Source organism: Bombina bombina, chromosome 6 (genome assembly GCF_027579735.1).
Source record: "Bombina bombina isolate aBomBom1 chromosome 6, aBomBom1.pri, whole genome shotgun sequence".
NCBI lineage: Eukaryota > Metazoa > Chordata > Amphibia > Anura > Bombinatoridae > Bombina > Bombina bombina.
In genome coordinates this window covers 459480523-459624701 of record NC_069504.1, presented here as the reverse complement: position 1 = coordinate 459624701, position 144179 = coordinate 459480523, and the positions used below count along the sequence as shown (strand labels likewise).

Here is a 144179-nt window from a genome sequence, read left to right as displayed (position 1 = left end):
ATGTTGAAGATAAATCTGTAGAAAAATAAATGCAAAGCAAATTTTAATTCAATTTTCATATACATATTCAATGTATGATAGGGGTTTTCATCACAAATATTACCTCCTGATGTGCTGTTATCTAGGTTATCTACTATATTAGCTTCTACACTTATGTCCACTCCTTTAAAGCTTTCATCTGAGCCAACTCCTATTTGAAATATACAATATGTATTAGTTAAAACTTTGATTTTCTTAGATTTAAGATTACTGAGTATGAAACATACCTTTATCTACCATCATTGTTGGTAAAACTTCTATCCTTGGTTGAGTATCATCTGAACTCAAGGCTTCAAATATTGTCACACTATCAGGATTTTGAAATTCTTCCATTTCCATACTATTTTCCATGTATCGAGAGATTGTAAAATAAGTTTCATGATTCAGATAGTGCATGCAATTTAAATAAACTTTCTATTTTACTTCATTCTTTTTGTATCTTTATTTGAAAAGCAAGAATGTAAGTTTAGATGCCAGCCCATTTTTGGTGAACCAACTGTGTTGTACTTGCTAATTGGACAGAACCAATCAAAAAGTGCTGTCCATGGTTCTCAACCAAAAATTGGCTGGCTCCTTAGCTTAGATGCCTTCTTTTTCAAATAAAGATAGAAAGATAATGAGGAAAAAAATGCTAATAGAAGTAAATTATCAACTTGATTAATATTGCATGCTAAAACTTTTTAAGCCAAAACCTAAAATATATGATTTAAAAGTTAAATAATAAGTCATTACCTGTCTGTGTCTTTTTATGAAAAATTACATATGGATTTGGAGATAATTCAATATCCAATAGTGTTATTGGCAAAGGTGGAGAAAGAGCTTCACTTCTGGGTGTTTGCACCAACATTGACCTTAGGTAGCGTGGTGGGTGTTCACACTTCATTCTCCTACTTCTCATATCTATAAACATATATATAAAAAAAATTTGGAATAATTTTTTTTTTTAATTATTCCAAGTAATTTTTTGTTTTCAAAACATTCAATTCTGCATGCTTACTTTTCTAACATGTTTCAATGGTATATTGTAATATATTTATATTTTATTCTACTAACTCAGTTCTGCATGTTTCAATGGTATATACTAATATAGTTATATTTTACTCTACTAACTCATTTTTGTATGCTAAGTTTTCTAACCTTTTAAGTGTATATAGTAATATAGTTAAATTTTAATCTACTAACTCAGTTCTGCATGCTTACTTTTGTAACTTTTTGCAATTGTATATACTAATATAGTCAAAGTAACACTCAGAAAATAATATTGTCCTGGATTCGTCAATGATGACGCAGTTCAAAAATAAACCCTTTTTTTATATTATAAAAAATTATTTCATATATAATTTTGAAACTTACATGTCCTTATCAATCTTCGAATCGATTTATAGTACTTCGGTTCTCTTCTCTTCAAATCACTATATTTTCTAAGACACTGTCGTCTTGTTCTTTTAATTTTTGATATACGATGCATTCTTCTCAGCATCTCGTATATAATTTTGTCTCTGCATTCCTGTCTCACTCCCCTCACACCACCAATCCGTTTAGGGAAATATTTATCCATGGCATAAACTAATATCACCAATTCTCCAGCACCAAAAGGTTCAGGACGCGACATGTTAGACGATGACGTGATTAATCGTTATGTCAATCATTAGCGCATTGATATAGATATGTATCCCCGAAAAATAGAAAAAAAATATAATGTATATGTAGATTAATGTATTTTATGAAGGTTTGTAAATATCGATGTTTATAGTTATTACAAATGATATTTGGTTTCTATACATTTTCTTTGTTTCAGATGTGTTGATATGTATTAAAATTTACTTTGGTTTACAATTGTTATTTTGTTTCTAAACATTTTCTTTGTTTCAGATGTGTTTATATGTATTAAAATTTATTTTGGTTTACAATTTTTATTTTGTTTCTAAACATTTAATTTTTTTAAGATGTGTTTATATGTATTAAAATGTACTTTGGTTTACAATTGTTATTTTTTTATAAACATTTTCTTTGTTTCATATGTGTTTATATGTATTAAAATTTATTTTGGTTTACAATTGTTATTTTGTTTCTAAACATTTTCTTTTTTTCAGATGTGTTTATATGTATTACAAATTACTTTGGTTTACAATTGTTAATATATAATGTTTAAAGATTGTAATTTTGTAATAAAATAATTTATTTGCCATTATTTTCTATATGCCACTATTCTTTTAACAAATCTTGAATGGAAAAATATATTATAAAGGATAAGAAAATAAGTGTTAAGAGTAAGCCCTTAAGGTATTTATTTGAATATGGGAAAACCTAGTAGATGTTAAAAATTGAGGTTAGAATAAAACAAATCAAATTAGCAAGTCTTTTTTAACTCAAAAATCCTATCTGATAACATAAAGCACTGTTGAATATACTGTCGCTTGTTACAGCTACAATTCAATGACACAATACAATGAATTAGCATCAGCTATGGAGGGATTACATTACACTAATCACATTATGTAAAAGAGTGAGAGCAGCTGTAGACACTAGTGTGATGTCACAAAGACAATGTATTACCTATAATATATTGTCTGTAATAACTTTGATCATAAACTTTATTTATTTGAAACCTTTGATAATTGAAGAGCAACAACTGTTATGTATTTAACTGTTTATCATGAGTGATTTTTAATAACCTTAATTCTTAAAAAAAAAATGGAGACAAGTTAATAAAGAAAGTTTTTTATTGATCAACTGAAACTTTAATCTTCAAAATATTGTTCTGAAACCATGTCCCTTGTTGCATTTCCACGCCTATTAGCTTGTTCTACACATATTTCTTCTGGTAAATCATCAGCATCTATTGGATCTTCATCTTCTAATGGACAGCCTCTTTTAATTGCAATATTGTGCAGTATGCAGCAAACCAATATAATTTTGCAACTTTCTCTGGTGCATACTGCATAGCACGACCAGAACGATCAAAACATCGAAACCACATTTTCAAAAGACCGAAAGTCCTCTCAATAATCCCCCTGGTAGATCGGTGAGCTTCATTGAAACGTACTTGACTTCTGGTCTGTGGGTTGTTATAGGGAGTCAACAGCCATTCTGTACATGAGTACCCTCCATCTCCTAATAGAAGATATAATAAATATAAATATTAATATAAGAATAATTATAAAGATTCAGAACTATACAATACAAATTTAAACTATACAGATTACAGTCGACAAATTGGGCGCAATTTTTGTACATTGAAATGAGAGACAAATTAGACGCCAGTTATGCTTACCTAAAAGCCATCTGTCAGGCATATTTCCGTCCTCGAACTTCCGGTATAACCCAGTCTGCCTTAAGATGTAAGAATCATGACAGGAGCCAGGAAAGTTAGAACGGACACTGATAATCCTCATGTTGGGGTCACAGACCATCTGGACATTCAAGGAATGGAAATGCTTTCTATTCCTATAGATCTCCTCACGAGCTTGAAGTGGTCTTACAGCAACATGGGTACAGTCTATGGCACCTAGGACATTGGGCATCCCAGCCATCCTATAGAAATTTGACTTGATAGATTGCCATTCTTCAGGGGTAGATGGCAAACAAACATATCGATGAAAAATAACCATCATAGCCCCTATTACTTTGGATAAGTGGCGTGAAAAAGCAGATTGACTCATTCCAATAATGATGCTAGAAACTGCCTGAAAGGAGCCTGTTGCAAAAAAATGCAATGCAGCTAATAGTTTCAGAAGTCCCGGAATAGCTTGTGAACGAGCAGTCATCGGCTCCAAATGATCTTCAATCTCTCGATACAGGTGTAATATCGATTCACGATCAAGCCGGAATCTTTGTATAATCTCTCGGTCAGAAAGGCCGTGCAAACCAACCTGTGGAAGGAATACACGGGGGACACGAACTCTCCTTCTTCTAATGATACGATTAGCTACATTTCCAGTATTCTGTCTTCTAGCACGGATTTGCATCAAACGGAGAATAAACAAAAACAGAATTCTCTCCATAGCTGCTGAAATGAACAATGTAAGTACAATGCTGATATTACTGCCTTTTATATATGTATAGACTGGCGTCTAGAGTGGCTTTCCTATTGTTTTGTACCTTGCCCGCCACCTAAAAGGTGGCGAGGCAAAAATAACAAGGTGGGGGCGGAGATTGACGCGAGCGGACAAATAGATTTTTTAGTACATTCGTTTTTGGCGAGTTGGTGGTCAAATGTGTCTAATTACAGTAAAAAATGGAGAGGTAGCGAGGTTTGGCGGATAAGTACGCTCGCAATTTTAAAGATGCGAGTTTTAACATAATTGACGGCTTTGTACATATCAGTTTGCGAGTTTTGATGCGAGATTTGTTGCGGGTAGCTCGCTGACTGCTTAGTACATGGAGCCCCTAAACATCATATGTAGCGTGTGTTGTGAGATCTATATAGGTTGAATATATGACTATATACACATTGCTTAAATATATACTTAAATATTAATATATTATATGCAGTGTGATATTTACCTGGTTCAGATTCTCTTCCTTCTCCCAGGTCACCGATCGGAGAAGCTGCTTCACTGGCCTCCGGGTCAGGAGTTTCAGATCCAGCACCTGGGGAAGGAGAAGAACTGGACGAGCGAGCGGATGCAAATCTGCTGGGGAAATGGAGATTGAGGAGGGTGCATAAAGTCTCCTCATAAGGTTGCAGGTATAGTTTCCGTGGGGTTGGATCCTTTTTTCCATCCCTCCGACGGTCTTTTACCCACTCCCTCATGAGGCAGACTTTTTTGCGGAGCCGCAACCTCATATCCCCGAATCTCCGCATGATTTGCTCCCGGGTCCTCTGGATGTCACACACCAATTTAACATCATTGGTGACAGACAACCAGAGGGCACTCCTAATTTTCTGCTTCGTCGACTTCTTCTTGTTCCCAAACAGCTGCGGATAGAAGTCCTCGACCACGTTGACCAGTGCTGCACTCTCCGCCTGTGTGAACCTGGGAGATGTCATGCCTGCCGAGTAATATATTATATATATATATATATATATATATATACTGTATAAGTATAAGTACACCAGCAGGCATTAGAGAACTGACAAAAATGGCAACGTGTAATGGACTTTTATATGGTGAAGTAAACATGATATGCACCATGAACATGGTATCTGTACATCTGATTGGATAAAATATTGAAATTTTGTTATCTTATCTGTGAGACCATACTGACTTAAGTTTTGTTTGTATGATGAGCTCTGATTGGCCGTTCCTTATATCTTTGTAACTTCTATACACATACCTACTGGTGGTGCTGTTACTACATTTTGCATGTAGACTTATTTGTAATTTATGGGACTGTTATGCATATATGTGTGACTCAGATTTAATATACATGATCCGTTAAATATTAATATTTTGTTTACATTTGCTCTCGATTTTATTTTTAATCACGATAGTAAATATAATCCAGTCACATTAGTAAATGTTTTACACATTTTGATGTTTAATATTGATCATGTTATTTAATATAAATATTTGTTATTGTAAAAGGTAAACATTGTATGTATTCATTGTTTATTAAAGAAATATCGTGACTCATTGTGAAGTATTGACATTGCTCTATTAAATGTATTTACAATCCCAGCAATGCACATCGATTGTGTGCTAGTGTGTGACATTAGAATAGAATTTTTTAAAGTTGCGAATCTCATGTTGCAAGATATGTTTACCACACTATATTTCAGCAATGCGTAATTTGTATTTATAATGGAAGTAACTTGGATAAAATATTTATAGATTTTAATATCCAAGTTTGTTCATTATTAGTAAACCTCAAGCTTGTATTGGTCTGAGATGCTCACATATTTTATTGGGCAACTGCGTCTTTATTTTTAAAGGGACATTACACCCAAATCTTTGATTTCCGGATCCGGAGAGAAAATACAATTTTAAATATTAAAATGTAACTCGATCTATTTAGCTTATTCTTTACATAAGCTTTACAGAAGAAATAGCAATGCACATGGTTGAACCAATCACACAAGGCATCTCTGTGCATCCACCAAACTTCAGCTACTGAGTATATCTTGATATGGTTGTAAAGAAAAGTCTATCAAAATAATGAAGGAAATTAGATAAAATAAGTACATTTTAATGTTTAAAAATATATTTTCGCGATGAATCATGAAAGAAACGTTTTTTAATTAATGTCCATTTAATGATCTAATATGCAATCTTTAAATTTATCTAAAGACATCTATCTAAACATTGTAAATATGCATTGTTGCCCACCCACAAATAAGTAGATATTTCCCAGTAATGCTTTGCTGATCATAAACCTATGCATCTGGGTTTTTTTTTCAAACTTATGATAACATGAGAATAAAGCATATTTGTATTACCTTATGTATTGTATGCCCCACTGTGAATGAAATATCTTACAATGGCTGTATTTATACAGCTTTACCTTAAAGGGATATTAAACAAGAATATTTACTTTCATGATTTAGATAGATAATACAATGTTTAAATATTTATTAATAGTATCTCATTAGCTTTTATCTCTTGATATTCTTTCTTGAAAAGCATATCTAGATAGGCTCAGGTGCTGCTGATTGGTGGCTGCACATAGATGCCTTGTGTAATTGGCTAACCCATGTGCATTGCTATTTCTTTAACAAAGCTTATCTAAATAATGAATATAATTAGATAATAGAATTACATTTGAATGTTGTTTAAAATTGTATTCTCTGTCTGAATCATGAAATAACATGTTGTGTTTAATGTCCCTTTAAGGACAAAACCATTTTGAATATGTGGAGTTAACATTGGATAAATAAACTAAAGTAAAAAGTAACGGAAATACCTATAGATATGTGATATCTATCCAACAGGTAAATACTATAATTGTTAGAAATTCTATTTTTATATATCTATAGTTAACTGACCCTTCAAATGACTCCACTGTTAGGTTAGGCATCAATAATTTATGAATATCAATAAATAAATTAATATGCAACCGAATTACAACATTAATATTTTTTAGTTCTTGGTTTTATGGTCGAATATGTGGAAGAAAAACACACGAAACAGTATAATATTAATTGACAATTTACTTGGCAATCCATATTAAAAGTTAATACAATAAAACAATACTAGTACAAAAGACAGAAACAATACTCGACACAGTGATAACACATTACAATACAATAGACACAACCATGAATCAAAACAATACTCACAACAGTACAAATTCTAACCTACAGGGCCCAGCCTGCCAGCTGGGCCCAGCATAAGCTCCACTCCTTAATCCTTGCTTGCTCATGGTGGAAAGAGACAAGCCTTTTTCAGGTAGGCTGGTCTATGATGTCACTGCCTGGAAATGAATTCTACACACTGCCCCCAGTGGACCCTCTAGCAAATTGCATAATAATTATTGATAATTATGCTTAATTTATGACATAAATCATTAGTGAATAATCAATACACTCCACTATAGTGAAAAGTCATCAATATGGCATACAATAACTAGCTTGATAGAAATGTGAAATTAACCTATGTTTTATTTAAAGATAACTTCAAATATATTACCTTGCTAATAATTAAACCATAATAACCTATATTTATTTTAATAATGTTTATGATACCTAAGAAAGATTATAGAGATTATAATGTAAAAATAACATTAACTTCTTCCATTAAAGTGACAGTGTAGTTTAAACACTTCCATTTCTTAAAAGTGAAATGATCAAAGTTGTTATGTATAATCTATACTACATATCCTTGTCAGAAACATTTTATAATTTTAACATCTATAAATCACACAATCAAATCATAGATGGCTGTATCTAACTCCACCTTACATTTTGTAAGATACTTGACTTTCACATTATCTGCTTAAGCTGTGTTGATATTTGTATAAATTAATCTAAATGAGTCTATTTGACTACAAAAATAGATACTTTAACAGTCATGTGACTAATATTTTGTTTACATGTCAGAATATTAGATGGATGTATTTCTTCTTATCTTACTGTGATAGAGATGTCTCAAATAATGTGTATTTAAATAAAATAAAAAGGAAAAATATCATATGTAAATACATTTGGAATTTATCAAAAATGAAAATCTGAAAAAGAAAGAAAAGACATATTCAAAACATTAGTCATTTAGGTTATTTAATGAACACATGTCTTAAAATATTCCTTAAATCTAAGAATTGAAAGATCATCTTCTGTCTATGCTCTAACATGTATTGTTTGTCTTGATATTAAAAACAGGTTCAGACTTGAAATCTATATCTATCCATAATTTGCAAATAATCACATAAAATTGTCTAATCAATATTTTAATTACACATATTAGCATTTACAATTAGACAAAATAATGCATATCAAATTTTGAAAATATAAAATTATTCTATTGTATGAGGGACATAATTGAATGTAATATTTCATGTCCATTAAAATAATAATATACCTAAATGTCAACTATAAAATGTATCCCTTTGTCTGATTGGTCAGAATCTGAGTCCTCTCTAGCACAAAGTAGGGGTAATGTATATAAAATAAACATTCTAAACTAGGAAATGTATATATTCCTAATTCTTTGAACATTATTCCTCCTATGATTCTTAAATAGCATGCATTGTGCAAACTAACCAGGATGTATGGTCTTTTAAAGGCAATTCTCTTCAAAATATCTGTTTATCTTCATTAGGTATAATATTCATCATTTTCAAAATAGAGTATTGTGAAATACCATTTAAAATTTTAAAAAAATATCAACCATAAGTGTCTCCCATAAGATACATCCTGCATCCCCAGTCTTGTTCCAGAGATTTGTTGCCACTTACCATGTGAACGTGTGTTAGTATGTTTTCAAAGTCAGCACAGTTGAAAGACAATGCCACAGACATGATCACATTGGTATTCTTCACTTTCAGTATGGAATTCTTCACTTTCAGTATGGGATTCTTCACTTTCAGTCTGGGATTCTTCACTTTCAGTCTGTAGATGAAGTCATCTCCCTAATTGAAGATTAAGTGTAAATAAAATAATTAATAATAATATGTGACTTGGTTCTGCATCCCCCCCCCCAAATATTTTTAAACTATTTTTATCAATAGCTTACTAAGCATGTGTATCAGCTTGTTTTATGTTCTATCAATCAAGTGTGAAGCTGAGTCATACATTGTGCAGACCTAACCATTGATGTATGAATTAGAATCACATAGTATTGCTAGAGTATCCGTTTCTGATTATCTAAAAATCTAGTAATGTGTAAACTAAATACTACATTTAACATTGTATGCCATATGATGGATCATTGTGCAAATCCCCCCCCAGTCCATACATTGTGTATACTTACCATCTGATGTTGTCTTTGAAAATCAGGTGGCAAAGTCATTACAGGTGCCAATGCCAGAATCTGATGTCTAAATTACCTATCATAATAAAAATATAAAAATTAAATTTTGATAATCATTTGTTGAACAATCCTAACATGTTTGCACAATTCTCTACTTCTCATTTCCCTAAAATTAACATATATTCGCAATGCTCCTATATAACTTCTAGTATTTACCGCCTGAAGTTGCGGTTGATGATGTTGTCTCTGAAATTGAGCCCCTCGTCCTGGAATGGCCCCTCTAGAACAGGGTCTTGTTCCTCATCTTGGAGGAGGTCTCTGGGCACCTGGACGGCCTGCAGCATCCCAGCCAGCTGAGCAATGTTATGCAGGACGCTGCAGGCTATAACGATCTTTGCTACCTTACTAGGGCTGTATTGGAGGGCTCCTCCAGACCTGTCTAGGCATCGTAACTGCATTTTGAGGAGCCCAAACATCCTCTCCACTACAGCCCTAGTCAGCTTGTGCGCCCCATTATAGCGCTCCTGGGCCTCGTCTGTGGGGTTACGCAATGGCGTAATGAGCCAAGGTCGACTCATGTAACCCGAATCACCTATAAATAATGAACATAACAAAATGTCAAAGTTTAAAAATATTGTTAAAATTATTATATTAAAATACAATTCATTTGTGTACACGAAAATCGCCTAAAATAGACATTTGCAGAAAGACAATTACATGGTTGAAGCTCATCCTAGATCTGCACATTTTTTTTTGTTTTAATATTTTTATTGAGGTTAAAACAGCAGGTTCATAACAGTCTCATCAAAAGGTAAAATTACATAAGACACATTCTACTGACATGACATGACATCTAAACACCTCATTTTTTGAGACTAATATATTCTCAAAGTCCTCAGATTAACAGGCCCAGTCAAGGGACCAGAAATTAAACAAGCATTTGAGGACATGTTGGCAGAGATAACAGTACAAATCACAGTTTCAGTGTATATGGGATAATACAAATTCTGGGCCAAATATACAACTTTCAAATAAAACAGACTTTAATTTCTATTCTGAATCTAACATCGGTTAACACTGAACCTGCATTAAAACATATGGAAGATTAGGACTATTATCTTAAATGGACTACAGAGGAGCAGGGAATTATAGCAAGGATGAATTAACTGTTTTGAAACCCCGAGAGCCGTTCTATGAGAATACAGGGAAAACTAAATCATGACTCTGCGGGTTGGACAGAGACTACCTAACTCTGTCAGAAAATGTGCGAGGAAGAAAGAAATCATCCCTAACCGCACGGGGGGGGGGGGCGGAGGAATGCCGCAAATAATATGCTGTATTGTTATTGTGCACATCTAACAACTTTAATGTCTAGCCTAAATGACTGCTTCAAACCTATATGAAAGCTATGCTATGTGTAATGTGCTCAAACTACGGTAAAAACACATAGATATTTAATGAGGTACCTTAACAACAGTGAAACTGAGTGCAGGGAAGTAGTTAACGGAGATTCACAGTCCTAAGAGGTGAGAGCTGAATGTATTATGTTTACGTGCTATTTACAACTATTGGTAAGAAATCCCAGTTAAGGTCACTTACATCACTACACTATTAGCAGCTAGCACTGTATTTAGCTAAGAGAAGCAGACAACCCCTATTATACTCGCTGTTATCTCATATCAGGTTCATGAGGTATCATCTGACCTTTTCAGGCAAAGCAGCCCCTAAATATAATACTGATAGCTTAAAAGTATACATGTATTCAAGAGTTACTTGCAGAATATATAACCCACAACTGGAGTTCCCGGGCAAACAGACTCTAGCATACATTGCCTGTTAATGAGGCCATACCCCAATAGAGTTGTGCTAATCTGGTCTCTGAGCAGTATACATAAGAGAACGGATAGAAATATAATACAGCAGGGAATAAAATGCATATGACAAAAGGTAGCTCTCCCCTGTGTCACCAAAAGGTGTCAAACAGGGGACATAACATAGAAAATAGGGAGCAGTTCTTTTACATGAGTCCATGAGTGTTGTCGCAGAAACAACCCTAGGTGGGTCAATGAGTATGTATGTCAAAAAGTCCCCAACCGTTAAAACATGTAGCTTGTGTCCGTGAAAAAGGCCAGAGAGCAGGATCGCATGTCAGGCCCAGGGCCTTCATAGAGAGCCGCAGCAAGTGTGAGTAAGAGCAGAAGGTAATTCGGGGGAATAGCAATATAGCTCTAGAAGGGATATTGTGACCACAGCAGATCCGTAGACACCAGCATATCCTCAAAGACACAGTCCCTCTTTTAACCTATGCCGGTCCGAGGACCTCGGGAAACATGCCACCATAGCAGTAGTCCAAACAGCTGCACAGTAGAGTGGCAGCACTGTGGTTCCGGAGGATGGAGAGAAAGGACCCACCTGCTACGATAGTTTGCCTCTGGAGCTGCCGCCACCCGCACAGGCCCAGCCACAGGTTCTTCTCCAATCAATTCAATGACCACAGCAGCGGCACCTCTCTGAATCGCTGCCTCCTCCGACGAAAGACAGCAAGATGGATGCTCCTGGTTAACACCCACGTGTATGTCGGGTGCCACCGCCGCAGGTTGGTAGGACACAGTGTTATCTTCTTTCGCATCCCGGCGGGTAACGGCTAAAATAAGGTGGTCCATCCTGCTCAGAAGTTTGTGATTATATTGCTCATACAGGTCTAGAATAGCGTTGCGGGCTTCCGCCATGATCCTGTCACTTCGCAGCTAGGCTGCAACAAACTTCTCTGGGCACAGTCTGTTATAGCGCTCTTGGGTCCTCCCCAAATCACAGAAGCTTCTCCAGATCTGATACAGGCCGCAACCGCAGTCTTTCCTAAATAAACTCTGGAAGTACCTGCACCATATGTCTGCGGTTCGGCTCTGACGCATATGACAGGCCAGATATCGACTAAGCCCATGTCCTGCTGCGGCTAGCTAGTAAATATTGCTGCTTGCTGGCAATTATATTAGGTTTAAAAAGGGTTTTATTTGCTTTTTATGCAGGAGCTCTAACCAGGCACAGCTTCTCTCTATGACGGCTAGCTCCGCCCCCCAGATCTGCACATTTAAGCTAGGACATGCTACATATACATATTTCGCATAAACAAGACATTTGCTAAAAGAGACAGAAATGGTTAAATTGCATCCTAGAGCTGAACATTTAAGCTAGGACATGCTACATATCTGTTTGGAGCTAAAACTATACATTTGCTGAAAGAGACAATTACATGGTTAAAGCGCATCCTAGATCTGCACATTTAAGCTAGGGCATGCTACATATGCGTATTTCGCATAAACAAGACATTTGCTAAAAGAGACAGAAATGGTTAAATTGCATCCTAGAGTTGCACATTTAAGCTAGGACATGCTACATATCTGGTTGGAGCTAAAACTAGACATTTGCTGAAAGAGACGATTACATGGTTAAAGTGCATCCTATAGCTGCACATTTAAGCTAGGACATGTTACATATCTGGAGCTAAAACTAGACATTTGCTGAAAGAGACAATTACATGGTTAAAGCGCATCCTATAGCTGCACATTTAAGGTAGGACATGCTACATATGCGTATTTCGCATAAACAAGACATTTGCTAATAGAGAAAGAAATGGTTAAATCGCATCCTAGAGCTGCACATTTAAGGTAGGACATGCTACATATCTGGTTGGAGCTAAAACTAGACATTTGCTGAAAGAGACAATGACATGGTTAAATTGCATCCTATATCTGCACATTTAAGCTAGGACATGCTACATATCTGGTTGGAGCTAAAACTAGACATTTGCTGAAAGAGACAATTACATGGTTAAAGTGAATCCTATAGCTGCACATTTAAGCTAGGACATACTACATATGCGTATTTTGCATAAACAAAACATTTGCTAAAAGAGACAGAAATTATTATATTGCATTCTAGAGTTACCCATTTAAGCTAGGACATGCTACATATCTGGTTGGAGCTAAAACTAGACATTTGCTGAAAGAGGAGGAAATGGTTAAAGCGCATCCTATAGCTGCACATTTTGTACATTACACAAACACCACTGTTTTTGAAGATTACAGTGGCAATTGTCTAACTAATTAACCATGTTATGCACAAGTACTCACCAACGAGCCACCCATGGGGAAACTTTCTGCCCTCAAACTGCCACCCCAGGGACGACTGTCTAAAGATGCGGGCATCATGACAAGCCCCGCTGAAATTCACACATACCTACATAATCCGCATCCGTGCGTCGCAAACAAACTGCACTTTGAGACAATGGGTCCATTTATCAAGCTCCGTAAGGAGCTTGTGGGCCCATGTTTCTGGCGAGTCTTCAGACTCGCCAGAAACACAAGTTTTGGAGCAGCGGTCTAAAGACCGCTGCTCCATAACCCTGTCCGCCTGCTCTGATGAGGCGGACAGGGTTATGGAGCAGCGGTCTTTAGACCGCTGCTCCAAAACTTGTGTTTCTGGCGAGTCTTCAGACTCGCCAGAAACACAAGTTTTGGAGCAGCGGTCTAAAGACCGCTGCTCCATAACCCTGTCCGCCTGCTCTGATGAGGCGGACAGGAATTGCCGGAAATCGACACGATCGAGTACGATCGGGTTGATTGACACCCCCCTGCGTGGCCGATTGTCCGTGAGTCTGCAGGGGGCGGCGTTGCACCAACAGCTCACAAGAGCTGCTGGTGCAATGCTGAATACAGAGAGCGTATTGCTTCCGCATTCAGCAATGTCTGTCGGACGTGATCCGCAGTGTCGGATCAGGTCCGACAGACATATGATAAATAGGCCCCTATGGAAGTGTTTGCGATTTTGGAAGGGCAGGTCATCTGCAGGAGCACGCAGCGCAATGTGGGTGCAATCTATATTGCTCCCAAGACATTGGGCATTCAAGCTATTGCATAGAATTCCCTCTTCAGGCGCCTCCAATCACCATCATTTTGAGGGAATCCTATGTAATGCTTACTGACTCGTACTATGGCGTCCAGAAAGTTGTCAAAACCACAGAGAAGGTACCCTGAAACAGCCCATGCATGTACCCCTCTCCGGATTGAAAACTTCCGGAGGCCAGGACGTGTATGCAACTTAGCATCTTGGTCATGCCAGGGATTGCAGTTCGCATACGTCTACGTGGCTCCATATGAGGTTTAAGTACATCGTAAAGGCTAATGATCTGATTGCGATTGAGCCTATACATGTCATAAACCTCAAAGTCGCTCATGTTATCCAAGGTGGGCCTCACCCTGTGAATAAGAGGACCTCTAACCAGACGAGCCCTACGTCTCTCTTGGAGACACCGAGCCCGCCTGATTCTATTGAACACAACTCGTGCAACAGCACCAGCAACAACTAACTGCGGATCATCCATATTTGCCAAGCTAAGCAGCACAAAGCCAAACAGCAGAACAAACACACAAGGAGTAACACGGTATGCAAAAACACAAAAGTGATTTGATACAATGTTGATCACAAGGGATGCTTTGGCCATGTTGTTTGGGGGATTTATAGTGCCAATGGTAGCGTGTTCGTAATGATAACTGATTGTATACACTTGATTGTATGTGAGCGGCGCTAATGCTTTCAAAGGGTGTTTGCTGAAATATTTTTTCCCCCAATGAATCGTAATGTGAAAGAGTAAAATCTAACATATACAGTGCACCTTCATAATGTTTGTTCATATGCGTAATAAATACTTCTTAAACACAATGTTATAGTAAAAAGCACATGTCCACGCTAACATGAATGAAAGTGCATACTTTTGTATAATGTGCGTAGACATGGCATAGAATCAGATCGATCTATGTTGCTGCAATATTGTTTCTAAACGATAAAGGAACTGCTGACATCTATAATATTCTATATATAAGTGATTGGCGAGATGTCAATATTTTACGCGTCCCATTGAAATCGCAATAATAATGAAGATCTTCCGGCTGACATCTATAATATTCTATATATAAGTGATTTGCGAGATGTTAATATTTTACGCGTCCCATTGAAATTGCAATAATAATGAAGATCTTCCAAACTCTCGTTTACATATATGTAATATTGTAGTATTGAGTGAGAAACTTCTGAAAGGGGCGGTACAGTCCCAATGCTGTAATCTGTATGGTTGAAGCTTCGAATGACGTCATCATATTAGCAACCTGCCTGTCTAGTTAGCAAATCTTCATTGTGTTGTATTTTAAAACATTCTTCTTGTGTGCTGATTAAAAATATAAATGTGTGCTTTGTTGTTGTGTGATGCGTGTTATGTACATATACGTATGTATTGTGATTCTCTCCCACATATGCTGATTTCTATAAAGCAGTATAGCATTGTTGTTCCTTCCAAAAAGGTGACAGCTCTAATATGTTCTAATGATATGTTCTTATTGTACGTAATTCATAATGGTATATTATGAGTAAATTGTGATGTTAAAGGGATACTAAATCCATAATTGATGTTTCGTGATTACGAGAGAGAATCCAATGTTAAGCAACCTTCCAATGTAGTTGTAGGATGTAAATGTGTTCATTGTTTCTATGTTGTTTTTTTGCCTAAATATATATGCACATGTATAAGTCAATGGCAAAAGGCATGTATGTGCATCCATCAGTGATCATGTGTTGAGCCTATGTAGATATGCTGTTCATCCAAGCATATGAGTTGAATAAATTAAATGTTATAATAAACATAAATGAGACATGTTTACAATTGGCTACTGTTTATGAATAATGAAATGTAAAAATTTATTTTCTGTCCGTTTAAATATGATGTCATTTTTAAAACCGATTTCGTATTGGTGATGGTGATTTGTAGTTGATGTAATGTAATTTCCTTTAAGAATTTGATGTAGTGATGTTCACACAAGTAAAAGCTATAACTCCATAGGGAAATAGCAATTTCTTGATCTATTTGTCATAGCGGGACTAATGCAAGAAAAAATGAGTTAGTGCCACAATTGTAATGCTGGTATTACAAGTTTTCAAGTCTACGCATTTTGCGTGCGTTAGATAATTCTGCCAGTCGCGTGCACGAGCACGTCTTCCCCAATGGACGAGAAAAATTTGAAGAGAAATAAAATCCACAAAAACTTGTGTTGAGCATAAAGTGAGTGACATCATGTTTTGGTGTGAAAAAGTAGCTAAATCGTGTTAATTTCATTAAAAAAAATCTGTTTTGTATAGGTAATGTGGTGTATATTGTTTGTATGTATTGATTTGTGTATGTATGTGATAATATTTGTAGTTAGATGTAGCTAGATGAGTGTATGTTCCCGTCTGTCTATGTAAGTCAATATAAAATGGATTTGTGTTCCTTTTTTTTCAAACACCCGAGATCTCGTAACTTTGATCCGTTCTATTTTGACATGAAAATTTTAAATTTGAAAAATAAATATTGTGGAGTGTTTGTATTAGTGTAAGTGTACTTTGTGTAATGTTTTTGAAGTGATTTGTGGATGTTTTTGTTATCGATATATGATTGACTACTGGGTCTGGGTTTACGTTATGAATTTGAATGGAGATGGTTATTTTTGTGGCGTTTTTCACGCATAACGCAAAACTCGTAATCTAGCCGTTAGTGTTTTATTATGTTTCGTAATTTTAGCAGGTTTTTTTGTTGGTAATGATAGATTTTTTTTATTTTTTCATAGTGTTAGGTTTTTTTAAATTTGTAATTTAGGTTTTTTTATTTTTCGTTTATTTCATTTTCTTAAAATAGTTATGTTAGGTTTATTTATAGTTTAATCTTAGTTTTTTTTATTTCACAGGTAAGTTTTTTATTTTAAGATAGTTATATTTCAAATTTAATTTAAAGTTTGGGGGTGTTAGGTTTAGGGGTTAATAGTTTAATTTAGTAATATGCGATGTGGGGGGGCGGCGGTTTAGGGGTTAATAGGTTTAGTTTAGTAGTTGCGAAGTTGGGGGGTCGGTGGTTTAGGGGTTAATAGGTTTATTTAGTGTTGGCGATGTGGGTGGGTGGCGGATTAGGGGTTAATAGGTTTAATATAGTATTTGCGATGCGGGGGGATGGCGGTTTAGGGGTTACTAGGTAGTTTATGGGTGTTAGTGTACTTTGTAACATTTTAGTTATGAGTTTTGTGAAACATTTTAGTTTCGCAAAATCCATAACTACTGGTCTCAGATAGCGGAATGGATCGCGGCAGTATAGACTATAACGCAAGCATTTTAGCCGGACCGCACAACCTGTAATACAGGCGCTATGAAAATCCCACACTCAAAAGCCATTTTTTGAGTGCGGAATGGAGAGTTGCGTAAAGGCTAAAATGGTTGCAGTATAGCTGTACCGCAATGACTTGTAATACGGGAGACGAGCATATTCCGCGCGCAAAGGTAAATTTTTCAGCAGTGTAGCCATACCACACCATGCCGCAAAACATGTAATTTAGGTGAATGTATTTTGTGTGTGGGGTTTAAGCGTAAAAAAACAACTGCACAAGGCAGTTTTTGGGGTCTAATGTTGGTGGGAGTGGGGCGTTAGAAAAAAAAGTGCCTTTACATTGCGGTCTATGGGAACTGTGTGTTCCCAGTAAATATATATGTATATGCTTATATGGCACACTTATAGGGAGAGAGTCTGCACGATAAGCTACGTGTGTGATATGTATTCATTAAAACATAACTTTTAATATTTATTCCATATAAAAGAAAGATGGATTTATCCACCACTAAATTTAAATTTTTAAAAACGTGTCAAATTACGATTGACACAAGCTCCTCTCCGAAATCGGTACAGTGATCAATCCGTACCAATTACCAGCCAAAACTACCACTGACTATAGAGCTGTTCTATGTAGACTTATGAGTAGCTAGATTGTCACTGTTACACAGGATCAAGATGTATTTACAATAAATAAGAGGTTACACCACGTCTTGTGATATACACATAGTTAGGTGATCTCGTGAAAAAACAATAATTGATCTATACAATAATGAGCTCATATAGTAATGTAGCTGCGTCTATATTACTGCTAACAGTGTCTAGTTTGCACTGCAATACAGTTATATGGTTTAACTAGCATGATAAGGTTAAAGTGTCAGTAAACCTAAAAAATAATGTTATATAATTCTGCACATAGTGCAGGATTATATAACATTATTTTAGTGCTATCGTTATAAACCCTTTTTTCCCTTATAATTTTTTATAAATATGTCCGTTTTACAGACCCGCTCTCTGTACTCTGCTGAGCGGGTCTGTTTTTTTTACACAGCGCATTGGGCCAGCTGTATAGTCACAGCCCGGCCCAACCGCGCCATAACACTAAGTGCCGCTCGCTCCTGCTATCAGACAGAGGTTTACTGTCCCTTTAAATATCATATAGACTGTCAGAAAAAACTGAGATCAGCAGTGACCAGAAGCTAGCTAGCTAAAGTATTCCACACAAAAGTGAAAGATAAGTAAGTGAGAGACCATACCGCAGTTAGTACTCAAACTAAAAGGTTAGCTATCAACTAAGCCGAGTGTCATAACCTGTACCTTTAAATAATTTTTGTAGCTCTTTTGTGTAAAAAACTAAATAAAATGGTTAATTTCCTCGGTTTATACAAAGTGAGGCAATGCTATTAAGTAATTGTGTTGCTTATATGAATACAATTTTGATATTCAATAAGATATATACAGGCAATCTGAATAAGATTTAGCAAGGAAGAGCGTGAGAAAAACCTCAGATGTAAAATTTAGGTTTTAAAATCCATAAACTCAGATGAAGATATAGAGGATTCAACAAGGAATGATTTCACTTTAAATATATTTCACGCACTCACAACAGCCATACTAAAATATATACAACAGCATCCATACAAACAGTTCCGGTATTCAAATATCAATAGGTAATAAATTTAGACCTGATTGACCGTTATCCAGGAATATACCAGAGAACAAATTATGAATGTCACAAGTATTGAGTACAACGTTACCAATCTGTAGCGTGGAGAGCGGTACTTTCGAATTAAAGTCTGGAAACTGCAGCGGCCAAGAGTGTAGCAGAGCGTGACAACTCATTTGAGAGCGGTATCCGCTGTGTGAGTGCGGCAAGAGCGAAGAGGTAATGTAGATCCGGTTGCTCAGGAATCTTGTAAACAGGAACTCCGTGTAAAAAATAGGTTTGTTTGGAAACAGGCTGAAATTACAATGTAAGGAACACTTTGAAGAATCAATAACAATAATTCTCAAGATAGGTTTGACCTGAGGATAAAGTTAGGAATACGTGTTAGGATTAACACATATGGAAACAACTTCAATTTTCAGGCAATGATGACCTGGAACTGCTTCCTTAAATAGGCCTGTGGTTCAAGAGGAAGTGAAGGATTTAAAGGTATATCACATGTCCCCAGTCTCAGGGAATCACCCCCGGGGATTCCAAATGGGGTTTGGATGGGTATCTTCTATGGAAGATCCGAATAAGTTTGGGAGAGTGGATGTCTTTATGATTTTGCCATGAATTTTCTTCTGGACCATATCCTTTCCATTTTATGAGATATTGTAATCTACGTCTAAAAATTCTAGAATCTAAAATAGCCTCTACCTCATATTCTTCATGATCATCTATAGATACTGGTGATGGTAAAGGACAAGACGTAGATGGTTGAGATTTGTAAGGTTTTAGTAGTGAGATATGGAACGTAGGGTGAATCTTATATTCATTGGGTAAACTAAGCCTAACAGCATTGGAGTTAATTATTTTATCCACAGCGAAAGGACCCAAGAACTGGTTAGCCAACTTTTTACTAGGTACTTGTAATTTTAGATTCTTGATAGAGAGTAATACTAAGTCACCAATCTTGTATTCAGGACCCTTTCTATGTTTTTTATCGAAATACTTCTTTTGATACTCCTTTGCTGTGGCGAGATGATTCTTGAGAGTCTTTAGTCTTTCCAATAACTTGGAAGAAAATTCTAAAGCTTTAGGTGAATTCACTATTTTACTTGATATGGTAATAGTATTTGGATGGTAACCGCAAGTGGCATAGAATGGTGAAGTCTTTATGGAGGCTGATCTAGAATTGTTATATGAGAACTCAGCCATAGAGAGGTAAGCAGTCCAATCGTCCTGTAAGTGTGAAATGTAGCAACGTAAGTATTGTTCTATAGTCTGGTTGAGTCTTTCAGTTAACCCATTTGTCTGTGGGTGAAAAGCGGTAGAGTAGCGTGAGTCGATTTTTAACAATTTACATAGTGATCTCCAGAAAGAGGAGGTAAATTGTGTGCCCCGGTCAGTTATAATGTTAGATGGAAGGCCATGTAATCTAACAATTTGGTCAAGGAAAACCTTAGCTGTTGTCATAGCTGTTGGTAACCCCTTTAGAGGTATAAAATGGCTTAATCTCGTCAAATGGTCAACAACTACCATAATCGTATTGTATTGTTTGGAATTGGGTAATTCCACAATAAAATCCATGGCTATAGTGCTCCATGGTTTATCAGGAATGGGCAGTGGTGTTAGGAGACCTATAGGCTGTTTGTGGTCTGATTTATTGCGAGCACAATTATCACACTTTGATACATATTCATAGATAAATCGATTCATCCCAGGCCACCAAAATCTCCTCCTAGTAAGTTCAATTGTCTTCTGGATACCAGTATGCCCAGATAGAACGTTATCATGAGAATGCGTCAGGATGGAATTTCTGATACTTTCAGGGATGTACAATTTGGAATTGTGGTAATATAAACCTGTCTGTGGATCTCTATTACAATTTTTTGGAGAAGTGTTTTCTTGTTTCAATGCTTTAAGAATATCTTCTTCAATGGGAGTTAAAATCCCTATGATCTTTTCAGCAGGAATAGTAAGTTCTGGAGTGTCTTGGGGTGCAATTTCATGTATGCGAGAAAGTGCATCTGCTTTCTTATTCAAAGTTCCTGGCTTGTATGTAATTTGGAAATCGAATCGGTCGAAGAAAATGGACCACCGAGCTTGACGAGCCGATAAGGTTTTATTTCTCTTTAAATACTCCAAATTTTTATGGTCAGTGAATATCAGAAACGGAACTTTGGATCCCTCTAGAAGATGTCTCCAGTGTTCTAGAGAACTTTTTATAGCTAAGAGTTCTTTATCCCCCACACTATAATTAATCTCCGCACTTGTAAGCATTCTAGAATAGAATGCTATAGGATGTGTTTCTGTTTTCTCACTGTTTTGTTGTGAGAGGACTGCTCCTATTCCGGTATTGGAGGCATCTACCTCTAGTAGGAACTTTTCTTGATAATCTGGCATGGATAATATTGGAGCAGTAGTAAACAAAGTTTTGAGGTGGTTGAAGGTGTCTTGAGCTGATTCGGACCATCTGAATCTTTGTTTAATGCTAGTCAATTGAGTTAAGGGTCTAATGACCGTAGAAAAGTTTTTTATGAATTTTCTGTAAAAATTTGCGAAACCTATGAATCTCTGTAAAGATTTTACAGAGGTGGGCACTGGCCAATTCTTTATGGCTGCTACCTTGTCAGGGTCCATTTGTATTTTGTTTGGAGTGATAATATATCCAAAGAACTTGATTTCAGAGACATGAAATTCACATTTCTCTAATTTTGCGTAGAGCTTGTGTTCTTTTAAACGCATTAGGACCCAACGCACATGCTTTTCATGTTCTTCTGCTGTTCTGGAATATATTAGGATGTCATCCAAGTAGATTATGACGCAGATGTCCATCAAGTCATGAAAGATTTCATTAATAAAATGTTGGAATGTAGCGGGGGCGTTACTGAGTCCAAAAGGCATGACATTGTATTGGAATAAGCCGTATCGGGTTCTAAAAGCAGTCTTCCATTCATGTCCTTCTTTTATTCTTATCAAATTATATGCCCCTTTAAGATCCAATTTAGTGTATATTGTTGCTTCATGCAATCGTTCTAGAAGTTCTGGGATCAAGGGTAGAGGATATCTGTTCTTTATGGTAATGTTGTTTAATGCTCTATAATCTATGATGGGTCGAATGGTCCCATCTTTATTGCGTACCAGAAACATTCCAGCAGCAGCGGGAGATGTGGAGTGTGTAATAAACCCTTTTCGGAGGTTATCATCAAGATAAGATCTTAGATAGACTAATTCATCTTGTGATAGGGGAGATATTTTCCCATGTGGTATTTGAGAGCCGGGAATTAAATCAATAGGGCAATCGAAATTTCTATGGGGAGGAAGATTTTCTGCCTCCTTTAAATCAAACACCTCTGCCAGGTCCTGATAAATAAGGGGAAGTTCATTTTCAATTGACGAAATTGTTTGATAGGGGTAGCATGTTTTTGAACAGTAAGAGGAATTTAATGATATTTCTGTCTTAGTCCAGTAAATAGTGGGATTATGGTTTTGTAACCAGGAAAAACCCAGGATTAATGTGTGTAAATGTTTAGGTATCAGGTCAAAAGTAAGATACTCTGTGTGACCAGTACTAGTTGTGAGTAAAATAGGGATTGTTTGGTGAGTTATGGGACCTTGTTGTATTGGTGAACCATCAATAAGTCGAACTGAAACAGGGTTAGGTTTGCAAATTATAGGTATTTTATTAATCTTAACATAGTTTGAATCTATGTAGTTTCCAGAAGCACCTGAATCAATCAGAGCACTAGTACGAACGTTTTTCTGGTCCCACTGTAAAGAAAGGTTTAAAGTCAGTTGGGTAATTTTTGAAATATGAAAAATATTTTGTGTTTTTATAATCTTACCCTTCTTCTGTTTTAACAAAAGAGGACAGTTGTTGACTGAATGTTCCTTTTGGCCACAATAGAGACATAAATTCTCAGATCTTCTTCTGGCCTTTTCTTCTGGTGATAAGGGTCCCTTGATGGTTCCGATTTCCATGGGGGTCTGGTTTGCTGAGCCTCTTTCCTGTGTAGATGTATAGGTAAAAGATCTTTTACCAGTAGGATCATAGGTGGTCTTCTCTGCCCTCCTTTCACGCAACCTTCGGTCGAGTGTTGTACTCAGTTTAATAAGTCCATTTAAGCTATCTGGTATTTCCAGGCAGGATAGCTCATCTTTGAGCATTTCAGAAAGACCAAGTCTAAACTGATTTTTTAGACTGATCTCGTTCCATTCTGAATCGTCAGCCCACATTTGGAATTCAGTTATGTACTCCTCCACATTACGTTTTCCTTGTTTAAGGGATCTTAATTTTGTCTCAGCATTTATTTGAGTGTGGGTATCCTCATACAAAGCTGCCATAGCATGAAAAAAGTCCTGCAAAGAATCCAGAATGGGGTGATTATGTTCAAAAAATCTATTTGCCCAGGTGCGGGGCTCCCCCTGGAGGAAGGATATGGTGGTGAAAACCTTTATCCTGTCTGTGTGATATGTTTTAGGTCGCAGAGAAAATAAGAGATTGCATGCGTTTTTAAAATCTCTGAACTCACTGCGTTTACCTGTGAAAGGTTGAGGATAAGAAATATGAGGTTCTGGGATTTCAGAGCTTTTGGTCGGCATACAGTTCTTAACCAAGGTTTTTAGTGCTTTGTTTTCACTTTGAACCTCTGCTAAAGCTCTTGCTAAATATTCTAGTTTTTGATGTATGTTTGAAAACTCATTTTTTATTTCATTAGGATCCATATTAACAACAATGTCTCAAAAAAAAAAAAACGACAATTACTTTTATAGGCCTGAAAATTCTGTCATAACCTGTACCTTTAAATAATTTTTGTAGCTCTTTTGTGTAAAAAACGAAATAAAATGGTTAATTTCCTCGGTTTATACAAAGTGAGGCAATGCTATTAAGTAATTGTGTTGCTTATATGAATACAATTTTGATATTCAATAAGATATATACAGGCAATCTGAATAAGATTTAGCAAGGAAGAGCGTGAGAAAAACCTCAGATGTAAAATTTAGGTTTTAAAATCCATAAACTCAGATGAAGATATAGAGGATTCAACAAGGAATGATTTCACTTTAAATATATTTCACGCACTCACAACAGCCATACTAAAATATATACAACAGCATCCATACAAACAGTTCCGGTATTCAAATATCAATAGGTAATAAATTTAGACCTGATTGACCGTTATCCAGGAATATACCAGAGAACAAATTATGAATGTCACAAGTATTGAGTACAACGTTACCAATCTGTAGCGTGGAGAGCGGTACTTTCGAATTAAAGTCTGGAAACTGCAGCGGCCAAGAGTGTAGCAGAGCGTGACAACTCTTTTGAGAGCGGTATCCGCTGTGTGAGTGCGGCAAGAGCGAAGAGGTAATGTAGATCCGGTTGCTCAGGAATCTTGTAAACAGGAACTCCGTGTAAAAAATAGGTTTGTTTGGAAACAGGCTGAAATTACAATGTAAGGAACACTTTGAAGAATCAATAACAATAATTCTCAAGATAGGTTTGACCTGAGGATAAAGTTAGGAATACGTGTTAGGATTAACACATATGGAAACAACTTCAATTTTCAGGCAATGATGACCTGGAACTGCTTCCTTAAATAGGCCTGTGGTTCAAGAGGAAGTGAAGGATTTAAAGGTATATCACACCGAGTTAAACAAGAGATACTCAAAGTGGTAGTCGAATTCTCAAAGTCTATGGTAGAACAGTGCCTTAAAGGCCAACAATTAAAGCTAGAAAGGGAGCTGGTAGAGAGGAGCAGTGCAAACGACTGATGTGTGTTTCTCTACTGCTTTTTCAGAGGCATCAGAATAAGGCTCCCATTGGAGCCGTTGGAAGCGCGCTTTTGTGAGCACAATGCTACCGTGTAATGCGAACGCAACCTTGCACATAACTTGTAATACCAATGCACATTAGCGTGCGCTGGTATTACAAACTGGAGCACAAATCTCACTTCAGCAAAAGCAATATATTGAGCTCCACTTATAATCTGGCCCATAGTAAGAAGATCTGGCCTGACTCCAGGTTGAAAGACAAAACAAGGCAATGCTCACTCCAGAAACTTTAAAGAACTACTGAAGTTCTCAAGTGGCATGTTGGTCAAATTACTGTGTTTTTATTAGCTACTTCTATATTGTTCATGCTGCAATTTTTGTTTCACTCTAGTGCCCAGGTCTTGTCTTGCGTGATTACTGATTACTTGCTGACTCTTGTGTTGTTTTTCATGCAAGTACATATCACATTCTGATTGGAATGCTTCCAGCATCATGATAGCATACCATGTTTATTTTACGTTATTTAACCAATTAACGCTGGTTTTAGCCCTTAAGAACCCACACTTTTCGGCAGTGGCTGTGTCCTGTGCTGCTAGTGCTCCTGTCTCGGTTCTGTTTTCATGACCGTGCTATTTCTGCATGCCTCAGGAGTTAGGCAGGGCAGAAATAGTGTAATGGAGTACACTCCAGGCTAGCAATTGCAAGGACATGGTGTCCCTGTGATTCCATGCCTGTCAGTGGGGTGCCTCTATTTATAAGATACATGCTGTGATCAGGGGTGGACTGAGCACTCAGGCAATAGGACTTGGACCGAGGGTCCAGCACTTAAGGGGGCTTGCCAGTGACGTCACCAAAAGGGGCTCCTGATGTACTGCTCCAGTTAACAGTAAATAAGCAGTTAAGAGTGGGTGCCTTGTTCCTAGAGTAGGGACCCGGTCCATGGGGTGGGGGCTGTGCCTAAATAGGAGGTCTGATGCTCTGGAAGGCCCCATTGTGTGGATCTGGCCCTGAAGGGTAGGGGGCCCCGGGGGAAAGGTTTATTGCTGTGGGGGTCCTGGAGTGTGGGGTCCCTGTCACTTGATGTTGGGGGCCCTGTCTCTGGAGCTTAGAGACCCTTTTGGGGGTGAGGATGGCAGGTGGTGGAGTGAGGGAGGGTCATAGATGAGGCAGGAGATAGGAGCTATTCACAAATTTGTGCCTGGGGGGCCCTGGTTGCTCTCAGTCTGCCCCTGGCACGATCAGCGTGTATCTCATGCTGCTGCTGGAAGCCTGCATGTGAGGCTAGCCAGAAGCAGTACAGTAATTGTCAAAAATTAGCAGTCTAGTGATGCACATAATAGGGGCTTATGGTCATGTGTTCACTGTGCCAGCCAGTCACAGTGATCACATGTCAAAAATGACAATGATAAAGTTTTTTTGTGTGTATTTTTACCACTACATTTTAGTTTCTGCCCATGGCGATATAGGGGTTAAACATACTGTGTCAAAATCCCTCTAGATAAATACCCTGGGGTGTCTTCATTCTACAAATATATACTTTTGGGCAGCAGTTTTGAATTGGGTAACCCCCTATTTAGCATACAGTCCAAGCATAGCAAATTTTAGCATTAAACCAATAATTCCATCTTTGTAGTATTTAACCTATATTCGCTATAAATTACTTGGACACATAGTCGTATGGGGTATTTCTAAAATCAGGACAACATAATAAATCCTTAAGGGGTTAATGTGCCTTTCCAGAGCTTGTGTATAAGTCTCTTCTGAGTATTTGGGTGCACTTTATCCTTGTCTTCAGTTGACAAACTTGTTTGTTTCTTTGACCTGCTTCTGCCTGCCAATTTGTATATATTGACTTTTGCAGACCCTAAGCCTAAATTGACCTTGCCTTGCCTGTACCATCTGATAATTTTGGCTACTGAGCCTAAACTGGTTTTGCTTTGCTAGTGACATCTCTTTTACTTACTGGACTGCTTCTCTGTGTTTGACTTTGACTGACAATTCCTTAAATCTTAGGGTATGTCTTTCCAGTTTCAGTACTTCTAACTCTGCTCAAGTTTACTCTGTTTGTGGGTAACATCCTTGGGAATGTCCAGGAGGCTCTGTCAGTGTCAGCTAATCCCTCCTAGGTCCATTTCCATTTTCTAATTTCTAACTTGTAGGTATTGGTCTATCAAAGCAAAATTGACTGGTAGGAATGTATATCCCATCAGTAACAAGCTCGTGGACTCTCGCCACCTATATGAAAGAAATGGTTAACCAAAGAATCTTAAAGTAACTTAAAACCCAAACTTTTTCTTTCAAATTTCAGATAGAGCATACAATTTTTAACAACTTTCTGATTTACTTCTATAGTCTAATTTGTTTTGTTCTCTTGGTATTCTTTGTTGAAAAGCATACCTCGGCAGGCCCAGGAGCAGCAATGCACTACTGGGAATTATCTGCTGATTGGTGACTGCACATATAACCCTGTTGTGATTGGTTCACCTGATGTGTTCAGCTAGCTCCCTGTAATGCATTAGAACTTTTATGCTTTTTATAGTTTGTGGGGTTTTTTACTTCTGGTTTTAACTGATTCTGTATTTTAGACAGTCTCTTGATAACTAGTATTTTTATTTGATTCAAGGATAGAGGTGTAACTAGAAACCACAGGGCCCAGGTGCAAGAATCTAAGAAGGCCCCCCCTCCCCCCCTACAGCCCCCCGCCACTCACATGATATCAGTGCAGGCAGAAGCAGGTCAACATTTTTTATTGAAAAAAAGAAAAAGACATTTTATGCTGGGCCCCCACCCTCAGGGGCCCAGTCGCATATGCGACCTCTGCACCCCCTGAAGTTCCGCCCCTGTTCAAGGAACTCAGACATTCCCTATTTTGACAATTTGGATTTGTGTGTCTCTTGGTTTAACTATGTTTTCCTAGAAATATTCCTCTACCCTTATAATTTGGTTTTGTATTTTGACTCTTGGCTGGACTAGACTTTCCTTGAGATATTATTCTGACAATTAGGATTAATATTATATCTGTCTGATTTGTTTTGACTTGACTATTTATTGACTATGTACCCTCTATTTTCCTGTTTGTATTGTTTGCTATTTCCTTGCCTATTATATCCCTGTTATTTTACTGTGGCTTTGCTTTATCTAAAATTCCAGTGTTCCTGCTATGTTATGTGCAATAGATGTTCCTCTTTTTGTGAAAACAGCACACCAGTTACCTAGAGCAGAATTACGTTCATCTGGATTATTTAAACAAATTTATAGATTTTAGCAATTTTGAGAAATAGTTCAGTTTCCAAGTTTGGTTTTATCACTCTCTTACTCTTGTCTCCTACTTTGCTACTGTGTTTTAAATGTGCATATGACCATTAAGTCTTTCCACTCAACCGTCACAATAAGAAGGGTGTGGGCATGAAGAGGTTAATAGCACTAAGCCTCTGGTTCCCTTAACCTTTAACTCTACAAAGGACCCAAAGGAACTCCAAATTAACCACCAAATCCTGTCCACACCACCCCAGTTACTACTCGCTGCCACCAACAACTTCGAAAAAAGGGGTGTCTTGGAAACCCCAATAACTCACACAAATTAACAATTAGGTAACGTACCTTTAACCTTGTCTCTTCAGAGTGTGAATTCAGATATTAGAGCCCAAAGATAGAATTAGATTTTCTATATGTTTAATAACAAAATTACCAATACAGGTTACACAGTGCCAAATTATAAAAACATTCAAAATAACATATATGTGCAAAGATACAATTCTTTAAAATAAAATGGGACATAGAATAACACAATATCCAAGCTTATTACCAAGTTCCTGTAGATATGTGGAGAACTCCTTTAGATATTAGCTGCTTCGTGTCCAAGGTTAGTTCTGACTAGGTTTTTGGTAACATTCAGTTCTAACTCAGTCTTCCTTTGTCTTGTCAAGGCCCACGCCCTTGTTATAATTTACGATCATTCAACCATTCATAACCAGCCTTAACTCACAGTATCAAGAAGTACCATCCACCAGAAAAGGATGGGGGTGAGGGGGGTCTTGAGACCACAGCATTCCTGAACACAGATGTTACACAAAGAAAGAAAAGTTCAGAGTAACTTTGGCAATGCTGAGACCACAATACCACCTCTGGTGGGTAGCTGATCCAGGTATCAACTACTCCACATGAGTGTATCACGCATGACAGTGCAATATTTTAGTAAGATCTCCTTGATATTTGTAAAATAACAGTAATTTCACCTGACGTTGGTGAAGACACGTGCCCGGCCAGGAAAGCAGTTTGCTGTTTGTTACAGTTAAATACTTGTGGAAATATCTTTAATATATTTAATATTTAATATAATATTTACGTAAAGTGATGGTAAAACGTAGGGTTTCTGAAACACTAGACTGTAGCTAAAGGTTAATATAAATGGACCTTCATTCATTAATTTTAATTAAACATGTAAGAAAATGTACCTTTATTTTCTTTCCCTTTCTAGTAAAATATCACTCGTCAGCCAGCCACAAGGGATTCTTAGTGCTGTGTGACTAGCAAATTAACATTTAAAGATAACACGAGTGAGAGGACATTTTTTCATAGAATTACTCCTCAAAATGTGCTGCCCCATAACTCCTCCTGCCCTAGGCAATAGCCAATTTCTGTAGGCCAAAAATAAAACCCTGGGAGGCATGTTTACTACACTCAGTGGATATAGGAAGGATCTATTTATTTTGACACTACCTGTTGGACCCCTAATTAGATGAATACATGAGAGCCAATTTCTGCTTTATCATCAGTGTCAAGAGGTGTTGATTACTATGTCTACTCTTCCATAATATCTGAAGTGGATGCTGATAATGATTTCCTATAACTTACCTTTATGTGCATGAAGTGTTTGTTAGAGGTGACAAGAAGGGCTATGTCAATTACGCCATGGGAGGTCACTACTTATTGCTTGAAGGAAGGCTCGTGTATGGTTCCAAGATGGAATTTCCAATTACTCCAATAAAAAAAATACCAGGCTTGGGCATAACAACATCTTTTTTTCAAACTGATCACCTAGCTGTAAAACTAGAATACATCAAAACAATGCAATGGTCTTCTTAGGCAGCCTTGGGAGATCTGAGTAGATTTCTTATTTATCTCTGCAGTAAGTGTGACCAGGATCTTTATAAAGAAACTTGGTATGGTTTCCTGGCCAAATAAACTGTTAACCCTTTCATGATATAGGCAATTGTACAAGTTCTTAACGTAAACAAAACCTTGAATTTCAGCTATATGTCTTTTCAACCATAATTTACCCCTTTCACATTAAGTGCACCCACACTAATTATATATTGTTTTTAGAGGACAGATAGGGCTTTCTTTTGGCATCAAATATTTATTTCTCAACTATAATTTTATATGAAAAAATTCCAAGTAAGTTTGAGAAATTAAGAAATTTTAAGTTTTCCAAATGATTTCATTGTGAATATCATCATCCTGATATATATTACTGCAATAAAACACCCATACTTGTGTTCAGCGATGTCCCATGATTATAACGATACCCCCCATGTACAGGTTTTCTGAGATTTCTGGAATTTACAAGGCCCAACATAGGGCCTAACCATTTACATAGAAATCTGTCAGATTCATTTTCTGGGCTTAAGTTGCCTTTCATACATTATAACAGTACCCCCCATGTACATGTTTTGTGGGGTTTACAGAAGTTACAGGGCCAAATATGGGGTCTGCCCATTTACATGGAAATTTGGCACATTCATTTTCTGGGCCTATGTCCTCTTTGAGAAATTATAGCAGCCCAGGAATGAAAATTACCCCATCATGGCATACCATTTACAAAAGTAAACACCCCAGGGTATTCCAAAAGGGCCATCTCATGTCTTTTTGTGAAGCCCCATAGTCACAACACCTGGCCAAATGTAGTTCTCATATTTGTTGTATGCGTTTCTTGCACAAACACTGCACTTTGGCTGTTTCTGTCATCAACCTTTTATGTTTTGCTGCTATAAAACACACATATTTGTATTTGTCAATGTCCTACAAATACAACAGTACCTCCCATGTAAAGGTTTTATGGGGTTTACTGAAGTTGCAGGGCCAAATATGGGGTCTGCCCATTTCAGTTTTCATGTGTGGAAATTTGGCACCTTGATTTTCTGGACCTATGTCCTCTTTGACACATTATAGCAGCCCAGGAATGAAAATTACCCCATCATGGCATACCATTTTCAAAGGAAGACACCCCAGGGTATTCCAAAAGGGCCTTGTCACATCTTTTTATGAAGCCCCTTAGGCATAATATCTGGCCAAATGTAGTGCTCATATTTTTTGTATGCGTTTTTTGCACAAACATTGCACTTTGGCTGTTACTGTCATCAACCTTTTATGTTTTGCTGCTATAAAACACACATATTTGTGTTTGTCAATGTCCTACGAGTACAACAGTACCCCCATGTCCAGGAATGAAAATTACCCCATCATGGCATACCATTTGCAAAAGTAGACAGCTCAGGGTATTCAAAAAGGACTATGTTTAGTCTTTGTTTGTAGCCACTTAGTCACAACATCTGGCCAAATGTAATGTTCATGTTTTATTTTTAATTTATCACAAAAACACTGCCTTTTTGCTGTTTATATCATCCTTCTATGTTTTACTGCTATAATACACCCATCTTTGTGTTCAGCGATGTCCCATGAGTACAACAATATCCCCTATGCACAGGTTTTATGTGGTTTCAGGAAGTTACAGCGCCCAATATAGGGTCTGCCAATTTGCATGGAAATTTGGCACATTGATTTTCTGGACCTATGTTGCCTTTGAGACAGTATGGCAGCCCAGGAATGAAAATTACCCCATCATGGCATACCATTTGCAAAAGTAGACAACCCAGGGTATTGAAAAAGGACTATGCTTAGTCTTTTTTGGTAGCCACTTAGTCACTAAACCTGGTCAAACTTAGTGGTCATATATTTTTATTTGCTTTTTTTCACACAAACACTGCCTTTTTTTCTATTTGGATCATCATCCTTATATGTTTTACTGCTATAATACACCCATATTTGTGTTCAGTGATGTCCGATGAGTACAACAATACCCCCCTGGCACAGGTTTTATGGAGTTTCAGAAAGTTACAGGGCCCAATATAGGGTCTGCCCATTTACATGGAAATTTGGCACATTGATTTTCTGGACCTATGTTGCCTTTGAGACAGTATGGCAGCATAGGAATGAAAATTACCCCCCTCATGACATACCATTTGCAAAAATGGATAACTCAGGATATTCTAAAATTAGTATTTTAGTTGTTTTGTATAACTTATCATGGCCTTAGAGTGGATGGGCTTAACATATAAAGGGGCAGGACAAGGTCAGGGGATTTTATGAAGTTAGGAATACAGAATAATAAAATAAAATAAATTAGGAACTCATACAGGTTGCCTTCAAATTAAAAGTTTAACTCTGTGTGATATATTTTAAAGCAATTAGTGATACAGAGGCCAGGTAGAGAGGGGCAGTCAGGGCAATGGTAACTAGAATCCTTCCTCACTTCTTTTTTATAGCAGACTCTGCATATTTTCTGGGGTGTTTGTTTGCTGGCAGTGGGGGGATCCTAGTGGGAAAATGCCTGCCGCAGAGTCGCTCGACGTGTTCATATTGAACAGTGGGAAGATTAGGGGTCTGGTTAAACAAAATATCAGATGTTACATTTAACACAAAGTCCAAAAAAGTATAAGGTTTCTCTGTGCCTGATTTTTTGTAGAGCACATATGCATTATATACTGCTATCTGCATAATACATAAAAGCTACTTTTTTGTACCAAGTTCTTGTTTTTCTTTGAATTAGCTATGGCTGCAGGCACCATCAGCTAAATCTACCCCCCTCCCACATGTGTTTGTTGTACTCCACAATGCACTTGGTTTTAGGATCTGTGCAGATCTTCCCTTCACAGACACTGGCACTGTAGCTTCATCGTGCATTGTGCAGAGCATGTACACATCTGTTTTTATCAGTGTACCGAAGGGCCAGTAGCTCATTGTGGCATGCCCCTACTTTTTTTCCATACATCAGCTTCTGGGGGAAACCTGTGCAATTTTTTCTCGTTGTGCCACAGGCTACTGTATCAAAATAAAATAAAAATGTTAATAGCTCTGTGTTCGTGTAAAAATGATCGAGCCACAAACGGTACCCTTTATTAAGCGGGGTAGTAGGAGAATTTTCCCACTTGTGCCAACTGAATCTGGGCAGCCAGGTGGATCCAAGTGGCTATCTTTACCCTGGTAGATGCGAAATACCCAGGTATACCCAGTACTGCATTCATACAGTTTATACAATTTTACACCATAGCGGGACCTCTTTGATGGTATATATTGCTTGAAATGCAATCTTCCCTTAAATTTCATGAGGGACTCATCAATGCAAATGTCCTGCTCAGGGATGTAAACATCTTTAAATTTTTGGGACAGGTGACTTATCAGGGGCCTTAGTTTATATAACCTGTCATGCAGGGGGTCATTTCTGGGGGGGGGCACTGGGTATTAACATTAAAATGGAGAAACCGCAGCAACTGCTCATATCAGTCCCTCTTCATAACCCCTGGAAAATGAGGGGTAGCCAGGATGGGGTTCTGGCTCCAGTATGATCGTATGCTGGGTTTCTTCACAATCCCAATTATTAATGTCAGGGCCCAAAATGTTTTAATCTCCGGTATGTCAGTGGGGTGCTAGGTATTTTTTCTGACATACAGAGATTGGGGATTTTTGGACAGATACTGGCTGGCATATAAATTTGTTTGAAGCAAGAAGAATAGCAGCACTCATTTTCTCCAAATGTTTTATTTCATAACCAGGAGTACTCCTGGTTATGAAATTAAACATATGGAGAAAACTCAATTGGAGTGCTGCTATTCTTCTTGCTTTGGATATCGTTTGCTGGGTTGTGCAGTGCCTGGCTATAGCGTGCACCCAACATATTTGCAGTGTGTGCTGGACTATCATGATATATACATTTGTTTGAGCAACTATATGCTCAAACATGGTATCTGTCAGAATCAGGGAGATATAGTTTATTGGCTCACATACTGGATTATCACTTGTGATACCAGGAGTCTCTGTAAACTCTGGCATTTCTGGGGCAGTAATATTTGGGGGTAGCCAATTGTGTTAATTTGTGCGACGCCTCCTTTTAGGTGTCAGGCAGGGAGCACCAGCATTAGATGTATCACTCAGGGGCTCTATATCTGATGCCGTAAGGGTTGCGCTGTCAGACAGAGCAGAGAGGGTTTCACTCCCTGAATCTTCAGCAAGAATGGCATAAGCCTCTTCTGCTGAATAGCGTTTCATAAGGGATTGTTTTCAATACAAATTCCCACTTCACCACCACCAATTCCCATTTCACCTCCCCCAAAATCCCACTAAACCACCCCAATTACCACCTCCCAATTACCACCCACCCTATTCCCTTAGATTTTTTTTTTTTATGATTTTTTTTTATAAACTAAAAATTATTTTTAGAGAAAAGCACTGAAACTGAAGAAGGACATGCAAGTATGCATTCCTCAGATCTATGGAAACAATAAAATGGTTCAGCTGAATTAATGTAATAATTATCTAAAAATATTCTATTTTTACTAATCTTACTTTGACAAAGTTGTTTAACGTACACAAACGCAAAACTGGCCTTAATGACAACCAAGAATACATTCTTTGTTAATAATTGGCTGGCACACCACAGCTTTATTAGAAGCAAACTGATTAAAACCAAAACTGAACCTACCTGATGAAACTCTCAGTACAGCAGTTCAACAGAGCAGGCAGGATTTAACTAATATCTCCAGATTTTGACTACTGTTAGGCCTTTGGGGATGCATTCTAAATTTAATGCTAAGGGAAACAAAAAAGGCAAATTGTTGCCACAAAGTTTAAAAAAGAAGCAGTATAAATAACTTCTTCACTCTATTAAAGGGACATGAAACCCCAATTTTTTATTTAAACTGCTGCTTCATAAATATCCGTTTTAGGCTCAAATGAACGAGCCTGCAACCTATTGAGGCATTTGGCTCATGATAAATCTTGCCCTCTCTATGCCTAAGCTAACAAAAGTTCCTGAGCAAGATGATATTCACACACCCCAGATAGCTAACCTTTTTAATTCAGTAGGGGTAGACTCTCTGGTTTCTAGTTACATGACTGAGGCACATAACAAGATGTGGTCCAAAACTATTGCCCTATGTTGTTTTTTTTTAAATAAATAATTATGTTAAAATGTATACATTTTGGCTACCAGTATAAACAAATTTCTCCCTAAACTAATTCACACTGATGAAACATGTTTTATCCCTGGCATGCAGGATAAATACCATTAAAGTGATTAGACTACACCATTTCTTGCAGTGATCCTGTACTAACATATTAATTATTTCAGTGACTGCTGAGAAAGCATTTGACAGGGTGAATTTGTCATTTTGGATTCCCCTCATTCTTTATTCAAAAGATATTTGCTCTATACTGCCAGCCTACACACATGATTGGAATAAACAAGTTAACCTCTTCAAGATTTTACTTTTATTGTTGATAATGCCATTAAAAACCTCAACCTTTAGATTAGTGCTAAACCCATTTCCATTTTAGTAGCATCCCTTAAAGGGACAGTCTACACTAATTGTTATTGTTAAAAAAAATATATAATGCCTTTACTAACCATTCACCAGCTTTGCACAACCAACATTTACATATTAATATACTTTATAACATCTAAACCTCTAAATGTCTGCCTGTTTCTAAACCACTATAGACAGCCTAGTTTATTTGCATTTTACAACAGGAGACTGCTAGTTCATGTGGGCCATATAGATAACATTGGGCTCCATTACATATGCAGCATCGCCCGCAAAAGCCGGCGACGCCAGATTTTACGCGATTTTGGTATTATTTTGGTATTACATATATGGCATAGCATACAAGTTACGCGTGTATATTTCACCCTTCGGACATACTTTTTTAACCATAGACTAACATAGAACAGACGCGCAATTCCATTCCATTCTATTCCATTCTTATCTCGCCACAAATTGCAGGCGCAGGAACCCTTGCACAGACTAAAAAAGCAACGTAACTCCCTGGAAGCCTTAACAAACACATACATTTAAGCAGCATCTCAAGGTTAAAGGGACAGTATACTATGATATTGGTTTTTTAAGGTTTATTTGTGTATTTGAAATAGTTTGAAGCCACAACATAATCAAATGGATTGAGCTTGTAGGTACTTTATCACATTGTGGACATATACTTGCTTATTTACTTTAAATTTCTTCTCAAAACAATCAACAATACTTGGAGGAGAGAACAATGGGAAATCATAATTGTATTACCTTTATCTCTTTATATATGGGTTTATATATGAATTTTGAATAGCATAATTACGTGTCGCATTTTTATATGAAATTGCGGTTCATTTTTACGAGTGTTAGCCTAATTTGCATAGAACTACTCTTTATTGACACTTTCCGTGGATAAAATACTGGCGTAAGTTACTTGCGATTACTAAAATGTGTATTTGCGCACATTTCAGAAGATCGCCAGTTTGTCCTACTTACGCCAGTTTAGCATCTAACAGGACTGTATATGTAATACCCCGATGTGCAAGGTGAAATTACGGGCAAAGCGGGTTCCCACGCTTGCGCCAAAACCTGCGACGTATATGTGATTGCGCCCATTGTGTTAACACCTGAGGAATTATTTAGGATTTAGCACAACACAGTGCTAAATGCAAGTCAATAGATAAGGTAATCACAGAGGTAAAAAGTATATTAATATAACTGTGTTGGTTATGCAAAACTGGGAAATGGGTAATAAAGGGATTATCTATCTTTTAAAACAATAAACATTCTATTGTAGACTGATCCTTTAATGTAGTCATTCTATCTTCACAATCTTTTCTAAATACAGAACAGAAGTAATCATTGAGACAGTCTTCAATTTGTTTATCTCATTTCACTATTTAACTGCATTTTACCTTTAACTGTTTTCCATATCATCAAGACCTATATACAACCCCTATTATAAGCACATTTTTATCCCCAGTTTCCACAATCACCCAAATACTTCCCATACAATTTCAGTAACCTTTATATTTCCTATCACGTACAGAGCAACTCCTCAATCTTTCTTTTCTACTCTTTACGCTTTAAATAACTTGTATCTAGGTATGACTATGGACAAGACATGAGAATCATTGTACCATGATTTTTTTTAGCTAATAAATCCAAAGTTGTCCCTAGTCATTATTGAAGTAAGTTCAGGTAATTTATTTCCTAAGCTGTGAACACTTGTGCACGTTGCATAAAGAACATTTATACTAGAATTACTAGAATTGGAACTTGGACTAACAGTTTTGGCATGCGGGGAGGGCAGGTGGATTTATTAATGCTGCCCCCTATACTAGTTTTAATTACTTCTAATAAAGCATTAAACTCCTCTCTCAGATACTCTGTTCATTTAGCATGCAAATGCCATCAATCTCTCTTTGATAACCTATTATCTTGCCAAACTGAGTTATATTGGCCAATAAATCCAAATCCTCATTCCCTGAATCACTTTTTGAACCAAGTGTTACATTTTCTGCTGAACTTTTTGCCCATGCACAGGTAAAATAGCAAAAAAGATACAATTGATGCCACATGCCCTAAATTATTCATCGATCTCTTAGCCATATCTTTCATTCCTAAATAAGCAATCACATCTAACTCCCTTTTGTTTCTGACTGCATTAAAAAGGGATAGTATACTGTAAAATTGTTTTCCCTTTTACCAACTGCAGAGTAAAAAATGTTTGAAAATTAGCTTTTTAAGGTTTATTTGTGTATATTAAAGCTCTGATTTTGTGTTTTGATGCCACAACCTAATAAAATGGTTTGAGCTTGTAGGTATAATCAGATCTCATTACCTTATCAGATTGTGTACATATACCTGCTTTTTTTATCTTATATCTGTCTGTAAACCAATCACCAATACTTGGAGAGAAAAATTGAATACACTCCAGCAGGTAAAGTGGATCATTGGGAACAAATTAAAGGGGAGAAAATATTTGAGTAAACTGTCCCTTTAACAATTCTTAAAATACAACTCTTATTCCTGTGAGCAGTAGGTCATGGAAGACATCTAACCTCTCTTGCTTCTCCTTTAGTGTCACCTCAATACACCATCTTCAAAATGGAGTATCTCACTAACAGTCTTTTCCTCAAAAACACATGTGCAGTTCTTACCTGTATTTCCTTATTTGGAGATTCAGGTACCAATAGGATTGACTTACTTGTTATGGCCTCTGAAGCCTCAGGAACAGCAATCTCCTTGTCACAAGTAGATTCAGCAAGAGGAGATAGGAGTTTTACAAAGGCAAAGGTTGTGGTCAATGCTTCTGATCTACTGCGCTCACTCTTCCAGAGCCCACAGTAACCATCTGCCTCACCATGTTGGTCTCTAGGGTAGAGGTATTTCTTCCTGAGGCATCTTACCTTAGCTTTACAGTTAGCTATTTCTTCCCTTAAGCTTACACATATAATAGCCCCAGAATCTCCAAAATGTAGCACAATACAAAATTGTAAAGTGCCTATAATACTGTACCTAAGACATTTAAAACTTAAAAACAATCTAAAAAATAAATTCATTAAAAGGATTTATTTACTGGCCAAATAAACCCAAAAAACTCTGCATAACTCCCGAAATAACTTAATATCCTTATTTTATTTTTTTTGGTTGATTTCTTTTTTAAAGGGATACTGAACCCATTTTTTTATTTTATGGTTCAGATAGAACATGCAATTTTAAGCAACTTTCTAATTTACTTCTATTATCAATGTTTCTTCATTCTCTTGATATCCTTATTTGAAAAGCTGGAATGTAAACTTACAAGTCGGCCCATTTTTGGTTCAACATCCTGGGAAGAGCTTGCTGATCGGTGGCTACCCAAGTGCTGAACCAAAGATGGGCCGGCTCGTAAACTTACATTCATGATTTTTCAAATAAAGATACAAAGAGAACGAAGAAGAAAAATGATAATATGAGTAAATTAGAAAGTTGCTTAAAATTGCATGCTCTATCTGAATCATAAAAGAAAAAACTTTGGGTTCAATATCCCTTTAACTTACCAATCTAATGATTAGCGAAGCTAATAAAGATTCCTTTAAATAGCCCCCAGAGGGATAGTGTGGAGTATCTACTAATTGTTTACCTATGCAAATCTATTATCTAATTGCAAGGCTAAAATAATGTATATTTAGCTTTTCAATTGCTGTAGTGAAAATCTAATTCACAATGACTTGATATCCTTATTTATTAGATATTTATTTTAGCTAACAGAGCTAATGGTTAAGTTACAGTGTTCATGTGAATCAAGTATAAATTTTTGATATAGGCCTAGATTACAAATGAAGATAAATTTGCTTGAGATTTCTAGAGTAAGTTGCACTCGTGTGAAACTGCTGTAACTCGAGCGCAACTTAAAAGAGCTGAAAGTAATCCATGATTCCCATTGTGAAGTTACCAGAATCCTATCCGTTACACCTTATACAAATGCAAATCACTGATACGATGGCCATTAGTAATGAATATCCTTTAAAATACAAGTGTTTACATCAATACTGTTGTGCAGTGTGGAAGGACACTAGCAATTGTATAAAATTTGAAAAATGAATTAGTCATACTTTTGAGCTGGGGAGTTATGGGTACAAAGTACGTGTCTATAATGTGTAATTTATATACATTATACTGTAAAAAAAAAATTGTAAAAAAAAATATGCTTTTTATTTTGGCATGTTTTTGATTTAGTGAGATTGCATCAACAAGGTTAGTACAGTGAGATAGTTTTTCTTAAAAGAAGCAGCTTGTTAGTTTCAATGGTAGCCATGGAGTAAATGGTAGTAAATGGGCTGATAATACGATCATGAATTTCCACTTTGCGCTGCTCATTGAAAGTATAGGGAGCTTTACCTGTGAGTTCATAAAAGCGAGGTAGCAATATTTTTTTACAGCTCATCTTGTAATGCAGGTTCTAGCATTAAAAATATTACAACCTTGCAATTGTGTAACTATTGTGCATCACTTGTAATCTAGGCCATAGCAGGATAAGTGCACATGGTGTTAAAACAATTTTGCAACAAAGGTATACAAGAAAAATATTGATTGTGAACGTCTCCCTCTTGGCCTAAGGTAAACATATAGGGACCCCCCCCCTGTAGCCATAAGGAGTATCACGGTAGATAACCGGACAGATTGATTATTCCAGGATGACATCTACATAATCAGCATACCTCTCACCAAATCTCAGTGAAGTGCTAGTGGGTGGGCTTAGCTGAAATAAAATAGGAGTCGAAAGACCAACCTCCAGTAGGTCATTAGAAATGCAGGAGAAGTGATAGAATGTCATAGGTTACTAAAAGACTTCACACACAAAAAGGAGTGGGGAAGGTTATATATAGATATATCTCTTTTGTTCATTTACTTCTCGTGGAGTTTTTCGCCTTTGGCAGTCCCAAATAAATTCTGTATTAGAGAAAAAAAACCCTATCTCTCTGAATTGTAGTCTGAATTGTAGTAGTGTATTCTGTATAAAGACAGAGTAAAGTCAACAAATGAAACCAATCAGCATCTCTAATAATTGTTTTGACAATTGTGCAGGATTGAAAAAACACAAAAGAAAAACACAACCACTACCCAATCTCAACTCTTGTTGGTTCCCTACCTATTTATTTTGCTATTCAAAATTATTTATTGAAGAAAATTCATCACAGTACATGACACAAAGTAAAACCTGACAAAAGTAACAATTTTATTGTATTGTAAAATATTACAAAAATGCCAGTGTTGATCATTTAGTAATACATAAATTAAATGTTGTTTAATTATTACAATATAAAAACAAAGTGCAATAATACATTTGTACATTAAATGTCTACAAGTATGCATCGTCAGTAATTAAATGTACGACTCACAACAATGACTATGCAAATGTTGAAATAAAAAAATAAATAAAAAAATAATGTAATAAAATAATATAGAAAAAAATTCTACACTATACTAAACATACTAGATTACAAATAAAATATACATAATATTTTGTTCTTGAAGAAAGAGTTGCTTCTTGTCGGTCTAGGTAATTTCATGCATTGGAGATTCTGTAATTTCCACCTGATTTTTTTAATTCAGAAGTTGTGAAAAAATATCTTCTTCAACCTAGTAGAAAATACATTTTTTGTTAAATATGTAATTTTATATACAAAAAAAAAAAACAAAACAAGCCAAGAAGAGATAAGGTATAAAGAATACCCCACTAGCATATATTATGTTACCATGGAAGTGTGAAACACAAACCTATATATCACTAATTGGAAAGAAATAAGGGGTCAAAATAAATACACTACAATAAGCATATGATGAAATAGGCATTAAATAGACAGTAAAAGTAATGCCAGACGGGTGCAAAACGTTTTAAGAACCTTACAGGGATGATTATGATGTGTTCATTGCAATGAATGAAACAGTGGAAGTAGTTTTTATGTTTACTCTCCCTTTAAAGTTAATGTGCATGTGCGTGTGTGTAAAATCTTCACAGTAAACACATTTTTAAAAAATATTCACTAAGATAACAAGTTGTGCGCTAAACCCGGTGCGTAAATAACGCAACAAAATGAGCGCTACCGCACTCTCCATAGCGCTGCCATTACAAGTTTAAAAACTCTTTTGTTGTGCGATATGTTGCGCACAAAATCCAAGGCCTGAATTGACGTACTCGTGCACGTTTTCCCCCATAGACAACAATGGAGAGAAAGTGTTAGAAAAAAACTAACACTTGTAATCACGGAATGGCGATCGCTATAACGCAATCCCCATTGATGTCTATGGGGAAAATAAAGTTATGTAAAAACCTTTTATATTGGGGTACTGTTACATTCAAGCTTCAGTGTGCGGCGGAGAGGAGGCTCCGTGCTGGATTAGTTGTCGTCACCGCCAAAGCTCCGCGCCACTGGGATGAAGATAGAAGATGCCCCCGCGTTGGATGAAGATGGATGTCCGGACTTCAGGAACTGTAAATACATTTTCTGGGTTTTTTTGGGGGGGGGGTGTTTGTTTTTGTAGTTTAAGGCTTTTTTATTTTTTAATGGGCGCAAAAGAGCTGATTGCTCTTTTAAGGGCAATGCCCATACAAATGCCCCTGCCCCTTTAGGGGCAATGGGTATCTTAGGCTTTTTTTAGACTTAGGTTTTTTTATTTTGGGGAGTTGGTTGGATGGGGGGTTTTAATGTTATGGGGGTACTTTGTAATTTTTGTAGCTAAAAGAGCTGTTTAATTTAGGGCAATGCCCTACAAAGGCCTTTTTATTGATAGATTAGGGGCTGTTTTTATTTTGGGGTGGCTTTTTTGTTGTTATAGGGGTACTAGATTAGGTTTAATTTTTATTATTTTGGATAATTTCATTTATTTTTTTTAATCTTAGTGTTTTTTTATTTTTCATAATGTTAGTGTTTTTTTTGTAATGTTAGATTATTTAAAATTTTCGTAATTTTAGTGTTTTTTTGTAATGTTAGTTTTATTTAAAACATTTTTGTAGTGTTAGGATTGTTTAATTTTGTAACTTAGGTTTTTTATATTTCATTTATTTTATTTTTTTTAAATAGTAATTTTTGGTTTATAGTTTAATCTTAGGTTTTTTTTATTTCACAGGTAAGTTTTTATTTATTTTAAGGTAGTTATTTAGTAAGTTTAATTTAAAGTTAGGGGGGTGTTAGGTATAGGGGTTAATAGTTTAATTTAGTGTGTCGCTATGTGGGGGGGCGTTGGTTTAGGGGTTAATAGGTTTATTTAGTGTTGGCGTGTTTAGTGTTTAATAAAGTATTTGCGATGCAGGAGATGGGGGTTTAGGGGTTAATAGGTAGTTTTTGGGTGCTAGTGTACTTTGCAACATTTTTGTTATGAGTTTTGTGAAACATTGTTGTTTCGCAAAATCCATAACTAATCTCAGATCGCGGAATGGATCATGGCCGTATAAGCTATAGCACTAGCGTTATAGCTGGACCACCCAAACTGTAATACGGGAGACCTCAAAATTCCATACTCAAAAGTAATTTTTTTAGTGCGGAATGGAGAGTTGAGTAAAGGCTAAAATGCTAACGCTATAACTGTACCGCCGCGACTTGTACTATGGGAGACCTGCATATTCCGCACACAATGGCGATTTTTCAGCGGTATAGCAATACCGCAACACTTGTAATCTTGGTGATTAAAAGGTGCATTGATTTCCTGTACATGGACATATCCTTGATGAGTTCTAAAGTATTATCTCCTTTTCTGCAACTAATTAAAGACAGATATTAATGGGTTTGTGAACTGATCAAGCAATCAATGTAGCAATGCTACAGAGTTAAAGGTACATGAAAGTCAAATCAAATTAAATTAAATTAAATGAAGGTTTCATGATTTAGATAACGCATTCAATTTAAAAAACACCTTTCCAGTTAAAGTCTTTTATCAAATTGAATTTATTCTGGGGAAATTCTAGGTGGTGACTATGACAGGTCATGATATTGAGACATATTTATCAAAGGGTCAATCTCAGTGCATTCGCCGGCGTCAATACGCTCACCAGACATTGCTGACGTGGATCTGAATACAATACCCTTATTTATAAAAAAAACACATCAAAAACACAATGAGCATCAGACTGTTGTTAACTAACAGTCATCAATGTTGCGGTTATTCAGGTTTTTCACAACTTTATTTATACCATTTCATTACTGTCCATGGACAAGCACAATTCTCTAAAGCTAATCTTTTATTTTTCATCTGTTAATGTCCAAGAAATAGCTACATTTATAGCTCAACAAACAATATCTCATAGGAAGTTATTTTTATATTTATTTGTTATACAAAAATCTGTTATATGATACTTTCACAAAAATTAATGTGTATTTGTATTTCTAGAAGTCATGATATGCTTTTATCTAATTTTTTTTAAATAAATGATTATTAATGCTAGAATTTGTACATATATCTTTGGACATACTTGTATACATATATATATAATGTGAAAAAGAACAGTTCCAGAGGCAAAGTAAAATAAAAAAACTGAAGCCTTCAGTACACCTGTGATGTTTTACTAAGTGTACCCTGGACTCCCTTGGTATTTTTATCCTTGTGGATTACAATAACATTTTTTGATTTTACTTTGCCTCTGGAACTTTTCTTTTTCACATTATCATATTGACCAGGCTTCTAAGAGGCAAGAGCTTTCCAGATCCACTATAGGCTATGGCCGAATTGGTGACTGGACACGCCCCCTGCTCAACGTAACGCTGCTGTGTGCGGCAGAAGACTGCAGTTTGGGAACCAAAAACTGGGAACCCGGAGAACCGGCCACGGACACACTGCAGAGCAGTAAGTGGACACAGCCATAGGCTGTTAGAGCACAGGCTGCTCATTCTGTAGCTCCACTACCGCTGGTGTGTAGAATATGTGCATATACATTTAACATTAGGCCCTCTGTGGAGCCCTTTAACGAGTGGTTTTGTTACACTGGGAACAATATAAAGCTACATTGCTGTTGTTGCATTCCAAGGGACTGTTATCTTTGTGAATAGCCCAGCTGCATTACTACTATAATTACATTAATCTGAGGGACCGGAGTGTGATTCCTTATTGGGATTGTCTGTACTAGTGCCACTAGTGAACTCTCTCTATTGCATATATATATATATATATATATATATATATATATATATATATATATATATATATATATATGTGTGTGTGTGTGTGTGTGTGTGTGTTATGTCAGATATATTTTGCAAACATATTTACATGTCCCTAAATTCCTTTTTTTGTTCTAAACAATGTTGTCTTTCATATCTCTGTGTTTATTTATACCACTATATGTATATAGTGTAAATTTATTATTATTCTGAGCAGGAATAATTGCGAATATATCATGTAATCAGAGTATCATATGTATTTATTTGCTATCAATGGATATTTTAAGAGCTGAGCCAAATGTGTAGCAATAATATTGTTTGATTTAGAAAGGTTTAGAAAGGTTATACAATTTTAATAGAGTTTCTAATTTACTTTTATTATGTAATATACTTCATTCTCTTGCAGCATTGAACATAAGCTTTCTGTGTTTTCAGACTCCCATTGAGTTCTATAGCATTCGCGACCTCAAGGCTGGCGGATTGAAAATTAGGTATGCCGCATCGGAATACACGCGAGCGCACCTGTTAAATGTTTGATAAATTGGGAAAAGGGTAAAAAAAATTTGAATCTGAATTCAAAACATCTGTAATGACGCAAGCATCAATCTGAGTCGGGATGAGATTGCGGAATCGTATGTTATGTCACAAATTTTAACATTTGCCGATCTTGACGCTTTGATAACTACGGCGGATCAATCTCGCAACAAATACGACGCGGAATTCAAGCGTATTTTCAGTTGACGCTTTGATAAATAGGCCCCATTGTGTGGTCTGTGACTTGCAGTGTTCAATCTTGCATCTATTAATGGATTCATCTTTACGGTTCTAAATTGGTAACTCCCCCGTGGCTTTCTGCACAGTTTAAGATAAATATGACAGGTGACAGTATAATATTCTGCTACTTTGAGCCATATTAATTTTTCTTGGCTTCCAACTATAACTCCCCCTTCTCTGTGAAGTGTCAGACAAGCCTAGCCTTAAAATAAGCTCATATTACAAGTTAAAAGTAAAGAGTATGAAAGTAAAAAGTTTGCGCAATATTAAGAATGTTAAGCATATATGTGCAAAGCAAGATCAATGTAAGCTTCAATATGGGCCAAAAAGCAGAAGCGGTCAGGTGTTTGTACATAGGATACACAGATAATTTCCTTGGTTTATTTCAGCTTGTTGACAGTTAATTGTTCATGTCCACTCACAGAGCGATATCCCCCATATTCTGGGATTCAAAGGTACATGCGAATAAGCACAATCCTCCCAAAGTGCAAATGCCACGGGCTGCTTTCCAGCTCCGGTTTCTCATAGGGAGAATCAATCCACCTGCATCCGCACTGATGGTTATGATCTGCCTGTTTGCAGGATATATGTTTACTTAAAGGGACAGTCTAGTCAAAACTAAACTTTCATGATTCTGATAGGGCATGCAACTTTAAAGAACTTTCAAATTTACTTTTATCAAATTTGCTTTGTTCTCTTGGTATTGTTGAAAGCTAAACCTAGGTAGGCTCATATGCTAATTTCTAAGCCCTTGAAGGCTGGCTGCCTCTTATCTCAGAACATTTTTGAAGGCTGCCTCTTATCTCAGAACATTTTTACAGTTTTTCACAGCTAGTTCATGTGTGCCATATATATAACATTGTGCTCACTCACGTGGAGTTATTTATGAGTCAGCATTGATTATGTTATTTTTTGTGCAAGGCCGAGCATACCCTGCACTATCAATTGGCCGCCACTTATAATGTTAGAAAAATGTCTACTTACCATGTCATATTCCAAATACTAGTTAACTGAGATATTTATTTCTGGCATTTTGTCTTGATATTTTAATTCAGACTGCAATAAAAAAAACCAGTTAGAAATAGTTAAACATTTAGTAACCATACAATTTTTGATCAAAGTGTGGATATGATTTGAGATAAGATTAAGCCTAAAGGATGCATATACCTTTTACAGAATTTAAGAATAAGTCTTATGTCTATGGCTGGGTGACATATACATTTTTTTAGAAAATATGGCTGTTTTATTAGAATGATATGCTTCTTAACTTAAGTTTTAGGTGGACCTGAAACTTTGCGGGTAGAAAGCAGCATCCGCTGCTTAATAAATCTACCCCCATGTATTGAATCTGTTTCAGAATTTGTTGGCGCTCTACAAATAACTGATAATAATAATAATATATATTCTGTGCAATTATAGCGTAAATTCAATAAGCTGCTCTGTTATACACAGTAAAGGAACTTGAGGGGCTCAGTTTGGAGAATCTTTCGCCTAGATTTAGAGTTCTGCGGTAGCCGTCAAAACCAGCGTTAGGGGGTCCTAACGCTGGTTTTTACCGCCCGCTGGTATTTAGAGTCAGTCATGAAAGGGTCTAACGCTCACTTTCCAGCCGCGACTTTTCCATACCGCAGATCCCCCTACGCCAATTGCGTAGCCTATCTTTTCAATGGGATCTTTCTAACACCGGTATTTAGAGTCTTGGCTGAAGTGAGCGTTAGAAATCTAACGACAAGTCTCCAGCCGCAGAGAAAAGCCAGGAGTTAAGAGCTTTCTGGGCTAACGCCGGTTCATAAAGCTCACTACTGTGCTCTAAAGTACATTAACACCCATAAACTACCTATCTACCTCTAAACCGAGGTCCCCCCACATTGCCGCCACTCTAATAATTTTTTTAACCCCTAATCTGCCGACCGCACACTGCCGCAACCTACATTATCCCTATGTACCCCTAATCTGCTGCCCCTAACACCGCCGACCCCTACATAATATTTATTAACCCCTTATCTGCCCCCCCCAACGTCGCCGCCACATTACCTACAATTATTAACCCCGCAAAAGGCCCTTTTAAGGGCTGGTAAGGTAAGAGAGCTTTTCCATTTTTATTTTAGAATAGGGTAGGGCATTTTTTTATTTTGGGGGGCTTTGTTATTTTATTAGGGGGCTTAGAGTAGGTGTAATTAGCTTAAAATTGTTGTAATATTTTTATAATGTTTGTAAATTATTTTTTTATTTTTTGTACTTTAGTTAGTGTATTTATTTGTATGTATTTGTATTTAATTTATTTATTGATAGTGTAGTGTTAGGTTTAATTGTAACTTAGGTTAGGATTTATTTTACAGGTAATTTTGTAATTATTTTAACTAGGTAGCTATTAAATAGTTATTAACTATTTAATAGCTATTGTACCTGGTTAAAATAAATACAAAGTTGCCTGTAAAATAAATATTAATCCTAAAATAGCTACAATATAATTATTATTTATATTGTAGCTATATTAGGGTTTATTTTACAGGTAAGTATTTAGCTTTAAATAGGAATAATTTATTTAATAAGATTTATTTTATTTCGTTAGATAAAAATTATATTTAACTTAGGGGGGTGTTAGGGTTAGACTTAGCTTTAGGGTTAATACATTTATTAGAGTAGCGGTGAGGTCCGGTCGGCAGATTAGGGGTTAATAAATATTATGTAGGTGTCGGCGGTGTTAGGGGCAGCAGATTAGGGGTTCATAACTTTATTATAGTAGCGGTGAGGTCCGGTCGGCAGATTAGGGGTTAATAATTGTAGGTAGGTAGCGGCGACATTGGAGGGGGCAGATTAGGGGGTAATAAATATAATATAGGGGTCGGCGGGGGTTAGGGGCAGCAGATTAGGGGTTCATAGGGATAACGTAGGTTGCGGCGGTGTCGGGAGCGGCATATTAGGGGTTAATAATAAAATGCAGGGGTCAGCGATAGCGGGGGCGGCAGATTAGGGGTTAATAAGTGTAAGGTTAGGGGTGTTTAGACTCTGGGTACATGGTAGGGTGTTAGGTGCAGACTTAGAGAGTGTTTCCCCATAGGAAACAATGGGGCTGCGTTAGGAGCTGAACGCTGCTTTTTTGCAGGTGTTAGGTTTTTTTTCAGCTCAAACAGCCCCATTGTTTCCTATGGGGGAATCGTGCACAAGCACGTTTTTTAAGCTGGCCGCGTCCGTAAGCACCGCTGGTATTGAAAGTTGCAGTGGCGGTAAATTATGCTCTACGCTCCCGTTTTGGAGCCTAACACAGCCATTCTGTGAACTCTAAATACCAGCAGTATTTAAAAGGTGCGGGGGGGAAAAAACATGCGTAGCTAATGCAGCCCTTTGGCCGCAGAACTCTAAATCTAGCCGTTTGTAATTGTTTAAAGAAAACAACTAGATAGATGTTGCTTAAATTCATCAGGGAGGTCTTACAGCCTATATAGTTCTGCTGTAAAAATATTGTGAAAAGAACAAATGTTAACCTGTTTTCTATGTATTCTCAGAAGTTTATTCAAAACTATATTTTTGGATTTGAAATAAATTTATTTTGTTAAATTATATATATATATATATATATATATATATATATATATATATATATATATATATATATATATATATATATATATATATGGTTTTTCAATGTGTTTTTCAGATTCAATGTAATTATAATCCACAAGGAAACTTTATTTCACAGGAATTCCCCCCCCAGACTGTTTGAATTAGATACATTCATAAATCTTATAATCTGTTTTGTTTTGTTTTTTTTGTACATTTTGTTACCACAAAAATATGCTGGAATACTGTTCTTGAGGGTTCTAAATGAGTGGGGAGTAATTGAGGAAGTATATATATATATATATATATATATATATATATATATATATATATATATATATGTCTTCAACCTTTTTAAACAGATCAAAGACACTTGATAGCATTTGGGTAGCATTTTTATTATAGCTTATTGAAGTGCAGGTAAGTTCAAATAGGGACTTTTATGTTCATATAACATTTTGCTTGTACCACATGCTTATGGATTTATAACCATCTGTGATACAGTGGCCTAGGTTCTCTAACATTTACTGAATCCTGAGAACTAGTGGCTCTCAGAGCTTTCATTTTTCATATCTTAAAACACCATTTTCTAGACCATTCATTCTGCAAAATCATACTTTATATAAATTGCATTGCTATAAACTTTATACACAAGATACAAAATGTAAAAATACAATAGAAGATGTAAGCAGCATAATGACCCCCGTTTCATTATTATGTTTAATGCATTTGTCTCTCCGTCCTATACAGAAATATATGAAATTATTCTTATTGAGATAAACGTCTTTTAATTTAAAACTGTGCATTAAAAAATCCCATAAAGGACTTCTCATAACTTGATTTGACATCTCACAGTCCTAGTAAGCTATAGAAACTCTCTCCATTCTTTCTCTTCATCCTTCTATTTTTTTTTTCATCTCCCCCACAAATCAAATTCCTAATTTCACCAGCACCTTTAGAGGCAACCTAAATAGTTAGTTGTGTTTATAATATGTTCATGTGTTCTCCTGCTATTGCTTCAGACATATGCCCCAGCCATGAGTTATGTACATCTGAGTCCCTCCTTTTTATAGGAGTTACATGACTATAAGGGGAGGTTAATGAAAGCAAAATCATATATAGTCAGAAGGTGTATGTTTATGTATTAACTATTTAGACCTTATTGATTGTCTGTTTAAAAGTCCCTAGTACAATATATTGTTGTCTTATAAATAATTATATAGAAAATGTATCTAATCATCCTAGAATATAAGCTAACATATAAAAGACTTAAAAAAACGTATGTAATTTCAAAGGAAAATATCTTACAATTTCACTGTCACTTGAATCAGTTTCTTCATTTTCTGCTTCTTTTTCCTTCTTATCGCTCTGTGGCAAAATGTCATCGAGCCAGCTGAGGTCATGTAAAGACATGAACCACTCCATTGCCTTTCTTATAACAGCAAGAGCAAGCAACTGCAATATGTAGAATTAAAGTTGCATTTTCAGTTTATTGTATTACAAGATGAATTATACATTGTGCAGGTTATACTATAAATAATCTCTCTCTTTAATATATTGTTTGCATTTATAGTAGAATCTTATAAGTACCGACCAGCGACCACTGCCCATTGTATTACGTAGAAGGGAATAGGAAGGGGTTTGACTTTAAACTGCAACTAGCAAAGTAGAAAAAAAATCCAGAACTTTAAAAGAATTAGTTTTTCCAGAAAACCTCAGGCTAATAGAGCAAATCCAACTAGTGAAAGAGATGTTCTGATCTTTTCAGGCAACAGACAAAAGTAAAATGAAATGTCTTGGTTTCCTTCATAGATTTGAAATATTTCAACATTCCGACAAGGAGTTGTTCCTTGAATTTGACATAACAGACCTTATGCAAGGAATGGGACCTTTAAAGACAGTACAAATTCATTCTGAAAGAATATGTCACAAATAAGGATGGTATTTTCACTAGACAAAAAAAAGAACTTTCATGGAACTATTGGATAAACCCATAAGAAAAACATTTTGGAAATTACCCATATTCTCTGGAATAAATTAATGAGTTTAAAGGAAATTCTTTTCTCTGCACCATTATCTAAAGGTGGCTAAAATCTTTTAATCTGACAAAGCTGGTAACGGTTTTACAAGTCTTCAGAAAAGTACCAACTGCCTAATCTAATTCACTTTTAAATGTATACTCTAGAGAATGAATGACTGAAAAACCAAGCAGTAGAAACACTTTAAGTTTTGGTAAAGGAATGGAGAAGTTTGTGACCCTAAGAAGGAAGTTAATATTTCTCCCTTTAATTTATGAGAACATGTTATTGTTGCACTGTTGTTTGCATAAAAATATGTGTTTAACCTCTGCAAATGTTTTAAACACATAGTTAAAAATCTTCAGAACAGTAATGCACTACTGGGACCTAGCTGAACACAACTGGTGAGCCAATGACAAGAGGTGTATGTCTGCAGCCACCAATCATATTTGCTTTTTTGCTTCTGAGCATACCTGGGTATGATTTCAACACAATACACCAAGAGAATGAAGTACATTTGATATGGAAGTAAACTGAAAGTGTCTTAAGATTTCATGCTGTCTTCATGTCCCTTTAATTCCAGAAGCCCATATTTCTGAGAATTTTGATGACTCAGGATTTCTTTCTGTCATGTAAAAAACCTTTAGTCTTCTGCATAAAAAGCCTTCTATGAAGAACCTTCTGATCATTGATATAAAGGCAACATCCATCATGTTTTGGACATGACACAGAAACAGAAGGGTCCCCAGGTAAATACAGAAACACTTCTCTGAGCTCAAATCATTTATGGGAATGTGAAACTTCCGGGGAGCTTCTTAAAGTATTACAATTGCTGAACCATAGTCAGATTTACAAGATCCTAAAGCATAGCCCACAATGCCCTCCCTTTTATCTAGTCACAAAAATGTGCTTGACTAAAAGGAGCAAACCCCCACCTGCCTCATTTGACGTAGCTAGTTTTACATATTATGTAGTACTTGTTATTACTTTATAGCTATACTTACCATTAATGGGAAGATAATTGCAGCTATTGTTGATTTTAATATCCATAAAATGACCAAACACAGCATTTGAATTACAGTAAATAAATGAACCCTCCTTAATGGGACATGCCGAAGGTAGATCAGATCTGGTTGATATTTGGGTGGGATGAATAGCAGGTGCAGTCGATCTGTGAACTTTAAAAACATAAAAAATCAAAGAAGTGTGTTACTGGCCTGTATCTGGGGTACTAATTACAATATATGCAATATCAGAAAGCTACCAAATACATTTAAAATTAAAAAAAAGTGCCTGCCTTGAGAAAACAGGAAATCACAAGTGATTCGTTTCTGATTCTGGTATGATAAGAAATCATATCATTATGTTTTATCATATTTTTAGATGTGATACTAAGCGATAAATAAAAATCATATGGAGCCAATTAAAGGGACAGTCAACACCAGAATTTTAGTTGTTTTTTAAAAAAGTAGATAATCCCTTTATTACCCATTTCCCAGTTTTGCATAACAAACACAGTTATAATAATACACTATTTACCTCTGTGATTACCTATTTGCCCCCTTATTTCAGTTTATGAGACCGACTTGCATTCTAGCCAATCAGCGCTCACTCCGCAGTAAATTCACGTGCGTGAGCTCAATGCTATCTATGTGAAACACATGAACTAATGCCCTCTAGTGGTGAAAAACTGTCAAAATGCTTTCAGATTAGAGGTAGCCTTTAAATTCTAAGGCCTAGATTTGGAGTTTGGCGGTAGATGGGCTGTTTACGCTCCGCGGGCTTTTTTCTGGCCGCACCATAAAATTAACTCTGGTATCGAGAGTTCAAAAAAATGCTGCGTTAGGCTCCAAAAAAGGAGCGTAGAGCATTTTTACCGCAAATGCAACTCTCGATACCAGAGTTGCTTACGGACGCGGCCAGCCTCAAAAACATGCTCGTGCACAATTCTCCCATAGGAAACAATGGGGCTGTTTGAGCTGAAAAAAAACCTAACACCTGCAAAAAAGCAGCGTTCAGCTCCTAACGCAGCCCCATTGTTTCCTATGGGGAAACACTTCCTAAGTCTGCACCTAACACTCTAACATGTACCCCGAGTCTAAACACCCCCTAACCTTACACTTATTAACCCCTAATCTGCCGGTCCCGCTATCGCTGACCCCTGCATATTATTATTAACCCCTAATCTGCCGCTCCGTAAACCGCCGCAATTTACATTATCCCTATGTACCCCTAATCTGCTGCCCCTAACACCGCCGACCCCTATATTATATTTATTAACCCCTAATCTGCCCCCCTCAACGTCGCCGACACCTGCCTACACTTATTAACCCCTAATCTGCCGAGCGGACCGCACCGCTACTATAATAAATGTATTAACCCCTAACCCGCCTCACTAACCCTATCATAAATAGTATTAACCCCTAATCTGCCCTCCCTAACATCGCCGACACCTAACTTCAATTATTAACCCCTAATCTGACGACCGGAGCTCATCGCTACTATAATAAATGGATTAACCCCTAAAGCTAAGTCTAACCCTAACACTAACACCCCCCTAACTTAAATATAATTTAAATCTAACGAAATTAATTAACTCTTATTAAATAAATTATTCCTATTTAAAGCTAAATACTTACCTGTAAAATAAATCCTAATATAGCTACAATATAAATTATAATTATATTGTAGCTATTTTAGGATTAATATTTATTTTACAGGTAACTTTGTAATTATTTTAACCAGTTACAATAGCTATTAAATAGTTAAGAACTATTTAATAGTTACCTAGTTAAAATAATAACAAATTTACCTGTAAAATAAATCCTAACCTAAGTTATAATTAAACCTAACACTACCCTATCAATAAATTAATTAAATAAACTACCTACAATTACCTACAATTAACCTAACACTACACTATCAATAAATAAATTAAATACAATTGCTACAAATAACTACAATTACATAAACTAACTAAAGTACAAAAAATAAAAAAGAACTAAGTTACAAAAAATAAAAAAATATTTACCAACATTAGAAAAATATTACAACAATTTTAAACTAATTACACCTACTCTAAGCCCCCTAATAAAATAACAAAGACCTCCAAAATAAAAAATTCCCTACCCTATTCTAAATTAATAAATGTAAAAGCTCTTTTACCTTACCAGCCCTGAACAGGGCCCTTTGCGGGGCATGCCCCAAGAAAATCAACTCTTTTGCCTGTAAAAAAAAACATACAATACCCCCCCCCAACATTACAACCCACCACCCACATACCCCTAATCTAACCCAAACCCCCCTTAAATAAACCTAACACTAAGCCCCTGAAGATCTTCCTACCTTGTCTTCACCATCCAGGTATCACCGATCCGTCCTGGCATCCGGTGCTGAAGAGGTCCAGAAGAGGCTCCAAAGTCTTCCTCCTATCCGGCAAGAAGAGGACATCCGGACCGGCAAACATCTTCTCCAAGCGGCATCTTCGATCTTCTTCCATCCGGTGCGGAGCGGGTCCATCTTGAAGCAGCCGACGCGGATCCATCCTCTTCTTCCGTTGTCTCCCGACGAATGACGGTTCCTTTAAGGGACGTCATCCAAGATGGCGTCCCTCGAATTCCGATTGGCTGATAGGATTCTATCAGCCAATCGGAATTAAGGTAGGAATATTCTGATTGGCTGATGGAATCAGCCAATCAGAATCAAGTTCAATCCGATTGGCTGATCCAATCAGCCAATCAGATTGAGCTCGCATTCTATTGGCTGTTCCGATCAGCCAATAGAATGCGAGCTCAATCTGATTGGCTGATTGGATCAGCCAATCGGATTGAACTTGATTCTGATTGGCTGATTCCATCAGCCAATCAGAATATTCCTACCTTAATTCCGATTGGCTGATAGAATCCTATCAGCCAATCGGAATTCGAGGGACGCCATCTTGAAAGACGTCCCTTAAAGGAACCGTCATTCGTCGGGAGACAACGGAAGAAGAGGATGGATCCGCGTCGGCTGCTTCAAGATGGACCCGCTCCGCACCGGATGGAAGAAGATCGAAGATGCCGCTTGGAGAAGATGTTTGCCGGTCCGGATGTCCTCTTCTTGCCGGATAGGAGGAAGACTTTGGAGCCTCTTCTGGACCTCTTCAGCACCGGATGCCAGGACGGATCGGTGATACCTGGATGGTGAAGACAAGGTAGGAAGATCTTCAGGGGCTTAGTGTTAGGTTTATTTAAGGGGGGTTTGGGTTAGATTAGGGGTATGTGGGTGGTGGGTTGTAATGTTGGGGGGGGGTATTGTATGGTTTTTTTTACAGGCAAAAGAGTTGATTTTCTTGGGGCATGCCCCGCAAAGGGCCCTGTTCAGGGCTGGTAAGGTAAAAGAGCTTTTACATTTATTAATTTAGAATAGGGTAGGGAATTTTTTATTTTGGGGGTCTTTGTTATTTTATTAGGGGGCTTAGAGTAGGTGTAATTAGTTTAAAATTGTTGTAATATTTTTCTAATGTTGGTAAATATTTTTTTATTTTTTGTAACTTAGTTCTTTTTTATTTTTTGTACTTTAGTTAGTTTATGTAATTGTAGTTATTTGTAGCAATTGTATTTAATTTATTTATTGATAGTGTAGTGTTAGGTTAATTGTAGGTAATTGTAGGTAGTTTATTTAATTAATTTATTGATAGGGTAGTGTTAGGTTTAATTATAACTTAGGTTAGGATTTATTTTACAGGTAAATTTGTTATTATTTTAACTAGGTAACTATTAAATAGTTCTTAACTATTTAATAGCTATTGTACCTGGTAAAAATAATTACCAAGTTGCCTGTAAAATAAATATTAATCCTAAAATAGCTACAATATAATTATAATTTATATTGTAGCTATATTAGGATTTATTTTACAGGTAAGTATTTAGCTTTAAATAGGAATAATTTATTAAATAAGAGTTAATTAATTTCGTTAGATTTAAATTATATTTAAGTTAGGGGGGTGTTAGTGTTAGACTTAGCTTTAGGGGTTAATCCATTTATTATAGTAGCGATGAGCTCCGGTCGTCAGATTAGGGGTTAATAATTGAAGGTAGGTATCGGCGATGTTAGGGAGGGCAGATTAGGGGTTAATACTATTTATGATAGGGTTAGTGAGGCGGGTTAGGGGTTAATACATTTATTATAGTAGCGCTCAGGTCCGGTCGGCAGATTAGGGGTTAATAAGTGTAGGCAGGTGTCGGCGACATTGAGGGGGGCAGATTAGGGGTTAATAAATATAATATAGGGGTCGGCGGTGTTAGGGGCAGCAGATTAGGGGTACATAAGGATAACGTAGGTGGCGGCGCTTTGTGGTCGGCAGATTAGGGGTTAATTATTGTAAGTAGCTGGCGGCGACGTTGTGGGGGGCAGGTTAGGGGTTAATAAATATAATACAGGGGTCGGCGGGGTTAGGGGCAGCAGATTAGGGGTACATAAGTATAACGTAGTTGGCGGTCGGCAGATTAGGGGTTAAAAAATTTTAATCGAGTGGCGGCGATGTGGGGGGACCTCGGTTTAGGGGTACATAGGTAGTTTATGGGTGTTAGTGTACTTTAGGGTACAGTAGTTAAGAGCTTTATGAACCGGCGTTAGCCCATAAAGCTCTTAACTCCTGCTATTTTCCTGCGGCTGGAGTTTTGTCGTTAGAGCTCTAACGCTCACTTCAGAAGCGACTCTAAATACCAGCGTTAGAAAGATCCCATTGAAAAGATAGGATACGCAATTGACGTAAGGGGATCTGCGGTATGGAAAAGTCGCGGCTGAAAAGTGAGCGTTAGACCCTTTAATCACTGACTCCAAATACCGGCGGTAGCCTAAAACCAGCGTTAGGAGCCTCTAACGCTGGTTTTCACGGCTACCGCCGAACTCTAAATCTAGGCCTAAGAAATTAGCATATGAACCTCCTTGGTTTAGCTTTCAAGTAAAAATACCAAGAGAACAGAGCAAAATTGATGATAAAAGTAAATTGGAAAGTTGTTTAAAATTACATGCCCTATTTGAATCATGATAGTTTTTTTGGACTTGACTGTCTTAACAACTATTTTATTTCTATTGAAATGCTTTTTACAGAATTTATCTACTAAAAATACACTTAACTTTTAATGGAGAATTTTTGTAGAAAAATGTTGATAAAATTTAGAGTTTGCTGCAATAATAGCTTGTTAAAATGTTTCCTCTTATTCTTTCTCTTATTATCTATCCTATAATTATCTATCATCAATATGTTTTTGGCTTTTCTACACAACTGGTTACAGTGGCCATTTTCTGCCTCTTTTAATGATTAATTAGTTTGTTAGTGCGTTTCATAACGAGATTAATCTCACAAATATGAACATCTAAACTTTATATGTTGTCACTTAAAGGGATATGAAACCCAAAATATTTATTTCATGATTCAGATAGAACGCACAATTTTAAACAACTTTTTAATTTACTTCTATTATCAAATTTACTTTTTCTTCTGGTATATTTTGTTGAAGGAGTAGTAGTGCACTACTGGGAGCTAGCTGAACACATGACAACGACAAGAGGCAAATATACATGCAGCCACCAATCAACAGCTAGTTCTCAGTAATGCATTGCTGCTCCTGAGCCTACCTAGGTATTCTTTCCAACAAAGGATATCAAGAGAAGGAAATAAATTAGATTTGGAAAGTTAATTAAAATTTCATGCTCTATCTGAATAATGAAAGAAAAAAAAAATGTGGGTTTCATATCTAGTTAAATCCTGGAATCTGATTTTGAAAACTTAGAATAATGTCCATTTACTTTTTTACTTCTCGCTCCATACAGATAATTATTATTATTTTATTTGCATGTTTTTGTTGCAAAAGACTGACATTATACAAAACAACCTCACTGACGAGGCCCACAATAGGCCGAAACGTACCTCTGGGGATTTGCTGTTTCTCTCGTTCAGAGAGGGGTTGCCTGGTATTTTGGGGCTGGACTGTACTGTGAAGTCAGGATCAGACTGATATGCTTCAGGAAAGTTCTTCTCTGTGAAAGGCACATGTTGAGCAAAAAGAGGCTGCTTCTTGGGTGGCAACTAGCCATAGAACAAGCTATTATGCTTTTGTTCGTTCCCAGGTTGAGCGGTTCTCTCTTTTTATTTATGCAAATTATGACATTTTTGGAAGTCTCCCTAAGTGTGATGTGGGAATCCAGACGTGGACCAGTTGCTCAGTGTGCCTAGAAAGATATGGCTGCACCTCACTGACGAGGCCCACAATAGGCCGAAACATACGTCTGGGGTTTTGCTGTTTCTCTCGTTCAGAGAGGGATTGCCTGGTATTTCGGGGCTGGACTGTACTGTGAAGTCAGGATCAGACTGATATGCTTCAGGAAAGTTCTTCTCTGTGAAAGGCACATGTTGAGAAAAAAGAGGCTGCTTCTTGGGTGGTAACTAGCCATAGAACAAGCTATTATGCTTTTGTTTGTTCCCAGGTTGAGCGGTTCTCTCTTTTTATTTATGCAAATTATGACATTTTTGGAAGTCTCCCTAAGTGTGATGCGGGAATCCAGACGTGGACCCGTTGCTCAGTGTGCCTAGAAACATATGGCTGCACCTCACTGACGAGGCCCACAATAGGCCGAAACGTACGTCTGGGGTTTTGCTGTTTCTCTGGTTCAGAGAGGGATTGCCTGGTATTTCGGGGCTGGACTGTACTGTGAAGTCAGGATCAGACTGATATGCTGCAGGAAAGTTCTTCTCTGTGAAAGGCACATGTTGAGCAAAAAGAGGCTGCTTCTTGGGTGGCAACTAGCCATAGAACAAGCTATTATGCTTTTGTTCGTTCCCAGGTTGAGCGGTTCTCTCTTTTTATTTATGCAAATTATGACATTTTTGGAAGTCTCCCTAAGTGTGATGCGGGAATCCAGACGTGGACCCGTTGCTCAGTGTGCCTAGAAACATATGGCTGCACCTCACTGACGAGGCCCACAATAGGCCGAAACGTACGTCTGGGGTTTTGCTGTTTCTCTGGTTCAGAGAGGGATTGCCTGGTATTTCGGGGCTGGACTGTACTGTGAAGTCAGGATCAGACTGATATGCTGCAGGAAAGTTCTTCTCTGTGAAAGGCACATGTTGAGCAAAAAGAGGCTGCTTCTTGGGTGGCAACTAGCCATAGAACAAGCTATTATGCTTTTGTTCGTTCCCAGGTTGAGCGGTTCTCTCTTTTTATTTATGCAAATTATGACATTTTTGGAAGTCTCCCTAAGTGTGATGCGGGAATCCAGACGTGGACCCGTTGCTCAGTGTGCCTAGAAGGATATGGCTGCACCTCACTGACGAGGCCCACAATAGGCCGAAACGTACGTCTGGGGTTTTGCTGTTTCTCTGGTTCAGAGAGGGATTGTCTGGTATTTCGGGGCTGGACTGTACTGTGAAGTCAGGATCAGACTGATATGCTTCAGGAAAGTTCTTCTCTGTGAAAGGCACATGTTGAGCAAAAAGAGGCTGCTTCTTGGGTGGTAACTAGCCATAGAGCAAGCTATTATGCTATTGTTTGTTCCCAGGTTGAGCGCTTCTCTCTTTTTATTTATGCAAATTATGACATTTTGGGAAGTCTCCCTAAGTGTGATGCGGGAATCCAGATGTGGACCCGTTGCTCAGTGTGCCTAGAGGGATATGGCTGCACCTCACTGAAGTGGTCCACAATAGGCCGAAACGTACGTCTGGGGTTTTGCTGTTTCTCTGGTTCAGAGAGGAATTGCCTGGTATTTCGGGGCTGGACTATACTGTGAAGTCAGGATCAGACTGATATGCTTCAGGAAAGTTCTTCTCTGTGAAAGGCACATGTTGAGCAAAAAGAGGCTGCTTCTTGGGTGGTAACTTTCCATAGAACAAGCTATTATGCTATTGTTCATCCCCAGGTTGAGCGCTTCTCTCTTTTTATTTATTATACAAAACAAGCTTGATCTAATTACATTTATTTTGTGTCAAAAATTATATATTCAAATGGTATATACATACTTGTATGCTCCCCAGAGCAGCCACGCCCATCTGAAGAAATATTCCATATAGTACGGGCATAGGAATATACTAAAAATGAGAAAGCAATGAATACAATTTAATCTGATGTCAAAACAAGTAGAATGCATTAATGGTGCTTGAATAATTTTTCTAAGGTAGTTTTAGAGTTATGGTTGCTAAAAAAAACACCAAAATCATGCAACAGGCAGCTCAGAAAGGTTTTGTTTTATGCTCTTGAATTATTTAAATGCAAAGTATTGATACATTTTACACTTTGCAAATCAACTAAAAAAAATATGCAATTTTTATGTGTGACTGGGTTGGTGCTGCTTTTTGATTTTTTTGGAATATATTTCAAATCTCTCAACAACTTTACAACAAAAATGTTCTCACTTATCTTCAAATAGTCCCAAAATTGTCCTCTTCTACCAACTTGTGACCTACGTTTATCCTGTTCTATTACTTCTAGGTCCCCTCCTGCCTCAAAGACTTTTCATGAATTCTCTACCCCACTCCATCAGACTGTCGCCTATCTTGTATAGTTTCAGTAGCTCTTTGTAAACCCATCTGTTTAGAGAAACTTACCCCTGTCCCCTAATAGTTCCTCTTCATCCTAACCAACAAATATATATCTAAATTGCCTTATCTCACTGCTGCAGCTACAACCAACATGACAAGCTACTCCAAACTCTGTCTCCCTACTCTTCAACCTTTTGATGCTGAGCTGAGCTCTTCAGAGCAGGGCCGTCTTGTATTAGTTTCTTTAGTCTTTTATGAATTTGTTTTCTTTTAACATGAGGCATTGGCATTGTAGAACCCTACTTATGTACCCAGCAGCACTAAGTAATGTGGTGGCACTTTACAAATCAACAACAAAAGTAAAGAACCAGTGATCTGCTTCTTATACTCTTTACCACCTCAGAGATGGCTGACTTAAATACTCCTTGAATGATTTGTCCATAATGATTGACAAGACCTGTTGTCATGCATTTTGCCCAAGAACAGAAGTGAAGGGAATCATATGTTTTTGCTTTTGCAATAATATAAGTGATCAAGTTTATTAACATATGATCTGAGCATGAAAAAAACACTTTAAATGGACATACCAGTGCAAATGCTTAACTATCGGCTAGATTACGAGTTTTGCGTTATGAGGGGTGCGGTGCTAACCTGCACGTTATTGTCACCGCTCACTTCCCTACAGCGCTGGTATTACAGGTTTACAAAAACCCGTCGTTATCAGGCAAGAAGTGAGCGTAGAGCAAAATTGAGCTCCATACCGCACTCCAATACCAGCGCTGCTGAAAGCTGCGGTGAGCTGGTGTTATGTGCTTGTGCACGATTTCCCCATAGACACCAATGGGGAGAGCCGGCTGAAAAAAGCAGCGTAAAGCTTCGAAACACAGCCCCATTGATTCCTATGGGGAAACTAAATTTATGTTTACACCTAACACCCTAACATGAACCCGAGTCTAAACACCCCTAATCTTACACTTATTAACCCCTAATCTGCCGCCCCCGACATCGCAGACACCTACATTATACTTATTAACCCCTAATCTGCTGCTCCGGACATCGCCGCCACTATAATAAACATATTAACCCCTAAACCGCCACACTCCCAGCTCGCAAACACTAGTTAAATATTATTAACCCCTAATCTGCCACCCCTAACATCGCCGCCACCTACCTACATTTATTAACCCCTAATCTGCCGCCCCCAACGTCGCCGCCACTATACTAAATTTATTAACCCCTAAACCTGTCTAACCCTAACCCTAACACCCCCTAACTTAAATATAATTAAAATAAATCTAAATAAAACCTACTATTAATAACTAAATAATTCCTATATAAAACTAAATACTTACCTATAAAATTAACCCTAAGCTAGCTACAATATAACTAATAGTTACATTGTAGCTAGCTTCGGGTTTATTTTTATTTTACAGGCAAGTTTGTATTTATTTTAACTTGGTAGAATAGTTATTAAAAAGTTATTAACTATTTAATAACTACCTAGCTAAAATAAATTTACCTGTAAAATAAAACCTAACCTGTCTTACACTAACCCCTAACCTTATACTACAATTAAATCAATTACTTAAATTAAATACAATTACCTAAATTACAAAAACAAACAAACACAAATTACACAAAATAAAAAAAAGAAATTATCAGATATTTAAACTAATTACACCTAATCTAATAGCCATATCAAAATAAAAAAAGCCCCCCCAAAATAAAAAAAAACCCTAGCCAATAGAATGCCAATTGAATGCAAGCTCAATCCTATTGGCTGATTGGATCAGTCAATAGGATTTTTTTCACCTTTAATTCCGATTGACTGATAGAATTCAGCCAATCGGAATTCAAGGGACGCCATCCGCGCCAGATGGATGAAGATAGAAGATGCCGTCTGGATAAAGACTTCTGCCCGTCTGGAGGACCACTTCTGCCGGCTTGGATGAAGACTTCTCCCCGGCTTCGTTGAGGACTTCTTGCTGCTTGGATAAAGACTTCTCCCGGCTTCGTTGAGGATGGATGTCCGGTCTTCAAAACTGTAAGTGGATCATTGGGGGTTAGTGTTAGTTTTTTTAAGGGTTTACTGGGTGGGTTTTATTTTTAGGTTAGGGTTTGGGCACTTGAAAAAGAGCTAAATGCCCTTTTAAGGGCAATGTCCATTCAAATGCCCTTTTCAGGGCAATGGGGAACTTAGTTTTTTTTTAGCTAGGATTTTATTTGGGGGGTTAGTTGTGTGGGTGGTGGGTTTTACTGTTGGGGGGTTGTTTGTATTTTTTTTACAGGTAAAAGAGCTGATTTCTTTGGGGCAATGCCCTGCAAAAGGCCCTTTTAAGAGCTATTAGTAGTTTAGTTTAGGCTAGGTTTTTTTTTATTTTGGGGGGGCTTTTTTATTTTGATAAGGCTATTAGATTAGGTGTAATTAGTTTAAATATCTGATAATTTCTTTTTTTATTTTGTGTATTTAGTGTTTTATTTTGGTAATTTAGGTAATTGTATTTAATTTAGGTAATTTATTTAATTGTAGTGTAAGGTTAGGTGTTAGTGTAAGACAGGTTAGGTTTTATTTTACAGGTAAATTTGTATTTATTTTAGCTAGGTAGTTAGTAAATAGTTAATAACTATTTACTATTTATTAACTATTCTACCTAGTAAAAATAAATACAAACTTGCCTGTAAAATAAAAATAAACCCTAAGCTAGCTACAATGTAACTATTCTAGCCAATAGAATGCCAATAGAATGTGAGCTCAATCCTATTGGCTGATTGGATCAGCCAATAGGATTTTTTCACCTTTAATTCCGATTGGTTCATAGAATTCTATCAGCCAATCGGAATTCAAGGGATGCCATCTTGGATGACGTCACTTAAAGGAAACTTCATTCGTCGTTAGCCTTGAAAAGAAGAGGATGCTCCGCGCCGGATGTCTTGAAGATGGAGCGCTCTGCGTCGGATGGATGAAGATAGAAGATGCCATCTGGATGAAGACTTCTGCCCGTCTGGAGGACCACTTCTGCCAGCTTGGATGAAGACTTCTCCCGGCTTTGTTGAGGACTTCTTGCCGCTTGGATGAAGACTTTTCCCGGATTTGTTGAGGATGGATGTCCCGTCTTCAAAACTGTAAGTGGATCTTTGGGGGTTAGTGTTAGGCTTTTTTAAGGGTTTATTGGGTGGTTTTTATTTTTAGATTAGGGGTTTGGGCACTGGAAAAAGAGCTAAATGCCCTTTTAAGGGCAATGCCCATCCAAATGCCCTTTTCAGGGCAATGGGGAGCTTAGTTTTTTTTAGTTAGGATTTTATTTGGGGGGTTGGTTGGTTGGGTGGTGGGGTTGTTTGTATATTTTTTACAGGTAAAAGAGCTGATTTCTTTGGGACAATGCCCCGCAAAAGGCCCTTTTAAGGGCTATTGGCAGTTTAGTTTAGGCTAGGGTTTTTTTTATTTTGAGGGGGGGCATTTTTTATTTTGATAGGGCTATTAGATTAGGTGTAATTAGTTTAAGTATCTGATAATTTCTTTTTTCAGTTTGTGTAATTTAGTGGGGGGTTTTTGTAATGTAGGTAACTGTATTTAATTTATATAATTTATTTAATTGTAGTGTAAGGTTAGGTGTTAGTGTAAGACAGGTTAGGTTTTATTTTACAGGTAAATTTGTATTTATTTTAGCTAGGTAGTTAGTAAATAGTTAATAACTATTAAGTAACTATTCTACTAATTTAAAATAAATACAAACTTGCCTGTGAAATAAAAATAAAACCTAAGCTAGATAGTTATATTGTAGCTAGCTTAGGGTTTATTTTACAGGTAAGTATTTAGTTTTAAATAGGAATTATTTAGGTAATGATAGTAATTTTTATTTAGACTTATTTTAATTATATTTAAGTTAGGGGGAGTTAGGGTTAGGGTTAGACTTAGGTTTAGGGGTTAATAAATTTAGCATAGTGGCGGCAGATTAGGGGTTAATAAATGTAGGCAGGTGGCGGCGATGTTAGGGGCGGCGGATTAGGGGTTAATAATATTTAACTAGTGTTTGTGATGCAGGAGTGGGGCGGTTTAGGGGTTAATATGTTTATATAGTGGCGGTGATGTCCGGAGCGGCAGATTAGGGGTTAATAATATAATGTAGGTGTCGGCGATGTCAGGGACGGCAGATTAGGGGTTAATAAGTGTAAGATTAGGGGTGTTTAGACTCGGGGTTCATGTTAGGGTGTTAGGTGTAAACATAAATTTAGTTTCCCCATAGGAATCAATGGGGCTGCGTTACGGAGCTTTACGCTCCTTTTTTGCAGTTGTTAGACTTTTTTTCAGCCGGCTCTCCCCATTGATGCCTATGGGGAAATTGTGCACGAGCACGTAAAACCAGCTTACCGCAGCTTTCAGCAGCACTGGTATTGGAGTGCGGTATGGAGCTCAATTTTGCTTTACACTCACTTTTTGCCTGATAATGCCGGGTTTTTGTAAACCTGTAATACCAGCACTGTAGGGAAATGAGCAGTGACAATAACTTGCAAGTTAGCACCTCACCCCTCATAACGCAAAACTCGTAATCTAGCTGTATGTTTTTAACACCTTATTCAAGTCATAGATCAAGATAACATATTAGAGCATTTTCTTTAGGCACATTAATGTCACATTAAGAATTAAAAAGCAATTAAAAAAAACCAATATATGCTGCTAATAAGAGGCAAAAATAGTTTTGCACTATGTACTGTAAAAGTTGTTTTCTCAGGGATTGGAATGTTGCTGTTTAATTGTACATTACACCATGAATGCTTTTGAAAAATTGGACCATCCTGGATTCTTCTTATGAATATGATTATCTGTGAATTTGAAAGCCATACAACAAACCATGCACACCACTCTGCATGGGCATTCTAAATGGCTGGAATGGGACCATAGTTTACTTTGTAAGTGAAAAGTATGGGGGGAGAGTGTGGCACTTGAAATAAATTATGCTTCTATTCAAAAATCCATTAGTTAATAAACTAAACCTATTAACCCCTAACCCGCCAGCCAATAGGATATCAGTAGCTCTCATCTCATTGGCTGATTTGAAAATGTCAGCCAATAGAAATGCAAGGTACCCCATATTTAAACGGGTACCTTGCATTCAAGCTTCAGTGTACAGCAGCGACTGTATGAAAAGGATCCTCCACGCTGGATGTCCGCGCCACCGGAAAAGAAGCTCTGCGCCTCCACAGTTCCGCGCCACCGGGATGAAGAAAGACGATGCCCCCACGATGGATGAAGATGTCGCCGTCTGGATGAAGACTTTTCGCTTCCTGGATGAAGACTTTTTGCTGCCTGGATAAAGATGGATTTCCGGACTTCAGGAACCATGAGTAGATTTTCTGGTATGTGTTATTTTTTTTTTATTTTTTTTTTTTTATTAGGGATGGGCAGTAAAAGAGCTGAATGTCCTTTTAACAGCAATGCCCATACAAATGCCCCTTTAGGGGCAATGGGTAGCTTAGGTTTTTTTTTAGACAGGTTTTTTATTTTGGGGGATTGGTTGGGTGAGGGTTTACTGTTGGGGGGACTTTGTAATTTTTTGTAGGTAAAAGCTGATTAACTTAGGGCAATGCCCTACAAAAGGCCTTTTTAAGGGGTATTGGTAGTTTATTGTTAGGTTAGGGGGTGTTTTTATTTTGGGGAGCTTTTTATTTTTATAGGGCTATTAGATTAGGTGTAATTTTTATTAATTTGAAAAATTTAATTTATCATTTTTTGTAATCTTAGATTTTTTTTATTTTTCGCAATATTAGTGTTTATTATTTTTTGTAATGTTATTTTTTTGTGTGTTTTTTGTAGTGTTAGGATTTTTTAATATTGTAATGTTATTTTTTTATTTTTTTATTACTTTATTTATTTAAAATAGTAAAGTTAGTTTAATTTATAGTTTAAACTTATTTTTTTTTAATATCACAGGTAAGTTGTTTTATTTATTTAAAGATAGTTATATTGTAATTTTAATTTAAAGTTAGGGGGGGTGTTAGGTTTAGGGGTTAATAGTTTAATTTAGTGTGTTGCAATGTGGGGAACCAGCGTTTTAATGGTTAATAGTTTTATTATAGTGTTGGCGATGTGGGGGGGGGGGCGGCGGTTTAGGGGTTACTAGATTTATTTAGTGTTGGCGATGTAGGTGGGCGGCAGATTAGGGGTTAATAAGTTTAATATAGTATTTACGATGTGGGAGAGTGGTGGTTTAGGGGTTAATAGGTAGTTTATGGGTGTTAGTGTACTTTGTAACATTTTAGTTATGAGTTTTGTGAAACATTTTTGTTTCGCAAAATACATAACTACTGGTCTCAGATTGCGGAATGGATCACAGCGTTATAGACGCTAACGCTAGCATTATAGCCTGCCCGAACAACCTGTAATACGGCGCTATGGAAAATCCTGCACTCAAACGTCATTTTTTGAGTGCCCAATGGATTATTGCGTTACAGGCTAAAACGCTTGCGTTATAGCTATACTGCCACAACTTGTAATACGGGAGACCTGCCATTCCATGCGCAATGGCCAATAATGCAAAACTTGTAAATTAGCCATTTTTTAGTTATTAGCACAATATGATGTACAACTGAAAAGTCTTACTAGTCAGTCCATATTCCCCAAGGCCGGATTGGCCTACCAGGACACCAGGAAATTTCCCTGTGGGCCGCAGCAGATGGGTCTGACCAGTTACAATTTAAGGGGGTAGAGCTGCTGGTCAGGCGATGCAGCTGTATCATCTCTTTTCTCCTCTGACCTATATGCATTAAAGTCACAAACTACTTCCTTGTAAGTTTTATTTCCTAGCCTGTGTACCATTTAGTAGCCCTCTTTTGAATGGTTTCTAATGTCTTGTCAAGTCACACTGAGAAGACAGAGTGACACACAGTTTTTAGGGTCTTCTCCACATCACACTATGCAAAATCATTTTCACACTGTAAAGGAGAGTTATGGATGAAACTGGGTTTTGTAGGGTGGCTATATAACAACAATCTGGCATCACAAATATAATTTAATTCTGAAAAAAATATAGGGGGAGGAGTATCCCAGTAATTGTCTTGATAAAAATGGGGGTGTGAATTCTAAGGACTCAATGGAAAAAAGAGCAGCTCTTCAAATTGTTTCAGGGCTTCTTTTTATCCGACCCTGATATTCTCACTTTTATGAGTTCGAAAAATACATTAAACAAATAGAAATGCAAGCATACAGTACCTTGAGAACTGGTGACAAAAACACAGAAGCTCCAGTGAGGATAAAGACAACTAATCCTGTGACCCTTTGCTCTCTGTGAAATTAGATGTACATTTTTGGATTATTAAGCATAAAAAACATATATTACATATAACATATTTAACACCAAAAATACAAATTATTTCCAATTTAACTATATATATCCTATTATATAAAAGGCCAAGTATGTTTGTCCGAAGCTGTCATGCGCAGTAGAGACAGCACGAGGACAAACACACCTGGCCTTACCTGACATGCTGTTGCTGCAAAAGTGGGTGTGAACGGGTGGGGGCGTGGGTGTGGTTGGGCGTGGGCGTGGTCGGCGGGAAAGTGGGCGTGGTCGGGCACGGTCGGCGCAAGAGAGAGGGGAGAGAAATAAAAAGAGCGGGGGAGAGACAAAAAAAAGATAGGAAAAAGCTAAAGAGAGGGGGAAGAGCAGAAGAGAGGGGAAAGTGGAGAAGAGAGTGGGAGAGAGAGCAAAATAGAGGGAAGAGAGAGAAAAAGAGAGGGGGGAGAGAAAAAGAGAGGGGGGAGAGAGAGCAATAGAGAAGGGGAGAGAGAAAAAGAGAGGGGGGAGAGAAAAAGAGAGGGGGAGAGAGAGCAAAAGAGAGGGGGGACAGAGAGCAATAGAGAGGGGGAGAGAGAGAAAAAGAGAGGGGGGAGAGAGAGAAAAAGAGAGGGGGAAGAGAGAGCAAAAGAGAGGGGGGAGAGAGAGCAAAAGAGAGGTGGAGAGAGAAAAAGAGAGGGGGAGAGAGAGCAAAAGAGAGGGGGAGAGAGAGCAATAGAGAGGCGGGAGAGAGAGCAATAGAGAGGGGGAGAGAGAGAGCAATAGAGAGGGGGAGAGAGAAAAAGAGAGGGGAGAGAGAGCAAAAGAGAGGTGGAGAGAGAGCAATAGAGAGGGGGGAGAGAGAGCAAAAGAGAGGGGGAGAGAGAGCAATAGAGAGGGGGAGAGAGAGAAAAAGAGAGGGGGAGAGAGAGAGAAATAGAGGGGGAAGAGAGAGCAAAAGAGAGGGGGAGAGAGAGCAATACAGAGGGGGAGAGAGAGAGCAAAAGAGAGGGATGGAGAGAGAGAGCAAAAGAGAGGGGGAGAGAGGGGGAGAGAGAGAGCAAAAGAGAGGGGGAGAGAGCAAAAGAGAGGGGGGAGACAGAGCAAAAGAGAGGGATGGAGAGAGAGAGAGCAAAAAAAGGAGAGAGAGAGATAGAGCAAAAGAGAGGGGGGAGAGAGAGAGCGCAAAAGAGAGGGGGAAGAGAGTTCGCAAAAGAGAGGGGGAGAGAGAGTGCAAAAGAGAGGGGGATAGAGAGTGCAAAAGAGAGGGGGGAGAGAGAGAGCGCAAAAGAGAGGGGGGAGAGAGAGTGCAAAAGAGAGGGGGAGAGAGAGAAAGCGCAAAAGAGAGGGGAGAGAGAGCGCAAAAGAGAGGGGGAGAGAGAGAGCACAAAAGAGAGAGAGAATGCAAAAGAGAGGGGGGAAAGAGCGTAAAAGAGAGGGGGAGAGAAAGCAAAAGAGAGGGGAGAGAGGGAGCAAAAGAGAGGGGGGAGAGGGAGCGCAAAAGAGGGGGGAGTGAGAGCGCAAAAGAGAGGGGGGGAGAGAGAGGGAAAAAGAGAGGGGGAGAGAGAGGGGGAGAGAGAGAGCTCAAAAGAGAGGGGGAGAGAGAGCAATAGAGAGGGAGAGAGAGAGAAAAAGAGAGGGGAGAGAGAGAAAAAGAGAGGGGGAGAGAGAGCAAAAGAGAGGAGGGATAGAAAGCAATAGAGAGGGGAAGAGAGAGCAATAGAGAGGGAGAGAGAGAGAAAAAGAGAGGGGGGAGAGAGAGAAAAAGAGAGGGGGAAGAGAGAGCAAAAGAGAGGGGGGAGAGAGAGCAATAGAGAGGGGGAAAAGAGAGCAAAAGAGAGGGGGGAGAGAGAGCAAAAGAGAGGGGGGAGAGAAAGAGCAAAAGAGAGGGATGGAGAGAGAGAGCAAAAAAAGGAGAGAGACAGAGCAAAAGAGAGGGGGAGAGAGAGAGCGCAAAAGAGAGGGGGAGAGTGAGAGCGCAAAAGAGAGGGGGGAGAGAAAGCAAAAGAGAGGGGGAGAGAGGGAGCAAAAGAGAGGGGAGAGAGAGAAAAAGAGAGGTGGAGCGAGAGAGAGTGCAAAAGAGAGGGGGAGAGAGTGCAAAAGAGAGAGGGAGAGAGCACAAAAAAGAGAGGGAGAGAGAGCAAAAGAGACGGGGGAGAGAGAGAGAGCAAAAGAGAGGGGGGAGAGAGAGCAAAAGAGAGGGGGGAGAGAGAGAGCAAAAGAGAGGGGGAGGGAGCGCAAAAAGAGAGGGGGAGAGAGCGCAAAAGAGAGGGGGAGAGAGCACAAAAGAGAGGGGAGAGAGCACAAAAGAGAGGGGGAGAGAGAGAGCAAGGGGTGGGACCGCTGTACTGCAAAAAATGGCCGTGTGAATGGGCTTTAGGACTAGTATCATAATATTTTTGTCCGATTAAAAATTAGATATTCATTTATAACACATAAATGTATGCCATAATCAACCAATTTCCATGGTTCATTAAAAAATGCAGCAATATATTAAAATAATTGTTACTATGTGTTTCATGGTAAAAAATAGCTCTCAGTTCAAGTAAAAAAAGATATTAAATATAAATAATTGATTTTAAGATTCTTACTCATATTGGAAGCAGCAAAATAGATAAATAAGAGATATTATTGCCCTAACTAAACCTTACTGAGCACCACATTAAAAACCTGCTTGATGCTTGAAATTAGCTAAGGCTCAACTGTCAGCCACATAGAACCAAGAGGAACTGCTTCTCTGTAATTGTGAGTTGTCCTTCCCCATTAGTTAAAGGGACATTCCAGCCAAAATCAGAATCCACATGGATTGAGTTTTGAGTAGAAGCATTTTTTCAATATACATGTATTAGCAAGAATGCTTCTAGTAAAAACTATAGCTGTTTCAAAAGTGTATTTAAGTATGCACCGTGCACCAGCATTTTAAGCAAAGCACTTGCTCAGAGAGCCTAAGGTGCTTGTATCATCTGGTAATGACTCAATTTGTTCATTTCTGACATGATACAAGTCCAACTGGCTCACCTCCCTATAGTGCTGCTATTACAGGTTTTCATAAACCCAGCATTATCAGGCAATATTGCAGCGTCGAGCTAAATTGAGCTCCATACCGCACTCCAATACCAGCGCTGCTTTGAGCTGGTTTTACGTGCTCGTGCACGATTTCCCCATAGACATCAATGGGGAGAGCTGGCTAAAAAAAAGCCTAACACCTGCAATAAAGGAGCGTAAAGCTCTGTAACGCAGCCACATTGATTCCTATGGGGAAAGAAACGTTATGTTTACACCTAACACCATAACATAAACGAGTCTAAACACCCCTAATCTTCCACCCCCGACACCGCTGACACCTACATTACACTTATTTACCCCTAATCTGCCGCCCCCGACATCGCCAACACCTACATTATACTTATTAACCCCTAATCTGCTGCCCTAATGTCACCGCCACCTACCTACACTTATTAACCCCTAATCTGCCGCCCTCGACATTGCCGACACCTACATTATACTTATTAACCCCTAATCTGCTGCCCCAATGTCACTGCCACCTACCTACAATTATTAACCCCTAATCTGCCGCCCCCGACATCGCCAACACCTATATTATACTAATTAACCCCTAATCTGCTGCCCCAATGTCGTCGCCACCTACATACATTTAATAACCCCTAATCTGCCGCCCCCCAACATCGCTGCCACTATACTAAAGTTATAAACCCCTAAACCTAACCCTAAGTCTAACCCTAACACCCACTAACTTTAATATAATTAAAATAAATCTAAATAAAAATTACTATTATTTCTTAAATAATTCTAGCTAATAGTTACATTGTAGCTATCTTAGGTTTTATTTTTATTTCACAGACAAGTTTGTATTTATTTTAACTAGGTAGACTAGTTAGTAAATAGTTATTAACTATTTACTAGCTACCTAGTTAAAATAAATACAAATTTACCTGTAAAATAAAACCTAACCTGTCTTACACTAACACCTAACCTTACACTACAATTAAATAAATTACATTAATTAAATACAATTAATTTACACAAAATAAAAAGAAATGATCAAATATTTAAACTAATTACACCTAATTTAATAGCCCTATCAAAATAACCCCCCCAAAAAATAAAACAAAACGTAGCCTAAACTAAACTACCAATAGCCCTTAAAAGGGCCTTTTGTGGGGGAATTGCCCCCCAAAGAAATCAGCTCTTTTACCTGTAAAAAAAATACAAACAACCCCCCAACAGTAAAACCCACCACCCACACAACCAAACCCCCCAAATAAAATACTATCTAAAAAAACTTAAGCTCCCCATTGCCCTGAAAAGGGCATTTGGATGGGCATTGCCCTTAAAAGGACATTTAGCTCTTTTTGGGTGCCCAAACCCTAAGCTAAAAATAAAACCCACCTAATAAACCCTTACAAAAACCTAACACTAACCCCAGAAGATCCACTTACAGTTTTTGAAGACCCGACATCCATCCTCATCGAAGCCGGCAGAAGTATTCATCCAAGCCGGCAGAAGTCTTCATCCAGACGGCATCTTCTATCTTCATCCATCCGGTGAGGAGCGGCTCCATCTTCAAGACTTCCGGCGTGGAGCATCCTCTTCAATCGACGGCTCTTCCAGAATGAAGGTTCCTATAAGGTACGTCATCCAAGATGGCGTCCCTTGAATTCCAATTGGCTGATAGAATTCTATCAGCCAATCGGAATTAAAGGGTAAAAAATCCTATTGGCTGATGCAATCAGCCAATAGGATTGAGCTCGCATTCTATTGGCTGATTGGAACAGCCAATAGAATGCAAGCTCAATTCTATTGGCTGATTGGGGGTTAATAATTTTATTTTAGTGTTTGCGATGCGGTAGGGCCTCAGTTTAGGGGTTAATAGGTAGTTTATGGGTGTTAGTGTACTTTTTAGCACTTTAGTTATGAGTTTTTTCTTAAGGCGTTGTAGCATAAAACCTATAACTACTGACTTTCAGTTTACGGTATGGATCTTGACGGTATAGGGTGTACCGCTGACTTTTTGGCCTCCCAGACAAACTCGTAATACCGGCGCGATGGAAGTCCCATTGAAAAGGACTTTTTGAAAGCTGTGGTAGTTACGTTGCGTTATGGCCAAAAAAATGTGCAGTACAGCTAAACCTGCAAGACTCGTAATACCAGCGGTAGTGAAAAAAAGCCATAACGCTGCTTTTTCCCTCATACCGCAAAACTCGTAATCTAGCCGTTTGTTAGTTGTAGTTTAGTTTTTAGTTTATGAACAGAATTTGTTTTTATCTATTTAGGTTTCCATTTTAGTTTTAATAATTATAGTTAATGGGACATAAAAGTGCAAAAAGAAAATGATCTAATGTTCATTTTAATATTGCTCTGTTGCTTGCATATAACTATGTGTTTAACCCCTGCAAATAAAAAAAACAAGCCAGCAGACTTTTGCAAACATGATTTTACAGTTTGCTGTTTTGCATGCATTCCTACTGCTGCTGACATTGATAGTGCTCCTTCTTTTCTCATCTAGCCATAAATAATTTGTATTCCTGACAATGAAGGATTTGCAAATGTACTTTAGTTTTGTGGAATGTTTCCCCTTTATCTCTATGTCACAAAGTCTGTGGTTTAATAAACCTGTGAGATTGCTCTTTCCTGTGTCAAAGGTAAATTCAGAGTAGTCCTACACAGATGTCTCCTGCCAGCCATTATAACATCATGATTTAGCAGTGCTATCAGTAACCTTGCTTGCTTGGGCACCACCTACAGGTCAGATATCTTATTAGACTGTGGTTTTCCAGAATTTACTGCATTGTTTTAGTTTTTTGTTTTTTTTCATTTGCGTTAGTTATTTTACAAAAATTATTTTTTCCAATAATTTTTATTTTAGTTTAGTTAAGGCTTATAACCTTGTTGCAATGGCTACCAGTGGAGCTGTAGCCACTTAACAGCCTATTGTTATCTTGACCTGATTCAACCCTATCTGGATTTGAACCTGCAATCCAAAGATCTAAAAAGGTTCTTCGGGGGTATTACTGTTGGCCTCAAAACTAACTGAACAATCTTAATGCCTGAACAAATTACTGAATAAAACAACTTCATTTAATTAAACACTTTAATATGAATATTTTAATTGTTAATTAAACAATTAGCCTGCACTAAATATTTAAAAAATGCTTCTGTATCAGATCATGGTTTGTATTTACTTTAACACATTACCTTCCACCTGAATGTGTATATAAATTTCATGATTCAGGGCTTTAAGGAACTTGTTGATGTGTATACATGTCCAGAGAGTCTGAAAATATGTGTGTTTCTGCCATTGTGCATCTGTATTAAGCTGATTGGCTCCCTGCCATTTAGGGTGCCACATCTAGAGACCCCTGTACTAATCAGGAAGGCTATAATAAATAACATATAAAAGCAAACTAAAGCTTTTGTCTTTGAAATGCAAAATGTTTCTGGTAATTAAGAGGTTAAAGCATATATCTCAAAATGATTCCTTCTATGTAGAAAGCTTTTATAGAAATTATTATGCTTTGATGCTACCAAAAATGTTTTTTTGTTTGTTATTTTGTTTTTATATAATACCTGATTCCCAAGAATTTTGGCTGTTCCCCTGGAGCTGATGTTGTGGTCTCCATTTTCAAGCTGTTCATATGGGCAATAGAAATCACAGTTGCAGAGACAAACCATGGGAGTCCCATAAATGATGTCACAATGAAGAGAATAGCTATACAGAAAAAATCCAAATGAAGGCCTCCCCCTTTCTGTTAAAAAAAATAAAATAAAATAAATAATGGGAATATATATAATTAGTAGTTTTTAATATGCCCATTAAATTCTAAAATACAGTAAAATACCCAAGAATAATATTCAAAATTAAGTTAATAAACCACAAAAAAATATGCAGGGCACATCCTATTCCTATATATATAGCCCTCTCTTCCATTCCAGCTTCACAATATATGTAGATATATTAGATAGAGAGAAAAGCTAGTTCTAATGTCTGAGCTTGAGAAACAGACCTAGCATAAGATATATACTTCATATCTGTGCGTTCCTTCATGATATCGCTTTGAGTGTGAAGGATTCTTGTTTCCTCTTATACTCTCTAGCAGTCACAATCAGTACTTGTAGGCCACTGTCAAAGCAACTTATATGAAAGGATAGGTGGTCTGAGAAAACACTATCTACTAGACCAGCGATGGCGAAGCTTGGCACTCCAGATGTTTCAGAACTACATTTCCCATTATGCTTAGGGGCCGATTTATCATGCCCCTTATGCACCTGTTTCCGCGCGTGCCTTCACCTGTTTCCGCACCTGTTTCCGACCTCTGAGGCGGTGGACAGCAATCCGCCCGATCGGATACGATCAGGTTGATTGACACCCCTTGCTAGCGGCCGCGAATGTGCAGGGGGCTGCATTGCACAAGAATTTTACGAGAAATGCTGTGCAATGATAAATGCAGACAACGGATCATGTCTGCTCACACTATGATAAATCGGCCCCTTATACTTAAAAGATTTAGTGTCCATATGCAAGGTAGATAAGTACTGTTATGCACATCTTTTAAACTGACACTTCATGATACCTAGCCCATAAAGTCGTGAGTTCACACCTTAAAAGTTTGAGCTTTTTTACTGAGCTTACAAGCTCTAAAATACAGTTACAGCTTATAAGCTCTAAAATACAGTTACAGTTTATAAGCTCTAAAATACAGTTACAGCTTATAAGCTCTAAAATACAGTTACAGCTTATAAGCTCTAAAATACAGTTACAGCTTACAAGCTCTAGGATCACTGAGCAATACAACTAAGTAAAGAGGCTTTGTGGGCTTCTATCCCTTTTTTTTAACCGGTTTCTCTGACATTCTTTGCTGCTTCCAAACAATAAATAAGACTGCTGTACTGTATGTAGTAAAGATCAAGCTTGGAGCCTTCCTTGTTATGAGTCCCAAAAAACTGTCTAATCAGATAAAGCAAAACACGTAATAAAAAGGCAATAAGCTGAAGCAGAACACAAATGCTAAAGATTTCTGACTTGCTGGATAGGTTTGTAGATCACCTTGTCTGAGAGAAAAGAAAAAAAAAACTCTCAACAGATTTGTGTCTTGGAAAGTTATAAGAAACAAAGTTTTGTTAGATGGGACCTGATTAATATATGAGGTACAAGAAGGTGCAAGAAGCATTGGTCTAATTCTAATATGTGCTCATAACTGCCAAAAAAAGGGGTATAAAGGTGGAGTCTGGACATGGGGCTGATGTCGGCTGAAATGAATGGAGTATATGCATACTTACTGTACATGGTCAAATCAAAACATACCCATACTTATTTTGACAACAGCCATATGATTTAGGGAAATAATGACAAAATGTAAACCTAGAAAAAGAATAACCTTTTTGACAATAAATATACAATTGTTCTGAAAAAGTGACAAAAACGAATAAAGAAATAGTGAGAAAAAACTTCTTTGTTTTGGTAATAAGCTGTTCATTCACTGCTGTCAAACACATCATTTCTTCCTTGGGATACAAGTAAAGAGGAAATTTGTAAGCATTTCCAGACTGACTTTTGGGGGTTCTTGGGGGGAAAGACAAGATGGGTGAAAAACCATCCACTTTTGCATGTCTCCAGTCTGATCTTGAAAATAAGCAATAAATGAACCCTTAGTTTATCCCTCTTATTACTAAGAGGGGCCAGTGACAATATCCTCTTTTAGTTGAATGATCACTTGACCCTCACAATGAGATAATAGCAGTCTTCTAAACTAGTAGGCTGCCGTTTTAGATTAATAAATGTAAGAGTGGTCTGAGACCACTTATGTAAGAGATGAGAATTATAAAATTATAAATTAACCTTTATTAATATGAATTATAAAAGGGAAATGTCTTAACCTGTTATACAAGCTCAACCCCTTAGCTTCTACTGGTTGTAACAATTCAAGACAGCATAATAGTGGTTTTGTTGGAAAGAAACGGCTTATAAAATTTTACATACAAAGAACCCTGAATGTATTTAAAATGTTGAACCACACATTTTATCATAGCACAGTAAAGATATAAATGTTGGCAAAGAATAGGCATGCCTTAAATACAACATGCCACCAACATAACAAGGAAATACTGTCTGCCAACATACTGTAACATCACAAACATATACTTTACATTTTACTGAAAGCTGCATGCTATCCCAAAAGTTAACACACAGTAAGTAAGGTCAAAGTTCATTATTCCCAAGAACCCAACCCAATGTGTCTCAAAGAGGCTGCATGGTGTGATCTAGAAGGCCACAAACTGAGGTCAGCTGTGGCTGTACCTTTTGCAGCAGAAGCAAGCCCTATGACTAGACCTTCTATAGCAAAAATAAGCTCTATCAAGAAAGGCCAAAAACTCCTTTTCTGAGTTGTAGAAAAATAATAATAAATAATCTTTACAGGCTGCAGCAGAGCTACTATCCTCACTATCTTACTCCAATCAGGTTCCCAACAGAAGGGCTATACAAATGAAGGGAAGGTGCCATGTGTTTCTAGCTTAAATAAGACTACATTTTAACAGTTGATTTGAGATTATATTAGTTATTCAACTAACCTTTAGCTTGTATTCCTTGCGGTTAAGAATAACAGCAGTGATCTGCTGATCCATAAAAATCAGGATAGTGATCAAAATTGCGGGAACACCAGAAAGTAGGCACACCCACCATGGATTTCCTCCAAATGGAAACACAAACCAAGACCTTGTAGGATTGGTTGGCTTTGAAGACAAAATAAGTAAAACATTTTAGTGGCAATCATTCTATTAATGCATTTGTTTTTAGATTTTTTGTAAAATTCAGCACTTTTTTACACATGGACGTACTCTTACCTTAAATTCATTTGGAACAATAAGCTTGGGTGTCTCCAATCCACAAAGAAAATCAACTCCACAGAAGAATAAAATTGTCAATATCACTGAAAAATCACCGATCAGTTTCCTTATCTATAAAATAAAATTAAAAATAAATACTTGTTTTCACAGAATAGTTAGCTGAACACTAGGGGGTAAATCCTATGACAATTTCTAAAATGAAGCCACAATGGGAAAACTTTTATTTATTTAATTAATTAACAAATTAATTAATTGTGTCTTAAGAGTAAAATAATAAATGTTAGGGATTAATCTTGTCTATATGTATAATGTATTAATAAGATGTATGTCAACAATATGTTTCGATTTTCAACTTTTAAATGATGGCAATAATATTGTTAGCTGAAATATTCAATTTTCAATGACACAAAACAAAAACAACAAAAACAAATTAATTCATATAAAAAGGCACTAACAAATCCAAAAACTGAAATTCACAGTCCTAATAGGTTAACACGAGTAACCAATCAGGATTATATACAACCATTCACAAGGAAATTCAGACCTTAGCATTGAACTTACAAAAAGGGGGGGGGGGGGCTGTTGCAGTAGGCAAAAGAGCCTGAAGACTCAAGGTCAGGAAAGGTCAGAAAAGAGACATTGTATTTATTTTAATAAAATATACATTTTTATGTTTTATTTGACTTAGGGTGACTTAGATCCAAGTGTGACTCATAAGCATAAGACAAAAATTAGAAAAGAAACTGTAGTTAGATATAAAACATACCGATGCAGAAAGGTATCTACTGGTTTGGAATTTTTTAAGTGACATTGAGAATAAAAAGGTTCCACAAAAAAGTATTATTGACATTAGAAAAATGTCAGGAACGTAATTGCAGCTATTTCCCTCTAGGTGTCCTCCAAACTCCAAGCACTCACTTTGAGAGATCTCTGAGCAATTTAAAGGTGGAATATCCTGAAGAAAACAAAAAAAAAACATATTTTTCATAAACATATATATTTATTTGCATCATGTTTGCTAAATTTGTATTTAAAATTTCACTTTATTTCACATTATTTTTCACACAGAAGATTTGCATGGATTACTTTATATTAGGGATAGGTAAATGCTTTGCAAAATTCAAAAAATTAAATAAATGTTAGCACATTTGTTTGATCGTTTTGAATGTTGAATGTTTGTACAACATTCAAACATTCGTTTATAATGTAATAGTATTTCTAATGCTATCTTTAAATGTAATATTCAATTAGAATGTTTCTAATTTGAATATTGCATAATTCAAATCGAATTATGCAATATTCAAATTAGAACATTTTTAATCAATATATATTTGTAATAGTATTTCTAATGCACTCTTTAAATGTAATATTCAAATTACGCTATATTCAAAATAGAAAAATTGTAATCAACATATTTGTATCTATTATGTATCAATTTACTAAATGCCCTACTACATGAATTAATGAACTTCTGAATAGTATTTTCTAAATTGAATGTTAGATTAGAAATGTCAAATTTGGATATTAGATCTAATTATGAACATTCGAAAACAAAAGTAACATTAAAAACCTGAAATAACATTTGATTACCAAATTTTAATTAATTTTCGTTGTTATCAACATTCGATTGTCCAAAAAAAATGTCCACAGGACTATTCGTTCTACCCAGCGAACTGCACTTTCACCACATTTGCTCATCCCTACTTTATATACATATCGAGTGCTTTATATACATCAAAATGTAAACATACGTGATTAGCAAATTGAATTAATCAAACAAGTTATATTATTCATCGTTCAGGAACTGATATTAGAAAACTGGGTCCAATTCAAGTTCTCTGGTTTGGCGAGATTATCTAAGACTTGTTGGTACTGCGAGGGCCCTCAAATAATTTTAAAAAGGCAACTTTTAGCTTGAGCACTTTTTATGCCATTATACAGGTTCTGGATATGAGGGGCGCGATCCGATATACAGCGCAGGTTTCGGCGCAAGTGTGGAAACCTGCGCCACCCGTAGTTTCAGCTCGCAACTCGAGCTATCCTATATACGGCGCTGGCATTTGCTAAAGTGCCGTAAGTTGGACAAACTAGCGATGTCCAGAAATCTGCGTAAGTACAAATTTCTGGAGTCGCTAGTGACTTACGGCACTTTAGAAACTGCCGCCGTCTACAAAACCTTACTAAAGTATTAAATCTCCCATACTGTCTAACACGCCTCCCAAAAATAACCCGACACGTATACCCCTCTATCCGCAATCCCCCCTCTCACTCCTAATAATAAATATATTAACCCCTAAACCGCCACTCCCGGACCCCGCCACAAGCTACATTATCTATATTACCCCCTAATCTGACCCCCCTACACCGCCGCCAGTTACCTTAAATGTTTTACCCCCTAATTTGATCCCCCTACACCGCCACCAGCTACATTAAAATGATTACCCCCTAATGTGAGCCCCCTACCCCGCCGCCACCTATTTAAACTATATTAACCCCTAATGTGAGCCCCCTACTTAAACTATATTAACCCCTAATCTGACCCCCTTACACCACCGCCACCTATATTAAAATTATTAACCCCTAATCTAATCCCCCTACACCGCTGCCACCTATATTAAATGTATTAATCTCTAATCTAATCCCCCTACACCACCGCAACCTATATTAACTATATTAAACCCAAATTATATTAGGGTTAATATAGTTAATATAGTTATTATATTATATATATTAAAGGGACAGTATACCTTAAAAATAATGTTATATAATTCTGCACATAGTGCAGAATTATATAACATTATTTAAGTGCTATAGTTCTAATAGCCTTTTTTACCTTTAAATATGTAAAAATTATGGCGCTTTTACAGACCCGCTCTCTGCTCTCTGCTGAGTGGGTCTGTAATATTTAGTCAGCATATCGGGCCAGCTGTATAGTCACAGCCCGGCCCGACCGCGCCATAAGACTAAGTGCAGCTCGCTCCTGTGCTATGGCGCGGTCAGGCCGGGCTGTGACTATACAGCTGGCCCGATGCGCTGACTAAATATTACAGACCCGCTCAGCAGAGAGCAGAGAGCGGGTCTGTAAAAGCGCCATAATTTTTACATATTTAAAGGTAAAAAAGGCTATTAGAACTATAGCACTTAAATAATGTTATATAATTCTGCACTATGTGCAGAATTATATAACATTATTTTTAAGGTTTACTGTCCCTTTAACTATATTAACCCTAATTATATTAGGGTTAATATAGTTAATATAGTTATTATATTATATATATTAACTATATTAACCCTAATTATATTAGGGTTAATATAGTTAATATAGTTATTATATTATATATATTAACTATATTAACCCTATCTAACTCTAACACCCCTAAATTATTATTAAAATAAATCTAAATAATATTAATAATATTAACAAAATTATTCCTATTTAAAACTAAATACTTACCTATAAAATAAACCCTAAGATAGCTACAATATAATTAAGAATTACATTGTAGCTATTTTAGGGTTTATATTTATTTTACAGGTAACTTGGTATTTATTTTAACTAGATACAATAGCTATTAAATAGTTAATAACTATTTAATAGCTACCTAGTTAAAATAATTACCAAATTACCTGTAAAATAAATCCTAACCTAAGTTACAAATACACCTACACTATCAATAAATTAATTAAACTACAAATATCTAAACTAAAATACAATTAAAAAAACTAAACTAAATTACAAAAAAAACAAACACTAAATTACAAAAAATAAAAAAAGATTACAAGAATTTTAAGCTAATTACACCTAATCTAAGCCCCCTAATAAAATAATAAAGCTCCCAAAATAAAAAAAATTCCCTACCCTATTCTAAAGTACAAAGTAATCAGCTCTTTTACCAGCCCTTAAAAGAGCTTTTTGCGGGGCATTGCCCCAAAGTAATCAGCTCTTTTACCTGTAAAAAAAAAATAGAATACCTCCCCCAACATTACAACCCACCACCCACATACCCCTATTTAACCCACCCAAACCCCCCTTAAAAAAACCTATCACTAACCCCCTGAAGATCTCCCTACATTGAGTCATCTTCACCCAGCCGAGCCGAAGTCTTCATCCAATCCGGGCTTCAGCCAATCGGATTGAGTTTGCATTCTATTGGCTGTTCCGATCAGCCAATAGAATGTGAGCTCAATCCGATTGGCTGATCCAATCAGCCAGTCGGATTGAACTTCAATCCGATTGGCTGATTCAATCAGCCAATCGGATTTTTCCTACCTTAATTCCGATTGGCTGATAGAATCCTATTTAAAGGAACCTTCATTCGTCGTTAGTCCGTCGGGCCAGCTGGATGTTCCGCGTGGGAGGTCTGAAGATGGAGCCGGAAGAAAGAAGATAGAAGATGCCGCTTGGATGAAGACATCGCCCGGATGGAAGACCTCTTCTTTGCCTCTTGGATGAAGACATCGCCCGGATGGAAGACCTCTTCTTTGCCGCTTGGATGAAGACATCGCCCGGATGGAAGACCTCTTCTTTGCCGCTTGGATGAAGACATCGCCCAGATGGAGGACCACATCGCCCGGATTAGATGAAGACTTCGGCTCGGCTGGGTGAAGACGACTCAAGGTAGGGAGATCTTTTTACTTTAGAATAGGGTAGGGATTTTTTTTATTTTGGGGGGCTTTATTATTTTATTAGGGGGCTTAGATTAGGTGTAATTAGTTTAAAATTCTTGTAATCTTTTTTTATTTTTTGTAATTTAGTGTTTGTTTGTTTTTGTAATTTAGTTTAGTTTATTTAATTGTATTTTAGTTTAGATATTTGTATTTAAATTAATTTATTGATAGTGTAGGTGTATTTGTAAATTAGGTTAGGATTTATTTTACAGGTAATTTGGTAATTATTTTAACTAGGTAGCTATTAAATAGTTATTAACTATTTAATAGCTATTGTACCTAGTTAAAATAAATACCAAGTTACCTGTAAAATAAATATAAACCCTAAAATAGCTACAATGTAATTATTAATTATATTGTAGCTATCTTAGGGTTTATTTTATAGGTAAGTATTTAGTTTTAAATAGGAATAATTTAGTTAATATTATTAATATTATTTAGATTTATTTTAATAATTAAGTTAGGGGTGTTAGAGTTAGATAGGGTTAATATAGTTAATATATATAATATAATAACTATATTAACTATATTAACCCTAATATAATTAGGGTTAATATAGTTAATATATATAATATAATAACTATATTAACTATATTAACCCTAATATAATTAGGGTTAATATAGTTAATATAGGTTGCGGCAGTGTAGGGGGATTAGATTAGGGGTTAATAATTTTAATATAGGTGGCGGTGGTGTAGGGGGATTAGATTAGGGGTTAATACATTTAATATAGGTGGCAGCGGTGTAGGGGGATTAGATTAGGGGGTAATATAGTTAATATAGGTGGCGGCGGGGTAGGGGGCTCACATTAGGGGGTAATAATTTTAATATAGATGGCGCCGGTGTAGGGGGATTACATTAGGGGTTAATAATGTTAATGTAGGTGGCAGCGGTGTAGGGGGATCACATTAGGGGGTTAGACATTTAATGTAGGTGGCGGCGTGGTCCGGGAGCGGCGGTTTAGGGGTTAAACCAGTGACGTGCATTCATAGGAGGCAGGGGAGGCAGCGCCTCCCCTGGCCAATGTGGGTAATACACTATTTTTTATTAATAATAATAAAATTAAAAAATGTTCTTTTTTTTTTTCAAAAATGTTTTTTTGGTTACTCACTGACCCCCCCCCCCTACCCCCCCCAACCCTGCCTGTGTTGTGTTTACTACATTTTTTTAAAGTCTCTACACAGTACCGGTCACATCACATTCATATTGCGCAAGGAAATGGAGGCCAGCTACCCTTCCATTGCGCAATATGAATGTGTATAGTATGGGCTGCTAGAGAGAGAGTGCCACAGTGCCATCTAGTGGCTAAGCGCTCACTCTCATTGCAGCCCATACTGCTCCCACCGGAGGCTAGCCTCGGGAGCACAGTGCCAGCCCTTTAACCAATCAGAAGGCTGGAGAGCTTCTGGTGCTGGTTTGGGGCGGGCTAAATTGCCTGGCGGCAAATGCGAGAGCGGGAGGCACAGAAGCATCACTGTGACCACTGTGACTGAGTGACTGTCAGAGTCAGACTCTGGTGACTGGTCACTGGTGGTGTGGCAGTGCGTGTTTTGGCGTGCTGAGTCTGCTGAGCTGACAGGTGTGACTGTCTGTGACTAAGGAGGCGCATTGTCAGAGCATGGCTGGCTGGGAGTCTTCAGTCTGGGACCCGCATCAGACACAGAGAGTGACTGTGTGTGACACACACAGTGAGACCAACAAGAAAAGATCAGGTAGGTACTTACTAATACTAACGGGTTAGGGTAACAGCTGGGCAAGAGAGTTAGCTTCACTCACTGACAGTCACACACACTAGTTTAATATTGTTTCCCACGGGGCAAATAAAGTATAGTCATGTTTCACATCTGCAGTGAAGGTTTCCCCTCATGGTTGGTTGCACCTTGTGTGTCCTAATTTCCTTAATTAATTTGATAGATAAACTTGAAATGATGCTCAGGGTTGTAGCCAGCTTAGCTGTGCACAACCACCATTAGGATTAGTATAAGAATGTGCCTATTCAGCTTTCCTTCGATCTCTGCACAGTGCACACTTCTGAATAGCAGAGTACTCAGTGCTGAGCTGGAGTTTCTTAGCTTTCTACGGGGCTTTGTTTTTCCTGGTGCTATCTGATGACTCACTGGTATGGTATGTAGTGTATGCACTATGCAGCCTGCGACTCACCTCATACACAGTGTGACAGGAGCAGAGTCAGACACATCCAGCCCAGGAATCACCCACCCACATCAGCTCCTTCTCACACCCTGCAGGTTATCCACAAATCTTAATGTATATCATTTGCTAAACAAGTCACTTCTGTGATTTTCTTCTAATGATCTGTGCTTTTTCACTGTCTTGACTTTTGAACTAAAATTGAATGAAGAATTTCAGGGAGCCTTTTGTTTGGGACATGCCTAGTGTTTCCTTTACTTGTTTGTAAAATATGCATATATGGGTTTCCTAAGGGCTGCATGACACATTCTTCACTGTGATGTTTTAACTTTATTATATAAAAGTAAAATGCAAATGTGATTATTAAGCTATTTTTGTATGTGAAATAGTGAGGTAGGAAACAATCTGCAGTGAAAATAAAATGTATTTATAGCTGAAATTTAAAATGCAAAATAGACATGATCATTATATATATATATTTTGATTATGACTATTTTGCATTTTAAATTTCAATGCAAAGCATTGTTTTTTTAATACTTTACAGTCATATGGGTCAGCCAAAGAGTTAATAGAAAATGAACAACTTGCTATTATAATGTATAATATAGAAAATGAACAACTTGCTATTATAATGTATAATATAGAAGATGAACAACTTGCTATTATAATGTATAATATAGAAGATGAACAACTTGCTATTATAAAGTATATATATATATATATATATATATATATATATATATATATATATATATATATATATATATATATATATATATATATATATATATATATATATTATACATTATAATAGCAAGTTGTTCATTTTCTATCAACTCTTTGGCTGACCCAGATGACTGTGAAGTATTAAAAAACAATGCTTTGCAGCCCTCCCCATGGCAGCCAACAGGTTAAAAAACATTGAACCTTCTGAGATTTACAGCACAGAGAGGGAGGGAGAGAGGGAGGGGGGAAGAGGGAGGGGGAAGAGAGAGAGGGAGGGGGAAGAGAGAGAGGAAGGGGGAAGAGAGAGAGGAAGGGGGAAGAGAGAGAGGAAGGGGGAAGAGAGAGAGGAAGGGGGAAGAGAGAGAGGAAGGGGGAAGAGAGAGAGACAGAGGGGGGGGGGAGAGAGAGACAGAGGGGGAGGGAGGGGGAAGAGAGAGGGGGAAGAGAGAGAGGGAGGGGGAGAGAGGGGGGTGGGAGAGAGGGAGGGGGTGAGAGGGGGGTGAGAGAGGGAGGAGAAGAGAGAGGGGGGGGAGAGAGAGAACGAGAGGGAGAAGAGAGAGAGAGAAAGAGATTCAGTGAGAGAAAGAGAGAGTGAGAGAAAGAGAGTGCGAGAGAGAGAGATAGTGAGAAAGAGTGAGAGAGCTAGTGAGAGAGAGTGAAAGAAAGGGAGAGTGAGAGAGAGAGTGAGAGAAAGAGAGAGAGAGTGAGAGAAAGGGAGGGGGGAGAGAAAGAGAGGGAGGGGGAGAGAGAAGGAGAGAGAGTGAGTGAGAGAAAGAGAGAGAGTGAGAGAAAGGGAGGGGGGAGAGAAAGAGAGGGAGGGGGAGAGAGAGTGAGTGAGAGAAAGAGAGTGCGAGAAAGAGAGAAAGTGAGAGAGAGTGAGAGAAAGTGAGAGAGAGTGAGAGAAAGTGAGAGAAAGTGAGAGTGAGAGAAAGTGAGAGTGAGAGAAAGTGAGAGTGAGAGAGAGTGAGAGAAAGAGAGAGTGAGAGAGAGAGTGAGAGAAAGAGAGAGTGAGAGAAAGAGAGAGTGAGAGAGAGTGAGAGAAAGAGAGAGTGAGAGAGAGAGAGAGAGAGTGAGAGAGAGAGAGAGTGAGAAAAAGAGAGAGTGTGTGTGCGTGTGTAAGAGAGAGAAAGAGAGTGTGTGTGTGTGTGAGAGTGTGTGTGTGAGAGAGAATATATATATACAGTATATGTGTGTATTTATATATATATATATATATATATATATATATACACGCACACACACACATATATATATATACACATATACACACTATGTGTGTGTATCTCTGGAGACTGCCTCACCAGTCTTTCATCTCACTGCACATCACTGGGTTAAACACTTTATTAGGGATGCGGCAGGGGATTGCGGTTGACAAGTAGATAGACATTGCACATGCGTTAGGTGTTAGGTTTTATTTTGCAGCCAGGTTAGGGAGTTAGGGGGCTCCAATACTCAGCGTAAGGCTTACTACGCCTGCAATTTGTGGCGAGGTAAAAATGGAGTAAGATTTCTCCATTTTCGCCACGTAAGTCCTTACGCTGTATATTGGATACCAAACTGCGCTGGTTTGGTATACCTGTCTATGGGCCAAAAAACTACGGCCGAAGGCAGAAATATACGAGCGTAACTTCTAGGTTACGCCGTATATAGCATACCAAACCAGCGCAAAATTTGGCGTCGCCGGCTTTTGCGGGCGACGATTTATATCGGATCGCGGCCGAGGTGAGAGATATTACATTACAATATAATGCTTCAAAAAAATGTTTTGCATGATTTGTCTCCATGATAAGGATATTGGTTAAATTGATTACTTTGACAGCTTTGTAAAATATGTTCATAATGATTTTCTAGATCTTATGTTTACACATATGACAAAATTTTTTTTTTTTTTACTCTTTATTTTTATTAAGGAAAATCAAAATAGGTTATAATACAAGCAATACTTTCTTGCGTCACGCAGGACTCATTGTAACACAATAATTTCAGATATGTATTCCAACATCATACATATAATATACCAAAAATTAATCCTAGATATATGGGTACACAAAACAGACACTATCATCATCTCTGAAATAATATTACAGTGAAACAGATTTCCCTAATAAATCCTAATCAATCTTAGTATTGCGATACTTAATATTGAGATTACCCTTATCGTTTCAAAAGCAAGCCCAGAGTGTATTGCAACACCTTGGGAATGGGGCCAGAAAAAAAAAAAAAAAAAGAAGAAAGGGAAAAAAGAAAAAAAGAAAAAAAAGAAGAAAGGGAAAAGAGGAAAAAAAAACCAAAAAACCCAGACCGACAATCCTCACACCCCAACCCCGCCGGCGCAGGGTCCGCAGAGCCTTTAACAGTCTCTATAGTTCCTTATCCAAGTATGAGGGAATATTCCTAATATAACTAATTCTGTAAAGCTGATGGAAGAAAGGAAGGGAGACAAAATTTGCTTCTTAACTGGTGTTGGGTAGGTAGTAATCACAGAGGCCCATCCAATCAGAAATTTTTTAATTCTAGACTCCTTTACATGTTGTAAGTGAAAGGATTCATATATGATTTGTTCTTTAATGCCTTTCAATATAGAAGTCAGACTTGGAGCTTTTACAGCCGTCCAGTTCTTAAGGATATTATGTCTAGTTGTGAGTATAACGGTATTAACTATACGCCTGACCAGATTAGGTCTATAATCAATTAGTAAAAAAAGAATATCTTCCAGAGAAAAGGAGAGCGATACATTCAAAACCCTATTTACCCAAAATTGGACTTTAAACCACAACTGTCAGATCTTTGGACGGAACCAAAGCATATGAGGCAAATCCGCACAAGGACATGAACATCTGCGGCAGGCTGCAACTTGTTCTGGATAGAATCTACATACTTTAGCCGGAGTTAGATAAAAATTGTTAATTAATTTCAAATGGGATTCTTTCCAACTGACCGATATAGGATAACTAGAAACCTGAGAAAGGCTAGCTACAAACTTATCTGTATCAACCGTTTCAATAATCGACCTCCAAAAGGTACATAATTTATCCATGACTAGAATACCTTGTTTGGAGAGCATAACATGATAAATAAGGGATATTGACGCTTCTCCTGCTCTGAATTTCTGTATACACATCTTCATATCTGTCCAGTCAGCCGGAAAAGAAGCATACCATTTCTGAGATGAGACATAGTGCCGTATCTGAAAATATGCATATTGATTCCGAAATGGGAGAGCAAATTTTTGACATAAGGTTGCCCAGGGACAAATTCGAAGATCAGCATTCAACAATTGATATATATCTTTAAGCCCCTTGTCTCGCCAATCTCTAAACACCTTCTGACCTATACCAGGGAGAAAGAGTGGATTACCCCTAATCGGTAAAAATTCAGAGAATGAGGGATCAATTTTAAGAACATGGCCGGCTTTATGCCAAGCAGATATTATATTCTTGAATGAACACAGTTTCCTTACATGTAGAGGAAGATTTGGAGGCGGGCAATGCAAGAGGGCACTCAATGACCATGGAGAAACCAGATGTTGTTCAAGATCATATGAAGAAACAATATTTGATTGAGCGATCCAATCAAAAGCAAATTTCAATAAAGTTGCCAAATTATATAATTTAATATTAGGGAGAGCCAAACCGGCTGCTGAGAATTTATTAGACAATCTATTAATCGATAAACGTGGCTTTTTACCTTTCCAGATAAATTGGGAAAACCAAGACGCCATCCTACTTAGATCTTTATTTAGTATATATAATGGCAAATTTTTAAGCAAATATAAAATATGTGGAAAGATTATAGTCTTAAGGCTGATGGAAGCCGAGATAGATAATGGAAAGATCCTCCAAAGCTGTAAATCTTCTTTGATCTTCTGAAAGAGGGGTCAAAAAATTTCCTGATACCAAAATTTTGGATTTTTATTTATGTCAAGACCTAAATATTTGATACTTCTTACTATTCGAACTTTTAATCTTAACCCACCAATCAGGACTGAAAAATTGCTAAGAATTTGTTTAGAATGGAAATGGATACAAATGGTTTTCTTCATGCACATAGTAGACACTGTTATAAATGTATTTGGAATATTCCATACAGGCAGTTTTAGAGATTAAGCAGGAATCACTACAAACGTTCTGATTACAATAGAGAAGCATACATTGTAATGAAAACATTATCAAGACAATTGCCCAGAGACTTTAGTGAGATCAACTTATGGACATGAAACCCACAATTTCCCTTTCATGATTTAGGTAGAACATTTACAATTTTAAACAACTTTACAGTTTACTTCTATTATCAAATTTGCTTTGTTCTTTTAGTATCATTTGTTGAAGGAGCAGCAATGCACCACTGGTTTCTAACTGAACTCATGGGTGAGCCAATGACAGTCGGCATATAACTAAAGCCAACAATCAGCAGCTAGAACCTAGGTTATTTGCTGCTCCTGAGCTTACCTAGATAAATCTTTCAGCAAAGAATAACAAGAGAAGGAAGCAAATTAAATAATAGAAGTAAATTAGAAAGTTGTTTAAAATGGTATGCTCTGTCTAAATCATGAATGTCTAATTATGACTGTAATGACCCTTTAATAAAAGAACATGTATTATGGACAGAAGTAAAGAAAAAAACTAAATCTAGTACTTCCACTTAAACTTTTTTTAACCCCTTACAATAAGGCCTTGTGTAAAATAGAGAAAGCTATTACTAAGTTATGGCCGATTGAAATCCCAGAGAAAACAAAAAGAATGTAGATTTTACATGTTTGTTAAATCCAAGTGTGCTAACAGAGGAAGAAACAATTTAGCTAAATAGAATAAATGAGATGAACATATGGTTAAAGAAATGGACAATATGGAATTCAAAATAAAAGCCCATCAGTTTATCAGTTACAGAGCTTGTGTTCTGTGATGTACATAGGCAGAACACACTGTTTAAAGTCACACATATCCTATAAAGTTATCTTACAGATTATATTTACTATTGACTTTATTAGATATTATCTAAGACATTTTATAAAATGACAGTAAGAAATGTAAAAACTTACCCCATTGAAGCAAGAATCACTGTTGTTATATAGTGTGGCATTCACCAATGAGTAATTGGCTGTAAAGAAAAAAATATATTCTTCAAGCAAGACTTTTGTACATAAAAACCATCTGCCCCATTTTTTGTTTTAAACCTTTGCTAATCTTAACTTTAAAATCATAAACCTTTCTTAAAGGGACAGTCTAGGCCAAAATAAACTTTCATGATTCAGATAGAGCATGTAATTTTAAACAATTTTCCAATTTACTTTTATTACCAATTTTGCTTTGTTCTCTTGGTATTCTTAGTTGAAAGCTTAACCTAGGAGGTTCATATGCTAATTTCTTAGACCTTGAAGCCCACCTCTTTCAGATTGCATTTTCACCAGTTTTTCACCACTAGAGGGTGTTAGTTCACATATTTCATATAGATAACACTGTGCTCATGCACGTGAAGTAATCTGGGAGCAGGCACTGATTGGCTAGACTACAAGTCTGTCAAAAGAACTGAAAAAAGGGGCAGTTTGCAGAGGCTTAGATACAAGATAATCACAGAGGTTAAAAGTATATTATTATAACTGTGTTGGTTATGCAAAACTGGGAAATGGGTAATAAAGGGATTATCTATCTTTTAAAACAATAACAATTCTGGTGTAGACTGTCCCTTTAAATAATTGTGTTCAGTAATTAAGTAGTAAATTCCCTGGCATAAAAAAAAAAATCTGATTACGCTACTAGGGGTGAAATAGTCACCAGGGTGAAGTACTCAGACTTCTAGCTGTCCTCTATAAAAAAACTGGATGATCACTGGGTGATTTGTGGAAATCTATACCCAATAGGTCTGTTACTCCTTTCAGCCATATGCTTAAAGGGACACTAAACCCAAAAATTCTCTTTCATGATTCAGGTAGAGAATACAATTTTAAATAACATTCTAATTGACTTCTATTATCTAATTTGCTTGATTCTTAAGATAACCTTGGTTGAAGAAATAGCAATGCACATATGTGAGCCAATCATACAAGGCATCTATGTGCATCTACCAATCAGCAGCTACTGAGCATATCTAAATATGCTTTTCAGCAAAGAATTTCAAGAGAATGAAGCAAATTCGATAATAGAGGTAAATTAGAAAATTGTTTAAAATGGCATGCTCTTTCTAAATCATAAAAGAAAAAATGTAGGTTTCATGTCCCTTTAATATGAACTCAGATCACCCTCCATAGCTTGCAGCTTCTTTCAGTTATATACCCATATAAAACCTAAAAATAGTTCAATGGCACTGAAGCCATTACATAGCTATGCAACTGCCCACACCAGACCCAGGGCACTTAAGCCCATGCCAGCTGTATACACTCTTCAGGCCTCAGATCAAACCCAATACATTTAACTGTACAGCTCATTGAAATACTGGACTGTTTGGTTATATGCCAGGCACCTGGCTAACTTACTGTAGTTATCCCCTACTTAAGCGTGGAATCTGCGAGTGTTAAAGTCAGGACGGAAACTACTGGTACTGCTTGTATATTGCATTGCTTATGTAAATAAAGGGGTTGCCACCTAATTCTGAGTAAATATTGAAAAGAAAGTATAATTTGAGCCTTGATCTGCAGGATCTTTTTCTAAAGCAAAGCTATGTATTAAACAGAAAGTTGAAAATGTAATTACTACAGGGGTTGATTAAAAAATCTTGCAATTGTTTTCAAAAGATAACAATTTCTGAACCACATCCAGTATTGCCAATGTATTTTACCAGTGATCATAATCCTAACTGCTTCATTAGGCTTTTGATTTTGTAAACCAAAAACCAACTTTTCACTGAAACAATAGAATGTGGTCAACCCCATAGTTCATAGTTTCTAATTTAGTAAATATTAATATCTTTTTATTATGATAATTTATTATTAAAGGACCATTAAAGTCAAAGTTAAAGGGACAGTAAACGTACAGAATATTTTTAATGCGGGAGCGAGCTATATTCAGTCCAATGGCACTATCGGGCGTGCTGTGACTAGCCAGCACGCCTGCAAATCGCTTTGGAAATCAAAGACCTGCTCAGTAGAGCCTGGAGCAGAGTCCAACTTTACACTAAAAAAACTTGCAATGCTTTTAATTTATGAAGTTACCGCTAAGATAATGTTATATAATTCTGCACTATGTACAGAATTATATAACATTATTCTGTACGTTTACTGTCCCATTAAGCTTTCATGATTCAGAAAAAGCATGGAATTTTAAGAAAATTCCAATATACTTTCCATTATCAAACATGCACATTCTTTTTATATACACTGTTACTGAGCATGTGCAAAAGTGCACAGTATGTATGTATATATATTTTATGATTGGCTGTCACATGATAAAGGGGAGGGAAAACAGGAGTCCTTTAAAGCGCGGACAGGCATAAAAGTTTAAAAACAAAACTTTAATAATATATTACAAATAGAACTTACAAAAGCAATCTCTCAATTCATTAGTAAGTGGTGCTTTTTTTTTAGTCAATTTATTAGTCAATTTTAGTCAATTTCCAACAAAACCTAATATTATATACACTATGTTTAATACCCCTTCTACTTCAATTAAACTCCCATTTATGCAAAGATGGGAATCTGACTTTAATTTTGACTGGCCAATAGAAAAATGGTATGAAACCCTAGGATCAGACTCTTCTTTCTCAATATGTGCACACTTAAAGGAAAATTATTTAAAGGTTGCATTTAGATGGTACTTTCACCCCTCTAGAATACACAGTACAGAGCAACATAATAGTAACTGTTTGCGTGGTTGCATCGAAAGAGTCACATATTCACATATGTGGTGGCATTGTTGTCATGTTTCCAATATCTGGTCACAAGCCTCTGCCTTATTGAGCGAAATTTTTGAAAAAACAATTTGTTTGACTCCTACTCAAACACTGTTGCACAAACCTTTAATAGGTCTTAACACTAAAACAAATAAACTTGTAGCTATGATATGCACTATTGTTAAACTAAGTATAGCAAGATACTGGAAGACTATAATACCAACATTTCAAATGTTACGAAAAATTAACTTTTATTTCCAGATGAGCAGTGCTTCTGCGGATATCTTAGATACCAAAGATCAATTTTTATCCATTTGGGAACCATGGATCATGTATACGGAAAGCAAAACTAGACGACAAACTCATGAACCTGATATTTAGGTGCCGCCACTCGGTTCACACAACCCAGATCAGGATTTAATAAACTAGTTATAACATGGCTAGACTCCTTCCTCTGGATAGGGTGACTATGTCTGTGATGTGTAGACTCAGGAATGGGTTGAAAGTAACAATCATAGCCGAGCCTGATATTGTTTCATATAGCATAACTCTTGTTAAAGGGTTTACACTATATAACTTGAATTGTTTGACAAAATTGTAATGTCCTGAATTTTCTCTAATGTATACATTTTATTGAAAAACTCAATAAAAAAAATTCAGAAAAAAAACCCTAATATTATTTATGCCATTTTGTTATAATAACTTATATACTAAGTATTGTTACTGCGTACAGTATTTCTGAGCTTTTGTTGTGTAATTCAGAATATAAAAAATGACAAATAATTTTAGCTATCATAAATTATAATCATTAAATTTATTTGCAATATCTAATATTAATAATTGACTAATAACTAATAAAACCACACAGATTTTGGATTTATAAACCTTTTGACTGGAGCACTAGAGACGATATCAGTTGTTCTTCACACAGAACAGAACAGAATGGTTCTTCCATTGAAAATAATAATTAAAAAAAACTTTTTCTTACCTGTTTCTGGAAAAACACATTTGCAGTTGTATTGTGTGACATGATTTATATTATAATCCCAATTGACAGGAAATTGGTAGGTCATATTGATCATCTTTTTTAATGCATCATATATGAAAATACAGCTTATAAGTGCACAGAAACATTCTTCAGTGAAACGCGTGAAATATTGCACCAAGTAGCTAGCATTCGTTGCAACTAAAATCAGGCAGTAGAAAGACACCCAAAGTCCAATCCATAGACGAAATTCCAAATATGAAAAATTGTAATCTCTAGCATAAAGGAAGAAAAAATATACAGATTATTAAATGATTTGTATTCGTATACAATATTTTATATGTATTTGTCTTTGGGACAAATTAAAACTGAGACAGTTTTCATAATTTAAAATGATAGTAAATGTTAATACATTTTAAGAAAGAAATACATACCATTATTTTTAATTAAATTATTTTTCTTACATATTATTGGCCCTGCTGCCTGCTCCCATTGGATTCAGTAGAGCTATAATTTTTTCTCACCACTAATCTAGGTCTTATTCGGCAACAGAGACTGAATTAGAACCAGAAGTCCTGATGTTTGAACAAATACTACAGTTTCCCAAATAACCTCTCTAATCATTTTCATTCTTAACAAATTATAAAGTTGATTTATTTATTTATTTTTAATTACGGCACATACTTACTTGCTGAAGTTGAACAAGAGTCTCTCAAAAACAAGGACAGGTCCTGTGCTACTGATTATGGTAAGAGGCTGGCCAGCAAAAAGACAGAATATTCCGCCACAGATTGCAGTGCCCAAGAAGTTTTCCAGGACACCCTAGAATAAATACATGAATAAATGAAGAGTCAGCATGATGTACAACATGGTACTCTGACTTGTTTGTTTTTTAATCCATTATAGTATAACTAGTTGCTCACGCCTGTGACGTTGTGCACAACACAGCACTAATTAGCTAAAATGCAAGTCAATAGATAATAAATAAAAAGTCATGAGATCAGGGGGCTGTCAGAAGAGGCTTAGATACAAGGTAATCACAGAGGTAAAAAACATAATTTATGTAAGAACTTACCTGATAAATTCATTTCTTTCATATTAACAAGAGTCCATGAGCTAGTGACGTATGGGATATACATTCCTACCAGGAGGGGCAAAGTTTCCCAAACCTTAAAATGCCTATAAATACACCCCTCACCACACCCACAAATCAGTTTAACGAATAGCCAAGAAGTGGGGTGATAAGAAAAAAGTGCGAAGCATATAAAATAAGGAATTGGAATAATTGTGCTTTATACAAAAAAATCATAACCACCACAAAAAAGGGTGGGCCTCATGGACTCTTGTTAATATGAAAGAAATGAATTTATCAGGTAAGTTCTTACATAAATTATGTTTTCTTTCATGTAATTAACAAGAGTCCATGAGCTAGTGACGTATGGGATAATGAATACCCAAGATGTGGATCTTTCCACACAAGAGTCACTAGAGAGGGAGGGATAAAATAAAGACAGCCAATTCCTGCTGAAAATAATAATCCACACCCAAAATAAAGTTTAATGAAAAACATAAGCAGAAGATTCAAACCGAAACCACTGCCTGAAGTACCTTTCTACCAAAAACTGCTTCAGAAGAAGAGAATACATCAAAATGGTAGAATTTAGTAAAAGTATGCAAAGAGGACCAAGTCGCTGCTTTGCAAATCTGATCAACTGAAGCTTCATTCCTAAACGCCCAGGAAGTAGAAACTGACCTAGTAGAATGAGCTGTAATCCTCTGAGGCGGAGTCTTACCCGATTTAACATAGGCAAGATGAATTAAAGATTTCAACCAGGATGCCAAAGAAATGGCAGAAGCTTTCTGGCCTTTTCTAGAACCAGAAAAGATGACAAATAGACTAGAAGTCTTTCGGAAAGATTTAGTAGCTTCAACATAATATTTCAAAGCTCTAACAACATCCAAAGAATGTAACGATTTCTCCTTAGAATTCTTAGGATTAGGACATAATGAAGGAACCACGATTTCTCTACTAATGTTGTTGGAATTCACAACCTTAGGTAAAAATTCAAAAGAAGTTCGCAACACCGCCTTATCCTGATGAAAAATCAGAAAAGGAGACTCACAAGAAAGAGCAGATAATTCAGAAACTCTTCTGGCAGAAGAGATGGCCAAAAGGAACAAAACTTTCCAAGAAAGCAATTTAATGTCCAATGAATGCATAGGTTCAAACGGAGGAGCTTGAAGAGCTCCCAGAACCAAATTCAAACTCCATGGAGGAGAAATTGATTTAATGACAGGTTTTATACGAACCAAAGCTTGTACAAAACAATGAATATCAGGAAGAATAGCAATCTTTCTGTGAAAAAGAACAGAAAGAGCAGAGATTTGTCCTTTCAAGGAACTTGCGGACAAACCCTTATCTAAACCATCCTGAAGAAATTGTAATATTCTCGGAATTCTAAAAGAATACCAAGAAAAATGATGAGTAAGACACCAAGAAATATAAGTCTTCCAGACTCTATAATATATCTCTCTAGATACAGATTTACGAGCCTGTAACATAGTATCAATCACAGAGTCAGAGAAACCTCTTTGACTAAGAATCAAGCGTTCAATCTCCATACCTTTAAATTTAAGGATTTCAGATCCGGATGGAAAAAAGGACCTTGCGACAGAAGGTCTGGTCTTAACGGAAGAGTCCATGGTTGGCAAGATGCCATCCGGACAAGATCCGCATACCAAAACCTGTGAGGCCATGCCGGAGCTATTAACAGAACAAACGAGCATTCCCTCAGAATCTTGGAGATTACTCTTGGAAGAAGAACTAGAGGCGGAAAGATATAGGCAGGATGATACTTCCAAGGAAGTGATAATGCATCCACTGCCTCCGCCTGAGGATCCCGGGATCTGGACAGATACCTGGGAAGTTTCTTGTTTAGATGAGAGGCCATCAGATCTATCTCTGGAAGTCCCCACATTTGAACAATCTGAAGAAAAACCTCTGGGTGAAGAGACCATTCGCCCGGATGCAACGTTTGGCGACTGAGATAATCCGCTTCCCAATTGTCTACACCTGGGATATGAACCGCAGAGATTAGACAGGAGCTGGATTCCGCCCAAACCAAAATTCGAGATACTTCTTTCATAGCCAGAGGACTGTGAGTCCCTCCATGATGATTGATGTATGCCACAGTTGTGACATTGTCTGTCTGAAAACAAATGAACGATTCTCTCTTCAGAAGGGGCCAAAACTGAAGAGCTCTGAAAATTGCACGGAGTTCCAAAATATTGATCGGTAATCTCACCTCCTGAGATTCCCAAACTCCCTGTGCCGTCAGAGATCCTCACACAGCTCCCCAACCTGTGAGACTTGCATCTGTTGAAATTACAGTCCAGGTCGGAAGAACAAAAGAAGCCCCCTGAATTAAACGATGGTGATCTGTCCACCACGTTAGAGAGTGTCGAACAATCGGTTTTAAAGATATTAATTGAGATATCTTCGTGTAATCCCTGCACCATTGGTTCAGCATACAGGGCTGAAGAGGTCGCATGTGAAAACGAGCAAAGGGGATCGCGTCCGATGCAGCAGTCATGAGACCTAGAATTTCCATGCATAAGGCTACCGAAGGGAATGATTGTGACTGAAGGTTTCGACAAGCTGTAATCAATTTTAGACGTCTCTTGTCTGTTAAAGACAGAGTCATGGACACTGAATCTATCTGGAAACCCAGAAAGGTTACCCTTGTTTGAGGAATCAAAGAACTTTTTGATAAATTGATCCTCCAACCATGATCTTGAAGAAACAACACAAGTCGATTCGTATGAGACTCTGCTAAATGTAAAGACTGAGCAAGTACCAAGATATCGTCCAAATAAGGAAATACCACAATACCCTGTTCTCTGATTACAGACAGAAGGGCACGAGAATCTTTGTGAAAATTCTTGGAGCTGTGGCAAGGCCAAACGGTAGAGCCACAAATTGGTAATGCTTGTCTAGAAAAGAGAATCTCAGGAACTGAAAATGATCTGGATGAATCGGAATATGCAGATATGCATCCTGTAAATCTATTGTGGACATATAATTCCCTTGCTGAACAAAAGGCAATATAGTCCTTACAGTTACCATCTTGAACGTTGGTATCCTTACATAACGATTCAATAATTTTAGATCCAGAACTGGTCTGAAGGAATTCTCCTTCTTTGGTACAATGAAGAGATTTGAATAAAACCCCATCCCCTGTTCCGGAACTGGAACTGGCATAATTACTCCAGCCAACTCTAGATCTGAAACACAATTCAGAAATGCTTGAGCTTTCACTGGATTTACTGGGACACGGGAAAGAAAAAATCTCTTTGCAGGAGGTCTCATCTTGAAACCAATTCTGTACCCTTCTGAAACAATGCTCTGAATCCAAAGATTGTGAACAGAATTGATCCAAATTTCTTTGAAAAAACGTAACCTGCCCCCTACCAGCTGAACTGGAATGAGGGCCGTACCTTCATGTGAACTTAGAAGCAGGCTTTGCCTTTCTAGTAGGCTTGGATTTATTCCAGACTGGAGATGGTTTCCAAACTGAAACTGCTCCTGAGGACGAAGGATCAGGCTTTTGTTCTTTGTTGAAACGAAAGGAACGAAAACGATTGTTAGCCCTGTTTTTACCTTTAGATTTTTTATCCTGTGGTAAAAAAGTTCCTTTCCCACCAGTAACAGTTGAAATAATAGAATCCAACTGAGAACCAAATAATTTGTTTCCCTGGAAAGAAATGGAAAGTAGAGTTGATTTAGAAGCCATATCAGCATTCCAAGTCTTAAGCCATAAAGCTCTTCTGGCTAAGATAGCTAGAGACATAAACCTAACATCAACTCTAATAATATCAAAAATGGCATCACAGATAAAATTATTAGCATGCTGAAGAAGAAGAATAATATCATGAGAATCACGATTTGCTACTTGTTGCGCTAGGGTTTCCAACCAAAAAGTTGAAGCTGCAGCAACATCAGCCAATGATATAGCAGGTCTAAGAAGATTACCTGAACACAGATAAGCTTTTCTTAGAAAGGATTCAATTTTTCTATCTAAAGGATCCTTAAACGAGGTACCATCTGACGTAGGAATGGTAGTACGTTTAGCAAGGGTAGAAATAGCCCCATCAACTTTAGGGATTTTGTCCCAAAATTCTAACCTGTCAGGCGGAACAGGATATAATTGCTTAAAACGTTTAGAAGGAGTAAATGAATTACCCAATTTATCCCATTCTTTGGAAATCACTGCAGAAATAGCATTAGGAACAGGAAAAACTTCTGGAATAACCGCAGGAGCTTTAAAAACCTTATCCAAACGTATAGAATTAGTATCAAGAGGACTAGAATCCTCTATTTCTAAAGCAATTAGTACTTCTTTAAGTAAAGAGCGAATAAATTCCATCTTAAATAAATATGAAGATTTATCAGCATCAATCTCTGAGATAGAATCCTCTGAACCAGAAGAGTCCAAAGAATCAGAATGATGGTGTTCATTTAAAAATTCATCTGTAGAGAGAGAAGATTTAAAAGACTTTTTACGTTTACTAGAAGGAGAAATAACAGACAAAGCCTTCTTTATGGATTCAGAAACAAAATCTCTTATGTTATCAGGAACATTCTGCACCTTAGATGTTGAGGGAACTGCAACAGGCAATGGTACATCACTAAAGGAAATATTATCTGCTTTAACAAGTTTGTCATGACAATTATTACAAACAACAGCTGGAGGAATAGCTACCAAAAGTTTACAGCAGATACACTTAGCTTTGGTAGATCCAGCAGGCAGTGGTTTTCCTGTAGTATCTTCTGGCTCAGATGCAACGTGAGACATCTTGCAATATGTAAGAGAAAAAACAACATATAAAGCAAAATAGATCAAATTCCTTATAAGACAGTTTCAGGAATGGGAAAAAAATGCCAAACATCAAGCTTCTAGCAACCAGAAGCAAATGAAAAATGAGACTGAAATAATGTGGAGACAAAAGCGACGCCCATATTTTTTGGCGCCAAATAAGACGCCCACATTATTTGGCGCCTAAATGCTTTTGGCGCCAAAAATGACGCCACATCCGGAACGCCGACATTTTTGGCGCAAAATAACGTCAAAAAATGACGCAACTTCCGGCGACACGTATGACGCCGGAAACGGAAAAGAATTTTTGCGCCAAAAAAGTCCGCGCCAAGAATGACGCAATAAAATGAAGCATTTTCGGCCCCCGCGAGCCTAACAGCCCACAGGGAAAAAAGTCAAATTTTTGAGGTAAGAAAAATATGATAATTTAAAGCATAATCCCAAATATGAAACTGACTGTCTGGAAATAAGGAAAGTTGAACATTCTGAGTCAAGGCAAATAAATGTTTGAATACATATATTTAGAACTTTATAAATAAAGTGCCCAACCATAGCTTAGAGTGTCACAGAAAATAAGACTTACTTACCCCAGGACACTCATCTACATGTTTGTAGAAAGCCAAACCAGTACTGAAACGAGAATCAGTAGAGGAAATGGTAAATATAAGAGTATATCGTCGATCTGAAAAGGGAGGTAAGAGATGAATCTCTACGACCGATAACAGAGAACCTTATGAAATAGACCCCGTAGAAGGAGATCACTGCATTCAATAGGCAATACTCTCCTCACATCCCTCTGACATTCACTGCACGCTGAGAGGAAAACCGGGCTCCAACTTGCTGCGGAGCGCATATCAACGTAGAATCTAGCACAAACTTACTTCACCACCTCCCTTGGAGGCAAAGTTTGTAAAACTGATTTGTGGGTGTGGTGAGGGGTGTATTTATAGGCATTTTAAGGTTTGGGAAACTTTGCCCCTCCTGGTAGGAATGTATATCCCATACGTCACTAGCTCATGGACTCTTGTTAATTACATGAAAGAAAGTATATTAATATATAAAGGGATTATCTATCTTTTTAAAATATATAAATTGGTGTTGACTGTCCCTTTAAGTAAGTGTAAATGAAATGTCATTCAATTTATAATCTACAAAGCAGCGGTTCACAATCTCAGGTGAGCATGTCACACATTAATGCTGAATGTGAAAAGATCACCAAGAAAAATAAAAAAAAATACAAACCTGCATGTTATCAGTAGAATCTCCCAACATTCCACCAAACGTAATTGAATTTGTTATAGTGGCCAAATAAATAAATAAAATAGCGGAAAGGCATTGTATATTGAGCGCATCATAAAAATCACTCCAGTACCATGGCGCCTTTCTTTTGATATCTTTGATTAGACCTCCAAAAAACCTTTAAAGCAAATAAAAACAGTGATTAATTTTATTTCACTTGCATTTTTATTTTACCACTTGTATATAAATATTATTAATAACTGACAACTAGTAGATGTATTAAAGTGCCATAAAACATGTTGAGATCTGTGCATATCCTCAAAGGGCTAATTAAGTAAAAAAAGTTTTCATAAGAAAATGTTTAAAAATTGCTGCCAAGTATTTTAAAATAATTTTAAAATAAGCAAAATTAGTAACATAGCCATGCTGATCCACCCCCCTTATAAGTGTTTAGCATCAGAAACACAGGCATTGTATTCAGCTGAGTTCACAGCAGCTAATTTGCTTCTAGGCATGCTCCAGCAGATAATGACTGTTAAAGTCTGCATTCTCCCAAACAAAGGTGGATATAGATACCACCATTGAAGGAATTGTGTGGGGGGAGTTAGAGCTGTACAATTCAGAAAATTAAAAGAAAGGGTTAATGGCAAGGCACTGCAGTATAAATTTGCAGGTAAAGTAATTAAAGTACATATTATTATATTTTGTTTTATGTCCCTTTAACGTTACTATTTCACTGTTGCTTGCATACCCTTGTAAAGGAGTTAAATACATGCTTGATATAATGATGTATTCAATGCAAAGATTAACCTTAAAATAATATGTAGATGTATTTTTACAATTATAATAGTTGTTTAAATATTGAAAACATAAGTGTGAAGGTTTAGTTTCTATAAAATACTTCAATTTCTATAAAGTAATGGGTGCTGCCATGTTTGAATTAGTTTTCTATTTATCTCTGTTTGTACAAACAAAGCTGTGTGGAAACCCTTTTTGGATAGTCTCTTTAATCGCTTGTTTTATATTTGTTTCTTAATTGTCTTCAGATAAGGGGCAACTTAAGTTCAAACATGGCGGCCTCATTATTTTATAAAAAACAACTTTAGAAAACCAACAATTTTAGGAGTTAAATTATAGGAAAAGGGAACAAAATAAATAATGCAAGTATATTGCAAAGGTTTTTAACTACACAACTTACTAACTAACAATTAAACATGCTATATTATAATCTCACACTGTTTCATATCCCTTTAAACAGTTATTGACAGCAATGCATTACTTAAGCCTAGCTTAAAACATCTGATGAGCCAATAGCATCTGACATATGTGCATAGCCACCAATCACTAGCTAGGCCCCAGTAGTGCATTGCTGCTCTGGAGCAGATTATGTTTAACCCCCTTTGTAGGGGTTAAACACATAGTTAAATTCATGCAACGGTGCAGTCAGAGCATTTTCTTTTTGTACTTTTATAAGTATTTAATGTCATTTTATGAATGCAGGATTGATGTGCTGAGTCTAAGAAAAACATGGCTAGCAGGTGATTTATTTCAGTAAGTAATATAGAAACTAAGAAATATTTAAACACTCAAGAGGCTTTAAATTTAACCTCTCATAAAAGACAAATATTGCCGGTCCACTAAAGAGGGCATCAGTTATTATTGCCAAACATGGTTTTTTTTAAATGCAGCCACCAATCAGCATCTAGCTTCTAGTATTGCATTACTGCTTCTGACCCTATCTAGGTATGCTTTTCAACAAAGGATACCAAGAAAACAAAACAAAAATTTAGACATAAACTGGAAAGTTGTGTAAAATTAAATGCTCTATCTGGATCATGAAGTAAATTTTGACTTTACCTTTAAACTAAATAAAAAAAACAAGAAACAATTGCCTTACTTTCCAGTTTTTTTGAGCTCCTCACTGACATGCGGGTGCCCATGAGCGAGTTTCTCCTCATGATGATGTAAACTTCCATTGCAGCTGGATCCTCTAAGTAGCATTTGTTTCCTGTTGTAAAAGATGTGTTTAATCAACTACTGGGAATATATACATATTTCATAGCCAATCATGTTCTTATTATCCATTAATGGGTCAGTAAACTCCTTGTAATTACAACCTTTTTGTGCAGTTTACCAATAGATTAGCACATCAGCAGAATCTAAACTATTAGAGAACAGATGAATGTAATGCAATTGTTTTTCAATGGGCGAACACCTCCACCCCACTTTCCTTATTTGTGTTTGACTTGAGTCTGGAGATGACATGACTTGCCACTGTCAATGTGTTAACAAAATCTCCATTGTTTGGCTTCAGCAGAAAAGATAACAAACAACAAATTATGGAGAGATATGTGGCATGGTTAGGCTTGTGAAGTCTGCCGTGTGCTCTTTCTTTTTATTATTTTATATTTCAAAGTGTTTACTGTCCCTTTAAGCCTGTTCCCCATAAACAAGATGTGTATTTGTTAAACTTGTAAATTTTAATAAAACTAACATTGGCAAAAGAATAACACAACATGAGGAGATGTTGTACAAGAACAGAAGATATTAGATATTATTGATAGACTATTAGGATCTATTATTATTATTTTCAATGGGACAAGATTGTACAGGGTTATAAAGGGGGTACAATAAAATATAAATATTATAATCACAGGGCAGTACTGACTAAATAGTACAGACAGGAATAAACTGCAGTATTACAGGTCAATAATGGCGGATGGGAGCAGTGCAGGCCAGCAGAGTAAGGGCAGTGATGGTCTGCAGGAACATTAGGCAGTGATGTACAGGGTAGTTATGGTCAGTAGGAACCCAGAAAGTAATAGCCGACAGGTTCACAGGCAATAATGACCAGAAAGGTGCAAGGAAATATAACAGCTAGAAGAGCACGGTGAGTAATAGCCAGTAGGATACAGGGTAGCAATGGACATCAGAATAATATAGACAGCAATAGTCAGTAGGAGTCCATGGCTGTAATAATCAGCTGCACAGACAGCACATGAGTGTAATAGCCAGCAGGAGAACAGATAGTAATGACCAGCAAGCAGGAGAACATGACTGTAATGACCAGCAAGCAGGAGCACATGACTGTGATGACCAAAAGGAGCACCTGACTGTAATGACCAGCAGCAGCACAGAAAGTAATGACCAGCAACAGCAAATGACTGATGACCAGCAGCAGCACAGACAGCAATGACCAGCAGTAGCACAAACAGTAATGACAAGCAGGAGCACATGACTGTAATGACCAGCAGCAGCACATGATTGTAATGACCAGCAGCAGCACATGATTGTAATGACCAACATCAGCACATGACTGTGATGACCAGCAAGCAGGAGCACATGACTGTAATGACTAGCAAGCAGGAGCACATGACTGTGATGATGAGCAGTAGCATGACTGTAATGACCCGCAGGTAGGAGAACATGATTGTAATGACCAGCAGCACAAATAGTAATGACCAGCATGAGCACGTCTGTGATGACCAGCAGCAGCACAGACAGTAATGACCAGCAGCACAAATAGTAATGACCAGCATGAGCACATGTCTGTGATGATGAGCAGTAGCATATGATTGTAATGACCCGCAGGTAGGAAGGAGCACATGATTGTAATGACCAGCAGCACAAATAGTAATGACCAGCAGGAGCACATGTCTGTGATGACCAGCAGCAGCACAGATAGTAATGACCAGCACTAGCACATGACTGTAATAATCAACACCAGCACAGACTGTAATTACCAGAAGAGCACATGACTGTAATGACCAGGAGCAGCACAGATAGTAATGACCAGCAACAGCACATGACTGTTATGACCAGCAGCAGCACAGACAGTGATGACCAGGAGTAGCACAAACAGTAATGACCAGCAGGAGTGCATGACTGTAATGACCAGCAGCAGCACATGACTGTAATGACCAACACCAGCACATACAGTAATGACCAGCAGGAGCACATGATTGTAATGGCTAGCAGCAGTACAGGCAGTAATTACCAACACCAGCACAGACAGTAATGACCACCAGGAGCATATGATTGTAATGACCAACACCAGAACAGATATTAATTACCAGTAGGAGCACATGACTGTAATGACATGCAAGAGCAGATAACTGTGATGACCAGCAGCAGCACAGACAATAATGACCAGCAGCAGCATAGACAGAACTGACCAACAGGAGCACATGACTGTAATAAGCAGCAGCAGCACAGACTGTAAAGTACAGCAGCAGCACAGAGTGTTATGACCAGCAGCATAGACAGCACATGACTGTAATGACCAGCAGGAGCACAGATATTAATGAACAGCAGGAGCATATGACTGTAGACCAGCAGGTAGGAGCACATGACTGTAATGACCAACAGCAGCACAGACAGTAATGATCAACATCAGCACATGACAAAATGACAAGCAGCAGCACAGACAGTAATGATCAACACCAGCACATACAGTAATGACCAGCAGGAGCACATGATTGTAATAACCAGCACCAGCACATACAGTAATGACCAGTAGGAACACAGACAGTAATGATCAACACCAACACAGGCAGTAATGACCAGCAGCAGTACATAACTAATGACCAGCAGCAGCACAGACAGTAATGACCAGCAGGAGCACATGACTGTAACGACCAACACCAGAACAGACAGTAATGAACAGCAGGAGCACATGACTGTAACGACCAACACCAGAACAGACAGTAATGAACAGCAGGAGCACATGACTGTAATAACCAACACCAGAACAAACAGTAATGACCAGTAGGAGCACAGACAGTAATTACCAACACCAACACAGGCAGTAATGACCAGCAGCAGTACATGACTAATGAACAGCAACAGCACAGACAATAATGACCAGCAGGAGCACATGACTGTAATGATCAACAACAGCACAGATAGAATTGACCAGTAGGTGCACATGACTGTAATGAAGAACAGGAGCAAAGACAGTAATGATCAGCAGGAGCGCGTGACTGTAATGACCAGAAACAGCACAGACAGCAATGACCAGCAGCACATACAGTAATGACCAGCAGGAGCACATCACTGTAATGACCAGCAGCAGCACAGATAGTAATAACCAGCAACAACACATGACTGTGATGACCAGCAGCAGCACAGACAGCAATGGCCAGCAGCACAGACAGTAATGACCAGCAGGAGAATATGACTGTAATGACAAGCAGCAGAACAGACAGTAATGTATAGCAGCAACACAGATAGCGGTGACCAGCAGGAGCACATGACTGTAATGAGCAGCAGCACAGTTAGTAATAACCAGAAACAGCACATGACTGTGATGACCAGCAGCAGCACAGATAGCAATGACCAGCAGCACAGACAGTAATGGCTAGTAGAAGCATATGACTGTAATGACAAGCAGCAGAACAGACAGTAATGTATAGCAGCAGCACAGATAGCAATGACCAGAAGCACAGACAGTAATGGCTAGCAGGAGCATATGACTGTAATGACAAGCAGCAGAACAGACAGTAATGCATAGCAGCAGAGATAGTGGTGACCAGCAGGAGCACATGACTGTAATGACCACCAGCAGCACAGATAGTAATGACCAGCAACAGCACATGACTGTGATCACCAGCAGCAGCACATATAGCAATGACCAGCAGCACGGACAGTAATGGCCAGCAGGAGCATATGACTGTAATGACAAGCAGCAGAACAGGCAGTAATATATAGCAGCAGCACAGATAGTGGTGACCAACAGGAGCACATGACTGTAATGACCAGCAGCAGCACAGACAGTAATCGCCAGCAGGAGCATATGACTGTAATGGCAAGCAGCAGAACAGACAGTAATGTATAGCAGCACAGATAGTGGTGACCAGCAGGAGCACAAACAGTAATTAACATCAGCAGACAGTAATAACCAACACCAGCACATGATTGTAATGACCAGCACCAGCACAGACAGTATTGACCAGCAACAGCACATGACTAGAATGACAGTAATGACCAGCAACATCACATGACTGTAATGATCAACACCAGCACAGATAGTAATGACCAGCAGCAGCACATGACTGTAATGACCAGCAGGAGCACATAACTGTGATGACCAACACCAGCACAGGCAGTAATGATCAACAGTACAGATAGTAGTGACCAGCAGGAGCACAGACAGTAATGACCAGCAACAGCTGCAGTAATGACCAGAGGAGCACATGACTGTAATGGCCAGCAGGAGCACATGACTGTAATGACCAGCAGGAGCACATGACTGTAATGACCAGCAGGAGCACATGACTGTAATGACCAGCAGGGGCACATGACTGGTGACTGTAATGACCACCAACACAGAGAGTAATGACCAGCAGGAGCACATGACTGTAATGACCAACACCAGCACAGACAGTAATGACCAGCAGGAGTGCATGACTGTAATGGCCAGCAGCAGCACGATTGTAATGACCAACACCAGCACAGACAATAATGACCAGCAGGAGCACATGACTGTAATGACCAGCAGGAACGTGTGACTGTAATGACCAGCAGCAGCACATGACTATAATGACCAACACCAGCACAGACTGTAATGACTAGCAGGAGAACATGACTGTAATGACCAGCAGAAGTACAGGCAGTAATGAACAGCAGGAGCATATGACTGTAATGACCATCAAGAGCATGGACAGTAATGACCAGTAATAGTACGGACAGTAATGACCAGCAGGAGCACAGACAATAATGACCAGTAGTAGCATGGACACTAATGACCATGAGGAGCACAGACAGTAATGACCAGTAGTAGCACAGACAGTAATGACCATCAGGAGCACAGACAGTAATGACCAGTAGTAGCACAGACAGTAATGACCAGCAGGAGCACAGACAGTAATGACCAGCAGGAGCACAGACAGTAATGACCAGTAGTAGCATAGACAGTAAAGACCAGCAGGAGCATAGACAGTAATGACCAGTAGTAGCACAGACAGTAATGACCAGCAGGAGCACAGACAGTAATGACCAGTAGTAGCACGGACAGTAATGACCAGTAGTAGCACGGACAGTAATGACCACCCAGGAGCACAGACAGTAATGACCAGTAGTAGCATGGACAGTAATGACCAGCAGGAGCACAGACAGTAATGACCAGCAGGAGCACAGACAGTAATGACCAGTAGTAGCATGGACAGTAATGACCAGCAGGAGCACAGATAGTAATGACCAGCAGGAGCACAGACAGTAATGACCAGTAGTAGCACAGACAGTAATGACCAGCCAGGAGCACAGACAGTAATGACCATTAGTAGCACGGACAGTAATGACCAGCAGGAGCACAGACAGTAATGACCAGAAGGAGCACAGACAGTAATGACCAGTAGTAGCCCAGACAGTAATGACCAGCAGGAGCACAGACAGTAATGACCAGTAGTAGCACAGACTGTAAAGACCAGCAGGAGCACAGACAGTAATGACCAGTAGTAGCATGGACAGTAATGACCAGCAGGAACACAGACAGTAATGACCAGTAGTAGCACGGACAGTAATGACCAGCAGGAGCACAGACAGTAATGACCAGTAGTAGCACGGACAGTAATGACCAGCCAGGAGCACAGACAGTAATGACCAGCAGGAGCACAGACAGTAATGACCAGTAGTAGCATGGACAGTAATGACCAGCAGGAGCACAGACAGTAATGACCAGCAGGAGCACATAACTGTGATGACCAGCAGGAGAACAGGACACTTTGGCCTTGAGTACTAAGTGGTAGTCTGTCAAAACTAGAATTAGCTATGATCACCCAAAAATATGTTTAAAATCTGGTTTGTCTTCTGCCCTTAAAGGGGAATAAAACCCATTTTTTTTTCTTTCATTATTTAGAAAGAGCATGCAATTTTAAACAACTTTCTAATTTACTTCTATTATCTAATTTGCTTCATTCTCTTGATATTCCTTTCGTGAAAGCATATCTAGATATGCTCAGTAGCTGCTGATTGGTAGATGCACATAGATGCCTCGTGTTATTGGCTCACCCATGTGCATTGCTATTTCTTCAACAAAGGATATCTAAAGAATGAAGCTAATTATATAATAAAGTAAATTGGAATGTTATTTTAAATTGTATTTTCTGCCTAAATCATGAAAGAAAATGTTTGGGTTTAGTGTCCCTTTAAGGACTTGATATCGAGCCTTGTATATAATATGACTTTTAATATTACCTTTTTAGTGGAGAGGGCAAAAATTTTGGTGGCTGTATCCTTACAGTAGGATCCCATTTACCGGGTGGCAAAACAGTGAGTTCATCTAAAAATTCATCAATTCCAGCTATTAACTCTTCTTTATCCGTGGCCTTGTGTGCAATTTTCTGGAATAGCTGAAAAAATAAAAATATGATATTGCACAATTTTCTTGAAATATTATAAAGCAATGTGTTTAATTTTTTTACCACTATATGTTCATAATGATGTTCTAAGAATAGCAGATATAAATCAAAAGCCCAACACTGTGATACATATATTTTGACTGTATGCACTACTTTAAAACTTTTAAACTTTCACTTTATTAAAGATTTTCAAAACTCATGAACATTATGCTAAAAATTACTCGAAAAACGTGAAAATCATGTTTAATTTATCTCTCTTGATTGTTGCCTATTAGAGATAGCAGTAAATGATTATGTGCACTATACTTCATCACAGAACTTGTCTCACACTATCTGGAAAAGTTGGGAATTAATTTAAGAACAAATAACACCTAGGTTGTATTTGGCCACAAATAAATATCTTAAAGTGATTGTAAACTTTCCTCTTTGTATAAACAGATCTTGAATGTTAGCAACATTTTAGATGGACTTTAATTCATCAGTTGTAATGAAGATGCGCTATAACTTACTTTTTAATCTAGCCGTGTCATTCTTATACTCTGTGCTCCGGCCGCCCACTTCAAAAGTATTTTTTTTTGTGAGATAACAGTTTAAACTGTTCTCCAATCAGTGCTCTAGCTGTATGGCACTTTTGTTGTAACTAGAGCGTTGATTGGTGAAAAGTTTTAACCGTTAGATCACAAAAAAATATATATTTTTTTTAAGTGGGCGGCCACCGGAGACTGGAGCAGAGTTTTGAATTGCAGCGCTACATCGAAAAGTAAGTTATAGCGTACCTTCATTACAAGTGATGAATTAAACTCAATTTGAAATATTGCTAACATTGCAGATCTGTTTATCTAAGGAAAGCTTACCATCACTTTAATGTTTCATAGCTTATATCCTTTTTCAATTATTAAAGGTGTTGACTTACCTCATCTGTAAATAATGTAGCCATGGCTCTCCCAATCTCATGGTAGGCTTTCATTTTGACTTTCGGACCCAAAAGTATAAACACAAACCTATACCAGATTAAACAAATAAACAGTGGCTAATTTCTTGTAATATTATTAACATTATTTCCTGCATTTATAGCCAGTGTATCCAAGTTCCAACAAACACAGCCTTTTTGGTCTAAAACTGATACCAAACTGAACAAAAGTTGTGATTTTTTTTGTCAATGCAATCCCTATAGTATTGCAAATCTCTAGAAAATAGTCGGTGAATTAGTATATCAATAATATTGTTAATAACTAGAAAAGTGCAAGACAAATATTACATAACTGACACTGAGAATATTAAAACAATCATGCCTCAATTTGTTATAATAGTTGTGTCCAATCATTGTTGTGCAATAAATGAAAGCAAACAGAATAACAAAGCACTCTCTTTCCAGATCTATCTATCTATCTATCTATCTATCTATCTATCTATCTATATATCTATCTATCTATCTTTTGTTCTTTCTTTCTTTCTTTCTTTCTATCTATCTATCTATCTTTCTTTCTTTCTTTCCTCTATTTACATAATTTTAATGAAGCAACTTATAACTTGTAAACTTGCTTCTTTCTTTTATGCCATAGGGTTGAGGAATTCGTAACCTGCACAAGTTTCTTGACTGTCAACACGTTTCAACTTCATGTCACTACAACCATGACTCATCGGGGCCTATCTATCAAGCTCCAAAAGGAGCTTGACGGCCCGTGTTTCTGGCGAGTCTGAAGACTCGCCAGAAACAGCAGATATGAAGCAGCTGTCACAAAGACCGCTGCTCCATAACCTGTCCGCTCTGAGCAGACGGACAGACATCGCCGGAAATCAACCTGATCGAGTATGATCGGGTTGATTGACACCCCCCTGCTGGCGGCCCACTGGCCGTGAGTCTGCAGGGGGTGGCGTTGCACCAGCAGCTCTTGTGAGCTACTGGCGCAATGCTGAATATGGAGAGCGTATTGCTCTCCGTATTCAGCGAGGTATGGCGGACCTGATCCGCACTGTCGGATCAGGTCCGCCAGACCTTGTTAAATAGAGGCCATCATGTCCAGTGGTACAAATTATCTATGCTAAAAGACCCCTGTGGTGTCACTTGTTCTTTGAAAGGGTAAAGTCAAAATGAAATTGTAATGATTCAGATAAAACAGTTTAATAGACTTTCCAATTTATTTCTATTATCAAACTGGGCAGTTATTTTATATGCACACTTTTTGAGGCACCAGCTGCTAATGAGCATGTGCAAGATTCACAGTGTATATGTATATGAGTCTGTGATTGACTGATGAAGCACTCTCAATCTTCATTAAAGTTTCTGGCAACACTGCTGAGGGTGGGGGAGGGTTTGGCGGCAAACTGAAGTAAGTTTTGAAATTTGTCAGAAAAACTGCTGCTCATTTACAACTCAGAATAAGTGCTATTCTATTGTCTTTTTATTATGCACTTGTTGATTATGCAGTTCTACTGTATTTAAAGGGGCTTAAAGGTTTTTTCTTTGCATAAATGTTTTGTAGATGATCTATTTATATAGCCCATAAAGTTTTTTTGTTTTTTTAAATGTATAGTTTTGCTTATTTTTAAATAACATTTCTCTTATTTTCAGACTCCTAACCAAGCCCCAAAGTTTTAGGAGAATACTGATGTATTCCTCCTCCAGCTTGCTCCTGTTTGTGTAAAGGGTCTTTTCATATACAAAGGAAGGTGGAGGGGGGGAATGTCTGTTATTTCCCACTTGCAGTGGGTGTTCCAGCTACCTTTTCAACAGAGCTAAGCTGGGAGTTTTTAAATGGTTTTATACTGTATTTTTATATCAGTATCTGTGCATATTATTCTTTATAGTAGTGTCTATTACATGCAGTTATATCAAATGGGTGTATAATGTCCCTTTAATGATCTTTCAATCAAGGATGTCATAAAACAATAACATAGATCGTTAAGTATATTACCTGCTGGGAAGAGCAACTTCTGTCAGAGAGCCGAGCAGTACTGCCTCCTTCAATCTAATGAAAGCTGTAAATGGACGATTTAAGAAATCTACTTCACCAACAAGTATGTTTGCTGCTTCTGTTCCATCTGGTATTTTTTTTCTGAATTTATTCTTCAACTAAAACAAGACAGACAATTATGTGTGAGAATATCCTTATACGTCATGTAAGAGTCAATTTTGTGGAAACATTTTTGCTGGTATATAGAATACAAGTGCTTTTGTTTGAAAATGAAGAGTTTTCCTCCTTCTGAGGATTGTAAAGACAAATGGCAGGTTTCCCAAGTGATTGCCTTCAGCACAGATGATAAGATAAGAAGCAGTACAATGTAGGTTTTGTGAACAAAATAACTGTGGCTAGCTTTTTCTACTCCAGTAACAATGTTCGGATTGGCTCCTCCAGATAAGTGAAGTGCTGGATGGAGTTTGGCTATTGAAAAACAAACAAGGTATCAATGCATTCAAGTTTTTACACTTTCCTAGTATGTTACCTAGTATTACAAGACAGCAGAAACATATTATAATTACTGTTATTAGTAGCCAACCATATAGTTCTTAATTTTCTGTACTATGAGATTTATTTTCATTCTGCTATTTTCTCCCTTTTTAAAATACTATTTGACTTTAGATTAGATTATGTTCCAGGCCAGTTGTATGCCCCATTGCTCACATTGAATTTATAAAAAACTTTCCAATGCTGTCAGTATTTATTTATTTTTTCTATACTTATTAAAATATAAAAATTCTTACATTTGTCTTTTTGACTTTTTATAACATAAAAATATTATCTAGTAATATTATCTAGTCTATTTTTATTGAACCTCAGTAATTTTGCGAGTCTTGGTCATAATATAATATTAAATACCTGTTCTTTTAAAGGTGTTTCTGAAAGTTCAACAACTGCACTTTTCTCAGCGGCTTTCTTACCTGCAACACAAAAAAAGAATGTAATGATAGCTTAATAAGATTTTTGTTTAAGCATCTGAAATACACCCTTATTTATTAATTTAAAGCTTTTTACATGCATTTCAATTACATAAAATAGCTTCTTAAAGGGACAGTCAACACCAGAATTTTTGTTGTTTAAAACGAAAGATAATCCCTTTATTACCCATTCCCCAGTTTTGCATAACCAACACAGTTATAATAATACACATTTTACTTCTGTAATTACCTTGTATCTAAGATTCTGGTGACTGCCCCCTTATTTAAGTTCTTTTGACAGACTTGCATTTTAGCCAATTAGTTCTTACTCCGAGGTCACTTCACGTGCATGAGCTCAATGTTATCTATATGAAACACATGAACTAATGCGCTCTAGTGGTCAAAATGCATTCAGATTAGAGGCAGTCTTCAAGGTCTAAGAAATTAGCATATGAACCTCCTAGGTTTAGCTTTCAACTAAGAATACCAAGAGAACAAAGCAAAATTGGTGATAAAAGTAAATTGGGAAGTTGTTAAACATTACATGCCCTATTAAAATCATGAAAGTTTTTTTTGGACTTGACTGTCCCTTTAAAAGACCACTCTACGCAGTAGAATTACATCATTAACAAGTACATAATAAAAAGACAAAGCAATAGAACTTTGAATTTCAAAGAAGCTGTAGATTTATTTCTGCCAATTCCCCCCCCCCCACATATCATGTGACAGAAATCAGCCAATTACAGACTAGTATACGTATACCATGTGAGCTTGTGCATATGTTCAGTAGGATCTTGTTCCCCAAAAAGTGTGAATATAAAAAGACTGTGCACAATTTGATAATGGAAATGGATTGGAAATTGTGTTAAAGCTGCATGCTCTTTCTGAATCATGAACGTTTATTTTGACTTGAGTGTCCCTTTAATATTAGTTAAGCTTTATTTACAAAACACAAAAATGCCAGTATGAATACATTTAGTTGTTTAATAGATTACATACAAATAAGAACAAACGAATACTTAGATATGTAAACATAATGAGCTTCTTCATAGACAATGGTAAATACAAAATCGGCAGCTATGCTCTGTATCATATTGCAGGAATCATATTTTTGCCAAGCTGGACATGAAGTAGTATGTCTGGTTTATTGAATGTAACACTACTGCTTGTGCCTCTCTATTGTCTTGTCACTTCTTTTTAAATGAATTATAGATTTATCCTGACTATATATATATATACCTCCTACTAATGTAGATTTATTGGTATTTCTGATTAATGATCAAAGAGAATTAGCAGGAAGTACCTATCAACCAGTAAGCATAACTAGGAATGGTCTATCAGCCAATGAGTAAGAAGTATATGGCAAATACAGCTATATTATCTTCAACTAAAATGTTTTATTTCACATTTCAAGAGAAAAAAAAAAGATATTTAATATTTTTAGATGTTGCTTTTTGATATGGATCACATAAATGTTTTTGAGTACAGTGTCCCTTTAATTTAATCGTGAACTAAAAATGGGTGAGACCAGTTCTGATGAGATCATATTTTTTCCCATTGGCAATTTCACAAAACATAAATGTCATAAGCTCTCATTACCAATGTGTCACAGTTCTTGATGAAACTTACCTCTGCATGAAGATGTAATCATATTTGTCATGGTTTTTCTACGTGACTTTTTAGGCTGGTGTACATGCTTTTGAAGAAGGGTATACATGATTCTTTCCTTTTCATCTTCATTTAATGTATTATTAGCAATTTTTCTATTCATTACAGTTTCTTAAAAGCAAAAAAAAAAAAAAGTTATGTTATCAGTTGCTTTAAATTAAAAATAAAGTTCCCTAAATAAATCAATTTGCTTATTTATGAACTTAGTTAAGGTTTGTGGAGTTTAGACACATTTAAATTTGTGTTGGTCTGTTTAATTATATAGCACGTTTTTGACATGCTGAACTGACTTTACCTTTACCCATTATCCTTTTTATTTTTTATTTTTAACAATAAAATTACAACGTAATATTTTGATGTAATTTTATCAAAATAAATGGGATTTTATAGAAAAATAAATAAATTAAGAAGTATTAATAAAATACAATAGATCTTTAGCCATTGAAATATCATTACATAAATCAACACATAAAACCACTATCCTTTTTTAAATTTGCAAAACTATATTAGAATAGACAATTTGCTATAATCAGTCAGTTAACTCTACAGTACATACCTATAATTTCTTTAAAACTGCCTTTTTTAGTATCCAGCAAAATGGTTCCTTTTTCAATGCATGTTCGTAATTCAAATATACTATGTAAGGAAAGTGTTGTAACATGGGGTTTACTCCATCTCTCTCCCCCATCTTCTGTCTTCTCTTCAAAACGAATCCATCTGCAATACAACCATTGTGATTATTATTACTGTTATTATGAGTTATTTGTAGAACACCAACAGATTCCGCAGAGGGTTTTGAGTGCTCTTGGTATAATACTGCATCTGGAAGAGTTTATTATTATCATTAGTAGTAGTAGTAGCATTAATCATAAGCTTAAACATTTTCACCTTCTTGCTAATTAGCTACTAATCACAACTAGAGTTGCCATATTGCCGCTTTAAGGGGGCACATTTGAAAAATACATATGTCAGTGTTCTTATAATGGAACATTATTCAAGCATTTGTAAAACAAGGAAGGGATTTGGAGTGCACTCAGTGTAATAGAAAATGAATGTGATTATGAAAGTGCAGCAATCATAAAAAATTTATAGAAACTGGTTCATATTGTTCCCTGATTTGGAGTCGTATCAATACTTCTTTGTTGGTCCATAATGACCACATTTGCACCTTTTTCAGATGGCTTGATCACCAAGTCCTGATTATTCACCAATTGTACCAAAGCATTTCTCTCTGCCTTGGACAGATTGACCACCCCTGTAATCCCTATACTTGCAATATCATTTTCCACACATCTGACAAAGGTCTGGATAGAGGAGAATATTGATTAGACATGTGCGGTTTGATTCGTTCCTAATCGAAATTCGGACGAATTTGTTAAATTCGGAGATTCGGATCGATTCGAATTTCCGAATTACGGTAGTACCGAATCTACCGAATAAATCCGAATTAGTTCGGATTTATTCGTTACATTCGGATGGCCATGGATTACACTAGTATTGTACAGTATATTAGGTTATATCACTCTGCTATGGGTTACACCTAATTTACAGTACATAATACTAGTCTAATACACAGCATATCCCACCTAACACATACCGAAATTCCTAATTTCCGGATCGAACCGAACCGAATCCAGCCGAATTTATTCGAATCCGAATGAATCCGAAACTAATCAAAAACAAATTCATTCAAATTTTTCCAAACCCGAACCGAAATTCGAAAACATCCAAATCGATCCGAGCAGAACCGAAACAAATTTTTCCGCCATGCACAAGTCTAATATTGATAGGGATGGCATAAATTTTAAAGACGTTTAAAACCAGATGTTTTAGCAAAACCTCCATCCACTTGAAGCCCACCCTGCTCATTCAGTAAACCTACCTTGTGCTTTATTATCTTCACACAATTGAGTGGGATCATACTTTTTATCTTTCCATTTTTTACTTAAAAGCGACATGAAACCCAAAATGTTTCTGTCATGATTCATATAGAGCATACAATTTTAAACAATTTTCCAATTTAATTCTATTATTTAATTTAAATAGATTTTAAATCTTGGTATTCTTTATGGAAAAACATATCTAGATAGGCTCAGAAGGTGGGAGCTAGCTGGTGATTAGTGGCTGCACATATATGCCTCTTGTTATTGGCTTACCAATGTGTTCAGCTACCTCCCAGTAGTGCTTTGCTGCTCCTTCAATAAAGGATACCAAGAGAATTAAGCCAAATTGTTAAATACAGTGAAATGTTGTTTAAAATTGTATGCTCTATCTGAATCATGAAAGAAACATTTTGTGTTTCATGTTGCTTTAAAATCATTTTTAAATCCTTCACAAACTCAAAGCTATTTAATCCTACAGATGGGCAAAATAATAACCCCTTACTTAACAATGTATATGGGCTGTTTTAATTTAAAATCGCCTGTTACTCTTGGGGCTGTCTGTTATTTTAAGCAGATGAATATTATCTTTGAATGGTCTTGATAAAAAACTTGTTCCATTTTTGTGCAATGTACAGTCTGTCCTACTTTAGTGAATAGTAGTTTTTCTGTATTTCTATTATGCATACATTTCTACAGCTACTGACGTATTTTTCATAACTGTCCTCCCTTAAAGGACCAGTCAACACAGTAGACTTGCATAATCAACAAATGCAAGATAACAAGACAATGCAATAGCACTTAGTCTGAACTTCAAATGAGTAGCAGATTTTTTTCTGCCAATTTTAAAAGTTATGTCTTTTTCCACTCCCCCTGTACCACGTGACAGCCATCAGCCATTCACAAATGCATACACGTACCATGTGACAGCAATCAGTTATTTACAAATGCATACACGTACCATGTGACAGCAATCAGTTATTCACAAATGCATACACGTACCATGTGACAGCAATCAGTTATTCACAAATGCATACACGTACCATGTGACAGCAATCAGTTATTCACAAATGCATACACACTTATTATTGCACATGCTCAGTAGGAGCTGGTGACTCAAAAAGTTTAAATATAAAAAGACTGCACATTTTGTTATTGGAAGTAAATTGGAAAGTTGTTTAAAATGGCATGCTCTATATGAATAATGAAAGTTTAATTTCGATTGAGTGTCCCTTTAAAGCGGCAATATGGCAACCCTAGTTATGCCTCACAAATGTTTTTTTACTTACAAAATATAATGAGTTAAAAGGACAAACAGTTGTGGTTTTTGTAGTAATAATGCAACATTAATTTGCATAATTGTTTATACTGTTCCCTTACATATAACTGTACAACTATAGTATTATGTGTATTAATGATTATTGAATATGTGAGAAATTATTTTGTTATAGCTAACAGACATTGAGCATTACTTTCATTACAGTTGATCACTAAACACAGTAGAATAGCATAATCAATAAATGTTTAATAGATAGACAATGCAAAAGCACTTAGTTTGAATTTCAGGAGTAGTAGATTTTTTCTGATAAATTTCAGTTGATTTTCTTTTCTTTCTTACTGCATCATGTGACAGTCATCAGCCAATCACAAAATGCATATATGTATATTTGGTGGATCTTGCACATGCTCTATCTGAATCATGAAAGTTCAATTTTGACTTTAGTGTCCTTTTTTAACTACTGAATAGGCTGTACTTCCTTGCCTTGTGTAACACTGCAATATCATGGATTGAATCATAACTCTCTAATGGCTCCTTTAGCATCACTTTTTTGTTTCATGTCACCACCTCTCCCTATGTCTGTTTGTTGGCTCTGTGGCTTAGTATGGGCCCCCTGCTCTTTACAATATTCTCTTTTTTAACCAAGATTATTTTAAGCTCATTTGGGTTCCAGTACCAACTCTACACTGATGGCCCCTATATCTGTCTGCTTCTAGCAACCTACTTTTAAGCCATATCACAGATTGTCTAACATTTCTCCTGGATGGCTTCCCACCATTTCAAAATAAGTATATTCAGCACAACTCAACTATCCTACCACATCCCATATCTGCAACCTTGAAGCAGTACTTCCCCACTTTCCAAAGCTTGAAATAGTTCCTCAAAACTATTAACTAGAAACCACTAGTATGTCTTCAGCACATTGTTTATATTTTGTTTAAATACAGTATCTTGTTATCTGTTTTTTAAAACTTAAAGGGACACTAATCCCAAAATGTTTCTTTCATGATTCAGGTAGAGAATACAATTTTAAACAACATTCCAATTTACTTCTATTATATATTTTGCTTAATTCTTTAGATCTCCTTTGTTGAAGAAATAGCAGTGCACATGTGTGAGCCAATCACAAGAGGCATATATGACCAGCACCCAATCAGCAGCTACAGAGCATATCTAGATATGCTTTTCAGCAAAGAATATCAAGAGAATGAAGCAGATAATTAGATAATAGAAGTTTATTAGAAAGTTGTTTAAAATGGTGTGCTCTATCTGAATCATGAAAGAAAAATGTGGGTTTTATGTCCCTTTAACATTATTCATTTTTTTAACAAAAAGAGCAACATAAGAACAAGGTACCAAGATCTCAAGTTGAAGTGTAGCAGGTTCAAGGATAATTTGCAGAAGCACTTCTTTACAGAAAGAGTAGTTGATCTGTGGATTAAACTTCTATTAGAGATGGTAAAAACGCTGTGGGGAACCACAAGAATGCCTGGGATAAGCATAAGGCTATCCTACAAACTAATTTGCTGGGCCTATGATTCTTACCTGCCATCAAAATCCATGTTTCTTTGTATACTTCTATGATAAGCTGTGAATTTATTTAAAGCTTTATAAGACGTCATTTGAAAAACAAAACCAATGCCATAACTAATTTACTTAACTCTAAAAATAGCAGGTACCATGGAGTAATGCTAACTAAACAGATAGAAATGTGTATGTGTGATATGGTGTGTGTGTGTGTATGTATAGTGTGTGTATGTGTGATGTGTGGGTGTGGTATGTGTATATGTGTGGTGGTGGACGGTGTGTGTGTATGTGTGGTGTTGTAGTGTGTGTATGTGTGGTGTGTGGGTGTGGTGGTGGACAGTGTGTGTGTATGTGTGGTGTTGTGCTGTGTGTAAGTGTGTATGTGTGTATAAATTAGGAGCCTTTGAAATAAAAGATGGAACACCTGCATTTTAGAAGTTCGTAGAACCTCACATGTAATGAAACTAAATGTTATACTGTCATTCTGCATCAGTGCTCACAAGACAGATAATGTCACAGATATTTTTCCTAGTAAAACATTTAATAAATAAATGAATGAATAGATAAATAAAACCAATACCTAACTTAGGGGAACAAAGGTTTGCATGGTATTCGTACGTCATGCACTCTCCCTCTGTGATTGGGTTTGATCCTCTATATTGCTGCAATTGGTTGTAAAATGGATGCAATAAAAATATACGAGGGAAGAGAGACCGAATGTGTGTGTGAAGAGCTCCTGGACTCAATCAGCCTTTTTAGAATTATTTTCTAAATGTCACCTACTTTTTTCTGACATACTAAGCTACAATACCTTGTATGGCTAGAGAGGAGTCTGAGAATATCTAGCATAAAATGGACCTGCCTATGTTCCTCAGCTAACTCCACAGCGACCAGCCACAAGGTCAAGAGCCTGAGGCCTTACTTGTAAGACTGATTGTCTTTGTTGTTGAGGCTGCCGCAAACATACCCCCCAGGACCCTGGGATACCAAACCAGTTCAGTTGTAACTGGCCAATTCTACATTCTAATTGCTCAGCTTACTAAGTTAGTGCTTTCGCCGAAACAAGATATTAGCCACTATCATAAAGAAAGAAAAACATGGATGCACTTGATAACTGGGAAATAAGAATACTGTAGCTTCTCCAAAATCACTTCTCTGCCCTGGAACAAACAATATCAAAAATTCTGTTTCCCACAAGTGAGAATTTACCGTCCATTAAAACAGGAGAAAAAGAGCTAACTCAAACTAGCTGGAGTGCAAAAGAGTGTGAAAGAGTGAAGGGTGCTTTCCCCCGCCAGAATCGTCAGCCTAGATTCCAGTATTCAACACTCACAGCCCCTGCAGGAAGCACTAGAGGAACATAGGGGAAAGTCAGCATTCCAGCCTATAACTTCAACTTCTGTGGTGCACCTTCCTGATACGCTTCCCCCACGAGTTGAGAGGATGTTAACATACCCTGAGTCAATGTTTTCCTCTCTAACCGCAAGTGCCAAAAAGATCGATCAGGAGTCACTGACCTCCATAGAATATGCCTGTATAGGGATTGAGACGATACTGAAGGGGATTATATCTGCAGACAAGACAACCCTGGTACTAGAAGACACAGCAGCAAGATCCAAAGCGCCACCCAGCATTGTAATGACCGATCTTGTACTCCCTGGGATGGTACAACCATCTATGGATCTACGATTGCTTTACTTAGTAAGACCTGGACCCTGGTGTCTAAAACCCTTCATAGAGTTCTTCTATGCTACCAGTCCACGGTTCTATTTTCTCAAAAAAAAAATGGATATGGGACTTTCATACTCTCTTGTAATGGCTGGAAAGCTGGGACACTTGATCAGGTACATCTGGCTCGTTCCGTAGTTGGTTAAATATATGGAACGTAAGACTTCTTCATTTCATGAGTAAATAAAGAACTATGCTCAATCTTTTGATATTTTCACCAGCAATTTAAGATGGGAATAACATAAGTTATTATAGGATGTATATCAGAGTTGTATTCTATTAAAGTTTTCTATTACTGCTGTTATTAATCCCTAGGATGTTATCTTCCCCTATAGCGGTACCTTTAGCTGGTGTGTCCATGCAAAGACTTGAACTCAAATGAATGTACTTATTTTATTGCTGCGACTCCCCAACAAAGTATCTCCACTATAACCTTCATATTAATTAGCATTAGAGAGTTTTTAAATATATATTTCTCACCTTTAAAGGGTTAAGTTATCTCCCAGACATGTGTTTTAGTCCTACTTCTAGCACAATTACATTAATTGGTGTTGCGCTGTCAGCGGCCGAGACAGTGCATTATGTGATTAGCTAAGCGAATAGTGATTAATTCATACAAGATCTAAGACACTTCTCAGTTTACACCAAGGTTGATTATATAAGTTGCCTTGAACACTAGAAACCCTCTCTGCATGTGTTTAACTTCCCATACTGAGACAATGTTTAAATATAACGTCAGCATGCATGGTAGTATTAAGTACCTTTAATGAAAAGGTATAGGGTGAAATAACTAATATATACACAGCCTAAATCTATGCTCAATCTGCAATAGCTATCTCCTGTTTAAACTGACTTATAATTTAATTTAGACTAAAATCTGAACTCTCCCTGCCTGAATGTTTGCTCCACTGGACTTTGCTACATGAGGTTTCTTTTTCTTTTTTGCTTTTTCTTTTTCCTTTGTTGTTCTCCATTCCTCTCATGGGTAATACAGTATTCCCAGCTTGAAGTCTCACTCTACATATATTCCATGTGTTTAGCTCATTTCATAAAATAGTGGTTAATCATCATTTTATATGTTATAAACAGGGTCCAAAAGTGGCCCATATTGTTATTTTACCCCCCCCCCCAAAAAAAAAGTCCCCCATTTTGTCATAACATCTCTTCTAAGGGGTCCAAGAGTGATCACCTAGCTATCGTTGGGGGAAATCATCATATAGCACAGAGCTCCATATCTTAAGGGGATATATATCTAAACAGAAAACCTGAGGTTTAACTTTATTTATATAATTGGGCAATATCTGTTCTCCTATTTGGACATTTAATCACTTGAGCAGCTGTCTTGAATTGTGATCACACCTTACTATGTATATTTCAGTGATTCTGTTGACATTTTCTTTTTTTTGGAACTGTGACTTTATTTGTCTGTTCTGTTTATTTTATAACCTCAATAAAAATAAAAAAATAAAATAAAAAAATAATACAGTACAAAGTAAAAAAAAAGAAGCTGAAATATTTGTTTGCAGCATACACAGATGCCATTTACAATTCCATACTGATCTTTATTCCTGTTATGTTAGTTTGGATGTTGTGCTACACACAGTGTGATCAGTATCATAATGTGACTTTTGTAATGAGGCCTGTTCGTGAATATAAAGGAAAACATGGCCACTAGAGGAGGGGCTGTGCAATTTGTTTTTAATAAACCCATTGGTTGATAGATATTGCACAACCTTTCAGAATGTTGCAGCAGTATTGCCATTTTAAATATTCCAGCCACCACAGTAATGCTGGATACTAATTAGGGTATGGAATGTATGATACTCAGAGCTACTAAAATACTGTTTCTTAGGAGATTGAGGTTAAAGGTACTTTCAACTTAAAATTTTATTAACCATAAAATGTTAAATTAAGCCAAATTAGAAAACTAAACAAAGTAATTGTAAGGCCATGAATTGCTCTTTTACCTTGACTGATTTTGGCAACAGGTAAAGAGGTAGGAAGAGGGTTACTAGTCGGTCTGGAACACTGGTAGGGGTCATGAGACATTTGCCCTGTCTGGTAATCATGCTATCTAGATGTGTGGAGGTACGCAGAAGATGGTGCATAAGCCAGCTCACTCAGTCCCCAGTTTTTCCAAAAAAGGTGCAGTTTGGCACAGGATTCAATGTGAACTGAAGATGTCATTTAATTCAACAGAGATATGAAACATGTGAAATGAGGAAAAAGGAAGCTGAGTCCTGGGGTCAGTAATGGAGTTTATTGCAATGCAGGCTTACAACACATGGCACAAATCTCAAGACCAGTGCTGCAGATTATGTTGTTTATAGTCTGTACCAGGAGTGTCAAGTCCCTAGAAGCCTATCTGAGTATGGTATGGTATGGTCTGCGCTGAATTCGGCATTGGAAGATCTGCAAGGCTGCTCTAAGAAGAGGAGGTTTAGCGCTGCTAATAGCACAGGATCAATTGTGTGCATCTCAATGTTGGAGGAGGATAGAGCTTACAAGCAAAGTAAATACCTTTTTACCTTATAGTATGTCAGAAATTACACAACCACTGAATTAGCACTAAAATAGGCACAGAAATCTATAGATTGGGAAACTAGCATTCATTGCTTGGTTATTCTTTTGAGATGGTTCTGGCATTCCTGATCACTGCCCACTTATTCTGGTTTGACCTTGGGCTGACTTCTAAATTACAATTTATGCCTGACCCCTTGCTGTGTTGCTTCATTTCTACTGAATTCCTGGCTGTGGATATTCAAACTGTGTACCTGACATAAAGATGTTAAAGGTGAAGGGAGTGTAGAAAAAAGGTTTAGCTTTTTTGACTATATAATCCCAAGCTTTGGAAGTCTCCAATATTAAATAAATAAAACTAAATTATTTGCTAATATTAGGGAGCCAAAATAAACTGGCAAGTTAGGCACAATTTGCATGGAGATACTCTAAGTAACTATTCTTTATCTTTAGAATGCCTACACCAGGCAACAATTTGTTGCATAAAGGTTGCCAATCTATAATTAGTAAAGTTAGGTACCCCCAAAACTCCCCTAGGTCTGTATAAAATATATTTAGTTTACCCTGCCACCTACAATTATTACTCATATTTTGCAATTGTTTGAGGCAAGGAAATAGGAAGGTTCTGAAACACACATGAGATTTACTATAAAACTATAACTTTAATAGAATGCATTCTACCTATCCAAGACAAAAGTTTATGATGCCATAAGTACGTCACTTTGGATGGACTGGAGTACAGATTGATAAATAAGTGATAATAGTTGAGTTTTCCGTAATCAGAGATACATACATTTTTAATAGATTGAATTTTAAATTGAAAGTAGGTAAGAATTGCAGATATGAAGCAGAGAGTGCTATGGGAATAATATCTGATTTAGAAAATATGTGCATTAATTTTGTTATGAACGCACATTTGTTAACGAAACACTGATACTCAAATTGTTTTCACTAAACCAATATCTGAAAGAATGCAGCACAAAATGTAAAAAAAAACTGAAGGAATAATGACAAATTTGTCAGTATTAATATGTTTCCTTTCAATGGTTAAAATGCTTACCTTTAGCACAATAGAGATCCTCGCTAACCCGCTCCTCTTCTTCACAGAGTCCTGGTCGTGCTCATTGGAGGCGTAGCATGGCGGCTACCAGGGCCTGCACTAAAGGACCTTCTCCTTAAGTGCAGGCCCTGGGAGCCATTTTCATCTGTAGCTTTGGAACATTTACATTCCTTTAAAGAAAATGAATTTAAGTGTTCCACGAATGGTCGGTATTGGTTTAGTTTTAAACAAGACGAATACAGAAATATTTAGTATAATTAATGTTATAGTTAGCGTAAATAACATGAATAAATTCACCTAGAGAGCTATGGGAGGGGGATGTCAAAGTCATAGTAATGTTGTCTGCATAAAGCATCCGTTTATATGTCTGCGGCCCAATAACTAGTCCTCAAATTATATTATTGTTGTTTTTAAAACATTTAGGGCTAGATTACAAGTTGAGCACTAAATTATCTTGCACCCGTATAGCCAGACATTACAAGTGGCTGTTTATTGCAACCGCAAGCTCGCTGTAGCAATTAGTGCTCAGAAAATTAACCAGAGGTTAGATCTCTGGTTAATTTTCTAAAAGTGCCCCAAATGCTCTCAAAATAGAGAGCATTATAGTTTTTTATTTTAAAAAAGTAGCTTTTTTAAATAAAAAAAACAACTGCACTAGGGCTAGGCAGTTTTGGGGTGTTAGAAAAAAAAAGTAACTGAAAAGTGCCTTTACATTGCAGTCTATGGTAACTGTGTGTTCCCAGTAAATATATGTATATGCTTATATACATATATATTTATGTGTTAATATGTGTATATACACATTAACACAAAAATATATAGGTGTATAAGCATATACTGTACATATATATTTTAAAATGCTGCAATCACTGGCATCAGAACGAGACTCCCATTGGAGGTCGCATTCGCACTGTACGTAACTTATACCAGCGCACATTAGCGTGCACTGGTATTACAAAGTCGAGCGCTAATATCACTTGAGCACATAGAGGCCCCCATTTTAAAACTTTACAGTTTGTTGTTTATAAACTTTTCGTTAAACTTTTTGTGCTTTTTGTTTTCTTCTTGATTAAATGTTAAACCCCCCAACCTGTGCTGATATTGGATAAACACAAGAAAACACTGTAAGCTTTATTTTGGTCTTTCATGGGAGTTATGGTAGGGATACCTACACAAAAGCAAAATATACTCAATAACTGTCAATGTAAAACATGATAGTTATTGATAATGGATGTCTAATGTGTTTTATGCAGGTTTTATTACTTAAAGGGATAGTCAAGTCAAAATTAAACATTCATGATAAACATTTAAACAACTTTCAATTTACTTTTATCATCAAATTTGCTCTATTCTCATGATATTTTTTGTTGAAAGCTAAACCTAGGTAGGATCATATGCTAATTTCTAAGCCCTTGAAGGCTGCCTTTTGCTCATTGCATTTTGACAGTTCACAGTGCTAGTTCAGTATCTTATTACAATATATAGTTGTGTACACTTATCATAGTATTTTTTTAATTAGGAAATGCTCCTATGTATTAATACAAGAACTGACCATGCAGAATAACATTAAGATATTAAACATGCAATGTACACTGACAAAATATGTCTGAAGGTCAAAGCTGTTGAAGTCCAAAAACCATGTGAAAAGTTGCTAGAAAATTGTGTTGTGTTGAAATGAAATTCAACTGCTGAATTCTTTCAATGTAAACTATTAGTGAACTATACATAATGTGACTCAATAACTCAATAACCAGGGTTTCTTACACATTTTTTTTAATGTATTCAAATTGTATGGAACTTGAAAACCCAACAAAAATCTGTATTTTTTTAATTACCAGCAAAGTATGTACTGAAATAGTTTAAAGATACATTCAAGCCAAATTTAGAATCTACATGGATGCATTTCAGTTTTAAATAGAAGCATTTTTGAAATATGTAACGTATTAGCAAAAATGAAAAAAAAGCTATAGCTGTTTCAAAAGTGTATTTAGGTATGCACTGTGCACCAGCATTTTAAACACAGCACTTGCTCAGAGAGCCTAAAGTGCACGTACCATCTGGTAATGACTCAATTTGTCCTGACACGATACAAGCCCCACTGGCGCTCTGAGCAGCTGCATTATATACAATGCTGGTGCACTGAAAATATTTTTGCCAATACATTTATATTGCAAATAGGTTTCTATTCAAATATGTAGATCTTCTATCATCTAAGTACATTGAAATTCTGCTGTCATACCCATTGAAAGTGCTAAAGTCATTGCTATAAATTATACACACAAAAACATACCTTGCAGTTTCTCTCCATTCCATATCCTCATTTACAGTGAAAAGCTCATTTAACTGAGTAAACAAGCGGGGTAGTGATTCCTCTTTCTCTTCCTCATCGTGTTCCCCCAACATAAATCCAACTCTTTCTGCTGCTGGTGAGATCTTGGAGCTAAAGATACTACGACTTGCTGCCTGGGAAATAATGATAGAATTTCTACTTCGGAGGCCTTCAGAGCGGTTGCAGTTGCCATTGTCAAAAATAGCTGATCCTGATTCATGGAAAGTCAGAAAGGCTTGATTCTCTTCCAATTTCATTCTGCCAATGCCAGGTGCAATGTGGTAAGATTAACACAAGGAACAAAGAGGTATAAGTACTGGACACTGAATAGCAGGTTCTTTGCCTTTAAAAGACTTGCAAAGTTTACTCTAAACAGTCACAGGTATGATGTAAACCCAAAATACACATTAAAATGTAACCACCTCTGAAATATTTGTCTACTGAAAACAAAGAAGGTTATAAGCCATAAAGTTTTGCTTATACAATAACTAACCAGAAGATTTTAACAAAACATGAGAATGCACTGCTGTTTGTGCAAAATCAGTATATCTATACTAAACAGATCTTTCTGGAAGTAATATTTGTTAGATTGTTCCAGGTATAACTTGGTAGTAGAGGGCGATAACTTTTAGTGATCCAATAAATAATCTTCACAAATAGCTAAAGCAAAGCCACTAATACCTAAAATAAAATCTGTTATATGCTTAAAAAAATGTTGTCTCTTATATGCAGTGATATTTTTCACCATTGACAATGACATTACAGATAAAGGGGCAGATAATGAGTGGCGTGCTAACAGTTACGCGCAAGCGAAAAGGGGTTTATTGCAGATGTTTGCACACGTCGGGTTTATCGCTTGTATTACAAGTTGAAAGTAAACGCAAATGCAATTTATGCTACGATTATCGTGTCCTCAGACCTCTGGTTAACTGTTTTGAAAAACCAAAAAGTGTCACAAAACACATCAAAAATATGTTACAAAGTACAGTTACACTCATAATAACACTGTCTAATAAAAATTCATAAACAAAAATTACACAAAAAAGTACAAGGGTTCAAAGATATGAGGTTTCAGGTGTTAGAAAAAAAAGCAGACAAAGAGCTTTAACATAGAGATACAAACATACAAGATACAAATGAAACCTGCTCAACGGAGCGCCCCTGGGGTATGTAAAAACAAATCCTGAGATTATGATAGGCACTAATAGAGTAAGGGTATATGTGAAAAGTGATATAAAAATGTAGATGATATCCTAGGCGGCAAGCAAATATTCCCAGTGCGTGACCAAGTGCGTGGAGCACGAAACGTTTGCTGTTTTTTGCACCTGTTCTACAACCTGTTTTTGCACTATTGTGCTTACCACTTTTTAATCTACCTTGTATGATTTTAACAAGTTTGGAATAAAATTGAACTTTTATATATCTGTGGGCTTGGAGCGCTTATTTTTCCCTACATTGGATGGACTATACAAACATACAGATGTCTAAATATGTGTATATATATATATATATATATATATATATATATATATATATATATATATATATGTTTATATGTGTGTACATATATGTATTTACAAACATATATACAGTACACATATAAACATATAAATACATATGTATACATAAATAGACATATAAAGAAGTATATTGGGGCCCCTTGCTGTAAAAACATTTATGCAATATTCATATTTAATAAAGTGTTATACTGTGTATTTACTGTAAATATTTCACATTCCAATTTTCTGTACATAGCAGAATATGTTCTAAGTATTTTTAAATATATATTCTTATATATATCTGTATATATCTATGCCTGTTTATAATTATATATATATATATATATATATATATATATATATATATATATATATATATACACAGAGTTGTGCTCATAAGTTTACATACCCTGGCAGAATTGATGATTTCTTGGCCATTTTTCAGAGAATATGAATGATAACACAAAAACTTTTCTTTCACTCATGGTTAGTGTTTGGCTGAAGCCATTTATTACTAATCAACTGTGTTTACTCTTTTTAAATCATAATGACAACAGAAACTACTCAAATGACCCTGATCAAAAGTTTACATACCCTGGTGATTTTGGCCTGATAACATGCACACAAGTTGACACAAAGGGGTTTGAGTGGCTGTTAAAGGTAACCATCCTCACCTGTGATCTGTTTGCTTGTAATTAGTGTGTGTGTATAAAAGGTCAATGAGTTTCCGGACTCCGGACAGACCCTTGCATCTTTCATCCAGTGCTGTACTGACATTTCTGGATTCTGAGTCATGGGGAAAGCAAAAGAATTGTCAAAGGATATGCGGGAAAAGGTAGTTGAACTGTATAAAACATGAAAGGTATATAAAAAGATATCCAAGGAATTGAGAATGCAAATCAGCAGTGTTCAAACTCTAATAAAGAAGTGGAAAATGACAAAAGCATAAATGATAGACGCATAATCAAATCATTATCAAATTACCACTTCAATTATAAGTTATATCCAGTTTATCACACATCTGCATGAGAAATTGAGAGAGTTATCATTACTTTTGTGTATCATAATAATAATTATGTATTGTCTTTCCTCCAATTATATCCCTTATACTCTTTTCGCTTATATAGCATATCTAATTTGCTTTTGTATATCTTTCTGCAACATATTAATGAAACAATCCCATTTTGAATAAAACGTATCAGCTCTATTGTGTGTATCATCCAAAGCATCATATTTCTCTATTATTATCTGCTGTATCATTAATGACTTTAAGGTTTGTATTGAGGGGACATTTTCCTGTACCCATAATCTATGGATAGCTCTTCTTGCTAATAAAATAGTAGTGGTTAAAAAATGTCTTTCCCCCATAGGCATTTTCTTAAAATCACAGAAAATAACCTCTTCTATCTTTAAGCTGCTATAGCGTTTAAGAATACAGGATACCCAAATTTGTACCTTTTTCCAAAATTGGAAAATTCTAAGGCAGTTCCAAAAATAATGGAACACTGTCACCATATCTTAAAACACACAATTTGAATGGACCACAAACAATAATTTTCTGTTCTTTACCATCATAACTAAATTTCAAATAAAACTTCCCCTTACTTGGAAGTACTACATACTGAAAAAGACCATCGTTATTCTGCTGAGGTGTCTTGTTCAGACGAGATCATGTTCAAATATGGAGGCATATTTATTAAAGGTCTTGCGGACCTGATCCGACATGCGGATCAGGTCCGCAAGACCTCGCTGAATGTGGAGAGCAATACGCTCTCCGTATTCAGCATTGCACTGGCAGCTCACAAGAGCTGCTGGTGCAACGCCGCCCCTTGCAGACTCGCGGCCAATCGGTTGCCAGCAGGGAGGTGTCAATCAACCCGATTGGGTTGAATTGTGGCGATTCCTGTCCGCCTGCTCAGAGCAGGCGGACAGGGTTATGAAGACTCGCCAGAAACACGGGCCCACAAGCTCCATACGGAGCTTGATAAAAGGGCCTCTAAGACATATTTCACCCATTCTCAAAATGGCCCAGTGTACAGTTTCTTCAAGGAATGCTAACAATGCTGAAAAACCATAAATACAGACACAACACTTCAAAAACACATTTGCAAAAAGGTATCTGTAAATATGTGGCAATGTTAAAGGGACATGAAACCAACATTTTTTCCGTCATGATTCAGATAGAATATGCAAATTTAAACAACTTTCCAATTTACTTCTTTTATGTAATTTGCTTAGTTCTGTTGGTATCCTTTGTTGAAAAGCATGCCTAGGTAGGCTCAGGAGCTGCATTGATCCTTCTTCAACAAAGGATACCAAACAGAATGAAACAAAGTTGATAATAAAAGTAAATTGGAAAGTTGTTTAAAAATGTAGGCTCTGTCTAAATAATAAAATACAATAATTGGGTTTGATTCCCTTTAAGTATTTGCATGTATGTTAACGCAGTTTTGCTGGATAGAACAGTATTAAAGTGGCCATTTCGGGGGGTGTCCTCTAGGCCAGTGTTTATCACCTTTAGTCCTCAAGTACCCCTAAAAGGTCAGATTTTTGTGTTTTTCCCTTAACCCCTTCACTACCGGGACTTTCAGAGAAATAATTGTCCAAATTATTGGACTTTTTGGCATTTTTGCTATCACTCCATTTAAACAGAAATAGAGCCTTGGTTTTTTTTTATTTCATTTACCTGTCAAAACGATATATTTTTATTTAAGTAGACAACCCAAGGTATGGATAAGGGCCCATTTTGGTATATTTCATGCCACAATTTCACCGCCAAATGCAATCAAATAAACAAAATTGATCATTTTTACACAAACTTTGGGTTTCTCAGTGAAATTATTTATTTACTGGTTGTAAAAGTTTCTCTGGGATCCCCTTTGTTCAGAAATAGCAGACATATATGGCTTTGCCATTGCTTTTTGGTAATTAGAAGGCCACTAATTGCAGCTGCACACCACATTTTTTTTATTCCCGGAGGGGTTAATTACGTATCTTAAAAGGTTAATTTTAGCTTTAGTGTAGAGATTACCCTCCAATCTGACACTTACCAACCCCTTATTCCTCCCAAACAGCTCTCTGCCCCCCCTCAACCCCCACTGGTCACCCCCATCTTAGACAGTCTGCCAGTATAAAAATTTAAGGCATTTTTTTTAAATAATATATATATATATATATATATATATATATATATATATATATATATATATATATATATATATATATATATATATATATATATCTTTTATATTTTCTGCAGTGTAGGATCTCCCAAAACAGCTCTCTAAACCTCCCCTGCCCTAACTATGGCCACCATCTTAGGTACTGGCAGCAGTCTGCCAGTACCTGTAAACCATTTTTTGTTTGTTTTCTAAATAAATATTTTTTAAATGTATTTTTATTTTTTTATTCATTTTCTGCAGTGTAGTGTCCCCCACACACACCCCCTCCCATGATCCTTAGTTAGGGCCCCCCACATCCCCTTTTCTGTAGTGTAGCCGCCCCATCTTTCCCTCTCCCTTTTTCATTTTTCTGTAGCATAGGGCAATCCCACTCCCTTCTCTGCCCCCTTCACTGTTGAGCCGCCCACCAGCCACACCTCCCGCCAGCACCAGCAGCGATTGTTACAGATGGTAACACACCGATCGTGCTCTGGTTCCATATGTGGCAGATACCTGAAGCTTCAGGAACTCCAGCTGGAGCTTCCTGAAGCTAAGACATATATATATATACGTCTTGCAGTACGATAGGCAAAGTACAGCAAGACGTATATATACGTCTGTTAAAGGGCCGTAATACCTAATTGTTTAAACACTTGAAAGCGATGCAGTATAGCTGTAAAAAGCTGACTAGAAATTATCACCTGAACATCTTTATGTAAAAAAGGAAGATATTTTACCTCAAAAGTTTCTCAGTAGCCACATCCCATTGTAAAGGACTTCTAAGCAGCAAATCAGTATGTCTGTCCCGGGACAGCTAAGGGAGTGAGCTTTTGTGCACTCTCATCTTATTTCTCTATTCAGTGTAAGGAAGTTTGCAATGAAATCTCATGACAGTTAAATCAAATATCATGAGATCACAGTAAAATAGTTCATGACCTCAGCACTGCTGATGCTGATTGGCTGCTGTTCATTTCTTCTTTCTTTTTTTTTTTTTTTTTTACCTGCAGCTGGGCAGCAGCTGAGTATAACTTTTTACACAGAACTTACTCTGCTGAGCTGAGGAAATTGTGAGGTAAAATATCTTCCTTTTTTACATAGAGATGCGCAGGTGATATTTTCCTCTCAGCTTTTTACAGTTATACTGCATCAGTTTCAAGTGATTTAGCATATGAGTATTATGTCCCTTTAATGTGTTAAAAAAAAATAAGTATAAAATGTATGAGAAATTGCTTCTTTAGATTTAATTTTGTATATAAAATACCTGGTTTTGTTCTTTGAGCTACAACCTATACAATGTAGGTTGAGCTTGCAGATCTCCTTAAAGGGACATTATACACTCTTTTTTTTCTTTGCATAAATGTTTTGTAGACAATCTATTTATGTAGCCCATAAAGTTTTTTGTTTTTTTAAATTGATAGTTTTTCTTATTTTTAAATAACATTAATCTGATTTTCAGACTCCTAACTAAGCCCCAAAGTTTTAGGAGAATACCGACGTATACCTACTCCAGCTTGCTTCTGTTTGTGTAAAAGATCTTTTCATATGCAAAGGAAGGGGTTGTCTGCTATTTCCCACTTGCAGTGGGTGTTCCAGCTACCTATTTAACAATGCTAAACTGGAAGCTTCTAAGTTTTGTGCATATTATTCTTTATAGTAGTGTCTATTACATGCAGTTATATGAAAATTGGTGTATGCTGTCCCTTTAAGCTATCAATTGGAAATTAACATTTTATTACATATCGCCTAGCATCTCACCTACCTTCCACTGGGAGTGTAATTTTGAATGCTGGCTATGGTTACACTGCTTTTATAGCCTTTTAGTATAGGTAGGAATACCACAGACAAATTCAGCTATTTCAATTGCTGATATAAAGGTAAAGGAGCTATTTGTAAACAGTTGAATACACCCCTGCAGGTAAAATTGATGATTGAGAACAAAGTTTAGGGTAAACTGTCCCTTTAACTAGAGCACATGTGAAACAATGTTATTTCTGACAGTGTTCTAGTTAAAGGGGCATAAAACCCCCAAAAAATATTTCATGATTCTGCTAGAGCATATAATTTAAAAAAAAACCTTTTAATTTTACATCTGTTATCTTATTTGATTAATTCTCTTGTTATCCTTTGTTGAAAAGCATACCTAGGTAGGCCCATGAGCTGGGAACTAGCTACTGATTGGTGGCTGCACATACACTCACCGGCCACTTTATTAGGTACACTTGTTCAATTGCTTGGTAACACAAATTGCTAATCAGCCAATCACATGGCAACAACTCAATGCATTTAGGCATCTAGAGATGGTGAAGACGACTTGCTGAAGTTCAAACTGAGCATCAGAATGGGAAAGAAAGGGGATTTAAGTGACTTTGAATGTGGCATGGTTGTTGGTGCCAGACGGGTTTGTCTGAGTATTTCAAAAACTGCTGATCTACTGGGATTTTCACACACAACCATCCCTAGGGTTTACAGAGAATGATCCGAAAAAGAGAAAATATCCAGTGAGCAGCAGTTGTGTAGACAAAAATGCCTTGTTGTCAGAGGTCAGAGTATAATTGGCAGACTGGTTCAGAGTGGTTTTGAGGCAACAGTAACTCAAATAATAATTTGTTACAACCAAGGTATGCAGAATACCATCTCTGAACGAGCAACACATTGAACCTTGAAGCAGCAGAAGACCACATCGGGTGCAACTCCTGTCAGCTAAGAACAGGAAACTGAGGCTACAATTTGCACAGGTTCACCAAAATTGGACAATAGAAGATTGGAAAAAAAAGTTGCCTTGTCTGTTGAATCTCGATTTCAGCTACAACATTCAGATGGTAGGGTCACAATTTGGCATAAAGATCCATCCTACTTTGTATCAACAGTTCAGGCTGCTGGTGGTGTAATGGTGTGGGGGATATTTTCTTGGCACACTTTGGGCCCAATTGAGCATCGTTTAAACGCCACCGCCTACCTGAATATTGTTGCTGACCATGTCCATACCTTTATGACTACAGTGTACCCATCTTCTGATGGCTACTTCCAGCAGGATAATGCACCATGTCACAGAACTCAAATCATCTCAAACTGGTTTCTTGAACATGACAATGAGTTCACTGTAATCCAATGGCCTCCACAGTCACCAGATCTCAATCCAATAGAGCACCTTTGGGATGTGGTGGAGCGGGAGATTCGCATCATGGGAGTGCAGCCGACAAATCTGCAGCAACTGCATGATGCTATCATGTCAATATGGACCAAACTCTCTGAGGAATGTTTCCTACACCTTGTTGAATCTATGCCATGAAGAATTAAGGCAGTTCGGAAGGCAAAGGGGGTTCAACCCGGTATTAGCAAGGTGTACCTAATAAAGTGGCCGGTGAGTGTATATACCTATTATCATTGGCTTACTGATGTGTTAAAAAAAATATCTCTCATTGTATGTGCACTACTTATCTAAAAAGTTTCACTAGACTCCAAACCTTGTGTATAAATTACATATATTAGTGTTTTATAGACCAATAATGTTCATACAATAAGTTAAGCTAGCTCCCAATAGTGCATTGCTGCTCCTTCAATAAAGTATTAGTAAAAAGCAAAATTGCTAATAGAATTAAATTGGAAAGTTGATTAAAATTGTATGCTCTATCTGAATAATGAAAAAAAAATTGTGTTTCATGTCCCTTTAAGATATAATGACAATCTGACCTCTTAGGAGCACTTGAGAACTGGAGTTGAAAAACACTGCTCTAAGCCTCTATGCATTTAAACAGCTACTAAATATACAGGGTTTAGAAAGATGCGATTGCTTGTGAGAATGATCTCAGTTCATGATTGTGTCTCACATCTGTCTTAAAGCGGACAATGTTATATTTTGTTTGTTTCAATTATATTCTCTTAAACATTTTTTTCTAGTTTTCACAAATTTGCTAGTGTGGACTATTTATCGAGGATGTCCTTTTTGTTTGTTTTTATTATTTGTTTGTTTTGCAATGTTTTTAATAATTTTTTTAATGCCTGTATCCGTGATAGTGGAAGTGGTTCTATGATGCGGTAAGATAATGGTTGCAAGATAGAAGCGGCTCCATTGATTTCAATTCTGATCTGACGAGGGTACAAATCTCTTTGAATCTCTCGATTTTTTATTGGTGATGTTACAGTGAGTTTTTGCCAGTAAGATATTAGTTTAACAAACAAGTTACCGATCAAACGCCAGCAGTTTGTTCTATCTATAGTTTAGCTAAATATCATACACTAATGTTGCACTCAAACTTAACTGAATACAAAGACATGTCAAAGAAGCATTGCCCTATCTCTGCACTGATATATCAGCCATAAGATTAGATATAAACATCCTCTTACAAAATGTAAGTTTTCACTTAAATGAGCAAAAAAAATTGTTTTATTTCTCTGTGCTTCTTTCAAAAGTCTATTGTTAAAGAGTTTCCTGGGTAATGTGGTAGTCATTGAGCTCCTGGGTAATGTACTGGAGTTATGTTTGTAATTAGGGGAAACGCAGATTTAATTTTCTGTATATATAAAATAAGACCTTAAAAGCAAATATTCTTTCCTTGGGGGTGGAGCCAGTCATGGACAATCATGTGTAATACATGCATTTAAAGCCTGGAGCCCAGTATTTTAATATTATTTGGCTATTATGAGTGGAAGTTTATTGATCCTGAGCGCCAGTCAACTTGGAGGCTGCAAAAAATGTCCAATGTGCCTAACTACCTGCCTAGTGTTTTATTTTTATTTTTACAGCATTAATTGCTTTGCTACACCACATGTTGGTCAAAATGACTAAACTCTCAATTCACAGATAAAGAATTGCTAGCTGCTTGTTTTTCTTTTTTTTGTGTAAATCCACAAAAAAAAAAACTCTGCTGCTATGAGGATATTAGAAGCTAATTTAAAACTACTCACTGGGTAGTGCATTATACTCCATTAATTAATTAAAATGTAATAATGAACTTGAGATTCCTAGTGGACACCATTTATCCAAATACACCAATACAGCCAACCAATTGTCTTTACGGCAAAATCAGAGCAGCTCAATGTAATTATCCTATCATAACTTCACCATAACCATCAATTATCCAATCAAACCAAATTAAAAATAACAAATTAGCATAATTGATTGAGGCCTGTGTATGGTAAACAAAATACTTCATGCAAATTGTCTTCATTCACGCAGTCTAGCTTAATAAATTCAACAACTTTCTGCAAATCCATGACTTTTATTTCTCATTTAAGACACAGTGGGAGTAAAGACAATAAACTGTCAGATGCATCAAAATGATTAACCAAATAGGAGTACAAGAGTACAATATTAAAGTGAATGTCAAGTTAAGCTGACTCGGTCATGCTGTTGGATACTTCATTAAAAATGAGCTGTACTTTAATTTATCATTATTTTTAATGATGACTATATAATGCTGTTTTTTACCTTTAAAATAGCCTCCGATCCACTTCTTTCCTCCGCCCGACATTTTTTCAAATTGATTGACAGATGCGTCCTATTTAATACACCAATGCATAACAATAGTGTGACGTTGTCAAAAAGGGGCTGAACGGGAATGTCTATTGGTGTATTAAATAGGCCTGTCAATTAATTTTACAAAATGTCGGGCGGAGGAAAGAAGTGGATCGGATGCTATTTTAAAGGTAAAAAACAGCATTTAATGTTCATCATTAAAAAAAAATGATGAAGTAAAGTACGGCTCATTTTTAATAAAGTATCCAACAGCGTGACCGAGTCAGCTTAAAGGGACATAATACTCATATGCTAAATCACTTGAAATTGATGCAGTATAACTGTAAAAAGCTGACAGGAAAATATCACCTGAGCATCTCTATGTAAAAAAGGAGGATATTTTACCTCACAAGCTCCTCAGCTCACCAGAGTAAGTCCTGTGTAAAAAGTTATACTTCAGCTGCAGGTAAAAAAAAAAATAAAAAAAATGAAGAAATGAACTGCAGCCAATCAGCATCAACAGTGCTGAGTTCATGAACTCTTTTACTGTGATCTCATGAGATTTCACTTAACATAGTAAAATTTTGGTTTCATGTCCTTTTAAACTTCAGTATCAGACATACTGATATGCGGCTTAAAGGCCTTTACAGTGGGGTGTCAATACTTAGGGCATTTTGAGGTAAAATATCTTTCTTTTTTACATAGAGATGTTCAGGTTATATTTTCTAGTCAGCTTTTTACAACTATGCTGCATCACTTTCAAGTGTTTAAACATTTTGGTATAATGGCCCTTTTACTTGACATTCACTTTAAATGTATGAAATGAAGATGTTTACATGTAAAAAAAAAAAAGAAGGAAAACAAATGTTGTTAGGGAGACTGTAAAATAAGTTTGGCCAAATAAGGGAGATCCCTGAAAATAAGGGAGGGTTGCAACCCTAGACTCAGGTGGTAACAGCAAGCACCAGCTTTAGTGTGGCACCCTCTATGTAACTATCTACGCTGTGCCGTTGCTTAGTCTGAACTGAATTAGCCTGATCATTTTTGTATGTATTCAAAACCATTTTATTTGTTTCCTCTTTTGTATATACAATACCCAGAAAAAAGGGAGGGACCCAGAGAAACCCTGTGTCATACAGGGGTGTCACATTTTAACCAGAAGATCACCACTACTTACAACTGTATGCTGTACAATCCTCCCCAAAACACTCCCAAACAACTGCACTCATGGGCCAGGCCACAACTCACCCCCTATCACTAACTATCAAACATTTAACTTTCAAAGCCATCCACCAGCTTTGACCATCAGTCCATTGGCTGATTTCCAGCATGGTTGAAGCCCATAAGTAGAGCACAGGCAGCCTTACTTGATATAACCAACTAGTCACCTTCTCTTCCCCATCACTGTTCTCTTCTCCTGTCATCTCTCTGTGATATTGGTCTTTTATGCTCTTTAGGGGGGAGGGAAGGAGCAGAAAGAAGGATAATTTTGCTGACTTTCTGGTTACACAGATCTATCCTTTTTCATACCATTCACCTATTTCTCCCTCAGCCACTCACCTGTAGCATGCCCCTCCCCATCTTACCTGGGAAGCTAGCTGATTGCACCCACCCCCATACTTGCTGCTACAAGAGCTTATCCAGTAATCTGATCCCCTCCCAATATTGGTGAGTTCTCTGCTTTTTACCCACATGTGAGAAAAATATCGGAGACAATGTAATTCCAAAGGTAAACTTGCACACATTTGTTGCTCCTATCCATTACTAACTTCCTTTAGCAAAGAGATTGCTGCACAAATGAAAAGGGCCCTGGCCTTTGATATTCCCTCTGACCCAGTTTTCCGATTGCTTAAAGGGACATGCAACCTAATATTTTTTTCATGGTACAGATAGAGTATACTGTTTTAAACAACTTTCCTATTTACTTCTATTATCAAATTTGTTTCATTTTCTTGGTATCCCTAGTTGAAGAGCACTACTGGGAAACAGCTATTAGAAATGGAATTAAATTGGAAAGTTTGGAAACTGAATGCTTATCTGAATCATAAAAGTAAAAGTATGGGTTTCATATGCCTTTAATAAACAGAAGAAAATGTACGACAAGGTCCAGGCTGATGCAGATCATATTAAGTAGTGTTGAGCAATGAATTCAAAACACTAAAAAACAGAATGGAAGGAGCAACCAATCAATATGTTCTTTGAAATGTTACCATTATATGCTCAAAGTTCAGATGGAACTACATCTCTCAATAAACAACTTATGTTCTGATTATTATTTGGTTATAAGATCCTCGTGGACTTTTGTCCATTGTATTAGATTATCTATCTCTGATGTGTTTAACCCCTAGGACCATGCAAGTGCATATCCATGTATAATCTCATTGTATTATCTAAATATATTGTATATTAGTCAGTGGACCACCCTCTATGTAACTATCTACGCTCTGCCATTGCTTAGTCTGAACTGAATTAGCGTGGTCATTTTTTGTCACATTTTTCTATGTATTCAAACCAATTTATTTGTTTTCTCTTTTGTATATACAATACCCAGAAAAAAATACAATTATTTAAAAATAAAACCCATTACTTATTTTAATCTCTGTAAAGACATGAAGGACGTAAACCAAAAAATGTCCCTTTAAGTGCATTCTAGTATTTACTTAACAATGAATATAAACTTAAAGCAGAGAACATCTTGTATTAATCTTTTTATGAGCTACAGTACAACAATTTTGCTTTTCTAAGAATATGCAGTATTGTCAGAACTGAAAACATCTCCCACTGACTATGGAATTTCAGTTAAGCAATAACCTAAATTTAATAAATGCCAATATTAGCTATAGTGTAAAAAAGCAAATCTCATAAAGTTATAAAGTACTTTATGAATTAGAAGCTGCATATTTACAGAGAGAGAGAGGTCATCTCGTCTGCAGTGCAAGAAACTGTTCAGATAAGCATTATGTTCTTCGTCACTTGTGAACCTGCTTTACTGCTGATACCATATCTGCCTGCACCCTTTTACTAGTTAAACATTTCTTTGTACAATATTCTAAAGAGGCACGGCAAAGTTCTTTTTCATAAATAGTTCAGATTTTTTGCTTATCGGCCTACAAATTTATGACAGAAACCTATAATTATAATACAATAAATAACAACAAATAAAATATACATAATAAAATTAATATACATTGTGTATTTATTTTATTCATTCTTTGTTTGCTATGGCTTGAAAATGTGAGAATTTTAAATACTTTCATTTATGGGTAATAACAAGTAATACTTATTTATACAGGTCAAATGATACAACAAGCTCCACCATGTTTTACTGAAATGTATTGTATGATATATGTCAGACAAAATACATTGTCTTAACTTAAAGATGCACATAAAGAGTTAAACCCATAACAAGGAGGAGTTTTTAAGAATGATTCACAGGTGTATAGTATAGTATAGTATAGTATGAGTTGGCGCTTGAGTATGGCTTAATAAGATGAAAAGCATAAGATGCAGCCCTGCGTTATGGTCATTATGTTGTGCTGTATTATTTTCATACAATTTTAAGATATCACTCCAATGAAGCTTTTTGTTTTTATGAGCAGATCTGCAATACATTTTTGGAAAATTGTTTCAAAATAGAGTGATTAAAGATACAATACAACAAATTGCATCCTTGTTAAACATAATTTTATTAGTATTATTATTATGTTACATCATAATATATATATATATATATATATATATATATATATATATATATATATATATATATATATATATATATATATATATATATATATATATTATATTATTCGTCAATGTGTCTAACCTTGAAAGGCTTATAAAGGTGGGTATATTTGCACAATAGTTCTCTCATACCTTGAACTGAAAAAATACATTTGAAAAACATTAAACAAAAACAATCATAAAAATAGTATGCTGGTATTTGCCCATTAGCACTAATATTACATACCTTAAAGCTTTAATAAAAACAATACATATATATTGCACACAAATACTGGCATTTAGTGTGGCACTGCCAGAGGCTTTTTACGTATGTACACTACTGTACCATCACAGTTCAACTTGTTTCTATTTGTTTATAAAGTTACAGAGATAAACACTAAACAATAGTCTGTTTCACACTACAACATCAAACCTGTTACCACATTCAGTATAATAAAACATCAAGAAAAAAAATAACTAGCTGAGTCATTACTTGATTGAAAAGTCATATTTCCTGCTTTAGTTAATGTTTTATGTTGTAAACATGAGAAAGGAATTGTCATCTTATGCAAGAGTCTGCAAGTAAACAAATGGGGATGCAAAGATAAGAAAGATATGTTAGTATTTGACTTATAACCTGTAAAATGATACTAAACAAATGTGTAAAGCTCAAATTTACAGACGTGACAATCAAGCCATAACATCTTAGTAGGTTAAATAAAATAGTTGTAGAATTTAACTGCTATTTAACAAGCAGTATAATCCCATTGTAATCACATAGGGCTGGAAACGAGTGGATAGATATTTATCGCTCCCCATTGAGCACTAACTCCGCTAGAAGTAAGCTTAGGTAGCGCTCGTATTACAAGTTGAAAGTTAAAAGGTTTTGCGCATGCAAAAACCCAAACATCGAAAATCCCGATTGCGTTTATTCCCCCAATAGAGCAAGAAAAGTGGGAAAAAACACCCTATTCGCGCGCAAACCCAATCACGTTTTCTCAAGTGTGCAAAGTGTTGCCAGATGTCAATTTTTTTTTATAGCCCAACCAATCAAAAACTCTTGCCCAAAACAAGCCCAATGTACAATTGAACAGTGAATAACATACAGTCAAGCTGCAAGGAAGGTAACGGGGGCTAATGTTCAACTACTAATGTTTTTTTATATACTGTATATGGCAATCTTAAATGGAGGATTCCTTTCTTTAGCGTGAACCCCCCCCCCCCACTCAAAAGTATAATAAGCTGCATATTCTCCTCACTTGAATTGTTTTTCAAAAAAGCTAAACTAAAGCATCCACCACTTATCAGAGTCCCATCAATAATCTTAAAGTGTGGGCAGACAAGGTTCTCAGTCTAAAACTGAATCTATATAAATAGCATTTCAGGTCTGCTTGAGCGGGCCTGCAACACTCAGGCCTTGAAGCTGCACCTTCAGCTTCATTAATGGGGCCCTAGTTGTGCACTTACTGCCTCCGCAAAGTGCCTGTGTACTGTAGACACTGACAGTTCTTTCTGGCTCTGTTTCTCTAAGCAGGAGGGAGGAGTCCGGAGGAGGTGTTTGCTATGACAGACAGCACAGGTCTGGAACATTATATATCAGGCAGCACAGGAGGTGAATATAGACAGTGAGAGAGGGGGGGGGGGGCTGGAAGAGGAGTTGTTTCTTTTTTTACAAGAAGCTTCTGTATCACATGAGGTGTCTGCAGTTAGAGACAATTCCTCTTGCTGCATTTGTTGGATGACAAGTTCACAGAGTTGACAGGACTGTGAGTAGTATATATGTAAACTGTAGGTGTATAGCCCCCCAAAAAATGCACACAACCTTCAAATTAGCCCAACCTGCAACCCCCCAAAATGTGCCCATGTCTAAAACTAGCCCAATTGGGCAGGAAATCTGCCAAACTGGCAACACAAAGGACTGAATAGTTAGAGGATACATTCACTTCCTGTTTTATTTGTGGTTCCCTTTCTGTAAGCATCTCTGAATTCTAAAATAATCTGTAGCTTTCTCTAATGTTTAAAGGGATACTAAACCCACTTTTTTCTTTCATGATTCAGATAAAGCATGCAATGTTAAGCAACTTTCTAATTTACGCCTATTATCAATTTTTCTTTGTTCTCTTGCTATCTTTATTTTAAAAAGCTGAAAAGTAATCTAAGGAGCCGGTCCATTTTTGGTTCAGCACCCTGGATAACGCTTGCTGATAGGTGGTTACATTTAGCCACCAATCAGCAATCACTACCCAGGTTCTGAACCAAAAATGGGCCGGCTCCTAAGCTTACATTCTTGCTTTGCAAATAAAGATAGCAAGTAAATGAAGAAAAATTAATAATATGAGTAAATTAGAAAGTTGCTTAAAATTGCATGCTTTATCTGAATCATGAAAGAAAAAAATTAGGTTTAGTATCCCTTTAAGAAAGGAATATGAAATTATATTAAAAAAAAAACAGGAAAAAAACCAGTGGTTAAACGGGATATTAAATAGTCTTTTACATTTTTGTTAATAACAAAAGCCCGTGTGCATGCAGTGTGTGTAGTGGGGGACTATAGTGTGTACATGTGTGTGTTTAGCGTATGTATCGTGAATGTATGCAGTATTTATATAGGGTCAGATTATGAGTGGAGCGCAATCGTTTGCACGGAAGGGATATTGTGTTTTTACATTCGTTTGAGCGCAAGTTAAATTGCACTCGTATTACAAGCCTAAAGTATATGTTAACATGTGAGCCCAATCAAGATTTACACTAGCATGATTATCGGGACCTCAGAGCTCTGGTTAAATGTTTCCCAAAACTAAAATGTGTCACAAAACACATCAAACACATATTACTAAGTACACGTACACTCATAATAACACTATCTGATAAAAAAAATTATTTCAAAAAAATATTGCACAAAAAAGTTATAAGGGCTCAAAGATATTAGATCTCAGG

At 36.9% G+C, this 144179-nt stretch overlaps 1 protein-coding gene across 1 annotated transcript; it reads right to left on the bottom strand.

The window, feature by feature from the left end:
* Nucleotides 1-40774: 40774 nt before the first annotated feature.
* On the bottom strand, nt 40775-127715 carry SLC4A9 (solute carrier family 4 member 9). The gene is made up of 22 exons (XM_053717231.1): nt 127369-127715; nt 115641-115801; nt 115046-115195; nt 113358-113419; nt 112455-112612; nt 110453-110540; nt 109376-109530; nt 103080-103190; nt 101186-101360; nt 94756-94889; nt 94071-94342; nt 90300-90358; nt 78486-78674; nt 77717-77830; nt 77444-77605; nt 74444-74622; nt 67792-67864; nt 60066-60134; nt 52072-52245; nt 50358-50504; nt 46473-46544; nt 40775-41202 (listed from the first exon to the last, which is right to left on the bottom strand). The coding sequence occupies exons 1-21, from the start codon at nt 127662-127664 to the stop codon at nt 46491-46493; spliced, it is 2982 nt and encodes a 993-aa protein (XP_053573206.1). The 5' UTR covers nt 127665-127715; the 3' UTR covers nt 40775-41202; nt 46473-46490.
* Between the last annotated feature and the right edge of the window lie 16464 nt (nt 127716-144179).

Excerpts from the sequence above, each read along its gene's own strand:
- SLC4A9 (XM_053717231.1), bottom strand. The coding sequence starts at position 127,664 with ATGAAATTGGAAGAGAATCAAGCCTTTCTGACTTTCCATGAATCAGGA. Across the intron at positions 109,531-110,452 it reads CTACATTATTTACAGATGAG|CTATTCCAGAAAATTGCACA; the intron begins GTAAGTCAACAC and ends TTATTTTTTCAG. Across the intron at positions 78,675-90,299 it reads GTGATTCTTGCTTCAATGGG|GATATTCCACCTTTAAATTG; the intron begins GTAAGTTTTTAC and ends TGTTTTCTTCAG.